Source organism: Chenopodium quinoa, unplaced genomic scaffold (genome assembly GCF_001683475.1).
Source record: "Chenopodium quinoa cultivar QQ74 unplaced genomic scaffold, ASM168347v1, whole genome shotgun sequence".
NCBI lineage: Eukaryota > Viridiplantae > Streptophyta > Magnoliopsida > Caryophyllales > Amaranthaceae > Chenopodium > Chenopodium quinoa.
The window spans coordinates 3,316,618-3,457,596 of NW_018743212.1; the positions used below are offsets into that span (position 1 = coordinate 3,316,618).

The 140,979-nt window shown below is 36.2% G+C and overlaps 15 protein-coding genes and 2 pseudogenes across 24 annotated transcripts; 8 read left to right on the plus strand and 9 right to left on the minus strand.

The window, feature by feature from the left end:
• Window positions 1-232: 232 nt before the first annotated feature.
• On the plus strand, window positions 233-11,444 carry LOC110734457 (sulfate transporter 3.1-like). 2 transcript variants are annotated; one of them, XM_021914614.1, is made up of 12 exons: window positions 233-740; window positions 1,211-1,418; window positions 2,266-2,437; window positions 2,741-2,806; window positions 8,616-8,729; window positions 9,170-9,286; window positions 9,372-9,498; window positions 9,707-9,993; window positions 10,383-10,573; window positions 10,663-10,748; window positions 10,914-10,990; window positions 11,093-11,444. In XM_021914614.1, the coding sequence occupies exons 1-12, from the start codon at window positions 392-394 to the stop codon at window positions 11,288-11,290; spliced, it is 1,992 nt and encodes a 663-aa protein (XP_021770306.1). In that variant the 5' UTR covers window positions 233-391; the 3' UTR covers window positions 11,291-11,444. The 2 variants fall into 2 exon arrangements, with proteins under 2 accessions (XP_021770306.1, XP_021770307.1); XM_021914615.1 differs by lacking the exon at window positions 8,616-8,729.
• A 990-nt stretch (window positions 11,445-12,434) lies between these two features.
• Window positions 12,435-14,879, plus strand: LOC110734460 (annotated as a pseudogene).
• A 2,271-nt stretch (window positions 14,880-17,150) lies between these two features.
• On the minus strand, window positions 17,151-20,336 carry LOC110734458 (putative receptor-like protein kinase At3g47110). Of its 2 annotated transcripts, none has more exons than XM_021914616.1 (2): window positions 18,311-20,336; window positions 17,151-18,088 (listed from the first exon to the last, which is right to left on the minus strand). In XM_021914616.1, exon 1 carries the CDS (start codon window positions 20,308-20,310, stop codon window positions 18,721-18,723), a length of 1,590 nt encoding a protein of 529 aa, XP_021770308.1. In that variant the 5' UTR covers window positions 20,311-20,336; the 3' UTR covers window positions 17,151-18,088; window positions 18,311-18,720. The 2 variants fall into 2 exon arrangements, with proteins under 2 accessions (XP_021770308.1, XP_021770309.1); XM_021914617.1 differs by having other exon boundaries at window positions 17,151-17,692; window positions 17,780-20,336.
• LOC110734630 (receptor like protein 30-like) lies at window positions 17,319-18,565 on the minus strand. The gene is made up of 2 exons (XM_021914788.1): window positions 18,397-18,565; window positions 17,319-18,088 (listed from the first exon to the last, which is right to left on the minus strand). The coding sequence occupies exons 1-2, from the start codon at window positions 18,563-18,565 to the stop codon at window positions 17,319-17,321; spliced, it is 939 nt and encodes a 312-aa protein (XP_021770480.1).
• A 2,302-nt stretch (window positions 20,337-22,638) lies between the features above and the next one.
• On the minus strand, window positions 22,639-24,882 carry LOC110734461. Its single transcript, XM_021914619.1, has 2 exons — window positions 24,480-24,882; window positions 22,639-23,845 (listed from the first exon to the last, which is right to left on the minus strand). Exons 1-2 carry the CDS (start codon window positions 24,708-24,710, stop codon window positions 23,588-23,590), a joined length of 489 nt encoding a protein of 162 aa, XP_021770311.1. The 5' UTR covers window positions 24,711-24,882; the 3' UTR covers window positions 22,639-23,587.
• A 59-nt stretch (window positions 24,883-24,941) lies between these two features.
• LOC110734459 (receptor-like protein 12) lies at window positions 24,942-26,961 on the minus strand. Its single transcript, XM_021914618.1, has one exon. The coding sequence runs from the start codon at window positions 26,938-26,940 to the stop codon at window positions 25,555-25,557; it is 1,386 nt and encodes a 461-aa protein (XP_021770310.1). The 5' UTR covers window positions 26,941-26,961; the 3' UTR covers window positions 24,942-25,554.
• Window positions 26,962-27,043: 82 nt separating this feature from the next.
• LOC110734631 (LRR receptor-like serine/threonine-protein kinase GSO2) lies at window positions 27,044-28,390 on the minus strand. Its single transcript, XM_021914789.1, has one exon. It carries the CDS (start codon window positions 28,388-28,390, stop codon window positions 27,044-27,046), a length of 1,347 nt encoding a protein of 448 aa, XP_021770481.1.
• Window positions 28,391-31,810: 3,420 nt separating this feature from the next.
• On the minus strand, window positions 31,811-39,486 carry LOC110734462 (protein NETWORKED 1D-like). The gene is made up of 4 exons (XM_021914620.1): window positions 39,266-39,486; window positions 38,530-38,732; window positions 33,984-38,059; window positions 31,811-33,367 (listed from the first exon to the last, which is right to left on the minus strand). Exons 2-4 carry the CDS (start codon window positions 38,615-38,617, stop codon window positions 32,213-32,215), a joined length of 5,319 nt encoding a protein of 1,772 aa, XP_021770312.1. The 5' UTR covers window positions 38,618-38,732; window positions 39,266-39,486; the 3' UTR covers window positions 31,811-32,212.
• Window positions 39,487-48,439: 8,953 nt separating this feature from the next.
• Window positions 48,440-56,553, plus strand: LOC110734463 (methylcrotonoyl-CoA carboxylase subunit alpha, mitochondrial-like). Of its 2 annotated transcripts, none has more exons than XM_021914622.1 (16): window positions 48,440-49,038; window positions 50,097-50,218; window positions 50,422-50,569; window positions 51,222-51,359; window positions 51,589-51,684; window positions 51,762-51,821; window positions 52,164-52,256; window positions 52,351-52,462; window positions 53,034-53,138; window positions 53,528-53,664; window positions 54,332-54,566; window positions 54,646-54,812; window positions 54,936-55,052; window positions 55,677-55,922; window positions 56,014-56,109; window positions 56,258-56,553. In XM_021914622.1, exons 1-16 carry the CDS (start codon window positions 48,730-48,732, stop codon window positions 56,264-56,266), a joined length of 2,190 nt encoding a protein of 729 aa, XP_021770314.1. In that variant the 5' UTR covers window positions 48,440-48,729; the 3' UTR covers window positions 56,267-56,553. The 2 variants fall into 2 exon arrangements, with proteins under 2 accessions (XP_021770314.1, XP_021770313.1); XM_021914621.1 differs by having other exon boundaries at window positions 48,441-49,080.
• A 668-nt stretch (window positions 56,554-57,221) lies between these two features.
• LOC110734464 (FACT complex subunit SSRP1-like) lies at window positions 57,222-65,661 on the plus strand. Its single transcript, XM_021914623.1, has 16 exons — window positions 57,222-57,366; window positions 58,524-58,709; window positions 60,892-60,997; window positions 62,353-62,489; window positions 62,611-62,694; window positions 62,786-62,874; window positions 63,000-63,108; window positions 63,220-63,306; window positions 63,387-63,479; window positions 63,600-63,797; window positions 63,897-64,042; window positions 64,133-64,268; window positions 64,445-64,543; window positions 64,639-64,818; window positions 64,915-64,993; window positions 65,084-65,661. The coding sequence occupies exons 1-16, from the start codon at window positions 57,313-57,315 to the stop codon at window positions 65,212-65,214; spliced, it is 1,914 nt and encodes a 637-aa protein (XP_021770315.1). The 5' UTR covers window positions 57,222-57,312; the 3' UTR covers window positions 65,215-65,661.
• Window positions 65,662-67,803: 2,142 nt separating this feature from the next.
• Window positions 67,804-72,455, plus strand: LOC110734466 (serine/threonine-protein kinase HT1-like). Its single transcript, XM_021914624.1, has 8 exons — window positions 67,804-68,152; window positions 68,598-68,879; window positions 69,008-69,139; window positions 70,765-70,886; window positions 71,095-71,297; window positions 71,382-71,556; window positions 71,659-71,793; window positions 71,889-72,455. The coding sequence occupies exons 2-8, from the start codon at window positions 68,618-68,620 to the stop codon at window positions 72,096-72,098; spliced, it is 1,239 nt and encodes a 412-aa protein (XP_021770316.1). The 5' UTR covers window positions 67,804-68,152; window positions 68,598-68,617; the 3' UTR covers window positions 72,099-72,455.
• Window positions 72,456-75,429: 2,974 nt separating this feature from the next.
• Window positions 75,430-76,917, minus strand: LOC110734632. Its single transcript, XM_021914790.1, has one exon. It carries the CDS (start codon window positions 76,915-76,917, stop codon window positions 75,430-75,432), a length of 1,488 nt encoding a protein of 495 aa, XP_021770482.1.
• A 1,847-nt stretch (window positions 76,918-78,764) lies between these two features.
• Window positions 78,765-88,625, plus strand: LOC110734467 (homocysteine S-methyltransferase 2-like). 2 transcript variants are annotated; one of them, XM_021914625.1, is made up of 7 exons: window positions 78,765-79,092; window positions 83,484-83,540; window positions 83,643-83,872; window positions 84,940-85,069; window positions 85,393-85,596; window positions 85,825-85,896; window positions 88,000-88,625. In XM_021914625.1, the coding sequence occupies exons 1-7, from the start codon at window positions 78,937-78,939 to the stop codon at window positions 88,165-88,167; spliced, it is 1,017 nt and encodes a 338-aa protein (XP_021770317.1). In that variant the 5' UTR covers window positions 78,765-78,936; the 3' UTR covers window positions 88,168-88,625. The 2 variants fall into 2 exon arrangements, with proteins under 2 accessions (XP_021770317.1, XP_021770318.1); XM_021914626.1 differs by having other exon boundaries at window positions 78,974-79,092; window positions 83,410-83,540.
• Window positions 88,626-90,276: 1,651 nt separating this feature from the next.
• On the minus strand, window positions 90,277-100,398 carry LOC110734468 (aldose 1-epimerase-like). Of its 4 annotated transcripts, XM_021914627.1 has the most exons (11): window positions 100,311-100,398; window positions 99,426-99,547; window positions 97,325-97,422; window positions 96,746-96,845; window positions 96,353-96,449; window positions 95,646-95,721; window positions 93,069-94,224; window positions 92,895-92,944; window positions 92,221-92,347; window positions 91,409-91,513; window positions 90,277-91,037 (listed from the first exon to the last, which is right to left on the minus strand). In XM_021914627.1, exons 7-11 carry the CDS (start codon window positions 93,181-93,183, stop codon window positions 90,415-90,417), a joined length of 1,020 nt encoding a protein of 339 aa, XP_021770319.1. In that variant the 5' UTR covers window positions 93,184-94,224; window positions 95,646-95,721; window positions 96,353-96,449; window positions 96,746-96,845; window positions 97,325-97,422; window positions 99,426-99,547; window positions 100,311-100,398; the 3' UTR covers window positions 90,277-90,414. The 4 variants fall into 4 exon arrangements, with proteins under 4 accessions (XP_021770319.1, XP_021770322.1, XP_021770320.1 ...); XM_021914630.1 differs by lacking the exon at window positions 96,353-96,449 and having other exon boundaries at window positions 93,069-93,176; XM_021914628.1 differs by lacking the exon at window positions 96,353-96,449.
• Window positions 100,399-100,786: 388 nt separating this feature from the next.
• On the plus strand, window positions 100,787-104,611 carry LOC110734469 (CST complex subunit STN1-like). The gene is made up of 2 exons (XM_021914631.1): window positions 100,787-101,365; window positions 104,268-104,611. The coding sequence occupies exon 1, from the start codon at window positions 100,809-100,811 to the stop codon at window positions 101,361-101,363; it is 555 nt and encodes a 184-aa protein (XP_021770323.1). The 5' UTR covers window positions 100,787-100,808; the 3' UTR covers window positions 101,364-101,365; window positions 104,268-104,611.
• A 13,099-nt stretch (window positions 104,612-117,710) lies between these two features.
• On the plus strand, window positions 117,711-122,897 carry LOC110734471 (type I inositol polyphosphate 5-phosphatase 4-like). 3 transcript variants are annotated; one of them, XM_021914633.1, is made up of 14 exons: window positions 117,711-118,474; window positions 118,595-118,682; window positions 119,059-119,127; window positions 119,292-119,379; window positions 119,473-119,577; window positions 119,673-120,291; window positions 120,396-120,589; window positions 120,706-120,814; window positions 120,918-121,066; window positions 121,260-121,505; window positions 121,575-121,644; window positions 121,983-122,059; window positions 122,148-122,295; window positions 122,396-122,897. In XM_021914633.1, the coding sequence occupies exons 1-10, from the start codon at window positions 118,445-118,447 to the stop codon at window positions 121,483-121,485; spliced, it is 1,677 nt and encodes a 558-aa protein (XP_021770325.1). In that variant the 5' UTR covers window positions 117,711-118,444; the 3' UTR covers window positions 121,486-121,505; window positions 121,575-121,644; window positions 121,983-122,059; window positions 122,148-122,295; window positions 122,396-122,897. The 3 variants fall into 3 exon arrangements, with proteins under 3 accessions (XP_021770325.1, XP_021770324.1, XP_021770326.1); XM_021914632.1 differs by lacking the exon at window positions 117,711-118,474 and having other exon boundaries at window positions 118,489-118,682; XM_021914634.1 differs by lacking the exons at window positions 117,711-118,474; window positions 121,575-121,644; window positions 121,983-122,059; window positions 122,148-122,295; window positions 122,396-122,897 and having other exon boundaries at window positions 118,489-118,682; window positions 121,240-121,483.
• Window positions 122,898-138,830: 15,933 nt separating this feature from the next.
• LOC110734633 overlaps window positions 138,831-140,979 on the minus strand; it is a 14,512-nt pseudogene continuing 12,363 nt past the window's right edge.

Sequence of the window (140,979 nt, forward strand, 5' to 3'; positions counted from 1 at the left end):
CACAATGCAATAATAGGCAAAGAGAGTTAGGCATTAATGCTTGACCCCTAATAAGTGATTATGACATTTAACGTCTCTCCAAGACCTAGCCACGTGTCCAAGTGACGTAATATCTTCAAGTGGCTTCCTCTAATTTGGACACTCTCCAAAGTCCATACACCAAATACTTGTATATATGTCTTCCTCTATATATATATCCTTCATTTCATTACCTTATGAATTCATCTCTCAATTCTATATATAAATGTTCCTCTCCCTCTTTTTCTTATATCAAATAAAAAATCATCATTCATAGACGTTTTATTGATGTTAAGATACATAAGTAAGTGATATCATACACTTGATATAAATAAAAAATAATCTAGTACAATAACGTTGTAACTTGTAACATATGGGGATGGTGGAGGATCAACAATATGTGTACCCTAGTGTGAATATGGAGCAATGTAAGAGCCGAGTGGCGGTGCCGCCACCTCAACCATTCTTAAAGTCTCTACAAGGCTCATTGAAAGAGACATTCTTCCCCGACGACCCATTGAGGCAGTTTAAGAACCAGCCGAGGTCTAGGAAGGTCATACTAGGGTTGCAATACTTCTTCCCCTTCCTCGAGTGGGCTCCCAAGTATAGTTTGGAGTTCTTGAAGTCGGATCTTATTGCTGGGGTCACCATTGCTAGCCTTGCTATCCCCCAAGGGATCAGCTATGCTAAACTTGCTAACTTGCCCCCAGTCCTTGGCCTATGTAAGTACAGTACTATACAATAATATACAAACTAATTAATATTGGAATATGCATATACATGTGAATTTATTATTTCAAATTATAGTTCATATATTGTATATGTTTATGGCTTTCTCCTTTAATTTCATGCCCTACATCATTATCCTATCATATATTATATTGCAAAGATCAGCTAACGAACTATGAATCTATGATCTAATTATAGGTACCATTTTGACTTTTATGGCTTTTAAAACAAAACATAAGTAAATAAATGTGATGCCTTAGCTTATATATTAACAATTAAACACAAAATGGGTACATATCTATGATTCACTCCCTATTTTTACTTATCAAGTGAGATTTTGATATATTCAAAGTTGTCTAAAAATGTGTTATCCCAACATTTACATATTTCATTGTCAATTATTAATACATTATTGTATTTGTTTAAATTTTATTTTTATTTTGGGTGTGTTTTACTTGCACAGATTCTAGTTTGGTTCCACCATTGGTGTACGCGATGATGGGGAGCTCTAGAGACTTGGCTGTGGGTACAGTCGCGGTGGCATCACTCTTGACAGGGTCTATGCTAAGCACCGTCGTGAATCCAACCAAGGATCCCAAACTATTCCTTCATCTTGCATTTACAGCCACCCTTGTTGCTGGAGTTTTCCAAACTTCTTTAGGCCTTTTGAGGTTGGTACTATTACTTTCAAATTTAAGACTACTTCTACATTACTAATGTATGTTTTATGGTGCAAACCTAATTTTCTCTTATATAAGCAACATATGTCATGTCAATCTATCTAGCTTATGTACTTGTATCCTTTATTCATTCGATATAATGTTACAAATTTTAAAATTAAAGTAGATTATAGTTCAATTTCAAAACATATACATAAATAATGAAGTACTCCATATAATAAACCGTAAAATGGTTAAAGTTATCAATAATATATGTACTACGTGTACTAGTTGTCACACTTCAAACTAAATATTTATTTTTCCACATGAAATCTTAATTATTGTAGAGGACAAAATAGAAATTGTTTATAATTGCTTCAAAATCTGTAAAGTGAAGAATAGATCTAACTTTAAGTAGCAAGTGACAATTATTAATTATTTCCTCAATTCCCACATTCTGAGTATGATTGGATAGAGTTTAGATGTATGGATAGATCCATGCAAATTAAAGTTGGCAAACTCAATTAATGACAAAATTAAACAAATTATTTTGGTAATATTTTGTAATTTTGCTTTTGGACCCTTCTTTCCCTTTTTTTTTGATATTTTATTTAGCCCTATATTTTAATTAATTTTTGTTTTGGGTGCATTCTATTCTATATTTAGACAATTAGACATGTCATATGGTGAACTTTTTAATAATTGCAACTTTTACGTAAAGCCAAAATTCTTAATTATTATGTTCAAGCAATCAACAAACAACCACTAGTTAATTCTGCTTATAATAATTATTGTTTCTTTAATGTAGTAAATTAGATTATTTATGTGATTAATGGGCTGATATTCGATAATAATGCAGGTTAGGGTTCATAGTAGATTTTCTATCACATGCAGCAATAGTGGGATTCATGGGAGGAGCAGCAACAGTGGTGTGCTTGCAACAGCTCAAAGGAATATTTGGACTTACTCATTTCACACAATCCACGGATCTCATCGATGTTATGCACTCTGTCTTTTCTCAAGAACACCAGGTTTATTTATCACTCTATAAATTTAACATTACCGAGTATATGCTAAAATAACTAAAATCGTACATTCAATGCATAATTAACAATTCGTCTTTTGGCATAACATGCCTTATTCTTTTGTACTTAAATTTCATCTAATTTCATTTCTAGTTTATTTAAGTTCAATTCGCCGGCCAGGCCAGACCGGTCCGTAGTCAATTTCCTCATATTCCAAAAAAATTATATAAGTAATTAAAATATATACTTAAGTACATATCACCACACACAAGAGCCATCTTTTTTGATCATGTTTTTGTTGTTTTGCAGTGGAGATGGGAAAGTGTGGTGTTGGGATGTTGTTTCCTCTTCTTCCTTCTTCTCACTAGACTCTTTGTAAGTGCACCGACGAATTGAAGATAATTTTTTTATTATTCAACTCTTTATTATTTTTTCTCTTATACAAAGGATAGGTATTTTCAATAACTAGCTACAAAGTACATGAAATTATTACATCTTGTATATTAATTGTTGTGCGACAGCGGAAGCAAAGGTCGAAAACAAACAAGAAAACAATAAAGAAATTCAATGCAAACAATAAGAACAACACCAAGAATTTACGTGGTTCACTATCGATGTGATAGCTACGTCCACGGGCACCGAGATCGAATGATTTCACTATAAACTGCAAAGATTACAAAGATGATTCTTGTATTTCTCAAGAACGGCTCTCACTCTGTCTCCCTTCACCCTAATACTGATATTAGGGAGGTTTTATATTAATCCCTAATTAAAAGATACTTGGGCAAAAAGATAATAAAATAAGATAACCTAAAACCGCAAAATCCGCGTTCCGTATTTTTCCTTCTCCGCCCGGTCAGACCGGGCAAGGTCTGCCCGATCGGGCGCGAGAAGAAAACTCCATACGAATGCTTCAACGTATCCAACCCCCACCGCCCGGTCAGACCGGGCAAGGTCTGCCCGATCGGGCGAAGGCTCGCCCGGTCGGGCGAAGGCTCGCCCGGTCGGGCGCGAGAGCAGCTTCTTCAACGAATTTGCCAGGCACCTCTTCTTCTTCCGCCCGGTCAGACCGGGCAATGTCCGCCCGATCGGGCGGACAAAGCTACGAAGTACGAGTCACCTAATATACTTATCAACAATCTCCACCTTGACGAGAACTCGTAGTCAGCAAACGACCCCATCAAGACATAGTGAAAAAACATCTCAAGCCAAACCCGATGCAGGACTCATGCATAAGCCATACATCCCGATAAGTCTTCAACCAAGACCCATCACATACTCGTCTCCAAGTATAACAACTCATAATGCTCCACCTGCATCACAAGCCCCGGGCAAGCTCCACCTTAATGCCAACACACCTACACCAGGAGCTCCCCAACTTCGCCCCTCAGGGCCTACTACATCACGTAGTAATCAATATTTAGCAAGTCTAAGCAATGTTTAAACTTGCTAAACGGAACAGGCTTAGTGAAGAAATCAGCCGGGTTGTCAGCAGTCCCAATCTTCTTCACCTTAATCCTCTTGTCAGTACGCAAGAAATGATACCTGACATCAATGTGCTTCGTCCGATCATGGTGTACTTGATCTTTAGCTAAGCAAATCGCACTTAGACTATCACAATACACTGTAGCAAAATCCTGTGCAATACCCAGTTCACCTACTAGGCCTTTGAGCCAAATAGACTCCTTAGCTGCAGAAGTTAAAGCCATATACTCAGCTTCAGTAGTTGACAACGTAACTGATGACTGCAATGTAGACTTCCAACTAACCACAGAACCACCCAAAGTGAACACATAACCAGTCACAGACCTCCTGGTATCCACATCAGCTGCATAATCAGAATCACTGTACCCAGTGACCAAGCATTCCTTACCATTCCCGTACACAAGACCAATATCAGCTGTCCCTCTCAGGTAGCGAAAAATCCTTTTCACCCCTTGCCAGTGTTCCCTCCCAGGTCGAGCCATAAACCTGCTTACAACACTAACAGCATGCGCAATATCCGGCCTAGTACAGACCATAGCATACATCAAACAACCAACCGCGTTTGCATATGGAACTCTAGACATATAAGACAACTCCTCCTCTGATTGAGGTGACATAGACAAAGACAACTTACAACTAACAGTAGTTGGCGTACTTATAGGCTTCGATTTTTCCATCCCAAAACGAGACAGAATCTTTTCAATGTAGCTTTTCTGAGTCAAGAAAAGCTTACCTCTAGCCCGATCCCTGTAGATCTCCATACCCAAAATCTTCCTAGCTGCACCCAAGTCTTTCATGTCAAACTCCGAGTTAAGCATCTCCTTTAATCTTTTGTACCACTGTCGGGGGGATTGCTTAAGTCCATACAATGACTTTAGCAATCTGCAGGCATAGTGTTCCTTTCCAGGAGCTTCGAATCCTTCGGGCTGCTTCATCAGAATCTCCTCCTCCAAATCGCCATGAAGGAAGGCCGTTTTAACATCCAACTGCTCCAGCTCAAGATCAAAATGTGCTACAATTGACAATAACACACGGATAGAAGTATGTCGAACCACAGGTGAGAATATCTCAACAAAGTCAACCCCTTCTACCTGACTGAACCCCTTAGCAACTAGCCTAGCCTTAAAACGTATTTGCTCAGTTTCCGACAACCCTTCTTTCTTCTTGTAAATCCATTTACAACCCACAAGCTTCCTCCCTTCCGGTACCTTTACCAGTTCCCACACTCTGTTCTTGTAAAGGGACTGCATCTCTTCACCCATTGCGGCAAGCCATTGCGCAGACTCACTACAACTAATTGCTTGTTTATATGTGGCAGGTTCAAATGACTCTACATCATCAGCTACACTCAATGCATAACCTGTCATCGCATCAACACAGCAATTTCTTCCCTCCATCTCTTCAATCAATCTAACAGGCTTCTTGATAACTCGTTTAGGCATCTCAAGAATGGTGTCAGGTTGACTAGATGACCCCTGATTAGATTGCTCCACCTCATCCCCAGAGTTAGAATGAGTAGGAGTAATCTCAGGTTCAGGAGTACCCGGCACTGGAACATCAGCATCATCATCAATATATTGTACCCGAGGTAAATCAGCAATGGTAGACTGATGTACCTCAAGTACCCCATCTGTCTGTAATAAATTGTCTCCTTCCCTTCTCAAATCTGAAATCTCTGCATTTTTAATTGAATACATGGTGTTTTCATCGAAAGTAACATCCCTACTAAGAATGACCCGACCCTCCGAAGGTGAAAAAATTCTAAACCCCTTCACACCATCCCCGTACCCAACAAAACACCCCTTCTTGGCTCGTGGATCCAGCTTACCCTCAATAACATGATAATAAGCAACACAACCAAAAATCTTCAAATTCGAAAAATTAGGCAACTTACCACTCCAGATCTCAAACGGAATTTTGGAATCAATTCCAGAATGAGGACCCCTATTAATGACATAACAAGCTGTTAACACAGCTTCACTCCAGTACCTCCTCCCAAGCCCTGCATTAGAGAGCATGCATCGAACTCTCTCTAGCAGTGTCTGATTAACCCGTTCTGCTACACCGTTCTGCTGTGGTGTCTTCCTGACAGTATGATGCCGACCTATACCCTCATCTGCACAGAACTGATTAAACTCGTCTTTGCAAAACTCTAGCCCATTGTCCGTTCGTAGCTTCTTGATCTTCCTTCCTTGTCGATTTTCCACCAAAGCTTTCCATTGCTTGAAAACTTTGAAGGCCTCATCCTTTGACTTAAGCAACCTAAGCCATGTGTATCGGGACTTGTCATCAACAAATGACACAAAATAGTGGTAACCTCCCATACCTTCAACTCTAGATGGACCCCAGCAATCTGAATGGATGTAATCGAGCACTGCATCAGTAATGTGAGCACCCTTGCTGAACTTTGACCTGTGTTTCTTACCAAACACACAATGCTCACAAAATTCAAGGTTGGCAACCTTGACCCCGGATAGAAGACCCCTCTTGGACAATAGCTGCATCCCCTTCTCCCCCATATGACCAAGCCTCATGTGCCAAATCTTAGTCATCTCCTGGTGAGATACAGATGCGCAAACCGCAGAACTAGGCAGTGTAACACCCTCAAAAACATAGAGGGTGTTCCTTTTGATACCCTTAAGTACCAACTCAGAACCTCTGAAAATACACAACTCCCCATCTGAAAACACACCATTGTACCCCAATTCATCCAGGGTACCCAATGAAATCAGATTCTTTCCTAAAGCAGGAACATGCCGTACATTAGTCAAAGTTAACCTCCGCCCATCAACAGTCCTCAACCTCATGGAACCAATACCTGTGACCTTACATGGAGCATTGTTACCGACTATAACCATACCCCCATTGCGAGGTTCATATGTATCAAACCAATCTCGACGTGGACACATATGGAACGAACACCCCGAATCTAGAACCCAGTTATCAGATAAATCATCAGACCTAGCAGAACTGACTAATGCTAAATCTTCCTCTGAATTATAGCTCTCATTCGGTTTCTCTTCAACTACAGCAGCCTGGGACTTGTTTTTCCTCACCGGACAATTATTCCTAAAGTGACCCGGTTCTTTACAGTAATAACATGTTTTAGTAGTAGTTTTACTAGATCCATCCTTGCCGTTTCCAGCACCCGACCCAGCATTGTTCCCCTTGTTAAACCCCTTATTCTTTTTAGACTTTCCGGACTTAACAAATAACCCACTACCATTATCCCCATTATCACTCGTAGCTTTCATTCTGAGTTCCCTAGTATGAAGTGCTGCCTTCACTTCTTCTAAGGTTATAGAATCCTTACCAACAACAAAAGACTCTACAAAATTCTCAAAGCTAGACGGTAGAGATACAAGTAAAATCAACGCAGCATCCTCATCATCAATTTTAACATCTAAATTACGTAAATCAAGCAAAATAGAGTTAAGTTTTTCTAGATGTTCCCGTAAGGAAGTACCTGACTGCATCCGGAGGCTAAACAACCGCTGTTTCAGTAATAATTTGTTGGTCAACGACTTAGTCATATACAATGACTCCAGCTTCAGCCACAATCCAGCCGCCGTTTCCTGATCAGCAACCTCCGTGATGATTTGATCATCAAGACTAAGTAATATGGTAGAGTGTGCCTTCTCTTCCATAACTTCTAACTGCGAGTCAGTCGGTCCGTCTCCTGACTCCGAAGTAGTACTCTTTGGAGCCAACGGACGCCATATCTGCTGTTGTTTTAACAGAGCCTTCATCTTAATTTGCCATAGCCCGAAACTATTTTTCCCGGTAAACTTCTCAATTCTTATTGTTGAATCTCCTGCCATTGTTATCTTCAAGAAACTCTCCAAGGATTGAACCTGAGCTCTTGATACCAATTGTTGTGCGACAGCGGAAGCAAAGGTCGAAAACAAACAAGAAAACAATAAAGAAATTCAATGCAAACAATAAGAACAACACCAAGAATTTACGTGGTTCACTATCGATGTGATAGCTACGTCCACGGGCACCGAGATCGAATGATTTCACTATAAACTGCAAAGATTACAAAGATGATTCTTGTATTTCTCAAGAACGGCTCTCACTCTGTCTCTCTTCACCCTAATACTGATATTAGGGAGGTTTTATATTAATCCCTAATTAAAAGATACTTGGGCAAAAAGATAATAAAATAAGATAACCTAAAACCGCAAAATCCGCGTTCCGTATTTTTCCTTCTCCGCCCGGTCAGACCGGGCAAGGTCTGCCCGATCGGGCGCGAGAAGAAAACTCCATACGAATGCTTCAACGTATCCAACCCCCACCGCCCGGTCAGACCGGGCAAGGTCTGCCCGATCGGGCGAAGGCTCGCCCGGTCGGGCGCGAGAGCAGCTTCTTCAACGAATTTGCCAGGCACCTCTTCTTCTTCCGCCCGGTCAGACCGGGCAATGTCCGCCCGATCGGGCGGACAAAGCTACGAAGTACGAGTCACCTAATATACTTATCAACATTAATATTATCGTACATGTATAGTTAGAGCACGATGATCATCATACACGTGTGCATGTGTAGGAAACATAAGGCCATAAGGGGTAGGGCTCCATATTCGACTATTTGGGTAGCTAATTAAATAAACTTTTGCGTTGAGATGATATGTGAATAATGTGATACATACAATAAACTTTACTCATGCATTGATTGGGACAAATTGTTAAATGGAATGCAGAGCAAAAGGAAACCAAAGTTGTTTTGGATATCAGCAATGGCTCCTTTGACTTCGGTTATATTGGGAAGCCTACTTGTTTATCTCACCCATGCTGAAAAACATGGTATCCAAGTGGTAAGCTTCCTCAAGTCAACCCCACTGCTCATAATTTGTCTCAACCCACTTCCAAATTTCTCTTTTTTTTTTTTTTTTTTTTTTTTTTTTACATATATATATATATATATAAGTTGTTTATGACACGTATCTCTTTTAGAATTATACATTATTCATATAATTTTTTTGAAACCTACGGCGTAGTAAAGAAGTATAGGCACGTGAGAATATTGGGTTGGATTGGAACAAGTGGGTCCAAACCGCTATGGGCTGTAATGTTAGAAATTTCGGCCCATTAGTCATTTGTTGTTATTTGTGTAAAAAAAAAATTGTTATTGTTTTCCTTTTGATGTTGTACTTCCTCCGTTTCTTTATAATTACAAAGTGTGTGTTGTAACTATAAAGAAACGGAAGAAGTATAGATTTAGTTGATGAATTTGTTCATCTTGTGACATTTGCAGATAGGTTACTTGAAGAAGGGTATAAATCCGCCATCCTTTGGGGACTTTGTATTCGTTTCTCCATACTTTCCGGTGGCTCTCAAAACCGGCATTATTACCGGTGTCATCGCTATGGCTGTGAGCTTCTATACCTTGACCATCAAGTTTCCTTTTAATTAGCATGAAGTTCAGTAAATTTAATTACATACTAATCAAAATGCAGGAAGGAATTGCCGTAGGAAGAAGCTTTGCTATGTTTAAGAATTACAATATTGATGGTAACAAAGAAATGATTGCCTTTGGCATGATGAACATTTTTGGGTCTTGCACCTCTTGCTACCTTACCACTGGTACGTAACCTTTAATTTAATTCCATATGATTTGTTACGATATTACTCCCTCCATTTCATTACACACGACATCCATATATGTTCTACTCCGTACAATTACTCTTATGTACGTCTTAATAGTTAATACGTACATACTCGTATTAGTATTTGTCAAACAACTTTGTGAATTGTGATTAACTAACCACGCACAATATTGAATAATGCCTAGGTCCATTTTCAAGATCAGCGGTGAACTACAATGCAGGGTGTAAAACAGCAGTTTCAAACATAGTCATGTCAGTGGCAGTGATGATCACATTATTGTTCTTAACACCATTGTTCTATTACACTCCTCTTGTAGTACTTTCATCCATCATCATCTCTGCCATGCTCGGACTTATAGATTATGAGGCAGCCATTCATTTATTGAAGATCGACAAATTCGATTTTATCGTTTGTATGAGTGCCTACATTGGTGTGGTCTTTGGTAGTGTTGAAACTGGCCTAGTGGTCGCGGTATGTTAATCTTTTACTCCATAGTTATTGATAGAGTATATAAACCGATCTTGGGCTTCAACCATCAATTTAAGCTTTTAGTTGAGTTGGTCCACTAGCATGGTATCCACATTTTAAGCCCAATGGGCCTCGTGTGAGGGGGCTGGTAGAGGATGATTGAGGCCCAACAATATGTTTTATACTCTATCAGTTCTTAACACCATTAAAGCTAACCACATAGTAAATCACTTAATAATGCATACTATATTGGTTATTGTTATTGTTATTGTTATTTTCAGTTGTGTATAGTCTAACTAGTCCTCAGAACTTGCACGGTCAAAACATTGCATAAAATTCTGTATTCTTTGGACTAAGGTAGTTGGTATTGTTTGATTATGAATAATTTGCAGGTTGCATTTTCTGTGCTAAGGTTGTTACTATTTGTAGCAAGACCAAGAACTTTTGTTATGGGCAATGTGCCAAATTCAATTAGTTATCGAAGCATTGACCAATACCCTGCGGCTCAAACTGTACCTGGGATACTCATACTTGAAATTGGTGCTCCAATATTCTTTGCCAATGCTACTTACTTAAGAGATAGGTAATCTCTAATTAGTAAGCTAAGCTAGATAGAGGAAAATTGACTAGGGAGTTTTTCTTATAAATAATATTTTTCGTATTTGTTAACAGGATCTTAAGGTGGATTGACGAAGAATATGATAGGTTAAAATCATCTGGAGAGACCAACTTATATTATGTGATTTTGGATATGAGTGGTAAGTTTAAATTCTACCTACACTTAGCATAACAAGACTCCAAATGAACTATAGTTTTAATTTGACACTAGATGTATGTTATTACCACATACTTATATTATTCTATGAATAGTTTAATTTGAGTAAACGTTGTGGAAATTGGACTAAATTTTGTGGCTATTGTAGCGGTTGGAAGCATCGATACAAGCGGAATCAACATGTTTGAAGAACTTAAGAAAATTATGGATAGAAGAGATCTCAAGGTATAATCATTACTTACTCAATCTACATCTATCGATCCTTAATTAGACACAGTTGAAAAGCAAGAATTAATTTTTTCATAATCTCCTCTTTTATTTCATTAGCTTGTATTGGCAAATCCGGGAGGAGAAGTAATGAAGAAATTACAAAGATCGAAAGTAGTAGAATTATTAGGAGAAGAATGGATACATTTGACTGTTGGAGAAGCAGTTGGAGCATGCAGATACATGTTACATACATTCAAGCCAAAGTCAACCCCTAAATCAATGGGTGATCAATTAGAGACATGCAACAATGTTTGAATTCAGCAATTGAAATTTGCAATTATTTGCTGTTATATTAATGTACAAGCAATTAGTTAATTACTAGTGCATCAAAATGATGCAATAGTATTGTTAATAAAAATGTTGGGTATAACTTTTGTGGCCCAAATCTTTGAAAGGCCCAACTAATTAACTCTCAAGATCTAGAAAAATCTACTAAATCAAGAAAAGGGTGGAGAATTGTGGAAGGCTCTAGAAATATTAAATGACCATGAAAAGTCTAGACTTCCACCAAAATTATCTACCTATGTGGAAGGTTCCACACAAATCTTCCACCTCCATATTCCATCTATAAATATAAGTGTTGTCATCCACTAGAAGCATGTAATCAAGAAAAAATCCACATACAAAAAGTCCCTAATCCTCCATCACACTAAAATTATTTCATCTCATAAGTTTACTTAAAACTTCCTCCTTGTACTTTTATCCACTATTCTTTTAATACTCTTTTGTGAGTACTTATTATTGTGAGAGTTATTTTGTAATCTTACACCATAACTTTTAGGGTCTTTTCTCTTTTGTACTCTCATATATTTTAATATAGTGGAATTATTTTAAAGTGCTCGTTGGGTGTTATTTTCTTGCTGTTTATACTTTATCAATTTCTCGATCAATCACGCTTTCACAAGCGTCCTTAACCTTACAAAAAATGATGTGATAGTTTGTAATATATTTTTTTTTTGACGGGGTAATAGTATAATTTATAAACCATGATAAGTTTCAAATTTATGTTTATTCCTAAATTGTAGCCATTATAAGTTATTTAGTTGTAATTGTCTTTGAATCATTTTGTGACAAATATTGTTTATGGACATATATAGAATTATTACGACAAATGTTGTAACTATTCAACGTTTACTTGACTTAAGTATATCAATATTTGCGATTTGAAGTACTTTTAGTGGCAGTACTCAAAATGTAGAATTATATTTCCTTCGTTTCAAATTAAATGACACGTTTTGACTTTTGACACTATTCACAAACTCTACTTTAACTAATTTTTGTGATTTATACGTTGATAAGAAAAAATATAGTCATATAAACTCTTGTTGAAATTCTCTTAATGTTTTTTTTTTTTGTTCAAAATATCAAATTTATATATTGACAATTAAGGATATTAACGGTAGAATTTGTGCGTCAGCACACATGGTAAGAAAACGTATGTCTAATTTAGAATAGAGGTATTATATAAAAAGCTAAAAAGTAAAATAATCTATGAAAATAATAATTAATTACACATTGTTATACTTCGTACAATCCTAAACTGAGTATTTTATGAGTAAATACTTATTTATAGCCTTAATAAATCATTATTTTATCTAATTATCAACCTTAAATAAAAACATCCAATTTTCTTTTGTATTATTATTGGTCTAAACCCTTCAGTCCTCCACACATTGTTCATACGACCCAATTCGCCCAAATTCAAAGTGGAGTTTCCAAAAAAAGAAAAAGAAAAAAAAAAAACAATTTCAAAGTGGCAGAGATTAAGCACTCCTAAAAAAAAGATTAAGCACTCCTCTTCTTCATACTTCAGAATTCAGTTACTAGGGTTCTTCCTAAATTCGTTTTATCTCCCATTAATTTTCCAAAATTACAGAAATTTCTGGGTGTCAATCGCAATTTCGTTGAATTAATCCCATCTGCAAGTGTTTGCCATTTCAAATTATGGCTCCTCTGAAGAAGAAATCAAAGAAGAAAGATTTGAAGAAGTTAAAGAAGAAAACAAAAACAGTGAATGTTGTTCCAATTGAACCCAGACCCATTGAGTCTGATTGGTGGGATAGTTTTCTCCACAAAGTCTCCTCCTCCCCAGGTAAACAATTTTCTTTTTTTATAGTTAATTTTTGCGATTTTTCTGTCATGAAATTGCAATTTGTTGATGTATATTTACCTGGGATTTTGTTAATTTTGGGAATTCCTTTGTTTGATTTCTGAATTGCTTTTAATTTTATTTTGTTAATGTTATTGGAGTTCTAGCTGAAAATGGGCATGTTTGTATTTTTGCTTTATTATTATTGTTGTTGTTGTTGTTGTTGTTGATTGTCTATGAAAAATTGAAAACTATTTAGCTATAATGAAGGGTAATAGGGTGTTAATTGTACACCCGGGGATTTGATATATAATTTACACCCACAAACGTTCTCCTCCCCGTGTGCTCGTGTTGGAGAATTTGAGAGGGTGTAGAATAGTAGATTTATTCAAGATGTAATATGGAAATGGCACTAGTTGATTGAATTACCAAAATGTTGGTAAAGTGACTAGAAAATTTGTTATTTGGGAATCTTTCAGGTTTTACCATACCTAGTGATGAAGAGGAGGCATTCAAGTTTTTCTTTAGGGTGTCAAAAAAGACTTTTGAGTATATATGTTCACTTGTTAGAGAGGACTTGATATCGAGACCACCCTCGGGGTTGATCAACATTGAGGGGAGGCTCTTAAGTGTTGAGAAACAGGTTGCAATTGCAATGAGGAGGTTGGCTTCTGGTGATTCACAGGTTTCCGTGGGTGCCTCATTTGGGGTTGGTCAGTCCACTGTTTCTCAGGTCACTTGGAGATTTATTGAGTCATTGGAGGTTCGTGCTAAGCACCATATTAAGTGACCTGATCAGGATCGGTTGGAGGAGATCAAATCAAAGTTTCAAAGTTTGTTTGGGTTGCCCAATTGTTGTGGTGCGGTAGATGCTACTCATGTTCTTATGACCCTACCGGCAGTTCAAACATCAGATGACTGGTGTGATGAAGCCAATAATTATAGCATGTTGCTTCAGGGAATTGTTGATGATGAAATACGGTTTCTTGATGTTGTTACTGGTTGGCCTGGGGCAATGACGGTGTCTAGATTTTTGAAGTGTTCTGGGTTTTATAAGTTGTGTGAAAATGGAGAGCGATTAAGTAAAAAATTGAGGTTAAATGATGTAGAGATCAGAGAGTACATTGTCGGTGGAGTTGACTACCCTCTTCATCCATGGCTCATGATCCCTTATGAAAATCAAGATTCTACCCCCGTTAACTCAAAATATAGGGAGGCACATGAGGCTGCAAGGTATTTGGCAGTGAGGGCATTATCATATTTGAAGGGAAGTTGGAGAATTCTTAGCAAGGTCATGTGGAGGCCCGATAAGAGTAAGCTACCCAGCATAATCTTAGCCTGTTGTTTACTCCACAACATTATGATTGATTGTGGTGATAAATTGCTCTCTGATATTGCTATTCCTGGTCACCATGACTTGGGTTATGAAGGGCAATCGTGCAAGCTTGTTGATACCTCAGGGGGTACCATGAGAGATAATTTAGCTACATATTTGCAGCCTAGATAAAGAAGGCACTGATTGATGATTTAAGCATGTCTCCATCTTTGGTTTCCGGCAGTCATTTTTTTTCCCCCTTGGGGTTGAGGGGTTAGGAAGCCTTCAATGGGGGGTTTTTGTAAATTTTGGGATAAGAGATAATTTAGATGAATGCGAGTTGAGTGTCTGCAGTATCTGAAATATTTAAAGCTGTTGTATAACATATGCTGTTTGATTACTTGCTTTTCAATGAGAAAGAACCCCGTTAAATTCTTCAATATTACAGTTCCATATTTTATTTCAAATTATATCTATATATACTGTAAGAACTAAGTGGAACTCACCTGGTAATTCTGCAAGAGCTTGAGTGTACGAGTCTAGAATAATGAGTTGCTTGTAGAAAAATCAGTCAGTACAAGAGCAGAGTATGCATAGAAAACATTTTTTTTTTTTTTTGGTTATAAATTAAATTTAGGCAGCCCCTATCAATTCTTGTAAAAACTTATCTGAAATGTATTTATTACCCTAATCTGAACTATCTTCCTAAACTAGGTGGACAGGTGAAAAGAACCAGAAGGTAAATCAAGTTCAGACAAGAGCTATCCAAATTCAACTTACAACTTACATAGTTTAAATTAAATAAAATTAATTAACAGAAAATTAGGTGAATATAAACGCAGCTTAACTAATAATTGTGGAATGGAAGTAATTATAACATCTACTATCAAGTACTATGGAGCAGTACATTCAACAAACTTCTTTATTGTTTGTTTTATTTATTGTCCAAAGCTTTTCTGTAGCATTGTTAATAGCATTTTACTCCTACTGTTTCAATCTAGTTTGCTCACTTTCCTTTTATGTCTATCCAATTTATTTTGTGCAATTCTTAAATTGCCAATGACACCAAATTTTTTTTTTTTTTTTTTTTTTTTTAAAATTACGTATTATTTCCAAGTTGGGCTACTACATTTTTTTTTCTTATTCAAAAAAGAAAAAAAATAAAATGCACACCAACTTTTTTTTTCTTTTTCTTTTTCACTAGGATAGATGGAACTATGGGCGTGACACAAATAATATAAAGTTTAAAAACCTTAAAGATTGCTGAATATAGCGAAAAATTGCTGCAGCCAGGATCTGAGCGACTGAGCATCAGTTGTATATATCTTGATTATTTCTGAGGTAATTTTCAATTTTATTGTTATCATAATCTTGCATATCCATAGAAGTTTTATGAATTTCAAGAATTCAATTTTTCTAGGGTTTTAGATTCATTGGAGGAAAGCCCAATAATTGGAGGAGAAGAAAAGGGATTTCAGAGCCATTAACTCAATTTTGATGGTTGGGGTTGTTAATCCCACATCCTGGTATATTCTCTTCCTATTTTCATTTTTGTTTTAATTTTTTTGGAATAATATTTGATTATCCTGCTTTGAATGAACTTTGTCAAAATTTGTGTTAGTGGCTTTTGATATAAATTGCTGACTATTCTAAACAATCTAAAGTATTTGTATTAGTTCGATTTAGTAATAGCTCATATTTCCCCCCTCCTCTACATTGCCTATTGAATTGAAGTGATTGTTCATTTGCTCTGTTCTCATGTGTAGCATGCTAAGATTGCTAACATACGGGTATTCTTTATTAGTGTGATACTCATATTATATAACACAAGGGAACATTTATTGGAAAGCACCTGATATGTATCATGTTTTGCCAGAAAGTACTTGTCATGGAGTGTGTATCATTTTGTACGAAAGCATCTAGTATGTATCACAATGCACATATTCTTTATATGAGTAATTGTCAACATTTTGTCAACCTATGGCAATATGATGATGATTACTATTGTCATTTGGCAATTTAGAGTCGTATGGTGATCAGTTATCAGTGCTAAGAAGTCATTGGTACCAACTAACACTTTTGATGGAATTATGAGGTTGCAAAGGTATGATTACATTACTAAACTTCCATTTTCATTGATTCCTTGACTCTGCATAAACCAAATTCTCTCCTTTACGTTGTGCTTTGATATTTTCTTATCATTCTTTTTTCGACCCACAATACTTACTCTTGGTTTTTCACTTGCGGTTCTGGATTTCACATAACGTTATCCAACAAGTATCACTTGCTTTTAAACTGCTTCAATCTTCCGAGTCAGGCCCAAATAGAGATTTAGCTGTGCAGGTTTGGCCTCTGGTTCAATCTGCTTCAGGATTCAGGAATGACATTTTTAGTAGAATATATCACCTTGCTGAGAGTAACTTGTTTTAAATGGAGGAATAACCTTGGATCCTCTACTATGCAAGGAAGATTGTAATCTTCTTGTGGTTATATTGCCCATATTACTCCTATTTTTCAGCTGTCAAAGGTTTTGGTTAGGATTTAGGATCACACATAAAATGGATGGTGGCATAAGTTCACTTTACCTCTCAAGGGAAAGGGTAATGCAGAGCAAGATAAATTCAGATAAAGTAGGCAAAGTGCTAATTCTGGCTAGGGTTTTTTTTTTCCCCCTATTAACTACAAAAAAGGAAAACCCTTGTGAGCAGCAATTTTCTCATGAAGTACCATATTATTATTGATGTAGCAAACTATGTACAAGCTAGTGATATTAAGACCATAGGAAGTAGATTTACATAAGAACTTCAATATTCCATCACAAACCATACCCTTTATTACTAGTATATAACATGTAGAGCTGAACTCTCTCGTCTATGTCTTTATGCTCTCCTAACTCTCCTAGTTGGCCTCCTCCTTCCGAAGGTGTCCATAAACCATTCATGGTACTTGTCAGTGATGTAGATTTTCCCAACTACAAAGCCAACTATGGTCCCACTGATACAACCCAGTGATCTGATGACCCAATCAATTAACTCAGAATCGTCATTGCTCTCTTCAATATTCACTGTTGGCGGTGGCAGTGGCACATCTTCATTTACACACTTCTTGGATAATAAATTTCCACACAACCCGGGGTTCCCTTGGAATGAGGTATCATCAAAGGTATTGAATTGGTTTCCTTGTGGTACTGGGCCCATGAGATGTTCATTATTGGAAATGTTGAACACCTCTAGTGATGTCAATTGTGATAGTGCTGGAGGAATTGCACCAGAGAGTTTGTTAAGAGAAAGATCTAGTGATTCAAGGTCTGTTATGTTGGCTAGAGAGGGTGGAATTCTACCTTCAAGATTATTGTTGGACAAGTTGAGTGCTTGAAGCCCCTTGAGATCCCCAACGACATCTGGTATCCTGCCCGTGAAGCTATTACTTGATAAATCAATGACCCTAAAGACTTTAAGAACCTTTGGGTAAAGAATTTCGTTGCCTTTGTTTGTTATGGTGATCGAGTACTCGAAATTCTGTTCAGAAATTACTAAATCTGTTCCCACCTTAAAGTAGAAAGTAATCAGAGTATTGTATGAACCTGATTGTTCTTCTTCTGAATCTCTCATTGCATGCCAATTTTGAAAGTACCTTGATGGTAAATGACCTGTATGAAGATTGTGGGATAGGTCAATAATGCGCAAGAAGCGGAAATCGAGGTAAGGTTTCGGATGCATTATGCCTCCAAAAAATTTATTATGGCTCAGGACAAGAACTTGCAACTTTGGGAGAATTCCTAACCATGATGGAAAAGAATCATTAATTTGATTTCTTCCAACATCAAGTACCTCAAGCATTTTACAGTTTGCAAGTGACCTTGGAAGCTCACCTCCCAATTGATTTGACTCAAGTTGATCATCTTCAGTTTGCAGTATCTTGAAAATTTTATGGAAATTGTGTCACGGAGATTGTTACCTCGCAGGTTCAGAAGCTGTAGAGATTCACCAAGCTGACCCACGCAATCTGGTATCTGTCCGGTCATGTTGTTGCCAGACAAATCAAGGGAAATTAGAGACTTTGCATTGCAAATTTGCCTGGGAATAACTCCAGTCAACAGATTATCTGAGATATCGTAAAACTTCATAGAACCTGGTGGAGAAGGAACTAGTCCTTGTAACTTATTACCCCTGAAGCAAAAGTCTTCCAAATGGGTCCATGGAAGTTCTGCTGCAGGCTTTTCAAAGCCTGTCAAATTATTCTGGGAAAGATCAATTTTAAGGAGATTCTCTTTAGTTGTATTCACCAACCATTGTGGTAATTACCCTTGATTTTGTTTCCTTTGAGTGATAGTGATTGCAGCTCATTTTGATACTGTAGGAATTGTGGAAAATCGGTCAAGTTGCAAAATTCAAGTTCTAAGAGCTTGAGCTTTGGAAGAGATGAATTGGTCGTAGAACTAGGAAATGTTAGGTTGAGTTGAGATAAAGCTAGATTACGAAGATTCTTTAGATGAAAAAAAATTTCGAATTTGCCAAACAAGTTGTTGTAAGACAAGTCTATAGATTGAAGGTTGGTAAACTGAGAAAACCATTGTGGTATTGGACCCTCTAATTGATTGTTCTCTAGATACAGTTGCCTTAGCTTGGTTAGGTTTGCAAACCATTGTTGAAATGGACCTATTATCTGAGATGATGCAAGATCTAGATAATTAAGTTTTGTAAAGTTTGCAATAAAAGGAGGTATCTCAGTAGCTAGTTTCATCTCAGCAAGGCGTAGGTAACTGAGATTGTGTAGCTTGGACAACTGCATAAACAAGTCTTGTGGCCTGAATTCGAGATTTGAGAAATCTAAAGCTTCGAGGTTGGTAAGATTTGTGATAGAGAAGGGGACTTCACCTAAGTTATTGCGACTTAAGAGTAAAACGGCAAGTTTTGTCATGTTAGCCAGAGAAGATGGAAGTGATCCTGAGAAATAACAACCACATAGGTCGAGTTGTTCCAAATGAGCAAGATTTCCAATTGAAGGTGGCACTTCTCCTGAAAAAGCTGTGCCAAATAGATACAGCTCTTTGAGAGGGTTAGTTGATTGAAACTGAGGCAAAAATCCTGCTAGATCTCTGTTGCCACTCAGGTAAAGGAATTCAAGTTTTGGCAATTTGAAAAGACTTGTTGGCAGTTCTCCATACAAGTTACAGTATTGGAGGGAAATAGCTTTTAGAGAGGTTAGATTTGTGAGGATGATTGGAACTTTAGTAGATAAGTCAACCATATCAAGATAGAGTTTCTGTATACGAGTTAGGTTTCTGAGTAACTTCTCAAGACCCCGACCTTGAAGTTTCAAATTAAGTTGGCTGTTAGCTAAAGAATCACCATTGTTGGAAAGATCAAGGGTATTAAGCTGTGATAATTTTGAGATTTCAGATGGGATTTGGCCGCTAAATGATGAATTGGAGAGATTAAGATTTTGTAGCTTGTTAATTTGGCCGATTTTAGAGGGAATGAGAGAGTAGTTAAAATCATTAAAGGCAAGATTAAGCTTCTTAAGATGAATGAGGCTGAAAAGGGTGCTGTTAGGAGGAAAATTTCCATAAAGACAGCTGCTACTGAGGTCGAGCCCTGTCACATGACCTGTCTCCTCCTCGCACTCAACACCATCCCACATACAACAATCCCTTGTTAGCTCACCTGACCATGATTTCACCTTTGGATATGCAGAATCAGAAACAGCGCAGTTTATCAGGAAACTCTGCCTGAACTGCTGCAATGCCAATCTTTCATGATCAGCACATGATGGCCGCGAAGAGGACACAAGATTGTTTAGTTTAATGGCATAGGAACATACTGGAACTAAGAAAAGAATGTAAATGCATGACAAATAACACATGAACATAGTGTTATTATGATGCAACTTTTACTTATAGGTTCTTGTTTGTTTAGAAAGAAGAAGTAAGCAAAAAGGTTTGTTTTATAGACAGGAGAAGGCATGGTTTTCTTTGCTGATCAAAGAAGTTATTGAATTTTTGGTATCTGCTTTGGAGATTGTGGGTACAAAAAATTTCTGACTGAATGTGAATTCATTCTATTTTTTAAGGATGTTCTTTGAATGTTCTAGGAAATTTGAAGGTATAACCTCAGATTTTTCACACTTGCCTAGTTTCTGAGGGGACATTTTGAAGTCAGCATTTTTAACAGATTGCTGAAGAATTTGTAAGCACTAGTGAACTGCCGACTTCTGGGAATATGAAAACAAGAAAAGCATACTTAAGAGAATAAAAAGTTACAGATTAGGGATGGAGAAAGATATATGATTGATGAGATGGTGAGAGAAAAGCATAAAAAGTCTTTGTAAAGACCTGGAAATTTATGGTGGATATAGTACCTGACCTAACTGTTGTCTTTATCAATTTGAATTTGAACTTTCTTTTTGTTTGACTTTTTTCTTTGGTGAAGCATATATGGAGTAGTTTAATTGGCTGTTTGATTTTTCTTGGTTATTGATTACAATAATTGTTGATAAAATTAAATTTGTTATGAAGTGTTTTTTTTTTTTTTTAGTATTTACGATAAAATTCGTTAATTTGTTTGTGATGAGCCTCTCTGGGAAGTGAGAACTAAATAAGTAACAACCATACATGGTTAAATTCCCTTTAATCTATGTTATTTTCATCTAAGACTAAGAGTATACAGAATATTTTAAGAGGTGTTACTGTGTTAGTGATTAAATTGGTATCTGAATTAACAATTTATAACACATTGATTATTTTATCGAACAACTTATGATGCACTGATACTTGAACTGACAAATATATGGAAAATCAAAATTTAGTTAAGTGTGTCGTAAAATAATGTGAAATGGAGGGAGTAACTAGTGAAATTGGTATAGGAGCTAGAGGGCCAACAATGGACAATTCTTAGTTTTCGTAATGAATATTGATAAAGGGTTAGACCGTTTGTTTTTAGCTAGGTTAGTCGGAGAAGTCCTCGAGAAAAGTGATAGAGATGGGAGTTGTTAATCATGTACTAAAAGTAAAAGGCACCAAAGAAAAAAGAATGTGCAAATTACTCTGCATTAGGATCAATAGTACTGACTTATATTTTTTTCAATGATATACTGTGGAACTTATTTTATGCTGCTACGACGTATAATCTACCAATGCAGGCTAGAATGATGCAGATGTCTGTGTAATAAATCTATTTGGTTTGCTTCAGGAATGATGGTAGCAGTAATGTTTGACATGGGAAGTTGTTGCTGTTAGAGGATCAAACTTGAACATCTAATACAGAGGTAAGAAATATCTTGTCTTAATTCTTATGTTTCATGGAGATGAAGATAAATTTGACAGCGGCAGGGCTGCATTCCTAAGATGTTTGAAGGGATACTTACATTTTTACATTTAGCTAATTAATTTTTGGTAGAAGTAGTTTAAGTAATGTTTCTGTCAAAAACCCTGGTTCTTGCGAAAATCACAAGTACGTTTTTCTCTAAAGTATTCTCTGAATTGATTTACATTATTGATTTTTTTTTTATTCATAAGGCTAAACGGCTAATCATGAGCTGTAAATATGTTTCCTTGAAGTGAATTAAGTTTGGAATTTATGAGAGAATTATGAACTTGTTTGGTATTATTAAAATTGTTGTGTTTCCAATGTTAAACAATTAACTTCTTGTTCATAGACTGTAGGGCTACATGTACAATTCTGAACTTTGTAACTATTACCTGGCTCGCGTTAGCCAAAACTTCAAAATTTCAAAATACTCAAGATTGTATAGAAGTAAATGGCGAGCGATTAAGTAAAAAAATTGAGGTTAGATGATGTAGAGATCAGAGTACATTGGTGATGTGGTTTAATACCCTCTTCTTCCATGGCTCAAGATTCCTTATGAAAATCAGGACTCTTTGTCCATTAACTCAAAATACAGGAAGGCACATGAGGCCGCGAAATACCTTGAGTGAGGGAATTATTTCTTTTAAAGGGATGTTGGAGAATTCTTAGTAAGGTCATGTGGAGGCATGACAAGAGTAAGCTGCTAGCATTGTCATAGCTTGTTTTTACACCACAATATTATGATTTATTGTGGTGATAAATTGCTCTCGGATATTGATATTCCTGGTCACCATGACTTGGGTTATGAAGAGGAATCTTGAGCCCCTTCGAAAGGGTATTCTGTATATTTTGAAATAGAGAAGAATGTAACTTGACTATCTGCGATTGCAGCATCTGATATGTTTTAAGCTGTTGTATTATGCATGTTGGTTTGATTTCTTGCTCAGTTGCTTATTGTTGAGTATTGCTTAGTTGCTTATTAGGACTTTGGAGTGATGACTTTTACTTTTACATCCTGAAAGAGTGTGCCAACACCATATTTCTTTGACTTCATTGTTCGTATTTAGAGCGTGCCAACATCATACAAGTACATTTGTTCATTCTCTTTTGATCCCGTTTGTCTTTTTTTCCTGTGCATGACCCATGACTTTTTCAACGTGTTTTTTATTCTTTTTATTTTTTGCTAGCTTTTTTTAGTTTTGATGTTTGTTGCCCTGTATGCTCATTTTTTCAAAATTTTACTTTTCAAAATTGTTTTGGGATATATTATTGACCCGCATTGACCCTATCTAATAATTATCTTGTCCATAAAATCCCCGTCATATGCACTATAAAGGTAAATGGTGTAATCTTTTTAATATGTTAAAATAATATAGGATATAATATGTATAAATATCAACTTCCAAATTCATGTCATCCTAGTTTCGTTCTTGATTATAACCTCGTACCACTATGAGGACCATAAGTACGTACCCTAATATATCAATTTGATGCAAACCAATTCTTTCCTCCAGAATTCATTATCAAGATCCAAGTATAATTTGATAGCTACATCTAGCTGAAGTAAGGGGTAAACATCAAATAATGAAATACCAAAATACTAACAATCAAAGCTTTAATCCCAAAAATGGGAAAAGAATTGAATACCAAAACAACTTAACTTGTTTTATAAACATCATGAAACCAACAAATGAGATACGATTAAGAAACACATATTCCTTTCCTTTGACAAAATTGAAAGGAAATGAAACAATGAACCTTGCTTCTTAATAAAAATAAAAAACAAGTTGCTCCAACTTCAAATCAACCCATTTTCTGCTAAAATAAAGTCAAAATCTCCTTTAATTTGTAGCATTATCATCTTTGCGAAGCTGAATAGGAGGATTATGACGATCACAAGGGAGCTTAATCTTACCCATTGACCCTGCTGGTACAAGCTTTAGATTCTCACAATTACACATCTCTATCATAAATCCGTCTGGATCATTGAAGAATAGCTGATCGATCGACGTCTTGTTCTCTTCGTCATCCACCGTTCTTTTCATGTACTTGACATTGTATTCCTTTAGTCTTTGCTCTATTGCCTCCATATCTTCACACTACATACTCCGCATTGGAAAATTAATTAGATGACTCATAATAATTAGATAAAAACACCGACATAAAATTGAATCGAATAACTCATCACTCAAAATAATCAGTGTCGGATCTTGGACCAAAAAGTACAGGAGGTCTAAAACTTGAAACTAGTTAAAAGTACAACTTATTAACTATTGTGAAATCAACATTTTATATTCATAATTATATTAAAACAATATACTACTCCCTCCGTTTTTAAATACTTATCCCACTTTTCATTTGCGGCCGTTTTTAAATACTTGCTCCATTTTCTTAATTTTTTTTACAATATTTAATAATACATTTCTCTCAACTAGTGGACCTAACATTAATTATATTTTATTAATTTTATATTATTTCTCCTCCATTTCTCTGAACTACTTTTACTTTTTATAAGTTTTTATTCTTCCATCTACCCCAGTACCTCTGTATTCTATTACTTTCTCCAATTTCTCTTAAAACTTCGCGCATGAAAAAATGGAGCAAGTATTTAAAAACAGAGAGAGTACGTATTATTATGTTTAATAGGTCTTAGGCCACTATGGCGCTATGAGTCTGAATAAAGATCCTCCCCCGACTAGAATAATTAAAGATGTCAAAAGGTACGTACGATACCTGAAAGGAGATGTGGTTGTCCATGGGGTCTAAGGCCGTCTTATCCGAAGGCAAACGATCTTCATCCTTAGACTGAACCAAATGAATACCAACACCATAATTAAAAAGCCAAGCCCCGTCGAAATTAAAAGCTTGAGGCCTCTCAATTTTTACAAACCCCAAAACTTTGGTGTAAAACTCTAATGAATCTTCCACTGATCTACATAGTCTTGACACATGGTTCAGTGCCATCGATGGAAGATCATGGTCATGGTCGTGGTCATTGTCGTGCTTCTTCTCATCTTCTTCTTGCTTCCTAACACTTTCATCATCTTGCTTTCTTCTTTGTTACTTGCTTCCCATGCTTTGCTTTCAATTTATTTTCTCAAAGTTTTTTGTAAGTAAGTTTTTTTCAAGTGGTTTAATTACTTATTGCTAGTATAGTAGTACATAGTAAAGTGGTTTTGAAGAAGGTGAGAAGTGTCACGTGGAGGTTGGAAATGCATTAAGGATGATGAGGTGGTGGATTTTCAGGATGACAGTTATAAGTTTGGCATGATGTGTCTTTAATGGCGGTGCATTTGCAATCGTGCTAAGGTCAGATTACTTCATGGTGAAGTAGCCCTACTCTTGTAACTTTGTAAGTGTTGGATATATAAATTGCTCGAGTAAGGGTTTTTTTTTTTTTTTTTTTTTTATCAGTCTGTATTTTCTCATATTGTTTTCTAGCATACTTCATTCTTTTAAAAAGCAATATTTTGATCCGCAAATAAGATATAAAGCTCACATCATGCAAAACACTAGGGAAACCTCTATGAGCAACTCTCGTCTCATAGGGTGTTATCTCATTCATATAGCTAGCAATATATTACATGAATAACATGATATAACACTGGATAATACATAAGATAGACATTAGCTAAAAATACAAGCTACTGGGAAACAAAACCATAAAAACAGAAATTATACAACAACAAATGAAAAAGCCTAGACATAAACTGAAGTAATTATACTTGGTTCTTAGAACAGGTATGAAAGCCTGCATGTATAGCGCAGCTTTTTCATCAATTTCTCCTGAATCTTTGTGTTGATCTCTTCACAATGCCAAGTTCCCAGCAAAAGAACTATTGTCAAAAGTATTGAACTGTTCTCCTTCAGGTATTGCTCTAACTAGACGATTATGTGAAACATTGAAGACCTCAAGAAAGTTTAGCACTGTCAACTCTCGAGGGATCAGTCCTGAAAGCATGTTTTCAGAAAGGTCTAAGGACTCGAGGTTTGTAATGTTGGCTAGAGAAGATGGGATACCGCCAACAAGATTGTTGTTGGACAGATTAAGTGCCTGAAGTCCCCTAAGGTTCCCAATATCCTTAGGGATTATACCCGTAAACTTGTTGCTTGACAAATCAAGGACTCGCAATATGGTTAATATCTTTGGGTAAACTGTTTCACTCCCCTTATTTGTTATGGTGACAACATAATTGTATTTCTCACCATAAGTCCAAAATTGACTACGACTAAAAAAATACATTAGAAAATAAGAACTAGATGAGTTTGAGGAGTTTTCAATTGAATCTGTCATTGCAACCCATTTTTGAAAATACCCAGATGGCAAGTTACCGATAAGATAATTATACGACAAATCAATTATACGCAGCCTATGAAAACCATTACCAACTGAACTAGGGAATGGGGTTGCTATCTTCCCGTAGATGTTGTTATGCCTCAAGATAAGAACTTGCAACATGGGCATACTTCCTAACCATGATGGAAAGGTGTCATTAATACGATTGCTTCCGACATCAAGTACCTCAAGCAAAGTACAATTGACTAATGACTTTGGGAGCTTGCCCTCTAATTGATTTTGGCTCAAATTAATCACTTTCAATTTACAGGATTTTGAGAATGTTTGGGGAATGACACCACCAAATTTATTGCCTCGTGCATTTAAAACTTGTAAGGAACCACTAAGTTGACGACCAATGCAGCTTGGAATCTCGCCCATAAGATTGTTTTCAGATAAGTCGAGGTAGACTAAAGAAGTTGCACGGCATATATGATGGGGAAGAACTCCATGGAAGTGATTATTTGAGACTTGATAAACAAGCATGGAACTTGGAGGAGTTGGAAGTGGCCCTCGCAACTTATTATCACTGAGATCTAGCACTTTCAAATTATTCCATGGGAGAAAATTCAAAGGTTGTTCGAAACTTGTTAAAATGTTATTCGACAAGTTTAAGAACAACAGATTTTCCCTAGTTGTGTTCACAAACCATTCTGGGATATTTCCCGTGATGTTGTTTCCCCAAAGAGACAGTTCGCTTAACTTGTCTTGATAACGTAAGAATTTTGGGAATTCAGTGAAGTTGCATGATTCTAGATGCAAACTCTGCAACTTAAAAAGAGATGAATTGATGCTTATATTTTGAGGAAATGTGAGGCCAACACCAGTCAATACTAATAATTGAAGATTTGGGAGCATGAAAAATGGATCAAACTTGTCAACTGTGCCCTTGAAAGACAAACACAATGAGTCAAGATTATTAAGGTTAGAAATCCAGGGTGGGATTGGACCTTGCAACTGATTACCATATATATAGGTCTAAGGATTCTAATTGGGTTAGATTCATGAGCCAACTTGGAAGTGGGCCTGTTAACAAGTTGTTGCTAAGCTCCAAATCATAGAGTCTGGTAAAGTTAGACAGAGTAGGAAAAAATTCATTTCCTAAATTCATATGGGGAAGGTATAGATGAGTGATAAAATTTAGCTTAAGCAACCAAGAATTCAATATTCCAGCAGTCTCAACATTCATCATGTTTGAAAGGGATAAAGAAGTAAGACGTGTTAGGTTCATGATAGAGTGAGGGAGCTCACTAAAATAATTGCCAGCAAGGCCGAGTATGGTAAGGTCTGTCAAATTACCTATTGAGGATGGAATTTTTCCAGAGAATTCACAATCTTCCAGAATCATAATATTCAAGAAAACCAGATTTCCAAGTGAATCTGGCAATTCCCCTGAAAATTTTGTTTCCCATAGACTTAAAGCACGAAGAGGACTATTAGAATGAAAATCAGGAAGATATCCTCCTAATTTAGAATTGAAACCCAACCAAATTTCTTCAAGTTTTGGTAGCCAGAAAATACTTTGTGGCAATTCACCCAATAGATTGCAGAAAGGGAGGGAGATAGCTTTTAGGGAAGTTCGGTTGCTTAAGCTAAGGGGTACCTCAGACGATACGTCAACTAAGTCTAGATGAAGATGAGTTAAACGACTTAAATTATAGACCAACTTCTCTAGACTCAAATCATTAAGTTTCAGATTTAACTTCTCATTAACACGTGTAGGCCGATCTCCATTAAAGGAAAGATCAAGAAGAGATAGGCTTGACAGTTTTGAAATTTCTGGTGGAATTTGACCACTTAAAACTGAATAGGAGAGGTTGAGGTGTGTGAGCTTGTATAGATGACCAATGTCAGAGGGGATTTGAGAATAATTGAAGTTATTAAAAGAAAGATCAAGCTCACGGAGATGATTAAGGCTGAAGAGTGTGCTGTTACGGGGGAAGGTGCCGTAAAGGCAACTGCTACTAAGGTTAAGGCTAATCACGTGACCCGTCTCCTCATTGCACTTGACACCATCCCACCTACAGCAATCACCACTTACAGTGGCATTTTCCGGATGATGAATATCTAATTCATCATGCCATGATTTCACCTTTGGATATGCGAAATCAGAAAATGATGACGTGGAGCAATCAAGAAGAAAGCTTTGCTTAAAATGAAGCAATGCAATCTTCTCTTGGTCATGGCACAATGGCTTCGATTGCTGCAAGGAAGGCTGGTTAGAATTAGCGACCACGAAAAAATCGAAAATTAGTATTGAAAAAGTAAAAACTAAAAGAAGTATGTATGTAAAGCGTCCCAAACCCATTGTGATTTAAATGTTTTTTTTTTTAATTAAGGAAAGTGTATATCTGTTTTTCTGATTTGTGAAAGAGGAATTTTTTTACTGGCACATAACAAAAGAAATGATGTGAGTGGCTTTTATAGCCATAGACTATCACTTGGTTGAAGCTAAGGATCACAATCGACAAGTCTACTAGCGAGGAAGACGGGACATTGCATTTGTCATAAAACTTTAAAAACGAAACCATCTAGAGAAGAAAAGGAAAGAACAAAATACAGACTTGACTTCATTCTCTTTGAAGATGACAATTGTACAAGTTGGAGTAACACAAACCAGACGTTTATTTACAAAGATTCTAGAAATGTTAATCCTCTAATTAATCTTACTTTAATTTCCACTAATATATGCAAAGAAAGTAAGAGTACTATCTAGGCTTCATCATTAGCTACTCATGTATGCTTGTACTTTTTGAGATAGTTTTTTCTATCCATATTTAAGGCAATATATTCCGGAAAAATTCAAGTTGATCTCTGAGATAAATTTGTAAATATATCTCCTCTCACAATATTCCTTCTATATATTCTAATCGCATAAAAAGTTACGGGGTCAAACAATGTAGATCATCCCCTGCTACTCTGCTAGCTAGAGAGCAAAGTTGATAGATACTGAAATTTTGGGCATCCTTTGCACTAAAGTCAATATTGTTTACCTTTGGGAACCAATGATGATAGTTTTCCAAATGCCAAAAAAATTCTGCAATCCAAATTAGCTAGTAATAACATAGTTTCTGATTCATCAAAAGAGACAAACCTGAAGAACAGGGCATCGAATTTTCTAACAATGTTCAATCCTTGTCAATGGGCAAATAGTGTTTGTTCAAATACGGAGTTGGCAAGCTTTATGACGCGTGTAGATTCATGTTTTTATTCATCGACGTACCAGTATTTCTTACACCGTAAGTTTAATCCTGCAAGCTGAATTTCAAGAATATCCAAACACATGAACTGAATGATATGCAAGAAATTCGTGAATTTTTTTTTTTATCAAGAAAGCTTTAGTAGTCATAACTCACTCAGTAGGGTGTAGTCAGCTACTCAGTTGGTTTAGCTTGAGCAACCAAGTGATCAAGTCTCCATTTTCCTAAATTAAACTTGAATTTTGAGCATTGTGACATAGCTAATAGTAAGAATTCCAAACCTAGCCTCTTTAATAGGGATGACAATCTAGTCCGGATCCGACCTTACTCTGCCCCGATTCGAGGAAAAAAATCCGCTCCGAGTCCAACTCCATTGTAATAATCTGACTCTGAGTTGGAGGGGGGTTGAAGTCAAGTCCTACAAAAAATCCGACTTTGACAAATATCCGACGCTGACGGATTATCCGACTTCGACTCTAATGGACTGTGGATTTGGGTGAGTCGTGGTGGCAGTGGGTGTGGGTGTGGGCTGCAAAGGCCCAAATAGCCCAATTCTCAAAATATTAAATAACCAAAAATAGCTCAGAGTCGGGTCGAATCGGAGTCGAAGTCGGAGGTAGAATATTGTAGTCGGATCGAATCGAAGTCTCGGAGGCGGATGTCGGAGTCGGAGTCGGAGTCAAATTTAGCCTCCGACTTCCTATAGGGTTGGAGTCGGATTTAGCATAATCCGCTCCGAATCCAACCCGTTGCCATCCCTACTCTCCAATAAATAGTAAGCGACCTTAGAAAACTACTTTGCAAAAATTGGGAATCAAATCTTAAAGAAATCTAGGCAATTTGTACCGAATTTGCGCTAATGGTACATATTGAAGACATATATAATTAATGATAGAAACAAAATAGATAACATAATTACCACTATAATGCTAGGAATAAGTTAAGATAAAATGTCATAGGAGTCCAGAACACAACAGGTATATATCTTGGAAAATGCACCAGTAATCTAGCTTAGTGCACGTATAAAACACAAGCCATATCTTTAGTTACGCCTTTACTTACTAGAGGAAAATAAAAAATAAAAAAGAGGAAAATGCTTTGATTAACTACTTAATGCACAATGCAAACTGATGAGGTACAGAGTTCGATTATTTAATCATGGGGAAAACTATAGCTTCCTAATTAACTGCAGTAACTTGTAGCGAGATTAAAGAATTATTTGTTATGAACTAGTCAACATTGCTTCATTTTGGGCCGCGGGAACCAGAAATAATTGCTTCCCAAAGATTTGTATGTTGTTATTCATTAACAACTTGTATTTCTACTTGCAAAACAAACTGATTAGTCGAAGATGATCAAGGCGAAAAAAGGAGCTGTTACGACTTATGAGTGAATTAACTGAAGGTGCCTAAAGTAAGTCAGACTGAGGCTAATGCAAACCCCCCAACACTAACACTTTCACCTTATTGCGCCTTTGGACCAGATAAGCAAAGGAGGCATAAGATTCTTCTGTGTGTGGTAAACTCGCTACAATGTCCTTAAAACAAGGACATCTTTAGTTTTTTTTTTTTTTCTTCCTTTTTCTCTAAACCAGTCAACATTATTGATTATTTCTTCCTATATATATAATTAGCCAAGGGAAGCAAGAAAGAATACATAATTAGAAGAAAAGATGAGCAAAGAAATATAAGGTGAATTCATTATCAATAGTAGTTATCTGAGTCATTATTAATTTATCTTCCAAACAATGATTAGCATATACGAGTAGCAAATTTTGAGCATTGCAACGTTACTAATTAATTGTATAGTAGTATGATGTCTATGCAAGACTTGTGTTTTTATTCGCTAACTTGACGTACTAACTTATTGATTCCATCGTGCATTTGAAGGTAGTACATGTCTACTTGCAAAACAAATTGATTGATAGTCCCCACCACTATATTTTTATAGCAAAGAGATGAGAGTGGCTTTTATAACAATAGACGGTCACTTGGTTGAACCTGAGGAAGACGGGGCGTAGCATTTGTCACAAAACATTCAAAACGAAACCATCTAAACAAGAAAAGAAAAGAACAAAACAGAGACTTGACTTCTCTTTGAAGATGGGTTAAACGACTTTATTTATTAATCAACATCTCTAGACTTTACTTCTCTTTAGAGATGACAATAATACAACTTGGAACTAAGCCAACTACACGTTTATTTACAAACAATCTAGAAATAATATTCCTCTAATCTATGTTTTTGTATTTTTGCTAGTAGTTAATAAAATAATAAAATTTTAATTATGCCGTAAAAATCAAAGTCACACTTTTTACTAGGGATGAGCGTAGCAGGGTACCCTGTAAAAACCTCAGGACCCACCGAAACCTATTCAGCAGGTTCCTAAAAAATGGGAACCGCTAGGTTCCAGTTTCGGAACATGATACCCTGTCTTTCAAAGTAAGCTTAATAGTTACCTCATAAATTGTTATTTTTAATCGATGTTCACAATAAAAGCTTACAACTTTAAAACAGTACTACAAATATAACAAACCAACACTGATTGTCTAGAATATTTAATGCAACCGGTTGCATCTACAAGTTCATCAATTTCTCCTGCATAGATGCGTAGTACAGCTCATGTTCTAAGTTATGAGAGGTCACATTTTAGAACGGAGGCAATAGTAATGTGAAGCAAAAAGAGACTTGAGAATTGCTCTGAGATGTAGAAATTGATTATTTAATCATGGGAAAAACTAACTTCCTAAATGCATTAACTTGTTGCAAGATTAAAGCCCTAAACAAAGCCTAGCATGTATATTGTACACCAGATTCTCTTTCCCATAAAAATAAAGAGAATATATGCAAGTCAACAGGTTCTAAAAGATTAGGCGAAAAAATTACAAGAAAAGCTAAAACTGATCGAATTTCTAAACACCTCACCAACCTCAGTCTCCTCTGGTGTGAGGCTGCACACATCCACAGAAATGAGTTCTCTTCCGCCTGCGCGGGGTCCGAGTTCCTCCATAGAGATAGTCTCGTAGGAGGACTCTCGTACTGCGTTCACTTACTCGGGTCCCACCTTTGCCTACTTTGTTATTGTCAAGTTTCATTAGAAGAAACTGTAACTTCTGCACTTCAAGCTGCAACCTACCAATCTTCTCTGATATCCTCCGTGCTTGCTCCAAGCATCTCCTTCTCTTACCACCCCCACCTTCTGATGAATCAGCCGTAACTGATCCATCAAAAGACGATGCTGTTGAGGAATTTTCAATGTTCTTCATTAGTTTTGCACTGTACTCGAACAACTTTAGGATTGTATTCTCACTTTCCAAGAGTTGATCCTTGACATTATCACATTCAATACCCTTTCCCTTGCTGGAGTTGTTTTCAGTCATTTCCAACTTCTCCTTCAGATCTTGCACTGTTATCTGAAGGTTGGTTAGCTTTTGAACATCAGAAGCAAGCCTCTCTAGGGTCTTCCTCTTGTTATCCTCCTGCTCGGGATTCATAAATCTCTTCGAAGTCAATTGCTGATCATCCACTCTTAACTCCTTCTCCACCATTGACTCTATTGAGGGACGACCACTCCTGCTCTCTTTTACAGAGTCGAGGTGAGAATACTTGTTGGAAACAGCAGGAGCTGCTCTGCTGTGCTTCCCCACTGTGAGATCAATGCTGCCTGCTTGGTCAATGGTTTCCCATAACTCGAGAATTTGATCATTGGACCCTGTCACTTTTCTGTTTTTCCCATAGGATGAACAATCCGATACCTGATCAAGCATAATGTCTTTCATCAGAAGCTCCTCCTCTGGAGGTGAGACATCAGGATTTGTTTTTCGGGACTTTGTTTCATCTGGATGTGATGCAACACGCCTACTTAATCTTCCACTCCCACGGCGTGAGCTGCTTTGAGATTTTAGTGCCTCGATTTGTCGCAGTGCTGAGTCAAGCTCAGAACGGACACCAGAGTTTTCCTCTTCTGCTTGCTGCTTCAGCTCTATAACTGCCTTTTCCACATCTTGGACCTTGGCCTGAATGTCATGCAAGTTCACAAACACAGCTGTCTGATCTTCATTCTGGTTTTCATTGTTTTCAACACCCTATAAACATGAACAATGTGAGCAACAATTCAATAGCTAAATAGTTTATGATAGTTCTCTTAGAGAAATCATAAATAAAAATAGCTAATCACTGTAAACAGTTAGATGAGTTCAAAGTTCAAACAACACAAAAGGCAGGCAAAAGAAAGAAATATAAAAAGATACAACCACGGCAACAGTACTAAACTAGGTTGGCAACAGAAAAGTCCACAAAAACATACCACCTCCTCAAATAAAAACAATGAATTTATCACTGAAATGAGATTTTCACTGGAAATATTGACATGTTATCATAGCTTAAATAATAATAATAATAATAATAATAATTAAAAAAAAAAAAACACACACACACACACACACAATGTTTGGTAGAAGTGACTTGCAATGGAGATCTGTACATATGTGGTGACAAATTTCCTCTCACAAATACTACCTTTATTATCAACACAGATATGCGAAATTGGATTCTGCAATGACACTATTCTCATAACAATCCACTCATTTTTCAAGTATGCAACTATTAACAATGCGTGCACCAAGGGAGGGGAAATTCTCAGCATAAACATTAATAACATTTAGATTAATAGGTGATTTTTTAATTAGACATAAAAAATACCTCTTTCTCCTCGTCGTCAGTTTTGTGAATCTTCTTGTGCCAATTAGCATGCTTCTCAAGAGACGCCAAGGAATCCTTCAGGGACATAATGGCCGAGAGATCAGCAGCCAATCGAGCCTTTATTTCAGAATTTTCACCTTCCAGGGTCCCAACTCTTTCTTTCAACTGAACAACATCTACACATTTGGAATAACTTTCTTCTTCAAGGATTTCATAAGCCTTCAGAAGCTCAGAGAACTTTTCTTTGATCAATGCTTCACGTACACTGGAGCTTTGTAGCTCAGTGAAAAAAGTGCCTGCGACAGTCTCCCATAGTTTGACTTCGTCTTTTCCCTTCTGTAATTCAGAGCTCAGAACTCGGATTCTTGCTTCACTATCTTCATGCTCCTTCTGCATTTTAGAAATCTGTGAATCCAGATATTCAATAAGTTCATGAAGGTCTTCACATTCTCTCAGTTGTTCAGCATAATTCTTGGACAATTCAAGTAATTGGATATCCCGATTCTCTTTCATTGACTCTGCTTCCAGAAGCTCCTTTTCTTTCAAGCAAAAAAGAATCTTTTCGTTAGATATTTCATCCTTCAACCTATCATTTGAAACTCTCACTTCTTTCAGTTCATTCTCTGACTTCTTCAATGAGAGCTCAAAATTGATATTTTTACTACGAGCATCCTCCAGTTTCCTCTCTACTATTTGCACTTTCTCCTCGAGAATACTATTGTCACTGCAAAGCTTTTCAATATGCCCAGTCAATTGTATGACTTTCTTTGATTTCTCAGAGATGACATTCTTGAAAATAAATGACAGGTTGTCCAGCGCAACTACCTCCCCAACCATACAAGAGCACTCATCCTGTAGGTTGTGCTTCTCCTCCTCCAAATCTTCAAATGCCTTCATCAAAAATCCCTTTTCCTCGATGACCTTGCAATTCTCTTTCTGTAGATCATCATAAGCCTCCTGGAGATTAAACAGCTTCTCCCGGAGATCTTCCATTTCAGTGAGAAGAACAACTTCTTTCTGACTTCCCTCCCTAACTTTGAGAATTAACTCTTCATTACTCTCCAAAAGCTTCTGTATCTCCTTCTGGAGTTGATTTACTTCCTGGTTCCTGCTTTCAACCTCCTGCCTGAGGGAGTGTGTAACAGCATTTAAATCTGCCATATCTTGTTTAAGATGCCAAATCATTGCAAGGAAAACAGACTTCTGTATTACATGTTCTTGATTTTCATCCCAGGCTTTATACAGAGATGCTTTTATATCATCTAGTTTTCCATGTATAAGGTTCACAACTCTTTCATCCTCATTGCCGCAGTCATCAAGTGTTGAACCTACATCAGATTCCAGTGCATCTAACAAATGAAAAATCCCCATTCTCAATCCTTTTACTTGACCAGACAACACACTAACTTCATCTTGCTTATCAAGACTCTCCTTCTCCAGTTCCGAAATGAGTTCCTCAGACAACCTGGATGCTTCCAGAAGTTTCTCAGAATACTTCTGCAACGAAGAATTATTGTCTTTCAGATCTTGTATACTCTTCCTCAAGATGAAGATCTCAAACTGAGCATTAACAGCTTTATCTAATTCTTCTTCAAACTCTTCTCTCATGTGATCACCCGCCTCTTCAAGAAGATGAATCCGCTTTTCCAAATCAGCAATCCGAGTCTGACTCAATTGGTTTGAGTTAGTGTGCTCTTGCTTTTCAGTATCTAAACATACCTGCAGTTCTTGTACCATCTGGGTTGTGGATTCTCTCTCTTCCTCCAAACCTGTGAATCTTTGCTCCAAGTCTGCATGTCTTTTACCGAGTTCTTCCAACTTACAGTGTGTTGTTTCCAGCTCAGATGTCAATGTTTGATTCTCCGCAATAAGGGCAGAATTCTGGTCATCAAGGATCTTGCATGAATTTTCTAAGTCTTTAGATTTTACCCTCAACATCTCAAGTTCAGCATTGGCATCGAAAAGAGAGTTCTCCAAGAAAGTGTTCTGTTCTGAGAGTTTCTCTAGATTCTCAGTTGTAATCTGTAACTGAGATATCAGAAAACCTTTCTCGGCAACAAGTGTAGACTTCTCACCAAGAAGCATCTGGAAGGACTGCTCCAACTCCTTCACTCTCTTTCTTGCAGCTTCTAGCTCAGCTTTCAAATTCGACATAGAATTCTCCAGAAGCTCATTCTTTAGAACAAGATTTTCCATTACCCTCAGCTTCTCCTTTACCGTAGCTACCTCGATCTCACTGCTCCGGAAGCTTTCTTTGAGTTTTGAGTTCTCATCCTGCATCTCTTTTACAGATGAACCAAAGGATTCTGAATCATAGCCCACCAACTCCACCTGCCTCAACATATTTTGGTGTCTCTGGCTCAGACTATTTAATTCCTCCTTCAGAGAGGAAATCTCCTGCTGAAGATTATTCCTCTGATCAAGCTGAAGCTCCAGTTCCTGTTCAAGCTTCCCTTTACCCTCCTTCAAATCAAAGATTTGTTCTTCCATGCTTCTTATTGAAGCAGCCGAGGAGAGGTTAAGGTTGTTGAGGCTCATGTTTTCATCCTTTACCTTCTGAACTTCATCTTCTAAATTCTGCTTCTGATTCTCGAGGTCCTTCAAAAGTTGAACATTCTTGTGAAGATCAGCAGCAACAGACCTGAGTTCCTCCTGGACTTTCGAGTGCAGATTCTGAAGTGACTGGAAAGCAGTTTCAGCCTCCATAAAACGCATGCGTTCTTCCTGCACACATGTCCAAAGTCTACCTAATTCCTTCTGCTTTTCAGAAAGCTCCTGGTCCTGAAAACCCACTTTCCGTTCCAACGATTCCACCTCAGACCGCAAAGAATTATTTGACCTATCCAACAGATAGCACTGTTCTTCACTTCCCTTTAACTTCGATACCCCGTCTTCAACCTTAGCTTTTAGCCTTTCAGCCTCTTCCTGCATGAGAACAATTTCACGTTCCAAGGTCACTATCTTGGCCAAACACTGCTCATGTTTAAGAACAGCAGCTTCCTTTTCCTCGGTTAATTTGGTTATAGTATTCCTCAAAGATTCAACTTCTTTTTCAGCTCTGTCAGCTCTCTCACTAGTCCTGCTGGCATAATCCTCAGCTAGCAACAATTTGTTCTCCAAGTTGGCTATCTTCTCCAAAGACTCCATATACTTGGCAAGAAGAGATTCTTTTTCAGCCTTCAATCGAGAAAGCTCTTCTTTCAACACTTCAGCTTCTGTTTCGGCTTTGCAGGCTCGTTCAGTAAGCTGTCCAGCATCCTCTTCCACACGAGATATATGGCTTTCCAAGCTGGATACCCTGTCCAGGCATTGCTGATACTGAAGCAGACTAGCTTCCCTTTCAGCTTCTACCTTTTCCAGGGCTTCCTTCAAGCTTTGCACTTGAGCTTCAGCCTTGCTTGCTCGTTCGTTGAATCCTTGAGAATCCTCCTTGGCTTGAGAGACTTCAGACTCTAGTTTAGACAATCGTTCTAAAGTCTGCTGATACTGATGTAAGCCAGCTTCCTTCTCATCTTCTAGTTTGGCAAGGGCTTCTTTTAGAGCTTGAATGTCAGTCTCAGATTTTCCTAATCTCTCAGATTCGGAAAAAGCTTTAGTCTCAGCAAGATGCTTCTCAATCTTTTCCACGATTTCCCTCTCCTCTGCCTCTTGAAATTTTAGACCTTTCCTTGCCTTCCCTAACCCATTCAGCTGCTTTGATCCCTTTCTACCAGCTACAGTATCAGACTCAGACGATAAACCCACTGCACCCTTCTGCAATTCATCAGGATCATATGAAGCTCGTGTAGGAGCCTGTATTTCAGGCGTGTGGGGACCGGAATCTTGAGTGCCATTCACAGGCCCATCATCATTCATAAGGAAAGGAACTTGGTGTTCTGCCATAGTTTTTTGAGCCTGGCGAATTACCCCTGTAGCATGATCATATCTTTCAGCCATAGCACGGTATGCACGATAGAATTCCTCAACTAATTTCATAAGCTCAGGCCTTTTCTTATAATACATTTCAGCTCTCCTTGCAAAAGAGTCCTCATCTACCTCAATGAGTTTAATCATTGTTTTCACTTTGCTATCCATATCTGCAAGAAAGAAATTGCAAGAGTTAATTACCATAGCTAGAAAGGGGAAATTCGAAACAATTTTTTGCACTTAAGACCGGCAGAATTTGTTACAGCATTGAGATGCCATGATTACACTCACAAATTCAGACTCAACATCAAATACAGATCAACACACAAACACCACAATAGTACTACATGTACATGAATCCGAGTAGATATTAAAATACTTTCAAGACTCAATCGCACACACACACACACACACACAAAAAAAAAAAAAAAACAACTTGACTTTTTCAGCTACCATCAAATAATGCCAACCATTCACTAGACATACAATTATACAAACATTTTGACATCACACGGCTACTCAATCAATCACTTAACAAATTATAATCTCAACTTCGTGCAAACCGATAATCTAACAAGCAGTTGCATAAATTGCCTTGAAAATTGCAACTAAACAAAGCCAGAGGAAAAGCACATTATACCTGTGAGATTTTCCTTGAGCCATTTCGAATTCTTCGGGCTAATATGGCTATCCCACCACCAAGAATACATGTCTTTACTTTTCGCCATAATTCAGTCCAAAACTAACTCAATTTCACAATGCCAGCCTGATCAAATTGCCTAAATTATTTAGCACAAAATGCTACACAAAAAACAAGGTTCTGTACCCTTCAACTACATGTACCTGCAAACCAAAATTAATGATCTCAGGTTAATAATAACCAAAATCATTTCTCAAAAAATGTTTTCCATCAAAACAAACGGAGCCAAAATATAATAATCTTATTATGTTAAAACACGCCAAAATTTCCCTTCCAAAGCACCTGAACATTCAACAAACAGTCCAAAACCCCAATTTTACAATAAGATCAAATTTCCAGAATTAATTACATAAAACAAAACTTATGAAATAAAAGGGACAAATTATACTCAGATGGTCAGACCCATGATTATTTCATTAAAAAGAAATCATCTTGAATACTTCAACTTTATTAAAGCTACTTATTCAACCAAAACCCACCAACCAACTGGGAAATCCCAACAACATAATTCCCAAATTAAATTATGAGTTTATGACAAGTATAAAAATCCTAAATTTATGAAATTCAATTACTTAATCCAAAAAAAAAGTTGGGATTTTTAGTTTCTCATTCAATAGTCAAAATGATCCAAGACAAAATATAAAAACTATATATCAAAAATTTACATAAAACTTACCAAAATAAAATTGAATAAAATGAAACCGAGTTGAATTCTTCAGTTTGATTCCATGTTTTTCACCCCATTACCGTTGGATCTCTCACTTTCTCTCTCTAGAACTACAGAACTGATCCTCTGTGTACCTTTATTTTCTCTCTCCTCTGTTTTTACTTTGCCTTTTATTCTCTGCTTTCTACTGTTTGGAGGGCTGTCACGCTGAAAAAGAAAACAATTATTGACAAAAATATTATTATTTTTTTGTATTTTTGGGGTTTCCAACTATACAATATATATGTATATTGTACTTGAATCGTATTTATACGTTATATTTTATTAAGGGGTCCTAAAGTTTAAGTATTTTATGTGAAAAATGAAAATAATTGGTTTTTGGGGTGATTTAATTTCTTAATTTAGTTGAGAGATTTGGGCCAAATCCTATGGGATTGTAATTATTTGAGAAGAACGTTGGTAATTAAGCTAATTTGATTTGATTTGATTTAGTTAGATTTATTTTTTTAATGGTAGCAAAAATATTGACTAGGTTAATGAGATTTGAAATGACAAAATTAGCCTTAAATGGGATTATTGAAAATGTTGGTTCTTCCTTGGGTCTCTAGAAGTTGATGGGAATCATTATTTTGCTAATCAAGCATATAATATTGAAAATTTGTGCATGGTTAATGAATTATTTGGGAATATTTTAGTCCTCTAAGCTTACGCAAAACCCAAGTTATTCTAATCTATGATCCCTCTTTCAATGCAATAAGATATTAAGATCCTTATTATGATCAATGAAGATTTTGGTCAATGGTATCATAAGATGCGTACATAAATGATACTGCCTAACATACGCTATGATAATCCCTCCTTTTTCTTTTTATGTTCTCGTTTTGGAATGTTTGGGTCATGGAGTCAATAACTTTGATTATGAAACAAACTACATCTAATTTTTGAATTTCCATTGACATATTATTTATATGGTCCAAAATAAAATAATTTGGATTATATCTTTTTTTTTTTTTTTGGTGCATACGAGGGGCAAAGCCCCGAGAAAGAAAAAACAAGCTAAAACAACTAAGGAGGTACACACCGTGGCAAAGCCACACCTATTATATCATTATGTAAAATACGCCCTAAAGCTAAGGGGGGGACTTGAATCAACTCAAATTTGTTGTTCTGGGAGACTCCTTGATTGGCTAACCAATCAGCCGCTTGGATTGATTCTCGATAGATGTGCTTCACTTCAACTTCCCAATCTTGCTTCTTGATTAGATTCTTGCAATGGATGATAATATTCATATACTAATATGTGATATATATTAAATTCATCTCGATGTAATTTTCAAATTGGAACTTTTTTTAGACAATTTTCACTTATACAGTTGAAAATATGTTGAGCTAAATGAGTTTAACTTTTAAAAATGGAATGAGTAATTTTTTTTTTTTTTTACGGAAAAATTTAATATTTGTATTAATTTGTTATGTACAAGTAGAAATTTGTTATAGTTGTTTTAAATTAATTTATAATTACAAAATATTAAGGCCGCACTTAAGCTATATATAATGCATCAAAAAAAATTAAAATATGGTATACAAAGTACAAGATTTGGTTTCAAATTTAGGATATTTGAAAATATAAAATTTGATATCCGTATTAGTATCTAATATTCGATCTATAAAATAGGATCGTACATACTAATTAAATTTATACGCATATATAATTTCATACGTACTCCATATAAAAATCGAACAGAGTTGGTCCACCCTCTTTATGAAGTACTGTATTTTATTTTATTTTATTTTTTTGACAGATGAAGTACTGTATTTTTGTTATGCAATAATTACCTTATGTACAAGAGTACAATGTACATTGCTTTTTCATCTTTTTTTTTTATTTGTAATTTTTATTTTTTACAGCAAGAGAGGCCGGATAAATGACCTAAAGAAGCAAGTCGTACAAAGAGTAGTGATTTAATTAAGGTATAAAATTAATTAGGACTAATTAAAAGCTGAGAAGATTTTTTATAAACTGCATAACTTTTGAGTTTTGATTGAAGGCGGACTCCGGGACGGTGGAGAAGGTTGCCCATTCCACACCAGGAAAGTGGAGCGCAGGCATTTCTCTCCTTTACATTTTTTTTAAGAAAAAATTATGACATTCTCTCTTTACAAATTGGACCACGTTTCTTTTGTATTTGCTCTAAACACATTTAAATAATGTAATTAGCAACTTAATCCAAAATGTTGACTACGTATCAACGTATGTGTATAGAATCACAAAATTTCAATCGCCAACCTTTTTTTTTATTTTTTTATTTAAACGGATTCAACAAATGAATTGTTTTTTCGAAGTTTTTATGGTGTTTAATGCGATTTACTTGGTCAATATTAACTTGATCAATAATAATTTACATCATTTTGAGAAGCATAATCTATTTTTGGTGTGTAGGATATTGAAATAATGCTTATTTCTTACATATTTTATTATCATCATATTTCTTTATTGGTATTAATGATATCCCATATTTCATATATGATAAATATATATATATAGGAGTCACTTGCATGCATAGGCAGGGTTTTCCATGATGTTGTACGGAGTAATGGAGTATTATATTTTTTTTATTTTTTTTCCAACTCATTGTTGTAAACACTTTCGACCCGCTTTCAATTGTATAGAATTTGAATATTAATCATTTTAATCAACTTAAGGAGATTAAAGTGGTGTACGTACATGCCAAATTTTGCAATATACTCATCGATCTAGCTATGCTCATGCCAATTTTTTTTTTTTTAATGATCTAGCTGTACATAATATAAAGTATGTAGTACACTGTAATTGATAAATACTACTTTGTATGTATAATTTATATATATACCAACATATGTTATGCATATAAATTACAAAGTATTCCGTAATGGGTAAATATCATGAAATTGGCGTTAGACGGTTAGGCTCTTGGCTAAACACGTACATAATTCAAAATAGAGCAATCATAATGATACCCATCACACATTCACACTATCAATATCAGCAGGTCAGTTTTAGCTTGTATTTTGTTAGGAAATAATAGCAATTTAATTAAAGAGGATAAAAATATAAAAGAATAATGGTGGATGAGAAAATACTACTCGTAGCAGAGAAGGTCGGCGCGCATCATGTTGTTTATTTATGCAGGCATATCATCAAATGGTAGCAACAGTTTACCAAAAGCCAAACTTGTGAGGTTGAGTGACTTCTACGATTGTTTATTTTGTAGGGTCATCACTTTAGTTAGGAAGTTGGGATTAAGTCTTGGGTGCATCTAATTAATGTTTTCATTTCTGATTGATTTTGTTGAAGCTAACATTTTGGACGTTTTTGTCTTAATATAAACTTTCCGAATTTAAATATACGCTGTACATTAAATTTATGTAGTAAACTTTATGTCAATTAGTTTAGTTTATAGAGTTTTAAGAGAACGTGTATGATAGATTTTGTATCATGATTACATTATTATACACATCGCTAATTCACTACCATCTTCTGGTGGTTTTCTGTAATTATTAATTTCAGAATTGTGTAATGGTTATTGAATTGTACTTAATTATGTAACACAATGAAGAAAATATTCCGAAAAATTAATTTGAATAATTATAAACATAGGATGGCAAATAAGATATAAGTTGGAAAATTGAAATGAAGTAAAGTATATACATAATATATACTCGATCTGTAATATAAATATCCATATCATCCCATCATCCAATATAAACAACAACCACTTTTACTCATTTTTTTTTTTAATGATAGGTGATGAGGAAGCATTGAATCAATCTAAAACTAATTGATATTTGGTAATTTAGAAATCCATATTTGGGTTTAGATTATATTCTAAGGTAAGTATATTTTGTGGCCCCGACTTAATTATTTTAAGGGAAATTCTCAACGGTGACCCCTAACTTCTGCTACGCACACATGGTGACCCTCATGAAAATCAATTATACAAAATGACCTAGTTAAGAATTTTTTTCCCACTTATAACTTTATTTCATTAAATTGTTAATTAAAATTAACTATGGTTAGATTTATTTTTTTTAATAAAAAAAAAACATTTTTAAAAAATTAACCACCACCAGCTAAAAATGGCACTGGGCCGGGCCGCCCCGAAGCTCAGCACGAAAAAAGCACGGCACGGCACGGTACTGTGCGTGTGGGCCGTGCGCCAGGCCTGGGCCGCCTTTATTTGGGAGAAGCATAATAAGGCACGGCACGACTGGGCCCGACACGAAAAAGCATGCTAAAATCAATGTAAGTTTGCTTAGGCACGCAAGCCCGGCACGTGGGCTTGGGTCGTGCACGGGCCAGCCTTTTGAAAACTTTGGCCCGGCACGACACGGAACGAAACTCGTGGGCGGAGCCATGGGTCGGGCCTAACTTGCTCCAAAGCACATGGGCCTGGCATGAGGCACAACCCGGCACGGCCCAGAGCCATATTTACCACCAGCCATATACCCACAACACCACCTCCAACTCCACCACCACCTTCATCAAAACCCTAACTCTACCACCTCACCTCAACCGAATCTCTTGCACCACGGCAAAGGGCTATGTTATCATAGGAGAGAGAAAGAGTGAGGTGTTTAGAGTTCGGGTTTGGGTCTGAGCGGAGGAGAGAGAAAGGGAGGGTCGTGGTTATGGTTGGAGGAGCGGTTGTTGGTCGGGTTTAGATCTGGGCGTAGGAGAGGTCAGAGGAGAAAGAAAAGGAGGTTCGTGGGTTGCGGTGGGAGGATGAGAAGTGGGTTTGGTTTGGTGGCGGTGCGGTTCTTGGTCTGGTGGGAAATGTCGGGTTGAGGTGAGGAAGAGGGTAGAGGTGGTGGCGGGGTGAGGAGGATAGAGAAGGAGGGTCTTTGGCATGTTGGGGATTCTGGCTAGGCGGTGGTCGAGGTTGAGCAACGTCGCCGGCGGGGGGAGCTTGGAGCAGTGTCGCCGGCGGGGGGAGCTTAGATGGGCAGGTGGGGCTGGCTGCATCTGGTGGGGATGAGGGTGAAGGTGGTGGCTGGGTTGGTGGTTTTTATTTTTAGTTTTTATTTATTTTATTTTTTTCAAAGTTAACCATAATTAGTTTTTTTTTTTAAATAAATAACACTCATTTATGTCATATGTGAGATAAATGTCTTAATTAGGGTTATTTTGTATAATAAAAAAAAGGGAGGTCACCGTTGAGAATTTCCCTTATTTTAATTATTTGGTTTTATTTTATCTGTTGATTATTATTATTTTTTATTAAGAATATTCTTGACTGTGATATGGTTTTGTTTTACTCCCTCCGTCCCCGAAACTTCGACCCTTATGGCCTAATTTTAGTCCCAAAATGTTCATCTCATTTGCATTTTAATACCCTTTAATTTGCAATAATATTTGTGCAAAATTAGCTTCCCCGTGCAAATTTTGCTTTTTCTATATACTTTTATTACTTTCTCTCTCTACTTTTTTGCAATTCCAATGTAAATTTCCCTTCTCAATGTACTTTTCTTAGTTTCCCCAACACTTCCAATTTAACTTCTTAATACCCGCGAAATCAACCCAAAAGGGTCGAAGTTTCGGAGACGGAGGGAGTAGACTATTTGGTGAAAACATTTGAAAAATTTGAGTTATGAAAATTGATAAGTGTATTGTTATATTGTACATGTTCATTCCTTATTTATTAAATTTTGTCTAAACCAAAAAGTAACATTTATTGCTACAATTAGCGTTCATCTTGTTGTCTATGATTGACAATATTTTCTTAAAGTCTTCGAAAATTGATACATGGAAAATTTAAATCAATTCTAAGAAATTTTTATTTGCAATTTTTTTTTATGAAATTACAAAAATCAATTCTAAACTTTCAATTTGAATTCTAAAATTGTATGGTGCATGAACTTTGAACAAGTTTTTGTGAAAATTGTGATGATAATAATAATAAAAAAAATATCCAAACTGATATTCATCATATTTTCACCCGTCATACCTTGCTAGATAAAAACCGATTGTCGTATTATAAGCATTTTTTTTTTTGAAGGAATCCTATTATAAGCATGAGCTATTAGGATTTTCTGTCACTTGTATCAATAATGCTCCAAAAATTTATACTATTAAATAAATAAAGAGTATGACTCAAACACTCAATACACGTGATCTACACTAGCAAATATAAAACGAATAATTTTTTTTTTTTAAGAAAAACGAAAAATCTAAATCGATAATATTGGAATGTATAGTCATTAATTAATGTATGGTTTGTTTGGAGCGCGCAAATTGGTTGACAATAATGGGTGTCACCACGTAGACTCATCACTCATGGAATTAATTTGTTTAGTAATTCATGCATAGTTATGACTTATGAGTCTTATGACCTCTACTTTAATTTAGACAACATTGTGTAACTAATTAACTACGGAAAGAAAAGTCTACGTACACCATGTCCCCGTGCCATTATGTTCCACTTCCATCAACTTCATTAAATTTGCAAACGGAAAAAAAAATTTGATCATGAAGTGTAGTTTTGTAAATAAATTGACAAAATTATACTCCCTGTTTTTTTTTTATTAGTAAAACGTGTTGATTTTTGCACAATTTACATAATTCAATTTGATTAATGGTGGATAGTTGTTGAAATCGTCTCAATGAATAGTTCATTAGTATTCATAACTATAAATTTTAACTTATAAATAATTAAATATATTATTAGTTGAAGTTTTGCATTAACATTTATGTCCACTTAAAACTTGAAGGAAGCGAGTGCTTAAAACTTATTAGAAGTAAAATTTGACAAAATTGGACAAGATATTTAAATAAAGTTAGAAAAAGAAAAACCTCAACTATAAATCAACTTCCTGTTTTTTAAAGCCACAAAACATAATCAATCATGTATACTATTAGGTTCTTTAAAGAAAATGTATATTATTAGGTGGTAGATAACAACCATAAATTGACTTCTTTATCACAATCTAGTTCGAACTTAGTCTAATGCTAAAATTATGATATCACATTTCATTGTATTCCTCACTCATTCCCTTTTTCTAAAGTGTTTGCTTACTAACTCGAATAAAATTAATTCAGGTAAAATTTTATATTAATAGGGTACTTCTCCTTCCTTATAAAAATTGTCTACTTTATAATGGATACGTATCGATTCATTATATCTATCTCACGTACCTTTCTTGCCTTTGGACTAAAGGACACAAGCTATCCTATTACAAGTAGAAGATTTTGCACCATACTTCAGTCGAGTTCCAGGAAATTTCACTCTCCATGACATTTTGGGAGTATACGATGATGCCATTTACGTAAACTTAAGACAAACTAAGCCATCTCTATAGTTCGACAAAAGAAAAACTCGTCGAAAATACGTAGGTGTATGAACATGGGCCCATTTTATGTCTTTTTTGTTGATGAAAATATACTGTAATGCAAAATTAATCTTTGGTTCAATTGTAGTAAAATAAAGTGGAGACCAAATAATAGAGATGAGAGTATACACAAAAAGCACACGTCCTGTAAATTTGACATTATGCTGCCTCTTTAAAGTCATAGCAACTAATTTAGGCCCACTTACAACAACTAATAAAAGAATTTTGGCCCATTTGCTCCCTTTTGAGCATGGTGAAAAATGTGGTTGTGGTTTAACCTAGTTATTACTATGTAAGAGGATGGGTTTCATTCAATCATTCTAGCAATTAATGCCAAAAAAAAATAGGAGAATTAAGGAGAAGCTAAGGATGAGCACATGAATTTATTATTAATTTATGTGGCGCCAAGTCATAATGAGGGAATGTGACACATGGCAATACCATGTTGTCCCATTGAGTTTTAATAATATTATAGATACTTTTGTTTTGGAGTCATGGAAGTAATGCTATCAAGGGAAGGTGGATAGGGACTTTCTCTAACAATGACCAAACTCATTTGGTCAAATATCTTTATCAAACATCTCTAAAGTATCTTAGCTCCTTAAGGATTTTCTTGTACAAGCGAAACTTGTGTAGCTCCAAATATGTCGAGAAGTAAATCAGGTTGCAAATTCATTTGTTAGCTAATGACTGTTATTCAGTTTTGATTATTACATATAATTTTGCATTATAACTAAAGCTTATTGTCATTACCAATCCATATGAATTATGTGTTTCTTTTGTGGGGAGGGTCTCAAGATAATCCAATTTTTGCTTACCTTGAAAAAGTATAACTCCTTATAAAAAATGATGTTTCACAATTATTAGAAGTTGGCATTACGTCTTCTACAAATTTACCTACAAACACTATAGTGAACTTATTTATTTTATCATAAAAAAAAAAAAAAAGGTGTGAATATATGACCTATAATAAATCACTTACTAAATGTGATTGATATTTAAAAGGCATATTTTTGTCTAAAGATGACACTAACACAAGTTTGCCCAAGGCACAACATAAACTAGCACAAAAATTGCCTTCAAAAAAAAAAAAAAAAAAAAAAAACTAGCACAAATGGAGCAAAAAAAAAAAATAATACAAGCACAAGATGGATGCTAAAACCTAAAATACTAAATTATACATCCTCCGTTTCTATTTAGTTGGCACGTTCAATTTAGGCATACATATTAAGGAGATGAGAGAGAGTGATAAAGCAAGTGGGGTACATTGGTAATTGCAAGGTATAAACTTACCAAAAAAGAAAACGTGTCAACTAAAAATAAACTTTCTAAAAAGGAATATGTGTCAACTAAAAAAAACGGAGTTAAGTATTTTTTTTTTGGTGCCAATGACAAAGAAAGAAACACAATACTATAAATGGGGTGAGAATTTGAACCTGCAACTTATCATACATAATTTTCATTCTTAATCAGTAGGCCAAGACTTTATCGATCAAAGTGCTAAGATTTTTTTTTTTTTACACAATAAGATACGAAAGGTGCCCCTCTTATCACAGGAGGTATGGGGTAAGGATCGAATCTAGGTCACTCTTGAGGGAGATGGAGGCGTCCCTCCACCCCATGATCCTCATCAAAGTGCTAAGTTATGCAACACAAGCTAACAACTTTTTCTATACAAATTAATGAATTATAGACAAACGCAATGGATTAAGAGAAATCCATTATTTCATTTTTACTTGGGCCAATCTAATGATCTAAACACTCTACATGTTGGGCCAAATCTAAACCCAAACTAAACCAACACCAAACACTTAAACACTACTCCGTAGAAGAAGACTAGAAGAGAGAGAATGGAAGAAACAAATAAAGAAAAAGATGAAGTTGATGAAACTTATCATTGATGACTCACTAACTAGTCAAAATTCAAAAATCTCAAAATGCCAACACTTCATCATCATCTAACTCTCAATCAAGCCCCAAAAAACAAAATTAGTAATTATCCACTTTAAATTCAAACTTATTTAATCCCTCTAAAAAAACAAATCAAATCAATTTCAAAACTCCATTACAATTCCAACATTTTTACGCAAGCTTAAACTCCAACAACAATGGCAGCTCTTACTTTCCTCCTCCGCCGTAAACTCCACCACCAAAACCGCCACATCTTCGCGCAATTCTCTCTCTCCCGGCAGTTTTCGTCGTCGGAAAACTCCGGCGCCGAGAAGAATCCGATGATCGAGAAGATTTTGGTGGCAAATAGGGGAGAAATTGCGTGTAGAATTATGCGAACTGCGAAGAAATTAGGGGTTCGGACAGTTGCAGTTTATAGTGATGCTGATCGAGATAGTCGGCATGTTAAATTTGCTGATGAAGCTGTTCGTATTGGTCCTCCGCCTGCCAAATTGAGTTATTTGCAGGTTAATTCGATTATTGATGCTGCTAGGTTGACTGGTGCTCAGGTTATTTTTTTTTTTTAATTTTGCTATTTTTTTTTGGAAGGATTTTGTGTGATTTTATTTATTTAATTGAATTTTTGGTTTATGGTTAGATGATGTGTGCCAATTGATTCACGAATTACTAGGCTTAGAATTGTTTTGTGATTAAACTACGTTAGTAACAACAATTGGCTCGTGATTTTGTCATGAATTCCGAAATTATATGGAAGCTAATTCTAGGTAGAGTATTAGCTTAGGAATTGTACTTCATGAGTTCATGCTTATGCTTAGCTCTTAGATTATTTTTGTGAGATTATATACTTGAACATGTGAGATTATCTTAGGATTTTTTCTGAACAGCATGGAGAAGTTCAAAGTTGAACATGGCCTTTTCTTTTTTGGGACGAAGGGAGACTGTTATGATCTTCTATGCTGTTTCTTTCTCCATCTCAAAGTATTTGTCATAGTCAAATTTTCGTAAAGAGTAAGAGAGAGCGAAAAAACTAGTAGTGTATAAGACTAGTTTAAGAGCTTGCATTTGATGCGCCAAGTGATGATGAAGAAAGTTGAAATATCATTAATAGGTGTTATGTACAATGACTCGAAAGTGTGCTAGCTCCTGGTGGTTATAATGTATAAATGTATAAGGTTATAATGTATAATTGTATAATACATAAGTGGCCATTATAAGAAATTTCATTGGGAATTTTATGCTTTTTAATAACATTCTTTGTAGATGTTTCACGTGGAGGCTATATGAGTTTAGCTCTAAGGGTGTTTGGCATTTGGAAATACCTGGAAAATTTTGAATAATTATGGTTGAAATTATATTCGATGAGCCTTTTGAAAAATAAAGAGGGTCCACCTTGCAGTGGTTTATATGAGTAATGTTTCTGATGCGACATGTACATTGTACAATAGTGGCATTAATGATGTAATGCTGAAGGCAGCTTACTTGTATAAGATCTAATTAGCAATTGCTGGTAGCACTTTCGTAAATATTACCTGATAATTGCCTATGTTTAACATGAGGCATGCAGGCGATCCACCCTGGTTATGGATTTTTGTCTGAAAATGCTGAGTTTGCTCAGAAGTGCGAAGACGAGGGCCTCTCATTTATAGGACCCCCTGCTTCTGCAATACGAGATATGGGCGACAAAAGGTGAAACAAGAATGCCTTATGGTCTTTTATTTCAACTTGACTTTATTTGTGGATTGGAAGTGATTCACATATCTTGTAATTGTTTGGCCCTAATGAGGTTCTCAAACTTCCCAATGTGTACTATTTTTCTGTGGCTTGCTCCACTTGTGTTAGTTGAAGAATGTAAGGGTATCTGATATATTAACCTTTTGTTTGGTTCATAGTGCATCAAAGAGGATAATGGGTGGAGCAGGTGTTCCTCTGGTGCCTGGATATCATGGTAATGATCAAGATATTGATCTAATGAAATCAGAAGCTGAAAAAATTGGTTATCCTATTCTAATAAAGCCAACACATGGAGGTGGAGGAAAGGTGTGCCATGCCTGCCATCTCTTTGTGTTTACTATTTTCTTAATCGAGTCATCATTTATTATGCCTGACTACTTTTGAAAGTGTTACAATGGTATTCTAATTTGGCTGACTCTGCAAATAAATATTAAATACCTTTATGAATTTGTATCTTAGATTTTCAAATTGGAACCACATTAGACTCAAACACATGTCTGGATAATTTCTGGGCTTGGGAAAGATTATCTGTACAAGTACATATTGATTAATGTACCGTTACCAATGGGGTTAGAGACAACATTTTAAACCAAAAAGATTTTGTACTATTTCTATAATATTGTTCATCTATGTTTACCTTATTGAACCAGCTATATAAACCAAGAAATTTTTATACCGACAATGATTTCCTTTTCTGTTGGTTCAGACCAATTTTTATTGGGCAAGGACAGTTTTTTAGTTTGATTTAGCACTTCTTGAGTTCTTGGTGATATACTGATTACACTTCGTCATCTTTCTGAAGAGAAAAGCAATATAGTGAAGTGATAACTTCAATGATGTTTCTGAAAATGAACCCACTCCAATATGTACTGTGAAAAAATCCTCTTTTAGTTTATTCTCTTGAATAAGGGTGCCTTACAAATTTCTTTATGCCTTTTCTGCTCTTTTCTCTCCCTAGGGCATGAGGATTGTGCAAAACCCAAATGAATTTGTTGAAGCATTCTTGGGTGCAAGAAGGGAGGCAGCTGCTTCTTTTGGAGTGGACACAATCTTGCTTGAGAAATACATCACCAGGCCTAGGCATATAGAAGTGCAGGTCTTCTTCTTCTCTAACTCTTGTGTATAACTGTGGCTTTCTATTGGAATTGAAAATATATATATATATTTTTTCTTATGCTGTGTTATTGTTATAGTTACATCAAACATAAAAATTGCATGCTTCAAACTCTGTGAAGCAAAAGATGGGCTTTAGTTTTTTCCTTTTTAGTTTGGCCAAACTTAATTAAGTAGTTTATCTTACTTTATTTCATCTATCTGCTTTGTAGATTTTTGGAGACAAACAAGGCAATGTTATATATCTATATGAGAGGGATTGTAGTGTACAGAGAAGACACCAGAAAATAATTGAAGAAGCCCCAGCTGTAATGCCTCTCTATATTTTGTTCAACTTTAAGATTGTAGATTGGAAGAGGTTTTAACTAAAGTTCCATCGATGCAGCCCAATGTTAGTAATGAATTTCGCTCTCAAGTGGGTCAAGCTGCTGTTTCTGCAGCCAAGGTATGCTGCAGGATTTACTTGAACACTGGCTTGATTGTATTGTTTGTATATATCTTGTGTTCGCTTCTCAATGCATCATTATCCACATCTCAAAATTGTTGCCATAAACCTTTTTTTTTCTCCTTTTGCTTGGAACTTAATCGTTTTGCACACGGCTGTTCTTTGGTTTTGATTAATTGGGACTGGACTGCTAGTTCTAGGTTTTAAGAAGCTTTCTGTTTACACTCAGCATACTGCTCTTAAGCCTGAAGCATATTTTCCATTAGGTTCTCTAATTCCTTCAGCTTTTGCTTAATTTTTCAACTTATTGGTCTGCTGAATTAGCATGTTTTGGGGTGAAAGGCAGTTGGCTATTACAATGCTGGAACTGTTGAATTCATTGTGGATACTGTCTCAGGTCAATTCTACTTTATGGAGATGAACACACGGTTGCAGGTGCTACTATTTCTTATATTTATTGGTGTATATCTACAGCTCTACATTCGTGTGAAGTGGACTTGTAACTGGTGTCATGCACATAATTTTGCAGGTCGAGCACCCTGTGACAGAGATGGTTGTTGGCCAAGATCTCGTAGAATGGCAGATTCGGGTTGCTAATGGCGAGTCTCTTCCTGTTACGCAGTCAGAGGTGCCATTATTAGGTGAAAATTTTCACTTTTAAACAAAACCCTTAATTAGAAGAATAAAAGTATCTTGCTGAATTTCTGAGCTAAATGTAGATGCATATATATATATATATATATATATATATATATATATATATATATATATATATATATATACAAGAATATCTGTTGACCAGTAGGATGCCTTATAGATTTTGTCATTGGTTGTGTTTGAGGCTTGAAAAATTGCTTGGTCTTGAATTTTTTTGCTTCAGTTTTTATTTTTGAATTTTATAAAATTATAAATTAATGGCGGTTGATAAGGTTGCTGCTTAAAAACAATGACTTGATATCCTTTTTAGTTACCACTATTGGTTTTGATTGATAACGGTAATAAACTTGAGTTTGACAATTGTAACTTCGAGGCATTGTCTATCAAATCCACAGCCAATCTTGTTGGGTTTGACAATGGTAATAAGCGTGGGTTATTACAATATTTTGTAATTTGTCAAGCATGGTCACATACCATATGTTTGCTCTGTAGATCTTTCTGCTTATTTGTAGTTTATGTAGTTTGTGAAGTTTAAATACTTCTATTTGGTGGCAGGTCATGCATTTGAAGCCCGTATATATGCCGAAAATGTTCCAAAAGGGTTTCTCCCTGCTACTGGGGTTCTTCATCACTATCGACCTGTTCCAGAATCAGATACAGGTTTTGGCACCTTTTGTCAGTTTTTATGTGTACAATTATAACAGTGCACTTTAAATAATCTTTACCCCCGCTATATAGGGGTTTACAGGTGGTTTTGTCAGATGTAGTAATTTGGTTGTATCCTCATCTTTTGTTAATTGTCGCACCAAGCTCGTTCAGTTTCCCCTTCTATTGGAATGACCAATTTCAATATTGGAGGAACGCTTTGATTTTTAAATTAATGGTGTAGATGTGATATGCCTAATTTTGCATGATGTTATGATTTGTTAGAGTGTTTCTCTTTCACAAATCACATTTGTTACTTGTTTAAGTCCACCTGTCATTTTTGCTGCTCTATAACATACTTCCTTGTCAAATACTCAAGTACTCAAGTTATCTTCTTTGAACAGTTCGTGTTGAGACAGGAGTTGAACAAGGAGACGCTGTTAGTATGCATTACGACCCCATGATTGCAAAGCTTGTTGTTTGGGGAGAAAACCGTGCTACAGCATTAGTTAAGCTGAAGGATTGCCTATCAAAATTTCAGGCATGGATCTAGAACTTTCTTTTTCACATGCTTTACATTGTATCTCCCTGGGAGGTAATTTCTTTTGAGGATGTCTGCAACAAATTAAAAATGTTTGTAGAATTAGCATTAATGGTGCACATATTGTTACTCCAACCTTTTACCTTCTTCATTTGAAAGCAAGGAAGGTGGGTTAGGGACCATAAGGGGGGCAGAGAGGGGGGGGGGTATTGACTTGCTGAATTTTCCATAAAGGTCTACCTGAATGATCAAAGTCACTTAGTCAGATGTCGTCTCTTTTTTTAAATAGGAGTGAGAGATCTCACTTTCCTATATTTTGCAACCTTGGGTGGCCTGTTAGGTTCTCGTACTTTTGGCTTTTTGCTGTGAAGTTCTCACTTTGGAGGTGTGCTTAACAAGTTAACAGTAAAGTTAGTATACTTTTTGCCTGAATTGACTGTCAATGTAAGTTGAAACTCATTTCGGTTCCTATCAAGCTTCAAATTAACATGCAGTCTTGTCTACTTACCTCTCTCAGTGAGGATCAATAATGCTGACCTCAGTTGTGTATCCTCTTAAGCTGTAAATAAATAAATATGAAGTTTTACTATTTAATGTTATCTTGTTGCATCTGTTTTTGCATTCTGTGCTTGGTTAACAACTTAACATCCAATTATTGTTGATACAGGTTGCTGGTTTGCCAACTAACATAAATTTTCTTCTTAAATTGGCCAACCACCGGGCTTTTGAGAATGGTCAAGTTGAAACTCATTTTATCGAGAACCACAGTGATGAACTATTTGCTGATTCAAGTAATATAAAGCTGGCAGAGGAAGCATGCAAATCTGCTACACATAGTGCAATGCTCGCTGCTGCATGTCTTTGTAAAACGGAAATTAACACGGCAAAGGGAAATTATCTGGGTAAACAAATAGCTGATCTATTTTATCATTATCCTAGCAAGGCCATTGAAGCACTGAATAAATACTGACAATTTTACAGGGGAAAGAAGCCCTCTTTCAATCTGGTATTCTGACCCTCCATTTAGGGTCAACTATTGTGCCAAGCGTGATATAGAATTTGAGTGGGAAAATGACTATGGTACTATTGGTTCAGTGCCCTTGAAATTGGCTCTTACATATCAGCAAGATGGGAGCTATCTTGTTGAGGTACCTATCCTTATAGCTAAGGCTCATCTTTTCAAGCATTCCATGCAATTTTCTCAGTTATTTGCCAAGCTTAGTCTAATATTCCTTTGATTGCCATAACTCAAAGTCAGTTTAATTTCACAGGCTGGAGATTGTGGTTCCCCTGGTATCGAAGTTAAGGTTGTGCAGCTAGGTGATCAAGATTTTAGGGTTGAAGCACAAGGATTAAGTGTGCTCATAACTTTAGCTGTCTATACAAAGGTGTGTATCTTTGCATAATGCGATGTACATCCTGAGATATACGTCACTAAAATAGGGAACAGAATTATCCGCTGCTGCATTCAAGTCTTTCTGAAAGCATCGATTTTCCCACTTGCTTACTCTTTACTGACATGTGATTTATGGAACCTGTGATACATGCTTGATTTACCATGAGATTGAGATGGTTGTCAAATAATTTGCTTACCAGTTATATGTCCGTTACCATCTTTGATGCTAACAAACTTTATGTTAGATATAAGGCATGCTATAATTCTGGGATTGTTTTAAAATGTTGTTCCTGCTCGGTCTGCTTGACTTGCAAGAACTGTCAATGATCCTTTGGACTTTTGGAGCATATATTATATATATATATATTTTTTTGGCTAAATTCCTATGTAATTAAGAGATACTGAATGTGAAAGTGGAACTGTATTGCTAACAGAAATTACCCCATGCAACCTAACACCCTTGGATAGTGATTTCCACTCCAAAATTTGTCATGATCACTATATAGCCTGTATATGTAATGCATGCACTTCATTTTTGTTGAGTCCTTGATTGTCCAAATCCTTGTTTTCAACTAGGCACTGTAGTCTTTACCAATATTTATGGTGTATTCGGCAGGATAATAGCAAGCACATATACATTTGGAATGGCCTACAATATCACCACTTTCGGCAAAAAATTGGGCTGGAATTGTCAGGAGAGGATGAAACTGAACAAAGGCCTGCAAGAGCTGAGATGGCATCTTATTCCCCAGGTTCTGTAACCGCGCCAATGGCTGGTTTGGTGGTCAAGGTTCTCATGAAGAATGAAGAGAAAGTAGAGGCAGGGCAACCAGTATTAGTAATGGAAGCTATGAAAATGGAGGTTTGTGCCGCATACATGTTTTTGTATAACTTTTTATCTGCTCCAAGTCTTAGATTCTAATGGTTTTAAAATGCTGTACTTCCTGATCCAGCATGTTGTAAAGGCTCCTTCCTCTGGTTTTATTCACGGGCTTCAAGTAGCTCCTGGGCAGCAAGTTTCAGATGGTAGCATTCTCTTCATTGTGAAGGTGTGTCATCTTCCTGCTGATCATGCTATTGCATTTAAAAATTTAACAATTTACAGATATGATTGCATAAAATAATTGTTATTACGTTGTTGAGACATGGATTTTGAATATGTATGGATTACTAATTAGAACTTTTTCACATGTACAGGAAAAATAAGAAGGTTTTGTGAGTAGTGCAATTCTTTCGCCAGGAAACAGTGTAGATCTAATATGTAAATAATCTCTTATTCATATGTAAGCTCTGTTGAATGAATATCAGAAACTTAGTCTTCTTCAGGATGTAACAAAATTAGGCTGCAATAAACCGGAAATTCCCACTTGTATATCACAGCTATTTTTATGACCTTGTACGCTCAGGCAGCAACTCCTTCTGAACTTTGCAATGAATTTCCATTTACTCAGTCTCATAGGTCTTCCAACGGTGGGGCCTATAGAGAAAACAAAGGAAGAGGATGTACTATACGGCTAACATCTTGCAAATCTTGAACACTAAAAGGATATATGATTTTTTTTTATTATTTTTTTTTCAAACTACAAATAACTCGTTTGAATTTTGCATGTAAGTAAATACAAGTAATAAAGGTCTAAATAGGCCAAAAGCTACTTATACAAGATAAGAAAACGAAATACAAAATTCCGTTGGCTGAAAGCTTTTAATACATAGGAGATATTTTCTTAGTATTCCAGTAAAACCAAAGTTAATTGATGATACAATGTATACAAAGCGTAATGAATGAATTCAAAATCACTAGACTACATAATATCTATCGAAAAGGTAAGTCATATATGGTCCAAGTGTACCAAGCAACATCTAACCAGGGTTTAACCGCCAGTAGTGACAATTTGGGGGATCGGAGTTTTTTACCTTTCCACCACTCTTCTAAAGTGTGAAGAGTTTCGCTCCGATAGACGATAGGGTCTTTCATCTTATTTACAAAAAAAAAAAAAAAAAAAAAAAAAAAAAAATATAAGGTCGAAGTGGTTGTTTTTTTTGGGTGGGTTGTATGTGGACTTTAGAACGCAGAATAGCCTAAAAAGAGCCCAAGCCCATCATACAACAGGCAAAGAAGACCAATAAATTCGCGCCATTCTTCTCCTCCTTCGACACTTATATAACCACTTTCCCTAACCCATTTTCTCACTCATAAACTCGAGTGTTTCGACACTCTCTCTTTCTCTCTGGTTCTTCGCAAAAGCGCAACAATGGCGGACGGCCATCTCTTCAACAACATCTCTCTCGGCGGTCGTGGCGGCACTGTTAGTCTTTTTCGCTCTTCATTTTCTGCTTCTTTTTCGCATTTTTCGTAGTTCATGTGTTTCTTTCATTTTCCGCCTAACCCTAATTTTTCATGCTTAACGCTCGATAGTTCTACGATATCTTTCCTAGGGTTTGGTTATACTGTGTATTCACCTTTGTTTATTTACATGAGATCAATTTTGAGTGCGCGGAAGAAATTTTTTATAGTTTATTGATTAATAATGTTTTTCTAGGTTTTAGAGGTTTGTTTGTATGAAATTATGGTTGATGATTGAAATTTAAAATATTGTGAATCTGTGATGAATTGTACGAATTTTGGCTTTGGATGTTTTGGTAGTTTTTTGCTTTTCAATTTTAAACCCTAGTTGTTGAACCCTAATTTCACGCTGCCTAGCTTGATTGAATTTTGATTTGTCGTTCGATTGAAAAATTTGATTTTCTTTGGTATTTCTAGTCTCATTCAGTAGAACTTGCTTGAATATTGAAGAAGGTTATGTCAAGGGGATTGGGAAGTTGGATAGGACCAGAATATGTTAATGCAGCGATTGAATGCTATAAAAGATATTGAATAGTAGAGGACTTGTTAGATAGAGAAGAAAAGGAGAACATGGGAATAAAAATTCTTTCTTCATTCCAAATCAACTGTGATCAAGCATTTATTTGTGCTATATTGTATGCTTTATTACTTAGATGAAGAAGCTGTTATTGTCATATTGGTATTCGGGATGGACAAGTAAATTTGTATTAGTTTTAAAATAAATTGATATTTTATGATGAATCATGAATAAGTAAATTTAGTTGAGTGAATTAATGATATGGAATGTGTATGTGTGTGCGCACGCACACACGTGTGTTGTTACAGTTTGTTGGAAAGCAAAACGGGATCAATGAAGATGATTTAGTATCATCTGCTATTTATTAATGTCTCCCATACTTTCCGGTTTAGATGTTTTTGTATTTATTTAGTCTAAATGTTTAACCCTAGTGGCTATTTCACCACCCCCGCTATTTCTCTCTCCTATTGCTCTGTTTGTGCTCACATCATGTAGGATATATTTAGTTAATTATTGATTTATGTCTGTATTTACTGTTTTTCATTTATTATCGTAATCAGTTGATGTTGGTCTTTTTTTCTGTCTCCTGTGTGGGCTTGCAGAAGCCAGGGCAGATAAGAGTTCATTCAGGTGGGATCCTGTGGAAAAAGCAGGGAGGTGGTAAAGCTGTAGAAGTTGATAAGAGTAATATCTCTGGGCTATTCTGGATGAAGGTGCCAAGGTCAAATCAACTTGGAGTTCGAAGCAAAGATGGGTTGTACTATAAGTTTATAGGTTTCCGGGATCAGGTATGTTATTTTTTTTCCAACGAACATTTTTATTTAATGTTTCAACTTCTGATAATATCACTTTGAGTTCTCTTAATACTGTCCCATTTTATTTGCTTACATAAGTCCTACCAAATATGGGGTTTCTGAGTTTTGACCTCCATTAAATATGTTAATATGAAATAGCTTGGAGAGTATGGAAATATCTATAAGAAATCAACTAATTGATAAATCTTATTGGATTTGAAGTCCCCCCCTCCCCCTCTCGCGATTTTGATTTAGATTCTTTGACTTCCCCTATATACAACCATTTACTGCAATTATTTGGGATGCCTTTATGTTATGTGCTATGTCATTTGTATTTTGTACTACCTACCATACTTCTTTGCACTTAAAACCAGTTTAGTGGGTTTGGGAAAGAGGTGAAATTTGACATTACTGTCTATGCGATTAGATAGGGGAGTGTCTTCAACAAATTTACTATAGTGGATTTGTCCCACTTTAATAGTGAATAACAAAGTCATTTCACCGGAGAAAAAAAAAAAAAAAAAAAACCTTCCCGTCGAGGGAAATTATGCATGTATAGATGTATATGAAACATCTCAGTATGGAATATGTCGCATGTAATTAAGAAACAAAGATAATATGTAGAACATACTTGTGCTTGTAATATCTATATGGGATGCCCTTTTGTGTTTTTATATGGAGTAGTATACAATGACAATCTTAGCATAAACTTCTGATGCCTCTGTTGAAGTTTTATCCATGGGCAGCATAGAAGGGTTAGAGGTGTTTAGCCATACCCTTAAATGAGGCTTTTGATTCATCCTCCATAATAGATACAACACAACTGCTTGCCAAATCATGTCAAAAAAGTAAGCAAACAGTTGGCTGATCCATTTTATTATTTTTAATATAGTGAATTTATTATATCATCTAAATTAGTATTTACAATTGATAAAATTATCCAAGATGAAATGCCAGTTGAAAGTTTGGGTTTATCTGCAACTATAGATTTTGTTAGTATATTGCTTTTTGTCATCGCCTCACATAGAAATGTCAGCTGAACATATTTGGATACATGGTCTAATGAGCCTGAGAATGCTGCTTGTGGTTGTTAGCCTACCATCCCTATGTAGATATCCATCAAACAACAAAAATTACATAATTAAGTTTGAGATAAACAAATTTATCAATGGTGACACAATCATGTCGAAGGACTCTTCCACCCAAACTTGTATCAATGTCAATTATATAAACTTCCACATATTTGCTTTCCTACCTTTGAGCTACCCAACTTTTGGTGTCTCACCCTTGAGCTTCCCCAAACTTCAGTGTCTTTCACTAGAGACACCCTCATGCACACCTGTGTTGTATCTTTAGATCTCACTCTCAATCTTACACATTCCCTAATCCATAACATATAATCCATATATATAGGCTAACAATCACTTAATTCAACTAGAACTATAATTTCCTTAATATTACCAGGCTCTTATTAATATCTTATGACAATGATAACATTACTAATTACTATCCTAAAAATATAAGAAACATAGCAAACTAACAAGATCCGAAGTGCAATGCTAATCCAACTTTATTTGTCCATCAAGATAGAAACACATCTAACAAAATTCATGATGTGTTGCTGCTAAAAACAATCCTATGTGACTTCAGCCCGCACATATGCTACTCTGTAGCAAAGCCTTCTCTACTTCGTAATCTTGACTCAATGATTGTGGTCCAATTACTACGTTAGGACTTGTTAAGCTTGCAATCCTAAAAATGGTATATCTGTCACTGTTTATTTTATTCTTGTACTTGGCAAACCTTGTGGATATAAGTATATAACAATGGTTAGACCTATTACTGATTTTTTTAACCCTAACATCAATTAAGTGCTGAGATTGATAGACCTTTAATCTCTTCCAGCAATCTTGTGGATATTATTTTTGGATTTGTTACGAGTGCGTCTACCTACATCTCCTGGCTGTAATTACTTTATGCTATGTTTTGCATTAGAATTTGCGTTGAGTTTAATACCTTTGCTATGGCTACTTTGTTGCACTCTGTAATATTGGCCTCATTTCTGGATGGTGCTACTGTTGATTGATGGCTTTTGAAAAAATTTAAAAGCCTGATGCATGTTTAATTTTTGAAGAGAACACTTCATGACAGCTGATGAATTCTTTTGTTTTTATAGGATGTTGCCACTCTGACTACTTTCTTCCGAAACAGCTATGGAATTACCCCTGAAGAGAAGCAAGTATCTGTCAGTGGGCATAACTGGGGAGAAGTTGACTTGAATGGTAACATGAATTTTCTTTTTCCTTTTTTTATTTTATTACCCCTTTCCTGGCTCTGTATTTATTATCTTAAGCCGTATAGCCTTTCAGTTGTCCTCAAAATTAGGTGAAATGCTATTAAGAGGTCTTAGCTTTGATTAGATCCAGATTAAAAATTACATTGTAGTTACTAAAATACCGAGTCCCAATTGTTTTGTACGTATTGTTTTTATGGTTTGGAATTTTTGATGAGAAATAGTGGATGAATGCATATATTGGTGAAATTGAGTATTATTAACTGCTGCATGACTTATGGCTGGTTATTTAAGGGTCTGGTTTGGGGTTGACTGGGTTAGAACCAAATGGAATCAAAGGGGACAAACAGAAAAAAAGTATGAGATTGAATATTTTGAGGTGACAAATTAGTGTTTAATTAGTTGACAAAATCTAGGGAGTTACATTCTCGGAATTACTCCCTTTAAAATAGAGGAAATCGCTTACCTTCAACAGATTTTACTTCATGAGAACTGCAATTACTGAAAAGATCACTTATCCTATAGAGATGGCCTATTAAAGTCATGTTTTATTTAATATGCTTTCCTCCCTATACTGTTTTTCCTATTTTGAGTTTTTCACAAGAATTAAGAAAATTTGGAACATTGCATTTGCAAATATTATTTTACAATTGTACTTGGTACTTTTATTGGAAAGTACACAATTCAATGTTGCGGCAAGATGATAGTAAAAATAATTTTGTTGTATTCACCTCATCCTTGAACTTATATATAAAAAGAACGAAAAAACTTCCTCATGCAAATTTTATTCAATGTGGGCACTACATTTTTTTCTTTTTTTTTTCTTTTTTTAATGTGGACAAATGTCTCAACAAATAAATTTGAGGGTATTTTAGGAAGAAATGATGCTTGTTTCAAAAATGAAGGAAGAAATGATGAGTTTGAAAAGGAAAGAATTGAAAACAAGAGTATCTTAGGACACCATATAAGGAAATAGGAAATCTAATATGGGGTGAAGGGAAGTAGCCATTTATAGGTAGCTTAATGGCTATAGCATTATCGCTCTATACTTAATTTTCCTAAATTAACATATGGGGATTTTTGGATGAAATTTTGCCTGCCTGCTTATTAGCTAAAGCTCATTTGAGGTACCCTAGTTTGGATGAATTGTTTAGGTATTAGTTTTTAGCCTATAGATGGTTGTCGTTAATTTTGATCAAATCTTGACCTTGCTGTTATTGGCGCTTTTTTACTTATCATATGTTTCTTGCCCCTTTATATACTCCTTGTCTCCTTGATCTGTCTGAAACTTTGAATTGAAATGTATCTGATGGTAAACTTATTAATTTCATATGCTCCTCTCAGGGAATATGCTGACTTTTCTCGATGGCTCAAAACAAGCCTTTGAGCTATCTTTAGCTGATATATCTCAAACTCAGATGCAAGGAAAAACTGATGTTCTATTGGAGTTCCATCTTGATGACACATCTGGTGCCAATGAGGTTGGTTCTTTTATCATGGCTTAGAATCTCCTCTATATTAATTTTTTGATCTGTGCATTTGGTAATGTTGGTGGCTTGGTTGAGGCAACATTATTTAGTTTACTTTTCCTGTATCTTGCAGAAAGATTCTCTGATGGAGATAAGTTTCCACATACCAAATTCGAACACCCAGTTTGTTGGTGATGAAAATCGTCCTTCAGCCCAAGTGAGCTTCTTTCTGACTCTCAGAATCTTGCTGACCAAAAATTTGTTATCTGAAGATTTGTATCTCATTGTTTGCCTGATTATCCCCTTAGGTGTTTCATGATAAGATCATGTCTATGGCTGATGTTGATGCAGAAGAGGCTGTTGTCACATTCGATGGTATTGCTATCCTTACTCCAAGGTTTGTGCAACCCAGTCTACTTTTTCTCTCTAGAGAATATGCCAATTGTTGGATTGTTTGTCTTTTTTCTATCCTTTAAGATGAACATGAATTCCTACTGACTGTTTGACTCTCCTTTATTCTAGGGGTCGGTATAGCGTTGAACTGCATCTTACATTTTTACGTCTTCAAGGACAAGCTAATGATTTTAAAATCCAGTATAGCAGTGTTGTTCGACTTTTCTGTCTTCCTAAGGTTCTTTACTTATAAAACTTTTGTTGTCTTTTTCTGATTGGTAATTATATACTTTTTTTGCAATTTTTTTTCTATTGCTATGCTCATTCATCTTCTGTTATGTTGTTGCAGTCAAACCAACCGCATACATTTGTAGTTATCACTCTTGATCCTCCAATTCGTAAAGGGCAAACGCTTTACCCTCATATTGTGATGCAGGTATTTGTGGTTCCATTTTCTGGACAATTTCAGGTCTTTCCTTAATTGATGTATGATCTATTTGCTTCTACCTTTTTCAGTTTGAAACTGACTATGTCGTTGAAAGTACTCTCTCCATAAATGAAGATCTCTTGAACACCAAATACAAGGATAAGTTGGAACCTTCATACAAGGTAATGCTTAGAGAATTTACGTAATGAAAATACTTTGAATTTTATTTGCCATTCTCATTTGCATTCCTTTTGGTTTTCATTCAGTGATATAGAATTTGTTGTTGGTTTCCCATAATTCAGGGTCTCATTCATGATGTGTTTACAAACATAATGCGTGCCTTATCTAGCGCCAAAGTCACTAGGCCTGGAAAATTCCGTAGCTGCCAAGATGGTTATGCTGTCAAGTCATCACTTAAAGCTGAAGACGGAATTCTGTACCCACTTGAAAAGAGCTTCTTCTTCTTACCCAAGCCTCCAACCCTTATTCTTCATGAGGAGGTGATATCTTTATATGTGTGCAACATTGTATTTAGCATCATGTGTGTTTAATTACTGGCTCTATAAACCTCTAACAAATATTGATTCCTTATATAACAGATCGATTATATGGAGTTCCAAAGGCACGTTGTTGCAGGATCCAACATGCATTATTTTGATCTCCTTGTAAAACTGAAGACAGATCAGGAGCATCTCTTTCGGAATATCCAGAGGAGTGAATACCAAAACTTGTTTGATTTCATCAGGTCTTAACAAGCTTCCAAGTTCCAGCATTTGATTTATAACTGATAGTAACACCTGATTTTAATTTGACACGCTTATATGGTTACTTGCAGCAACAAGGGCTTGAAAATCATGAACGTGGGAGATGGTGCTAATCAACCTTCACTCTCCATTGCACCTCTTAGCAGTGATGATGAAGATCCTCATATGAAGAGAATTAGGGATGCACAAGATGAGAGTGATGAAGAGGTATTAGACCATTCCTGTTTCCTTAAGCGTTATGAATTGGACCAGTTGATATCTTCTCTTGTTTCTTTTATTTCTTTCTTCCTGTGAGGAAGCAGCTATGGGGAATGTTTATAGCTTTCTGTTGTACCTATGTTTGCTGGGAAAGGTTTGAACATATAGTTGTGACCTCTTTACAGGATGAAGATTTTGTTTTAGACAAGGATGATGGAGGGTCTCCTACTGATGACTCTGGAGAAGATCAATCGGATGCTAGTGTTAGTGGTGATGAAAAAGAGGTAAGTAGCTGACCAAGACATTGTCTTTGCTAGATATATATCAACTTTATTTTTGCCAATTCAATTCTTTAAGTAATATGAATGATTTGATACAGAAACCTGCTAAGAAAGAAAAGAAAGACTTGGCATCAGTTAAAGCTTCTTTAAGCAAGAAGAAATCTAGAGATGGAGATGAAGACGGATCAAAGAAGAAGAAAACAAAAAGGAAAAAGGATCCAAATGCCCCCAAAAAGGCAAAAACTGGTTTCATCTTCTTCTCTCAAGCTGAGCGGGAGGTAAAGATGGCAGCAGATAGTCGTTTCGTATTTCTAATATCCATTGCAGTACCTGAGAAGTATCTTTTAATTTAATTTCGGGTGTATTTTATGCAGAATACAAAGAAAGAAAACCCAGGGATTGCATTCTTAGACATTGGGAAGGTTCTTGGGGAGAAATGGAGGAAGATGTCAGGTATGATGATATAAATAGAAACACATTACTATCTGTCTTGTAAAGTAGAGTATCTAAAACAACCCTAAATTGGTTTGTTTTGTGATGCAGCTGAGGAAAAAGAACCTTATGAAGCAAAAGCTCGTGCTGACAAGAAACGGTACAGTGATGAAATTGGTGACTATAAGAATCCACAACCTGCAAATGCAGACTCAGGGAATGAGTCTGACAGCGAGGAATAGTGTAATGCAAATCCTCCTTTGTAGCTATCTTGGATGAGGATCAATTATCATACTACCTTGCACTGTGAAGTGTTTGTATCAAGGGTAGTAAAGTAGTAAGTGGTCACGGAGTATTTATCATTATATCAGATGACCAAAACTCTGCCGGGATAAGGAGCTATCGGTGAGGAGGGCCTTGCACTGTGTTAATGTTGTATATCTTGCATGATTGTATGGTGATTTGTCATATCCATGGTACTAAACGACCAATCAACCAACTCTGTTAGGCTGCTAGCTCATCCATAGTTTTTTTTCACATAACTAAAACTAACGAGAAAAGGAGAAAGGGAACCGAAAAGTAATGTTGAAAGTTTTTTCTTATAGATTTCTCTTTTATTTTGGCGAAATACTGATAACTTTCTACATGCTCTTCGTAGAATCATATAAATTTATGATACTCGGTGAATATAATCAATCTTGTAGCTATTGTTCAAAGTGATGCTTGAAATTATTGTCAGTATTATTGACCCTCCGATTAAACATTTAGATGTCAAAGGAATAATGCTCTGAATGTGAGTATGTGACCTACGAAGTATATAAAAACTACGAGTACTAAAAACATGGCAGCAAATGAGATGGTGATATAGTAAAACAGTAATACATTTGAAAAGAAATTCCAACATTAATCCCAACTAAATTATACAGAGTAAATAAAAAAATAAAGTATTGAGTGAATTTGTTTCACTATGAGTTCACCTATTCAATATACTACGTACATAGCATATAATTTCAAAAACTGACTCACTACTAATACTCCAAATTTTCACGAAAAAAAAAAAAAAAGCTATTTGAAATGTTCGTTCAAAAAATAATTCATATACGAGTACACTTAGTGTCTCATCGTGAGTCTAATCACATAGGGTTTATTCCGATTTACAGAAAACAAATGAAATGAGCTGAACTGATTGGTTTTTAACTATTGATTAGTAATGATATTAATCCACTAATAATTATGAAAAATAAAATGAAGTTCAAAATTAATCCACTAATAGAGTTTTTTTTTTTTTTGTCTAAATTTTTTATTTTCATGTTAATTAATGCCTATGAAATTAATCTAGTGTAATAGTTTGGTTGTTAATGAAACAAAAACAAACCAAAAAAAATGTGTATCAAAAATTATAACCATTCGAACAATGAATATTATCATTGTCGTCGTTGTTGTAACATATACTAAAAAGTATGAAATTTGCCTTTAATTACCATTAGCAATATCATTAAACATAAAGATGAACTTAAAAAGATCGGCCCAAAGACATGGCTAAACTAAATTGTCATTAATAATATCATTAGCTAAATCATATAAAACAAATAAATTAGCAAAAGAACTGAATTGAACTGAACTGATTGAAGTTAAATTGAACTAATTGGAGCTGAATTAAATTGAACTGAACTGAAATTAAGCTGAAAAGAATAGGGCCATATACTCGTAGTACTTTAATAGACAAGCCTAAACTAATGACCATACAAAGATGACAACACATTAAGGCATTTACCGAGTTACTTTGACCAAATGTATTGGTACTTTATACTTCTACTCCGTATCTATTTCATAAATTTGAGTTGCAAAGGAATATAGTCCATTGCATAAGATAATTTTGCAAAGATAGATTATAAAAGTATTATCTGTCTACATTTAATTTTGTAGCTTACATCATCGTATGACAAACCAAAGAGCATGCATGAACAGCCACAAAACAAAACAAAACTAAACTAATTGAATATGGCAAACTTCTTTATCGACATCGTTTGCTGTTGGGAAATGTTGAGTGCTCCCTATCTATGTCCTTGTCCACCGGACCAACGAGTACCGCAGCGTTTCATAAAAAAATGCGGTTCATCTCTTGTTCTCATTGAATTTGTTGCTACTTGCTAATAGAAAATATATTTTAAATATTTCTTCATAATGTAAGATTTATTTTTAATTTTTTTTTATCTATGTTATTGGTAACAAAGGGTGTGTTTTATTCCTCTGATTTTTAGTTATGTAGTATATGAAATTATCTGAACTTATATGAAATTCTTAAAACTTATTTGGATAATCTTTATTAAAACTTATTTTTCCTAAACTTATTTTATCTGAATTAATTAGACCTGATATAAATGAAAACAAGATGAGCAAATTAAAGCCTGAATATGATTCTAACTGTTACATGAAAAACTGAGAATTGTGGATGTCAACTATTTTTTAATTTTTACACAATACAAACTTATTAGTGTAAGGTGTAACTCATTTACTCGTATTCATTGTGACACCCATTAAAAATATTATCATACTTGAATAACAGATAAATCAAAATTCCATATAATTCTCATATCAAAACAGATTAAGAATTATCTTAAACCTCTTCTTAATTTTATTTTTTTAATCATTATTTTACATGAACCTTTTTCTTAACTAAATAAAACATTAAAACTACAAGTACTTTAGTGTCCTCTAGTGGCATGATGGGTCACAAAATACTTTTTTTTTTCCCTCCCTTCAATATTGCTCATACTACTATTAAAAGGGGTTAAATTTATTTGTCACACTATAAAAAAGTTTAATCATCTCCGGCAAAGATTTGGATAAATTAATATCCTCATTGATTTGGTCTTCTGATAATAATCTTCCTATTATAATATTCTGCTCCGAATATCCTGATTGGTTTCAACTCCCTGTCACCCCTATAACTCTATAAGGCTATAATATACTCGTAATTATTTTATGTACAGTACATCTAATTTATCCATATAATTAGATATATACCCACCAAAAATTACACAATTTTCTCAAAATTCCTTGGTATTTATTAATTCTAGGGGAGGTTTATTGTCATCCACAAAGCCCTCGAGAATTACTCGTTCATCAGCTAATTTTCTGGCTTTTTGTCTCTGATTTATTCAGTTGTTTTGCTTTCAGGTATCTCTCCTTTTCCCTATTTTTTGATTAATTAGTTGGTGTTTTTTCTATTGGTTTTTTGTGATTTTTTTGTTTTGTTTGTTATCTGTTTTTATTTTTTGTGGGTTTTAAATTTTTTCTGGGATTTCGTTTTCCTCATGTTTATGGGTTGGAAAAAGGTCATTTTCTGATGATATGTTATTAGAAATTTAGCTTTAGTTATTAATTCTGAGTTTGATGTTTTGGTGTTTCAATTCTTTTTTAGGTGAAAATTTTGATTTTTGTTAATTTTAGTATAAAAAAGGTGGATTTTTAGTATTTAACCTTGTTTGGTGTTGTATTAAATCATCATAATTTTGATAAGTTTATACCTTTACAATGTTAATTTCTTAATTGCCGTCAAATTTTGTCAGGGTAGCTTATATTGTGTTTTTTCTGCGTCTGATTTTATTGCATTTGAAAAAAGTTTAATTTAGGGAGAATAAAATGGAATCAAAGAGCAATGAAGGGGATGAAAGTGTCATTCCAGTGGCAGAGAATTCTTCTGATAAGCCTGCTGAACAAGCAAAAGGCGATCAGAAGCGTTCTCTTTCGAATTTGACGGATTCGGGGAATTTGAGTACAAAAAACATGATGTTTAGGGCTGATATGATTGATTTCAAGAATTGGGATATTCATTTGGAGAAACGTTTGAGTCGGGTTTTTTCTGGAGATGGTGTTAAACTCACAAGAAATTTAGGAGAAAACGGTGAGCCTTTACCATTAAACTCATATATATAGGCTTACATCATTAACCTAAAATGCCAAAAACTTCTAACAAGATATACACAAATATATTCACAAATTATTTCTCACAACATAATTATATCCTAACAGATCGAGATCTTAATGCCACCAAGAAAGAAGATTGGGAAATTGACTTGGCAAAACTCGATTTGAAGCACAATATTGCCCATGGCACATATGGTTCTGTTTACAAGGCTGTTTATGATGGAAGGGATGTTGCAGGTAATGAAAACCCACTTTTATGTTCTGTTTATCACTTTATCTCATGATAAATTTACTATCTAATATTATTTTGTCAAATTTAGTTTTATATGATCATAAGTTTGTGTGTGAGTATTTGGAAATTGTACACCAGGCATGGCTTGATAGAATTCGATATCACAGGGAAAGGAAATAGGTGACATATGATGTATTTTGTACCCCTGTACCGGGGACTAATCTATATGTTGGACTATCGTAAAGTCTACATGGTTTCGATGAGCTCTTCATGTGTGTCTACGATTAATCTGATGACCTTGTTTGTTAACTATTAACTGTTAGTCTGTTACTACAGATTGATTAATTTTGAAATTGTTTCTTGACCTTATGATGTACTTAATCATTAAGCTTTGATCATTATTCAAAGAGGTATCATTGTTAGTTGAGGTATGCATGTAAGCACAAAGTGCCATGTGCTGGGCTTATAGTGTGCTCTGTCAATAGCTGAGGATCGCCATCCATATTTGTAAATGAAAATGTAAATGGACTATCTGTCATATTTATAGCATCATTAATTCGGTATATAGAACTCATGATCCCCCCAAAAAATTCTGTAGGTTGAAAAGTTTAAAGATTATGGTAATTTGTATAGTTCTTTGCTGATAGGGTTATGTGGTAATCGGGGTTGAGGTGGCAAAAGCTGGATTTGTGATTGTTCATTAATGTGATATGTATACTTACTTGCATATGACATAGTTTTGGTTGATAATGAAAGTACTAGATATCTCTTTAACTGATATAGTTTCAAGTTCTTATGTAGTGACATTTAATTTGTCGGGCATGGCATATTGGTATATAACTATATACAAGTAGTAATTTTGTCTTAATGCATCTTATTTTGCGCTCACCCGTTCCTTTTATGAACTTTGCTCATGTTTCTATCCTGACATTATATGCCAAATTCAATTATCTTATGTTTGGAGAAACACTGTTACGTTATAATTCTTGTCGAACTTCAAACTCTTGCTTCCTTACTTAAACGGTTAAACCTTTGAAGTGTTGGATGAAGCTTGATCCTAAAGCAACCATTTGATTATCAACATTGGTAAGAAACTTGACTTAAGGAAATTCATTGGTTAATCTGCCATCTTATGAAAGAATGAAACTACTTAAATTTTTATGCTATCCTGAAAGTTGGAAATACATTTCAGTAAGCATGTGAAACAAAACTAAAGAACAACTAAAACCAAACATTTGCTTAACAGCAATGAACTATTGACTGTATAAGAATTATATATATATATATATATATATATATATATATATATATATATATATATATACATATCTACATATACTTCTGCTATTCCATATTAAATTAGCTTGAATTCTTATTTAATATGCCTCCTTTCGTATTCTCTACATTCTTGTACACCTACTTTTTAATTAATACTATGTATAACAATACAAATACCACATAGCCACCATTAATTCTACTTCAAATAATTTTTTTTTTGGTGCTGCATGTATTAGTGGGCTACTAGCTTAATGTATTTTTATGGGAGTTAAGGAAATGAATTCTATATGTAGTATTATCTTTATTGGTATGTTTGATTGGTTCACTTATTTTTTTTGTGGGTATATTATAGTGAAAGTTTTGGATTGGGGGGAAGATGGTATGGCCACAGAGGCTGAAACTGCGGCTCTTCGGTCCTCATTTCGGCAAGAAGTTGCTGTTTGGCATAAACTTGACCATCCCAATGTTACAAAGGTTAAAGCTGTTAGAAACTTATGCTATGTCTTTTGATTTTTATGCTTTTGGTCTAATCACATATGACTCTGACTAATTTTATTTATTATTATTTTTTTTTTTGTCAAATGTAATGGCATACATTTTTTTTTTTTTTTTTTTTTGTTTCTTATCCATATTTTGTTAAATAAATTTGCTGAGGGTTTGAACCATCAAATATATGTTGTAGTTCATTGGAGCTTCAATGGGAACTTCAAATCTTTTAATTCCTACCAATAGTGGCAATTTGGGCAACTCTCTTCCTTCTAGGGCATGTTGTGTTATTGTTGAGTATCTTGCCGGAGGAACACTGAAGAACTATTTGATTAGAAATAGGAAGAGAAAACTTGCTATCAAAGTTGTAATTCGACTCGCTTTAGATCTTTCTAGAGGGTAAGTTTTGTATAACATGTACCTTTATTTGTTACTTTTTATTTTAAGAAAGTGATGAGATTGTGTACCTTCTTATATGTGCAGATTAAGTTACCTTCACTCTAGAAAGATTGTACATCGTGATGTTAAAACTGAAAATATGCTATTAGATACTAGTGGTACATTGAAAATCGCAGACTTTGGTGTTGCTCGAGTTGAGGCACAAAACCCACGTGACATGACTGGAGAAACTGGTACACTGGGATATATGGCACCAGAGGTAACAATCGTATTAAAATTTTGATGATGTTTTTATTAAAATTATTGATTTTGGTGAAAATAACCGAAAAAATTAATTTTAATTTTAATAACTTATTTGCAGGTTTTTGATGGTAAGCCTTACAACAGAAAGTGTGATGTATATAGTTTTGGAATATGCTTGTGGGAGATTTATTGTTGTGATATGCCTTATCATGATTTGAGTTTTGCGGATGTCTCTTCTGCGGTTGTTATAGAGGTTGGTGGTGTTCTTTCACGAGTTTTATGCGTAACAATTCAATTTCAATGTTAATCTGCTTATTAATTAAGTTGAGTTTCCTATCTATTTGGTAGGGTACGCGTCCTGATATACCAAGGTGTTGTCCACCTTCATTAGTGAGTATCATGCGCAAATGTTGGGATCGCGAACCAAACAAACGCCCTGACATGGATGAAGTAGTGAGGCTATTGGAAGCTTTTGATACAACCAAAGGCGGTGGGATGATACCTGACGATCAAGTTGTTCAAAGTTGCTTTTGTTTTGGCCCTAGTCGTGGCCCGTAGCTCTCATGTCTGATCAATCGGTTCTCGTGCCCATCCATTCTGTCTCGGGCTAAAATGTTTGTAGGTTGTGCAGATTTTGCAATGAGTCAAAACTTCGCCCAAAGTTTTTATTTCGACATATATAGGAGACAATTTTAGAATATGAAGGATTTTAACAAATTTTGTCCAATCTTTTATCAATGGAATGTGCTTAATTTTTTTATTGTAAAAGAGGTTTATGTATATAATTTATGATTTTTTATTTTATTTTATTTTATGGTTGCATGATATGTATGGAGATTTTCAAATGTAATTACATAGTGTGGATGATGTTTCACTAAAGAGACAAGAATAATATTTGTGGAATGCTTTTTTTTTTTTTTTTCATCTTAACATAAACTTTAAATATCATTAGAAAAGAGGCATAAACAATTTATGCATGTTGAGTGAACAAACTTCTAACCTGTAAAAAAATCTTGTGTGCATGTCTTGAATTGAATGTCCAACACCAATATTTATAGGCTTGTACGAGTAGCTAATGATGGAGGATGAAAGAAACGACTAGAATTACCTAAATTTTGAAGTACTTTAACATTGTAGAATTTTCATGAACCGTTATTTACATTTCCTCCAAATTTCAAGTGTTCTTTAGAAAGTTCGAATAACTTGCATAAAACAAGCTTGTAGATGTATCAAGAGAAATCACGAGCAAGATTGCAAAAACGTTGTTTAATTTATTCGGAAGCTTCTAGAACATGCATGCACATATTCTTCTACCAGAATATTAACTTGTTTATTAGCAACTTTTTTCCACAATAATGTGGTGATTCTACAAACCTCAATATTACATGATACATTTATTATTTATACTCCCTCCGTTAACGGTTAGTTGCAACAAATACTATAAATAGGTGCTACCTATTAGTTGCAACAAATTTTTTTTTCCTTTATAGGTAACTATTTTATTGGTAAAGTTACCATCATACCCTTATTAAAATCTGATTATACACTAACCTCATTTTTTATAAAATCAAAAAACCTTATTATCTAAAGATCTAAGCTAATGATTCCCACCCAAATCAACCCTCTTCTAGATCTTTCTTCCCAGTCATTCATCACACCCTCCTTTCATCTTCTCCTCACTGAGTTCGTCCTTTCACCTACCTCCATTAATAAGGCTCTTCAAACCCTCATCAATTACAGATTTCACGTCATTCAATTGTTTTCTTTGGTTCTTGTGCACCTCAGTCAATTGATCCCTCACCTACCTCCTACCTCCATTAATGAGGTTGTTCTTTGAATTAAATCTGGAAGTCATTCCAGATTGCAACACTGTCGCTCTTCTGTTGTTTATTTTACCACACAATCGCTATTTCCCTCTGACTGTCTAGTTCGCCTCACTCTCTCTCTCTTCGTTCAAACCCTAATTCCTCCAGATCTGGTTTACCCGGTATTTTCTCTGAAAAACCCAAAAAATGAGTTCCCCAAATGAGAAGAAGCCAGATGACGACGTTATTGCGACCTACAAATGCCAGCGTCGTACTGGGAAGATGAAGTTGATTGGAACTCGAAGGGTCACCTACCTGGATATGCGCCGTATGTACGGTGTGGGTGCCAAAATTAAGCCTTACTACTCTGATGAGGAAGGTGAGGGGTCTAAGGGTGCAGATCTGGCCAACAAAGATGAGGGTTCGAAGAATAAGCGTCCTGTTGATGTGGTTAGCACGGACATTGCTGAAAGTGTTTCGGTAGCCCTTATCCCGGAAAACAAAGAAGATCTTGGTAGATTTGGGCCTGCTGGAGTGGTCTCTGGCAAGAAGAGGGCTAGATCTGGGTCCCCTGTTGGCGATGGTGGTAATGGTGCTGTGAATGACGCTCCTTCTAATTAATCACGCAGCGTAACTCTTTTCTGACCCTTTACAGTTTATACTAGTATTTCGTTCAATGATGTTGATTCTGTGTATTGGTTGTTGGTTGTGAAAAAAAGCCCCTTGTTGTTATTTCGTGCTGATTGGAAGTAATTTGTGCATGATTTAGTTAATTTCTGGTTTATGAGTATAAAATTCTGGGGGGTTGTTAATTGTGGTCGTCGTTGTTAGTACTATGTGCATGATTATCCTAATTTGTGGCTTGTTACTACTAAATTGTGGCTTGATGTTGTTAATGATGGGCGTGGTTGTTCCTAATTTGTGGATGAGTATCCTATTTTCTAATTTGTTTTACTAAATTCTGGCGTGGTTGTTAATTGTTGGTGTTGTTGATAGTAATTTGTGGCTAATTACTACTAAATTGTGGCATGATGTTGTTAATGGTTGGCGTGGTTGTTAGTAATTTGTGCATGATTATCCTGTTTCTGGCTTGATGAACACTTAATTCTGGCTTGATGTTGTTAATTGTGGGTGTTGTTGTGAGTAATTTGTGGATGATGATCCTAATTTTGAGAGCTCATGATTACTAAATTCTGGCTTCAGTGTAATTGTGACATTTTTTTCACAATGTGATTAATTCTGAATGTTGGCAATCTGTTAGCTTGAGTTTGGGAATTATTCTATTGTATCAGCTTCTGTTGGGTCCTTCTTTTGGGTATGTTGTGTCTTGTTGTTGGTATTCTCTGCATGATGTTGTCAATATTAGTCCCTCTATTGTAGCCAGTTGCTTGTGTATGTGAGATAGGATCCTTCAGGTTGTTATCCTATTTGGCACTAATGGCTTTGGGGTTTGTGATCTGATGAATGATGATGACTATGTAACCTACTTTAAATGGTGATAAATGAGTCCTACTTGACAGACCATGTGTGCATGCATATAAGTTACCTGATGTTGAGTCCCTTCTGTTTTGTGCATTCAGAGAACAATGTAGCCTAAATGTGTGGTCCTACCTGATCTAGGAGTCCCTTGATAGTGTTATTAGGTAGGAAAAATCCAAGTGATGAAGGGACTCAGTTTGAAAAAAAAAAATTGCATCATTGGAATTGCTCCAACAACTTTAACTAGAAGTTGTTGTTGAGGTAACCAATTATGCACTTTATGTGAAAAACAACACCCATCTGATGGATTTAAAATACTGTTTCTGCCTATGTTTCACAGTTTAATACTACTGTCATTGCTTTTTGTACATAATACCATCACATTTCATATCATATGGTCTTTCAAAAGATTACACATGTTGAACAAAAGCTAGTCAAGACTGCCTTACCTAATTGACCTTCAATGTAAACAAAATACACATAACCAATAACACAAATAAAGTTAAAAAATAAAAACCAATAAACACTACCTAGTGGCTTCCTTGATCTTCATTGGTTATGTGTGGCAGTCTCACTGTTACCTTCCTCATTTGTCTTTGTTGTGGTCAGTCTGCATCAACTTCCATTCCTTCATCATTGTAATTGCCTTGACCTATTTCTATGAACATACTGTTGAGGTGATCAACAGCTTGATGAACCAAAGTCCTGTCCACATGTAGTATTTCTGGCAACATGCCTATTCTTTCCAGCCTTTTCTTGCCTTTGTGTGGAGGGGTAAAATGATTCCCCCCAAGATGTTTGAGTATTTCTTCCATGCAACATTGTAATGTTATCCAACAATGCTTGTTTGAAATAGGATTAAACAAGTCATAAGCCTCTTTCACTTTCTCAATGAGTTCCATTAAGTTCTTAGGAAATGATTGGTATTGTATGGATTGAATGACATTAAACAACCCCAAATCTAGCACATTAAGGTCAGGGGACTGAGCTGGCTGGTAAATGAATTGGATATTGAAACCATCTGACTGACAAGCTGCATTAAATTCCTCATCCCTGGGAATTTGATGGGGTCTTGCATTATCCCATTGAATCCATATGTCCTTGGACAGATGGGATGGCCATTTCTGTTTGATGCCAGGAATCACTTTTTCCAGCAACATTGCCCTGATTGCCTCTTTGTTGACATTTTGTATTGCCTTTGTTTCCACAACACCTGCCTCCCTGTTTTTGCTTTTTTTCTTTGCTGTGGTTTCATACACAAATGGAAAAATTCCATATTTTCCATCATGCAAGACATTTCCTTGGGGGTCAAAAATTGGCTTCCCAATGTCAGCCATAAACATTGCTTTTACCTTGAACCTTTTGGATTGTTGGCACATGTATGGGTTAGGCTCATTGGGCAGGAGGTAGAACCTCCTGGTGTCTGGGTTCAAGTAGAACCATTTTTCATCAATATGCACTACTTGCTGCATATCCAGAAACTGTGGGTCCCTATTATCTTCAGCTGGCAGTAGATGACTTAACACCCATTTCAGTCTTGTTATCTTGTGGTTGGATGTCAGTGCAGGGCGATTTGTGCTTGTATGTGTTCTGAGTCTTCCTTTTTTCTTTAACTTGTGGATGGTGACATGTGATATTTTGAGAGCTGCTCCATAGCTTCTCTCAGTCACCCTCTTGTACAATGGGGCTGATTGCAGGAACTCATCTGTGTATTCTGTTGGTTTGGGTCCAGTTTTGCCCAACTTCTTGCTTCTGACATCTATCACATTCCCCACTGCCATTTGTGTCTTAATGTCTTTGATTAGTCTGTGAATAGTTGACCTGTGTACCTGAAACTTGATTGCTCGCTTTGTTAAAAATCCTCTTGGTATTTCCCCACACTGATGTTGTAATAAAAAATCATCAACAATCTGTCTCTTCTGGGATACAGTCAGCTCTTTCTTGGCTCTGGGATTGCCATTTGTTTCTTGTTGTTGTTGACTGTGTTGATTGTTGTGAGTTCCTTCATTGCTTGCATATTGGTCTTCCATGTTGCCTTCATCGTTGAGTATTTGGTCAATGCTGAAATAAGCATCATTGAAATTGTCTGACATGCTTGATAAACTAATGACCCTGAGTTCCACAGATTTAGGAACTGGTAATGAAGTTGGTGGCTGTTTTTTTTTTGGGCTTTGCTGTGCTGAACCAGAACAATTCAAAGGAAGATGCTGCTTCTAACGTAGGATTAATTAGGCGTAGGATGGTAGCCTGATTTGCTAAACAATTGTTGTAATGAGGATTTCTGACTTTTGGATTGTAAATTTCTACTTGTACTGTGGATTTAAGGCAGGTTGTTTGTTAAATACCCTGACTTGATTGGAAAAGTCAAGTTGGGGGAAAAATTTGATGTTTCATAAGCTGTTATATTCTGGTGGCAGGGTCTTTAAGTACTCTTCCAAGAGTGCTGATTTGAAATGGAGGGAAAAAATTTGGGGAAAAAAAAAACAGACTGAAATGTTTGGAGGGAAAAATTTTGAGTTGAAAATAGAGTTAATTGTTTGGTGGGAAAAAAGGGAGGTAAAAATTTAGGGGCTGAAATTTTTACCCCTCTTATTTCACCCTCCCTATAAATTCAGATTCTCTCTCCTCCTTTTAAAAAAAAAAACCGGGTCCCCACTATAATTTTCAGATTCTCCCTCCTTTTTTATTCCCCTAATCACATGCCCCTCATTACACTTATAATATCCTAAACACTCTCTAAAAGTTTTGACTTGGTTTCCGCAACAAGTACACTTGTTGCAATTAATCATTAACGGAGGTAGTATAATAGTACAAAAATTCAAGTCAAAGTTATTTAACGAATAGTGCACCAAGTACAAATGTGGCACTTTAAACAAATGGATGGAGTATTACCCTAATTTATTTACGATTACATGTCCAAACCAATTATCAATGGTAACTATATTCTAATCAAATTATTCATCTCAATTCAATAATACTCCTTCGTCTATGAATATTTGTTAGGAAAAATTGATATTAATAATCTTTACTTTACTTCATTTTTTTTTCTAATAATCCCAACTTTCCCAACTTTGGGGACTATTTACTTTCATCAATCCTTATTACCGATTATCAGTTGAAAAGATTAATTTCTTTTTTATTTTTTTATTAAATGCCACGTATTAAAAGCTAATTAGCCAAAAAAATTTAAAAAAAAAATTATTTTAGAAAACCTAGCCCTACCCCTTCCCTGACCACCCTCAGCCCCATCTCCCACCGCCCATCGGAACCCCAGCCACCCCAATCCTCTCTTGGCCTCTTGCACTGGAAAACCCACTCCCTCCTCTCGTCGGCCAGCCGCCGCTCTTCTTGTCCCGTCGCCCCTCCCCCTTCCCCCTTGAACCACCACTCCCATCCCCGTAACCCCCCCTCTCCCCTCGAAACACCCACGAAATCCCTCCCCTACCCCTCCAAACACCCACGAAACTGCTCCCCTACCCTCGAAAATCCTAGGCTTCATAGTTGATGCTCGAATTGAATAAGATGCATGGACGGGAGGTAAGTGAGTAGGAAATTATGTCATATGTGGAGGAAGACTTACTATTTATCTTTTGAAAGTGTCACGTAAACCCATAACCTATTGTAGCAGGTCAATTTAGAAGAGGGTCCATTTTGAGAAGATTGAGTGAAAATGTAAGATTATATTAAGTTAATTAGAAGGTGAGACTAATTTGAGAAAGTCGCTAAAAGATGAGATTATTCCCGTTAATTTATCCAAAACGAAATGATTGAGCATTTGAATAAAATATGTTTGTGAAATCATACATGGCCAAACTAGTAGTACTCCTCCACGCACTAAATTGAGGAGATTATGGGCCCATGTGAATTTGCATAAAGCCATAATAAAGATTACATTCATAATCATAAACAAATTATCTGATGTACAAGATTACAAGAGTGGTCCCACCAAATTCACAGGTGTAAAATCTAAGCTGACGCTTCATACTTCCATTTCAAGAAGCTACGCAACTTAAAAACGCCGCTATTATATTCAACTCGTAGTAAAAAGTAGAAAGAATAAAGAAAGAAAGCGAGAAAAAAAAAAGTAAAGAGTAAGCTAGTTAGCTGCAACTATGTCATCAATCATGTCGAAGGTTCTGGAAAATTCCGGCGGTTTCGCAATCGTCGACGGCGGACTTGCGACGGAGTTAGAGCGTCACGGCGCCGATCTCAATGATCCTCTTTGGAGCGCTAAATGTCTCGTCACTTCTCCTCACCTCGTTCGTCAGGTTTCTCTCTTGCTTATTTTGTGATAAATTTGATTCTTAATTTGCAAAATATGTTCAAGATTTGTGTTAATTGTTTATAGTTCTTATTCCCTCCGTCCCCTATACAAAACCTCTTTTGATTTTTGGACGGGAATTAAGAAAGTTTAAATTTTTTAAAATTATAGAAAAAATATTGGAAATTGATATTAAAAGTAAAAAAAATGAGGTTTTGTATTAGAGCACAGAGGGAGTACTATTTTTAACATTATTCAAGATTTGTATTGATTGTTTTTAGTTCTTAGTAGTACTAGGTAAAGAAGCATCTAGTGATTTTGATTGAGTCATTTTCTTTTGGATTATTTGGGATTTATTAATCATGTTTATCCTCCACATATTCGCGCACTAAGTACGAAAAAGTTAGATGTTCTGAATAAAAGAGGATTTTAAAAGGAGATGTTACGGAGTATTTGTTTGTAACAATTGATTAGTCATTGTCTATCAATGTCAACCAATTAAGCGAACTAGTTTAGTTGGATTAAGTCTTGGTATAGTATCCAATGTTGATATTAATACAACTAGAATCGACAGAAAATATCAATACACGCACTTGACAAAACCCCCAAAACAACCAAATTCTAGCCCCGGGTTTTTCAATTGGTTATTTCATAAAATGCCACTGAGCAATTGCAAAATTTACCAAATACCATGAACCTTTTCAAAATTCACCAAATGCCACCGAGTTTTAAAAAAATTCACCGTGGCATTTGGTGAATTTTGAAAAGGTTCATGGCATTTGGTGAATTTTGCAATTGCTCAGTGGCATTTCATGAAATAACCGTTTTTCAATACCAGCCTCCTCAAGCAGCTGAACCCACTGGGCCGCCGGCAATTTGAGTGGGTTGTCTTGCTCCTCGATCGCCGGCAAACCACCCCAGGCCACCATGGTCCCAACGGCGACTTGCCAAGCGACCTATTCTCTCCCGCGCTTTTCTTCTCCCCTTGTAGCAGCGGTCTTTCGGGCTCGGGGTCTTGTTTCTTCATCTGATTTTGCGGACGAATTCGAAGGTGGAAGCTCTGTTCTTCGTTCTTTTGTTTTCCTCTTTTTACTTCTTAAGTATGTGGGTAGTGCTTCTTGCAATTCTGATTTTACTTCCTTAGCAAGGTTTAGTCCACCTTTTCCTCTGTTATGGTAATTAATAGATTGCCATAATCTACTTCCTCAATCTTTTTGATTGTCGGTTTGTGGGTACTCTTATTCTTCTACTGTTAGTAAGGGTTTTGTATTTTTTTTGTGTTATTCTTGCTCTATCTCCTTTGTGATCTAATGGATTGCCAAAAATTACTTAGTGCCCTTACGCACACACGATGACTCTGATGAAAGCATTGTGAACTTTCTACAAATAATTGCCCTCGGAACATCCTAAATCAAGCAAAGTTCTTGAAAGAGGAGGGCAATATTCACTTCAAAAAAGGTGAAGTCGTTCTTGTTGGGGCTAAGTATGACAAAGAGTTGAAATTTCTGTGTTTTGGTTTACTGAGAAATGAAGATAATTGTGTTTTTCTATGGAATCTCGCCATATCCCTTGAGTTAAAGCTTGCAGCTTGCGCCCTAAAGGTGTGTGATGATGAACAAACCAAGGAGCTCTGCTCTTTAGTCACTATGCTTGATGGTAACAATACTAGAGCCTTTTACAGAAGGGATGTAGCTGAAATCAAGCTCAATCAACTTGAAGAGGCCCATGAAGACCTTCATAAAGCAGCCAAGGCAGAGCCTAATGGATGCGGGAACAATAGTCCAATATATGTTTTCCTGAAAATTCATGGAGTTTTTAAAAAAGCCTACACTATCTTTTAGTTATTATTAATTATTAGGATTTTGCCTATGGGTTTTTAACTTTCACTTGAAAGGATTTTTCCTATTTTATGGCTTTAAGAGTTTTAGTCATCAGGATATTTATTTGTTTAATTTATTTATGTTAGGATAAATTTAGTAGTTGGTCACAAATATGATTAGGAGTTAGGATTAGGATTCTCAATATTATATCTTATTTTAGGATATGATTATTAGTTTCCTATCTTATGTTTGTACAATTTTTCACCCTATAAATATGGGTGCATATCAATAGTGATTTTTAATGAATAATGATGAGAGATTTGTTATGGGAATTAACCCTTTGAGCGCCATTTGATTGTTAATAAAAAAATCACTTGTTGCGACTCGTGATCATCTTCTAATTGCGACTAGGAAGAGACTCTCTATTCTTGCGAGAACTAGAGTATTATCCTTTTAATTTTCGTGTAATTTCTTTAGTTCTTGTTAAAATCCGAAGATCCAATGTTATTATAGTTTGTGAGCCTTGGGAGTAGCTTGAGAGATCCACATCACCACTAATAATGAGGACGTCCTTTGTGAGATGGAGAAGGTGGAGGGGCTAAGAAGCAAAGCTAGCAAGTTAAAGGGAAAGAGAGGTACCAAGGAGCCGACTTGTCCCATGCCAGCTTCAACGCAATGGGGAAGGTCAACAAGCCTTCAATCAGTCTAGAATTTTAACAGGTTGCCTAGTAGCGAAGCTCAGAGTGAGGTTATGGACTTACCCTCTGCTAGTGAGATGATAGTAGAGAGCCTTATCTCTACTATCAATGATTTTACCCCTTTGGGTAAAGGGGACAATGATGCTACCAGCTCCCCAACTAACCAAAACTCTAGACAAGCGAAGATCAAGGGATCGAGGAAAAACCATTTTTCCTCAACAGATTGAGAACTAATCAGTCCCTTAAGATGTCCGATTTGTCTTATTCGGATCTAAGCCATGGGAAAACCTTGAATTTCTTCAAACATTCTGTTGCTGTTTCATGGATGACTGTATGAGTGAAGGAAAAGACCACCCTCGATGGGCATCCTGTATCTCTGAAGACAAAGGACTCCAAAGTTCCTGAAACCTTGTGCATGCCACTCGAAAGGTAGATCCGGAGAAGAGGAGTCGTTCTAGAAAGAGCCAAAAGAAAAAGGCCAAGCAACCTCTTGACACCGTTGTGGTTATCATGTTGTTGGGTGCCCCAAACCCAATACCGTTGTCATTGAGAAGTTAGATGATCATATATCTACTAGCCTAACTTCTAGCATTAATGCGGGTTCAAGTATGGAGGAGGGGAACGCGATACTTACGAGAGCTTTAACTACCACTGATCTTGCTGATGTGGAATTCGTAGGTTCTGACGATGAAGACCCCATGAGCTTTGAACCCAGGTGCAGTTCTTTCCACCATCTTCTACCTTTACCTTCACGTTCTCTATCACGCTAAGGAAAAATGGAAGGCCATGGGTGAAGAACAAGAAAGATAACAAGTATTCTAGGTTGTGTTTTTGCAGGATCAAGAAACGCAAGAGAGGAACATCTTATGGCTAGTATCGGCGATGAATCTTCTCACCCACCGCATTTGTTTTGTCAAGCAATTCATTATGTTTGTACCCCCTATCCCCGTTTTAATTCTTGTATTAGTATGGTCAAGAGAGTTAAATACTCTCTTTGTAGTCTCAAGTTAGTTGGGAGCTAGCCTCCTTTTTGGACCGTTGTCAAAAAAAAATATTGATATTAAATCCCATCTACATCATTTGCTTCGAATTATGTAGTACTAGTTGTATGTGCAGTACTACTCCCTCCTTCCGAAAATGCCTATATTCTTTTTTCAGTCTTGAATGACAGTTAGAAAGCTCATTGTAGAGAGTAAATTTGGAGATTAATCCAATAATTATTATGTTTATACTGAGTAAATCATTATATTATATGTATAAATGTGTGACAAAGTAATGCTTCAAAATGCATACAACAAGATTATGTTGAGGAGGGAGAATCGGAGATTCGGAGTATTAACATTTTGCTAGAAATTGAAAATTTAACTTTAGGTCACTTGTTTAAATAGCTTGTCACATATCACCTTTTATTGCTACTTAGTAAAAGATGCTTTGGTGTAATTTACTAAGATATTAGAGTTAGTCATATATACTTTGTGTCGTATTGTCTTATAATTTATGGTGTCATGTATTAAGTTGTGCTATTTATTGAAATTTGACTTCATATATCAAAGAAAATAAGTCTTTGTATCCTTTATTAATTTCTTTGAAGATAAACAATCAGCGACACACTTGATTCTGCCCCACAATTGCCTTGATGTGGTGGATATCATGTTGGAATTCTTTCTATAGTACTACATATGCCTTTCTTTCAGTAGATGGGTTATGTTGTTCAAATTTTTTAGTATCAATTTGCTATTAATGATCCGGACTCTTGGTTTTGTGTGTTGGTATACCATTTCTGATGCATAATCATTTATGATGTAGGCTTGCCATTCCTTTATATATATTTGGCCACAATGCCGGTTTGATTGCTTAATACGACGTACATGATGCTGCAGGTTCACCTTGATTACCTTGAAGCTGGTGCTGATATCATAATATCTGCATCGTATCAGGTAGCCTTCCCTTAAATCTTGTATCACTGATTAGTTACTGTTTTATCCTATTAAACAGACATTTATAAATTTGTAAATTCACCTTTTGATGTACCTTGATAGGCGACCATCCAGGGTTTTCGCGCCAAAGGGTTATCACAAGAAGAAAGTGAAGCCTTGCTAAGGAAAAGTGTTGAAATTGCCTGTGAGGCACGTGAGTTATACTATGAAAACTGTGGTAAAGCTTCTGTGGAGGCTAGACATGATAGCAAGATCCTAAAAAGTAGGCCCATCTTGGTTGCAGCATCAGTGGGAAGCTATGGTGCTTATTTGGCTGATGGTTCTGAGTATAGGTAATACAAAGCCACCTCCCCTCCCCCACTCTTTTTTTTCATGTAGTAATACTATTGTATTCTTATCCTTTTTTGAACTTCTCGTCCCCGTGCATTCTACAAGTACTCTACTACTCGTAGATGTGAAATGTCATCACTTAACAGTCAAATATCTTACTCTTGGTCCCAAAGACGCTTGTTTACTATATTTTGACCATTGATCAGTCATATTATAGATAATATTTTTCCAATACTTCCTTCTTCTACTCGTTGTAAAGCTAACTTCTATTATCTAGAATGATTGATGTAATACTTGCTATCATCATTTTCCAATCCCCAACTATTACATACTACCAGTATTACCTTTCTTACTATGCTTGCATGGTAATTGGTCAATTAGGACTAAATTTGGGGGATGCATATAATACTACCTGTTCTCTAGCATGATTTGGTAATTCTGCTCTATGCATATTTGTGTTTCATTGGTGATAGAAATGGCTGAAATCATAACTTGCTTCCCACAAAATTATGAGCACTTGTACCTAATATTTATTTTTCATGTCATAAGCACTTGTAATATAAGGATACAAATAGTGGATGAAATTTGGTGGGAAAGTGATGAAGGAGTCTATCAATTTCTTATATGTCATGTTCTTGAATATTGTGTGGGGAAGCTAAAGCTACAGGTATAGTGGTCAGAGTGTCAAACAGATGCGTCTTTAGATCTATTTAGTTAGAGTCTTGTATGCTGTGGTAGTGGCATGAATGAATAAACTATTCTCTTTTTGCCTTTCTCCCCTGTTTATCTGTTCTGTTTCAGTGATTCAATGTTTTCTTTTACGCCTTCACTGATCCCTCGTTGTAGCAAGGGGTAAGCCTTTTTCTGTGTAGTCATGCTACTAATCACAATCTTGTGTGATGTCTGATATCTATGTGCATCTTCTCCAATGTGCTGACAATAACGACCTACTGGCTTATCTTTACAATTTCTTCGTTTTTATATTTTTGATATTTTTTATGGTCTTTTCCTTACATAAATCCTGATCATGTTAAGTAAATTTGCCTCTTCCTATGGATTCTTTTTACAGTGGGAACTATGGTAATACTGTGACTCTGGATTTCTTAAAAGATTTTCATCGGAGAAGAGTTCAGGTTTTAGCTGAATCAGGTGCCGACCTAATTGCATTTGAAACAATTCCAAATAAAGTAGAAGCACAGGTATGTTGGAGCTATGGAATATTATGTGCTAAAACTGTTAGGTTACAAATTTTGATCCTGAGGTTTCTGAATTAGATGTCTTACTGTGTCATCTTGATTTTTCTACTTTACATTCTGGGATAATTTATTAATTTTTGGATGCCAATTTATGCAAAATTTCATTAATCTATGCTACTATTGCAGCTTTAGGGATCCATAGGATGCATTATCTGTCTAGTTGGACTTAATGGAGGGGCAACAAATTTGGTTAATGACACTCACAAAAGTTGTGTATATTGGCACTCTAAAATGCCTTTACCTTGGCTGTTATGTCCTATGTCCAGGCTTATGCTGAACTACTTGAAGAGGAAAATATAAATATTCCAGCATGGTTTACCTTTAGCTCAAAGGATGGTGAAAATGTGGTCAGTGGCGATTCCTTCCCTGAGTGTGCATCAATTGCTGAGGCTAGCAAGAAGGTTGTTGCAGTTGGAATTAATTGTACTCCTCCCAGGTTTATTCAAGGACTGATTTTGTCAATTAAAAAGGTAAAATTAGAGTAGGTTTTCTTCTGCTTGTTCTTATATCTGGAGGAAATATAGGATTATTTCTTGTTTTTCAAACTCTACTGGCTCAAAAAGGGTACCATTGAAATTTCTCAATTGAAATAAAATGAAACCTGATATTGTCTCTGTTTCCTGCTATAGTGTTTTATATATACTCAAGCAGCAATCTGGCACTGAAATTCTAATAGCTTGTGTGGATAATTATTTCAGGTGGCAACAAAACCAATTATTATATATCCGAACAGTGGTGAAACCTATGATCCCATTATAAAGGAGTGGGTGGTGAGTTTTTTCTCTTCAGTTTTGTTAACTAAATGGTTATTATTATGAGTTTTTACTCTGCTTTTTTCAATTATGGGGATCTATTATTGGATATATATATGACACACAACATTAGTGAATAGGCCCTTTCATAGGCAATGAGTTATGGACTTATGACCTGAAGACTATTCCATGCAACACTGGATAGTCTCTACGGATATTAGTGTTAAGTTTCCCAAACTAATTTCTTCATGTGTGACATAGATTACCACACCCAAGTAAAGATCCACAACCAGAAGGATGTTATTTTTGCCACGTGTTTTCCTTTTAGGACACTAAGAAAATTATGAATTGTGGATGCTAACTAGTTTAGTTGGTGAAAGCCTTGGAGGGTGGTACCTAGGACCTTGGGATCAAATCCTGCTATATCATCTGCCCTTTGCAGGTCTCTCTACACCAAACACTTAAAAACTGAAAACTATATATTGGAATTAGAAGGGAAGTTCTAGGCTTCCTAGTGATCAGTTGTATCAGGAAAAGATTTTTCCCTTAAATAATTCATAGGTCATACCTATCTATTGCAAACACCACTTGTAAGACAAATCTCCTAAGCTCTCAAACAAACTCTTAAAATGCCCTACACATTGGCTATTTTGACTATAGTAAGCACTGCATCCACATGTCGTAGATCCCATTTAGAAGGTTGTGAGACTTTCCAGGGTTCTAACATCTGCACTGAGGCCTGAAAGTAGCGTTATGAGATTATTTGATGGTCCCTTCATTTTGGTTTACCATGAGATTTAAGCTTTGTTTGTCCTCCTTGACTCTTTATATGAGCATTAGAAAGTTTTAATAGGAATTGGAGAGAATTCTTCTGGGCTTTTAAGTCACACCATTGAGAATTTTCAGGGGTTGAATTGATGGGAGATCTTCTGGGATCATCCCGTGTTTGTTTGACACCATATCCGTACTTATTACCTCTAAATAGGAAAGGTCATTCTGTCTTTGGCAATATTTAATGGAAATATCAACTGAAAACAAGAGCTCATGCTGTTGTTTGAATGGCCACTTGATTGTATAGATACCAGATTGAAGATTTAAGTTTTGTTCTAAACACTCATTCTGGCTAAACATAATCAGAGTGAAATTTACCAGGTTTTTTATAAAAAAATAATTTTTATTTTATTTTATTTATTTATTAATAGTCTCCTAGGTTGCCAACTTGCCTTGTGTCAATCTATGAAATGGGACCTGAAAAAGATCCTCAGCATTCCTGTAATTTTAAAAAAATAATAAAAAAAAATTAGAAGTCATACTTGTTAGACCTTTCTATAACCTGGTAAAGATGATGCACTTAAGACTCGAACACCACTAATTGTTATCAGAAAAGCTGCATAAGAAATTCCTCTGGCTATGGAGCAGCCTTTGAGGGTCTCTTCAGGCCCTTATATAATCTGCTTCAGTGACTGCCAACTCTTTGGATTAAGTACTCTCAATTCTTACACTACTAGAAAGTAGGGAGTGATATAGGAGTGCAAAAGCTCAAATCTGGTTTACAATTATTAATCTCTGATTGGAACTTTGGGTCATCTATATTTGAGATGTTAGTTCTCTATTGTAGGGGTAAAAAGTAGAGACTTACTTTACCAAGCTTTTTAAAATGCACTGCAGAGTCTTTCTGTTGATGCAAATTCAAGAATAATTGAACTGACGGTCCGACTGGAGGAAAAATATAGTTGTTCTCAACTGATTTGTAAGCCTATGTTGAGCACAGTTATTATGCTGTGCTTGTTCAGAGAATTTGTTTCTTCTGTATGCAATATTTTTCTTTGTCTACTGCTATTAAGTACTGCCTAATTATCTTCTTTTTTCGGTAGTATTGGTGACGTCTGTCATAATGTCAAGACTTGAGAGTAGCACCACTAGACTAGCAGAACTTATGTTGCCAGAATGCCTGGTATACTTTTCAAAGTATTACTGTCTCATAATTTGTAGAAATGGTTGGGTTTTCTGTATTATGTCAAGGTATTCACCTAGCTCATTTCGCTGTCACTAATGGGTAGCTGCTTGACTGTTATCTGTTTGAATTGTAAATTCATGCCTGACTCAATGCATATCTTGCAGCAAAATACAGGGGTTCTAGATGAAGATTTTGTTTCTTATGTGAAACATTGGCAGAAGGCAGGGGCTTCTCTATTTGGTGGTTGCTGTAGAACTACTCCAAAGACAATAAGTGGCATTTACAGGACTCTTTCAGAGAAATCAGTGTCCTCCACCTTAACAAGTAACTGACGCCTTCGAGTAGTAAATGATTAGCCCGGAAATATGATCAATATGCCTGTGTACTATTGCCTTCAAAGTTATTTCCTTCTTGACTAAGCTTGTTAACTGAAGGCCCCCTCACATATTCTGTAATCTGTATATAAAGCACGGGGATTTTTGCACAAAGACAAGTTTTGCATACAAAAATTATGTACCGGAAATGTTTAATATAGGCTGCTTTTATCTCAAAGTTATGTACTGGATTTCCTGTTTCTTCTCTATCAAGTTACTCTCTTGATGGTAGATTCATATTTACAATGAATATGAAGACTCCACCTTGATGAATAGCCTTGTTACTTATTCTAACTTTATTATGATGGAAGTCAAACCCAACTAATGTACTAATATGGCTGTGCGTGGACTTTTGTAATATAGATACTTGTGTTGAAAGCCCAAAATGTATGATAAATTAATTTTGTTAACTTGAATTATTTTTGCATAAGTATTTTAAATGATAATGTTTCTGATTATTTTTTTGTTAATTATTTTATCAAGTTATTAATTATTTTATCAAGTTATTATTTTAGAATTTTTATCATGATTAATTTTCGGTTAAGATAAATAAATCATGTTTTGAATACTTTTATCTTATATTGCCTAACCTTGTTTCAAGGAATTTGTTAGCCTGTAATTGTAACAGATTACGGCTGGCTGATATCTTCAAAAAGATAATCGTTGAAAACAGAATGCAACAGCCCACAACGTTTGAATTTCAAAAGAATCGAAAATTCCGTTGAAGCAAGAATTAAGGAATTCTGTTAAAGACTTTCAAACCGTTTGAAGTCAGTTTTGCAACATTTGAAATCAGCCTAAAAGCCTTATAAATAGCGTGAAGACTTGCTGGATTTGATCATCGAAGTTTTTCAGAAGTTTTATGCCATTCTAGAGTTATACTTTCTCTCATTCAATCATAGTTTGTCTATTACTTAAAAAGTGAGGGAAAAAAATACGAGAGTGTACACTTGTGCTTAACATTGTAATACTTGAGTGATACACTTCGTAGTAAAATTATAATACTCGAAGTTGTTTGAGTGTGTTAGCTTTTATTTCTAGGAACTGAGTGTCTAAGGTGTAGCTGGGGTGCTACGGAGAGAAGATAGTGAGATCTTCTAGGTTGCTTTAGAACTCTAAGGAAAGAAATAAAAGTTGGTTAAAATCCTACGGGTTTAACAACCCTAAGCGGAGACGTAGGCCTTTGTGCTGAACTTCGTAACAATTACCTTGTGTTCTTTACTTTCTGTTCTTGCACTTAATTTTGTGTTGTTCAAACTGATCATTTGCTAAGTTCAAACAAACGCATCTAACTTTCTGATTAGCAATCAACTTTGCTGTATCAATTGTTTTCTAAGCCTTGACTTTAAGTCTGAAATTAGTTTATTCCGCCTAGAAATTAATTTCAAGACCTTGATATTTTGTGTTTTGCGAAAAACGCCCATACTCTATTCAACCCCCCCCCTCTAGAGTATTATTGTGTTCATTCCATTACTATTGTGATCCTTTCAGAATATATAACATGCAAATTCAAAATGATCCCTTTAACTCGTGATTGTTGATGAAAAGAGCTGGATTGAACAGCTCGGGCATGAATTATAAACCAGTTTGATTCTCTCCTGCTACTGATATAACACATTAAAAGAAATTAATTTTTACTCATCATTTATTTCCCAACAACTTGACTTGGACTATGTTAAACACATTTAAGGAGAAGAATGTAACTGCGGCTTATACACTTCGTACTTTCAGACCAAAATGAGAGATAAAAATACCACAAGGACAGAGTTTCTACCTAAGCTATACTTATCGTCTATTGTGAACTGGTCTAGGATCATTATGTTTTGTGGCAAGATTAACATACCCTAGCTGCTTGGGCAGGGTTCACAACCCTGGCTGCTTGGGGTGGAATTCCTTTTGGGCCTTTGGCTTACACGATGTCAACTTCTGACAAAAAGCTAATGAAAATTACTCGGTGGCTTCATGCCTTCATGCATGGTCATAACTCACAAGTTTCAAACTAAAGTAATTTTTTGCAGATTAATCTAATTAACCAACATCAGTACAATTTACAAACTACGAACTGTATAACACAAGGCAAATTTTGCATACGAAAGGATAATAAAATCACTCATTATTCATTTATTACGGAATCAGTCTGCAAGCCATTACACAGGTGGGACATATTATTTAGGAAATACTAAAACAGAACCTACAAAAGACACTCTATGCAATTGAGAACTCAAACAACATACTGTGCTGATATTTTTTACCAGGTTCAACAACAACAGAAGGGAAATTCGGTTGGTTAATAGCATTCGGGAATCCTTGCGTCTCGAGACAAAGTCCAGCATGTTTGTTGTAAACAGCCCCACCTTTCCCACTGACTCCATTCACATAGTTACCAGTGTAGAATTGCATGCCAGGGGAACTAGTCCAGAGGTCAAGGACCCTTTTGCTCAAAGGTTCCCTGACTTTAGCAGCATGTTTTAATCCTGTCTTTTCATCCCCACAGTCAAGCACATAATTGTGATCATATCCCATGCCAACTTTATCAATATCCTGACCGATCCTCTTCTCCGAAGTAAAATCGAATGGTGTGCCTTTAACTGAGACAATTTCTCCGGTTGGGACTGTGTTCTCGTCAACTGGAGTGTAGTGATTTGCCCGTATTTGAATATGATGGTCAAGCACAGGCCCTGAATTGTGCCCTGCTAGATTCCAATATGTATGTTGAGCAAGATTGACTGGAGTGGCCTTGTTCTCAGCCACAGCTTCCATGTCTAGCCTCATGGTTGTTTTGGAAGTAAGAGTATATGTTGCAGTCACAGAAAGATCACCAGGATAACCTGTTTCATGAAGAACATTTCTTAGGGCTTTGTTTGGAAAACGAATAGATTTAGCATCAGTTTATTTTACAAATAGGTGAATGTTAGAAAATTGTACTATGAAGTTTGACTCTATTGGAGTATAGCGTTAGCAGATTCTTTCAAAATGTTTTTGACATATTAATCAGGCCTACAGAAACACGGTAAGGAATTACAAATAGATTGAAAATTAAAAATATACCAAGTGATATTTTGTATTCTCTTCCAAAAACTTAATTTAGTGTATAAACAAGGTGTAAAATATGATAAATGTTCATTGATGTAAACTCTGAAACACACACTAAAAAAATTCAGTAGTCAGCAGAAGAGGGAAGTGACAATAGAGAGCATACCTTCCTCGCCATCATGACTGTGATACTTAAAAGTAATCGAGGGAGTGTCGTTTTTCTCATAGGCAACTACATCCCATATCTGCTTGTCAAATCCTTTATGGCCACCTAAATGAAAAGATCTAAAATTATAAGGAAACACGTAAGGGGAATGTACAGATAAAAGGAACATAATTCGATGTCCAACCTAATCCACATGGAACTAGAATCCAAGCGAAACAATGGCCCAATTTGGAACTAGTTCACATTGTAAAGATGTAAATAATGTCAATTGTAGTGCTTTGGCCACCAGGTCACTTTTTGGGCCAAGATTAATGTAGGCATAAATGCAATGTGGCACTTGATAATCATATAAAAAGAGAAAAAAAAAAACCTAGGCCTTCAGCGTTCTTGCTGTATTTTCACTTATTTCAAAAGCAATAGATTCAGGCGGAGTAAGTTAAATTCAATACCACATAGTTCAAGTTTAGGGTCAATAAGGGATACCTAAATTCAATTCACTACCACATTTAATTCTAACAGTTCAGAGAGTATATAAAGAACACAGTCACACCCTTTTGAAAGATAACAGGCATAAAGAAGACAGAGTGAAGGCTTGATCCAATAATATTTATCAGATTCTGTCTTCAACAACAAGAAGTCAATATTTACTATATCATAAAGAGGATTCAGAAATTAAATACCAAGACTAGGGAGTCTCACATGACAATTTATAAACAAAGGAAAGCAACAAATAATATCATCTCATATGTCAACAGTCGCAGAGATAAGAGATAACACAAGTTTAAGAATCTCAGAAGCTAAATTTATCTTACCATGGAGACTATTTGGGGGATTGTTCACAGGCAAAGAGTACTCAACTCCATTAAGTGTAAACTTCCCATTCTTAATTCGATTTGCAACACGACCAACAATGCAACCAAAATATGATCCAGCTCCTTGCTGGGTTAAAAATAATTAGACATTAATTAGCGACAGAAACATTGAAGATCATAGATCATTACTTGTTGCAAAGAAACCCGACAGCTCAAATGTAAGAAATTCAATAGGAAGAACAACTGATGTTGCATTCAGCCTCAAAGGCAAATACAAGCATGTTCGTTTCAGGATCCGAATTTGGGCTTGGATTTAAAATTGAGTTTGGTTGACTACAAGAAAAGTCTCACTTACTGACTTACCTAAGTGTATTATCATGACAACATTACAACCTTTAAGATTTTCCAAAATTGATCTACAATACAGTTCTAAAATTATTAAATTTCATACTCATATCTTATAATTATTGACCCCATTTATAAACCTATTAATCCCACAATGTTCATGAATTCAACCAACAAGCTCATGCCATCTAAAATAATTTTCATCAGAAATTCCAAAAAATCTAGATAATTTGCGAAATAAACAGACGTTTTTCATCAATAAAATACAAAAATTCAAACAAAAAATTATTAATACAATGCAAAATCCTGGAAAGAAAGAGATAAATTACCAGGTAAGGGTCGACAGAGTCAAATCCCAATACAACATCCGCAAGTTTACCTTCACGAAAATTAGACAAAACCCATCAATTATCATACATGCAATAATAAAACCCAGAAAAGAAATTAAGGAAAAAACTTAAATTAGATGAAAAGATCAAAAATTTTATTGAAAATAAATGTACCATCTTTGTCAGGGATTGATAAAGAAGTGATTGTGCAGCCATAGTTTGAGATTTTTACATGCATTGAACCATTGTCGAGCTCAAAGATCTCAGCCCGCTTTCCTTGATCTGCCATTAGAAAGAGAGAGGGGAATTTAACTGTAGATGTTTATCTTTTTCTTTGTGAGGATTACTAACTTAATCAATTTTATGAATTCAGCTTTTATATATGCTCCCAGATAAATGGATATGGATTAAAATTTTGATATGGATATAAATATAAATTGTGATGACTGATCTTTTGGAAAACTCTCGACTTTATCTCTATTAACGGTTTAAACTAGCTTGTTAGAGTTTAAAGGTTTAATGTTAGCGTGTTTGACAAATTGTTTTTATTAGCGTTTTGCGTAATAGTGTTTTATAACTAGGCAGTAGTTAATTTTTTTTTGAAAGAAGAAGTAGGCATAATATATTAAAGATCAAGTTTCGCCAAAGCAATTAAACTTTGGGGGCATAGGTGCATTTGGTTAGTTAGTTTATTGTGTAAAATGGCCAATAAGTCAATAAGAATATAATCTATATTATTACCTCCGTTAAATGTTATGTGCAATTTTGGAGGGGGTTGCGGTTACCAAGGCAAAACTTAAGGGGCAAAGATTAGGAAAATTTTTATAAAGTAATTAAAGGAAGAGGAGAGAGAAAGTAGGACCCACCCACTTGCAAATTGGTGGGAAAATATGCTAATTTTAGGAGGGATTTGTTTTACCTCCCAATTTTTCACAAAGAATTCGAATTGAGTGAAATTTTGGGAGGGTTTTTATTTCCCTTCTATTTTATTTTATTTTTTTTTTTAAAAAAAGAACAACATATTTAAACCAAGTATTCATTTTACTTGAAAAAAAAAAAAAAACCCAAGTATTCATCATTTATGAGGCTTATAAATATTAGCCCCCAAATCTGCCACAAGCATTCAATGATGCACACTTAATTACACACCAGAAATTTTTCAAAAGATCAAATGTTCACCCAAAAGTTAGCACTAACTACCCATGATTAGCCCATATTTACCCAAAAAATTCCCTAAACTAAAATTAGTGCTTCACATTTTCAATCTTCATCATCTTCATCACCTAGCAACCTTCATTATCTACATATTCACCTAGGGCAGCTTCATCTCCTAAAAATAAAAAAAATAAAAAAAAAACAGCAGCCAATCCTATATCATCAACCTCAATCTGAGGAAAAAAAAAAAATCAGACACAAGGCATGGCATAATTTATTGAAGCTTTGTTCTATGATGTGATCAAATACTAACAGAGGAAACAATGACAGAAATCTACTATGATCAACAAGAAGAAATGCAAGATGAAGACTTAGAGCAATATGAAACAGAAAATGAAAACATGCAAGAAGAAGAAGAAGAAGAAGAAGAAGAAGAAGAAGAAGAAGAAGAAGAAGAAGAAGAAGAAGAAGAAGAAGAAGAAGAAATGGGTAGCAAGGCACACAAGATGTTCACATTGCACATGAAGAGGATGAAGACAATGACATGCAAGTATTCAATGAAGTTGGGAATCAACAAACACAAAAGAAGTAGCTCACTTTGCAAAAGAAAAGGGAAATTGTTGATGCAATGTTGGTGAAAATGCAAGATTAGTTCAATTCAATATTCACAAATCAACAATCACTAGAATATTCATTGACATTAAAAAACAAATGGCACAGGGGAATTTGATTGATGTCAGGACTAAGAAGTACGGCCGAATAGGTCCAAAGCCAAGGGAATTTTCAGATGTATTCCTACAGTCAGTCCCTCTACATCTAAGGCAGACAGAAAGAAGTTATGCAGTTGCCTTGAAGATTTCTCATGTCACTCTTCATAATTTGAAGAAAAAGGGAAGGCTGAGAACACACACATCATACCACAAGGTAGCTAGAATGAAATGGGTTCTGTCACATATAAACCTACTCACAGCAAATGAGGACCCCACTTTTGTTGACATGAACCATGTCATACACATAGATGAGAAACGGTTCTATCTCAATCCTGATAAAAGGAGATTTTATCTCCTTCCTACAGAGGAAGATCCCTACAAGACACAACAGTTAAGAAGATTCAAGCTTAAGGCAATGTTCATGACAATCATTGGGAAGCCATTGTATGACATAAATGGGGAACTACTCTATGATGGGAAGTATGGCATATTCCCATTCACTGTCAAAGAAAGAGCTAAGAAGTCAAGAAAAAACAGAGCAGCAGGCACATAGGAAACAAAGGCACTCCAGAATGTCAACAAAGAGGTGATTAGGGAGGTGTTATTGACAAAGGTCATACCAACAATTGTGTCTAAAACTCTAAATGGCCTGAAAATTATAACTACTTGACAATAACAATAGATTAAGAAATCAAAACTATTTTTACTTTTTTACAGAGTTAGGAATTCCTAAATTAGAAGGCTTCTTAATTGGACAAAAGTACCTGTAAACATTGAATTGAAGAAGAAAAATATATCTAAACGGACACGAGGATAGTTGCTGTGTAGCTTATGAACAGTAACTGATTATAATCACATCATAAGCAGCAAGGTTTGTGATTCTTACCTGAAACGAGGAACCATACCACTTACTTTTCCAAATACATATCTATGCAATCTTCCAGGAATTCCATAGTTTCCACCTGCAATAGAAGTTGTGTGGCTGCATTACTACAGAGTTCGCAGAAGAAAAATATATCTATACTATTTTCCAAAACAAATTTAATGGATATGAGATGGACACTGGATTAAACAACACACATAATCTTGTTATTTCTTCCAAAGTAAAATGATTAAAAAAATGTTAGGAAATATAATATGAAGAAAATAATACAGAACTGTTACACAACAACTATGAAACAAATTAAGAGATGAATTATTCTGATAACTAACATCTTATTTGGTTTTTAAAGATGCTAAAAAATGGAAATTAAGGAAAGAGAGAGGTTATGGTTTATAGTTTGGTTTAATCGGTTAGACTGGAAATTGCTCCTTAGTTTGGTTAACTAATGATGAACTGCTATAGAAGGAGATTCACAATTTGTTTCACGTTTAAACCAATATTTGTTGTTTTGGAAGAAAAAGAAAAGTAAGAATTTTATATAGACAGATTTTTGTCATCACTTCTTTTCCTAATCTCCTCAACCATATTCCCAAGCTTTTGCTTAACACACGTGGCCTCTATGCCCATTGCTCAAATTTATAAGAACTGTGAGCTATTTTTCTATTTTGTAAATAAAACCAGACACACAGATAGTCAACCAAATAGATTACCACACAAGCAAAAACTTAATCTAGGACCAATAGTTACTGTTACTGCAGAAAGATCTTTAGCAGTTAAGTTTGCTTTATCAAGTGCAGATTGTGTTACCTGCAAATGGGGAAGAAAGAAAATAATAAGAACAAAAAGGTCATTCATACTTCGTATTGCTTGCTTCTAGCATTCTAGTTAAATCAATTACTCCGTAACACCAAGATTACCTAAGCTATCAAAAATAGCAGGACAAGTACTACTCAAATTAAAATTTTAATTATAGGGTAAAAACGATAAGAAAGGAAAAAAAAAAACCCAAATTCCAAAATTCAATTAACCAAAATAAATATGAGTGATGGATTACACATAGATAAACAAAGAACTAAAGGCCTCAGACAAGCATTAGAACTAACTTGATGTTGCTCTTTCACTCTTTCACTGATCGTTAAGAGAGGAAAATGTTGCTTATCACTTCAATCTTCATTCAAGCTTCCCATCTTTCCTTGTTGATCTCTACACATATAAAGCAAGAATAATCGGAAAAAACAGTCAATAAACAGCAAAAAGAACAAGTTAAAGAAAATAAGCAAAAACCCACATCATAAAATCTGGGAGAAAAACTCAAAAATAGGCACTAACGTTCGGACACGAATATATTACCAAAAATATGATAAAATTCACCTTTTCTCTCATTAAGCTGTTCTTCCCGAGAAAATAACTCTCATTACCTTCAATTCTCAATTTATAGCATTAATTTCCTACAAGCTAATAATTAGCAGCTTATGCATACCCCAGCTAAGAAAGCATTCATGAGTTGTCATTTGTAACAGATAAAAACAAAGAGAGCATACAAAGCATAGACTAAGCAATGAGATAAAAAGGATAGCCCAGAGTTACTTATTCAGCCCCTAAAAGTCGATCATATTATAAACATGCACCCACACAATTCAATCAAGATTTCAGTAGTAAATTGTAGAGTATAGTCTGTATACCTGAAGACGCTTGAACAAAATTCTCGCGCAACAACTCCAAGCTTTGCTTTAGTAATCCACACAGATTATTTTGATGGATCAAGCTCCAGGTGAGCGCACTAAAACCAAAGAAGAACAACAGAGAAAAACCAGAAAAAGTCAGTCATATGGAATCAACATTTGATAAGAAAGCTAAACAAAATTGAAAAGAATAAAGGACCTCAAGTTCAACTGATAACTATAGAAACAATGTACAATTATAAAGTATCAAAAGGATTAAATTCAAATTAAAATTTCCATCTAAAGCACAACCCTAAGCTAAAATGGCAAAGTCACATGATATTGTACTGCAAATAAATGAACAATCAAAGCAAATTGAAAAGTAACAAACAAAAAGTAATTCCACTCATCTAAAAATACACTTAAAGCAAATCATGACCTCAGGGATAATAAACAAAGCTGTAGACACAATTACAATAAACTCATTACTTAAAAAGAATAATGATAAACCATAAGTTCAAACCTCAAAATTAAGATTAAACAAAGCCTTAAATTGATTTGTTAAATTGGTCTTTGGAATATTACCGCAAACCTAAAACATTATAAGACTAACATTTGACAAATAGAAATCATAGCTCAGAGTGGTAAAATTAAGGGTTAGTTATCAATGAAAATCACCTTAATTGCAACCTGAAGTCAACAAACAACCTAAGCTAATTGCTCACTCAAGTTTAGCCATTATTAAAAGTTTCATATTGGAGACATAATCTGCAGCTATATTGTAACTCTTTGCTCTTCATGCCATCCAAAAATAAAAATTAAAGAAAACAACCAAACACTTCCACAATAAAGTAGCAGTCTTACTAATCCCAACCTCATAACTCTTCACAATAAATTTATCTAAATAAGACAACTAGCACTGTCAAAAACCGAACCGAACTGGTGAAACCGAACCGTTTCAACCGATCCAAATGAGAACTGAACCGATTAAAAACCGATTTTATGAAACCGAAAACCGACCCGAACCGTATGTTAGTAAAATCGAAACCGAACCGATCCGAGTAAACGTTAAACCGTTTAAGAACTGAATCAAATCTAAACCGAACCGTTTCTAACCCGAAACCGTTTAAACTGGCATAAAAAACCGTTTACACCGAACCGTTAACAAATTGCAACCCGTTTGCACCGAACCGTTTATAAACCGAACTGATTATAAACCAAATCGCTTATAAACCGAACCGTTTATGAACCGAATCGCTTATAATTCGAACCATTTTACAAACCACTTCCTACTAGGAGTATTTTGAACGACTCGATAAAAATCCGATTTTTTAAAATCAAAAACAGACCCGAACCGTAATTTAGTAAACCTAAAATAAAACTGATCCAAATAATGTTAAATCATAGAAGAACCGAACTCGCTAACAAACCGAACCAGTTATAAATCGAACTAAAATAAAACTGAACTAAAAAAGAACCGAACCGTTTCTAACCGGGATAAAAACCATTAACAAACCGCAACCCGTCTGCACCGAACCGTTTACTACCCGGACCATTTACAACCCGAACCGTTTACAACCCGAACCGAATTTAAAACGGGATAAAAACCGTTTACACCGAACCGTTAACAAACCGCAACCCGTTTGCACCGAATCGTTTACTACCCGAACCGAATTTAAACCGTTCAAGAATAAACCGAAACCGAATCGAACCGATAATTATTTAAACCGAACTAAAACCAACCCGTAAGACATTTAAACCGATTTCAAACCGACCCGATTTCAAACCAAACCGAAACCAAACTGTAAAACCGTTTTGACAGTACTAAAGACAACCCATCTTTAGTCAAGCTTCTCAGCTGCAGCCATTTAGCCAACCCAATCAAACATGACCTATTGTAGAAGTAATACTGTGACATCAAAATGGGGCATAAGCATCTCAAAAAAAAAAAAAAAAAAAAAAAATCATCAGAAACCATTGATCCTACTATACCCTAAACCCAAAATATCTAAATTCTCGTTTTAAAAAGAAAAAAAAAATCAGTAGGGAAGGATGGAAAAAGGGGAAGAAGGGAGATGAGAGAGATTGCAATGGGAAAGACAAGAGATGAGAGAGAACTTACAGAATCATGTAGAGAAGAATTTCAGCAACATAAAGCAGTTTGAATGTAAGAGCTACCTTTCTGCAAAGTTGCGAGCTCTTACTTTAGCAACCAACACTATGTTATCACTCTTTGCCTAGTGTCTGGAACAGAACAACTCAACCACAATTAATTCACTTTCAGATAATTAACTAAGATAACATCTACCTTTGCAAATGTAAACCTGAAATTCCATCAAATTCACTGTATGATAATTGACAGCAAAAACTCAATTTAATAGGAAGGTCTCTTTCAGAATAACATTCAAAAGAGTTATACAAATAGTGATACCGCCATAAGTATAAAATTATCATACATGGACAATATTTACAGTAATCAGCTTCTGCTTTAAGATGCATGTAATCATGTAAATTTCCAATTACGGATTCATTTTAAACTAATCTCACCCAAAACCCTCCATTGGCCCTCTCTTAAATGCACCATCTTACCAATTACACTTTTTAAAAGGTATCCGGAAACCCCATGATCACCTGAAGTACCCACATTGGATTCTCATCACTCAAGCATAGATACAACACTTATACACTTCATTCATTCCAGCAAACATCAGGCATAAAAGGGAACAAAAAAGGATTAAATCAGATCACCAATAACACCCAAAACTATAATATAAATAGCAGACACCCCGTGTTAGCATCAATAACAACATATATGCTACCCTGACTCTTTATTTTACTTCAAGTACTTGTAACAAATACTCAACACTCCAATACAAATACAGCACTTAGACACTCCATATTGGACCAAAATCATGCAAATAAGAATCGAAATCGACAAAAAACAACACACATGCAACATTAACTAAAAAATACCTAGTTCAACAAATCAAAAGAGGGAGATTTATACCAATCAAAAGAAAAGCGCTAGCTTCAGGAAGATAATAAAATTTACGGCGACGCAAAACATGACCAAGTACAAAAGCAAGAACCAACATCATAATTTGAAGCAGATTTCCAACTTCTGTTGCTTGCTGCTTTTTTGCCAGACTTCTAAGCGCATCTGCCGGAGATATCAGCTGATCTCCTTTTAGGTGATCAATTTTACACTAATTTTTGTAAAAACCCCCAATTAAACCCTAAAAATGATGATTTTGATCAAAGCTTGGAAAAAAGGGCAAAAAAGTCTTATTATCACTCTTCATTTTCAACAGTAACCGAAATACTGTTCTTAAGCTACAGTAGCCGAGTTCTCATAAAAAAATAAAAGGTTTTAGATTCCCAAACCCAAATCTAATTAGGTTTTTAATTGATCACATCCACCATAGCTTCCCCGCCAAAACCAATCTCTTCCTTGTAAAGTCATCAAAACCCAGAAAAACCTACAAACTTCATTCAAATTTCCAGAATGTCAAATCATTCAAACAAGAAACCAGCAAACTATGAACCCTCAATCAACCCAAATTCGCTAAACAACATCAATGTCAAACTCCTCGCCTTCGACCTCAACTCTTTAACCCAATCCCATTCTCTCTCCTCCTCTTCTTCCCGTGACTCGATTGTCTTCTACCGTAAGGGAATCCCCATTTCTCGGGTCGAAGTATTCGGAGTTGTCGTAACTCGGGACCTCAAGCCCGACAAATTCCTGAGGTTTTCCATTGATGATGGAACTGGGTGTGTCCAATGTATTCTTTGGTTGAATCAGATGACATCTTCTTACTTTTCTCGGCGATGCCCATCAGATGTTCACTCAATTGCCCAAATGGCAAACATTCATTCTAGCCGAGTTCAAATTGGTTTTGATGCCCGGGTTCGTGGCCGAGTTTCGGGTTTTCGGGGTTCGGTTCAGATTACGGTGGATGATGTGGTGGTGGAGAGAGATCCCAATTACCAGATTTTGCATTGGTTGGATTGTGTTAAGTTGGCTCGGAAGCGCTATGATGTTCTGTCTTACAAGAAATGAGGGTAATTGTCTTTTAAGCTAAATTCTACTGTTTTACTTGTTAAATTCTTTGTGTGATTGGTTGTTTATGAATGTAACATAGTGTTCAGAGCATATAGTAAATTGTTGAAATTGTGATGTAGCAATTATAATTAAGATCATTGTCTGTCAAGAGCTAGAATTGGTTGTAGTGTTTATGAAAAGTATTAGGAGCTAGAATTGGTTGATCAAAAGCATAGGCTATATAAGTTATACTATTTGAGTGATATAGCCATACATGGAAGCATTGGAATGTAAGGTTCTGAGTATGTATAGGACATATAAACTCAGTAAATCACTTGCCAAATCTGGTTTAGTCAGGACAGGTTTGATTTAGAAATTTGCTTCATAAATTTAGCATAGAGGTTCTATCACCTTTTCTTAATCGATTAAACCTAGTGAACTCTGAAGTCTGTTGACCTAAAGAGACTATTATTTATCCTTGGTGTAATTCAAGGAGATATCCTAGCAAGTATTTTCTTGAAAGCTTAATGAGAATAAAGGTGTGAACTTGAAGCATACTAGCCAATGCAATGAATATGCGTATGGATGATTTAATGAGACAACTTAAGAGTTAATTCTGTTTGATGCTTAGATGGGTCTTTTAATTGAGGACAACTTTACTTGTACCGTCAAAGATTTCCAAATCAAATACGTAAGTTGGATATCCTTGCTAAATTTTACAAGAATTATATGCACGACTGCATATTTTCCAGATAAAATGCTTGTACTTAGTTTATATTGGAGGACTAAAAGGACTATTACTGAGGAACACAAAACTGGAGGTACTGAAATTGAAGAGTCAAGGAACCTCAAGGCCCCACATAATGAGAGGTTGTAGATCTATATTTGTGGTTTAAGAGTTGATTGGAACATTAAGATCTAATGCTAAGGGCATCTTCATGCTCATGAGCAAAGTCTAAACAAGTTTATATGTAAGTGCAACTGGTAACATGTTTTGGTGGTTTTTATTTATTGCTCAAGGGTATTGTGTAGAGCCTTGAAGATCTTAGAATTTTTCTTATAGGGATTATGGAGACACTTGGAATGTATATGAGGTTTGAGGACATTATGAAAAGAAAAACAAAATGAAGTTTGATTGGAGGCAAAAAACACTTATACCTTAAAGAGGTTACAATTCTTGGTGTCTATGTGAAACGAGCCAATAGTATTAAATTTGATTTTATTTGATGGTGATATATAAGAATTTAAGATGTTGGTCGCTGGAGAGCCTCCTTAATAAGTTTGGGGAAAGACCATAGTTAGACAGTAGGAAAATTTGAGATAGACAGTAGGAAAATTTTGAGATAGACAGTAGGAAAATTTTCAATCTCTGGAGTTTGACGAGGGAATTAGATCTGAGCTCCTAAACCTCTTTAGAAGTTTTAGAAACCCAATCCTTTAAGTTCAAGTTTGTGCCTCAATACATGCTATTTAGGCACATAAAAGAACATTGTAAAAAAGCTTCTTTCTGAGAGCTTAAGAGTTTAAATTACTATCCAAAGGCCATGACCACTGGGGATTACCATCTAGAGGCTTAAGGAGGTGGTGGCATTCTCTTAAAATTGTAGGAGAATTAAAACACATATCCTATAGTCAATGTTATGATAAACTTGTGATAAAGGTGCTTAGGAGGAACTTAAAAAATGGCTTGTTTGAAAAAAGGCTCAGAGGCTGGACGGTGGTGATATGTTAATTCCTTGTTAATGACAATCTAACTGCAAATGGCTATTTCCTATAATATTTACCCACCTACATTGAAAATATAGGCTTCTCTTTTCCCTATGGTTGTCATAGGTTTTGTGATCATTGCCATGTATCCTGCAAGCTTCAACTCTCATGTCGAAAGCACCCTCAATATTAGGTTGAAAAAAATTTAATTACTACTCTTATCCCACATGATATATATCTATATATGCATTATTTTCTCTAGCAGACTAGAGACACTATTTAGTGTGGACTTCATTAAGGTAGGGGCTGGCTAGAATATCAAATCCCTGATGGGCTTGTGAAGTGCTGTGGCGTGTGGGGTCGTCCAGAGACATGTATCTTGTCATTAACCTGTGGGGTGCTTATGCCGAGGAATCAGCATTTTAAGCTGAACATGTAGCAGAATCTATTAAACCTATACAATTAAAATGGCAATAGTGGGCAGTCAAGACAATGTTTAACTCTTGGTATGAACTTGCTGTTGCTTGTGGTCTTGTTTATCAGCCCTACTAACAGTTCACCTGTCACATTTCTCCTTAATTGGAAATAAAATTCATGAGAGGAAGTTATTTATTTTTCCCCCTATAATAAAGTGGTAGGTCTTGAAAAATTTGTAATTGTCTGTTCCTCTGCAGCTTTTACTTAAAACATTACTCCGTATTTTTATGTAGACTTCTTTGTTAATTATTATGTGAAGAGATACGAGGAGAAAGTATGTGAACACTAAATCAGTATTAGCCTTTTAGGTAAAACGTTGATCTTTGAGGAATCTATCAATTCTGTAAAACAGGATTCTACGGCTTAATAAAACATGCACACTTATTTTCTGTAAAGTGGTAGAAAACTGTTGCTAGATCTAGGGTCAAGTGTAAACAGCCTCTATGTAAAGCTGCGATACATCCAAACACCTCACCTCACCCGAGATGGATACTCTTTAGGGGCATTGGATTATGTTGATATTAATATTGATTGTATTACTTTAGTGAGGATTTAAATTTGATCAAACGTTTCATTAAATTTTTTGTTGTTGACTAATTTGCCAGGGTTGTACAAACAACTTTATAAATTTTCACTTGATGCACACTATCCTTACAACTTCTTTAAAGTGCATGCATCTCTTTGTATTTCCAATGAACCTCCTTTCAAATCGTTTAGCATTTAATTTTTGATGAACAGGAAGAATTTTCTACCACATGCAACAGTTGCTGATCATGCTGTATATATAGGATTTTGAACGGAAAAAGAAGCTCTTGAGGGGACAGTTTAGCCCTTATCTTTGAATAGATTTTCCTAATGTCTATCTCAAACTTTCCCCTTGTAGCCTTACCTGTTAACTTTGAATGTAGTGCCACATTATCTTAACAAAGTAAGACTGGTTGTAAGCCATTCCACAAAATGTGGTGTGCCTTAATTTTCTCCTTCCCTTCCCCCTCGCATGACTACTGGCTTGAGCAAAATCACTGGTTACATTTTTAAGCCAATAAGTTGCCTTATATAATATCTGGGTTTGCCTCCTTTTCCATGGGTGCATTTTATTTATTATTCCTTGCTTTTTACACTGCAAAATCCACACTTGGGTGAATCTTGAGCTAGGTACACCCACAGTACTTTTTTGCTAATTTGGCAGCCATTTCTATCTTCAATTAGATTAGGGTGTAGTTTATGAATGTCATATAAATTATAGCTACTTTAGGTGATCTCATGCATGGATTTAAAGATGAAATTAAGTCTGAGTGTTTCGTATGGTAGGCCTTGCCTTACTGGGTAGATGTACTATTACTGCATATTGTACCCCTTGTTGAAGCACAGAGGACAATGTTTTAATTTGTTGGCAGAAAAATTATTTGAACTTGTCTCGTATATCGAATCTTTAATGTGTTCATTATTTCAAATTAAAGCTTGTTGTTATGTATATGTAATTTTATGTGAATGGCCCCTTTTTAGGTAGGGGATGGAGGAAGCCCTTCTTGTCAATGATTTTATGTACAGGCATTCCACATTTGTGTGGGTAGGCTAAACTAATTGAACTATAATGCAAGTTGTTAAATAAGTACCTTATTTTCTAGTTTTAGTCGACCTAATGTAGTCTTTTGCCATATTCCTTGACATGGCTATGATAGTTATAACTCACATCCTGCTACTATTTTTTTTTTTTTCTTTTTTTTATGTTTCTTTTGTTTTTTTTCTAAGCTTTAATGACCAATCAATTTCCCTCTTTCCTTTGTCAACATTTTATTATTCAATCTCTTTTACCCATTCTTTGTTGGAAATAGAGAAAGGTATTTCCGAGTATAGTTAACTCCTTGTAGTCCCCAAGTTTTATTTTTCCGAAGTTGATCCTATAGGAATGAGAGACCACGGTCCTTGAAATTTAATTAAGCATTAGAGTGCAAATAAGATTTAGGAAAGTTAAATTTCAGAGTTCACTCTTAGCTTTATTTTCTTCCTAATGCTACCCACTTTAATACAGGGAAAAAAATAAATCCAAAAAATACCAGAATTTACTTTAAAATGCCTTGGTGCACATGAATCCATTCTTAGAGATTTGTCAATCATTTGTCTAAAAGATAAGGGATGCACCTTGAACCTTGATGAGTGTATTGACTTTACAACTTAGCTGTATGAACTATAGGAACCTTTGATCCAGCAGGTGTAGAGGACCTACTGTTTTGGCTTATGGATCTGATGAGAACCCCACAGGGTCTACAATGTTAATTATGGTGGTTCCTTACGACATATTTGATCCAATTAGTGTCGTTGATTTAATAGTTTTTGGAGGGAAAGATGTCAATTGTCAATGGCAGTTAATTGCTAACCTTTCTTTCTTAGTAAAATTTGATGATTTTACCGGGGGAACATAATTTAAAAGAGCGACCTTTTAAAATGAGAACTTGTTTACGACTACTTTTAACTATTATACGAAGTATGAAATTATGAATTCTACGCTTACTCTTGATGTATAGCAGGTCACGTAAGGGGTATTAGAAGCTAGTTAAAGCATTGGTTTTTTTTTTTTTTTTTTCCCCACACCTCCCATATTCGAATCTTGTATCCCTTTTCCTCATCGTCACACATAGTTAGGCTTCTAACAATCTGGGTTTGTGGCTTAAGAGGGGCCGCCCAGATTGGGCCCATGTGTACCCATAGCATAATAAGTCCAAGAAACTTGATCAAATGATTATGCACTTGCAAAAGTAAGACCATATAAAAATTGTTGATGGACAAATTATGGGTGATAATGTAGTTTTAGGACTCTGGTTTACATGATTAGATGCGAGCAACGAGAGGGTAGTAAACTAGGAATTTTATATCAAAGTGCTCTCTTCCTAATCTAGGCACAAGAATAATGTGATTGGGCCAGTGAGCTAGACTTTAGTCCAATCCATTGGATTCGATGTGATTTAGAACTAGCTAAACATTCGAGTTTGTCGGCACTGATGTAAAATTCAATCTTAATGACGCGCTAAAAAATTTCATTATTTGACTTAATGCTAATCTTCTGCGTTGTGATCCTTTGTTTGGTCTTGTAAGATATCCACTATCTACACTATGGCCTGATATGATGTCATGAAATCTAAGGTCTTTGTTCGGTAATGGAATGTCCTAGGTTGAATATGGGAATTATGATGCAATGATATTGGAGAAAGATTGCGACATTTCATATTCTATTTCAATATGATAAAAGAGGATTTTAGACTTGGTACCTATGTGAAATAACATCATGACAAATTTCCTTGATGAAAAATAATTTTTGGGTCTGCTGATTTAGTACTTCTGACTGTTACATGGTTTAATACAGGTTTTAGAATACTTTAATCAAGGTTTTTTTTTTGTTTTCATTATCCTCTGCCTTGTCCTGCACTTTGCAGGTGTAATAACTAATAAGCATTAGTTTGGCAGGCCATTTTTGTTCCTTTCTGCTTGTTTTTGGTCATTATTATCTGAATTAGGATTTCCCGATTATTTTTTTTCTTCTTCTTTGTATGCGTCAGGTTAAGGCTCGGGTGTGGTCATCATCCTTGTTTATTTTGTCAAGCCATGGCTAAATTTTCAGAGGTAGTATGAAATGAGGAGTGATATGGCTTGCATTGTGCACGCACTCTCGGGTCCATATGACTCAACTTCTGTATTACTCATAAAGGTTATGAGTAACGGGTACGGGTACATAGCTAAGTTTTGCTACAGATTAAATACGAGAACCTATTATTGTTACTAAACACGGGTGAGGGGGCATCAATGAAACAATTTTTTTTTTTCTATTCTAAAAGACTCTTGCACATCTTTTAACATTTTCTCTTCAAATATACTCCGTATGTATTAAGATAATTGAGTTGTCGAAGAGAAAATCAAGGTATCGGATTAGGACTTCTTACTCTTGTTAGGGTATCGACTGTCTTAACATGACTACTCCAAGTATCGGAGTACTTAATGACCTTGTTTGGTAAATAGTTTTTGTTTGGCTTTTAGCTTTTGGCTTTTCATCTTGATCAAACAGCCAAAATAAGTGTTTGGTAAATGGCTTTTTTGTTGGCTAAAAAGCCGGCTTTTCCGCCAAAAATAAAAAGCTAGTCTTACTAGTTTTTGGTATTGGCTTTTGGCTTTTTACCATTCAAATAACTTTCCTATCCTTAATTAATAATTAATTATAAATTATTATAATTAATAATTAGTAATTAGTAATTTTTTTTTTTTGGAAAGAAGTCCTAAACGACACTAAATTTCATTAATTAAAGTCATACGATATCTACAGTTGACAATTAACGATAATGAAAACAAATTTAACAAAATCAAACAAGAATTGATCGGGGAAGGGCTAAGAATCCAAATACATAAATATAACAATTCGGTACATTCTCGATTCGTTGTCTCATACAACTTTTTGAGTGGATCCGTCATCGCTTCGCAATTTTGTGAGAAAGTAAATTCTTATGCTGATTACGTAACCCAAATCCGAGCCATAATTAATCGTAGCCCCACACAATCGGAGACCAAATTAAACACAAATAAAACCTTGTCTTTCGAAGGAGTCCGAAAAACCTTGTCTTTTGAAAGAGATCGAAAAAACCTTGTCTTTCGAAGGAGATAAACCCTTTCTTTCGAGGGAGATATTATTGTAACCTAAGAAACAAAAAGCTTAAAAGAAAATAAAGATTGGGACTTTTCACCGGTGAAATCTGATGGAAGCCCCTTCAATATTGACAATGGAGGCTAGAGTTTAAGAGAGAGGAGGCTAGGGGTTTTTTTAGTAATTAGTTATTAATAATTAATAATTAATAATTAATCATTAATCACTAATCATTAATCACTAATCATTAATAACTAATAACTAATAATTAATAATCAATAATTATAATATTTAATAATTAAGAATTAAGAATTAACATTAATAATTAATATTTAATAATTAACAATTATAATATTTAATAATTATAATTAATAATTAATAATTAATAATGATACTTAACTATTAATAACTAATGATAATTAATAATTAATTATTAATTAAAAATAGGTAATAATTAACAACTAATAATTATTAATTAGTGAAAAATAATATATTAATAATTATTATTTATTAATAATTAACATTGAAAAGTCATTTTTATATAAAACAGCCAACAGTCAAACAACCTACATAAAAAGTCAATACAAACAACTAGTCAGACCAGCCAAGAGAAACAGCCAGCAGCCAACAGTCAATTGTCAAACAAGGCCAATAATTTGTGATAAATAGAAGAACTGAAAGTAAAATTGCTTAATAATAATCAGGGCTTAACAACAATTGCCCTTAGTGAAAGGCATGCGTCATGTTCAATATATCCTTTCTGAATGCTTATGGAAGATTTGTCAATATCTGGAGAAAAGACCCCCCCCCCTAATTTTTTGATGCACCTCTTTGAGTCCTTTGAAGGTCCACTTGGGCACTAGGATTTTAGGACCATATATGAGAAATTGGATCACAGATTCACTGTAAAGTATACCTTTTAGAATTTGATTTATGAGCTTGTACAAAATTGTTGATGAAATTTTTGGTTTTAATTGTACTTCATATGAAATAAGCTAGACAATTTGGTTTATATTTTCAAAAAATTCAAACATCTATAAGGTCAGAAGGTGAATTTCACACGCACCATTTTTGAAACATACTGTAATTACCCTCACAAAAGGCTACGGTCCAAAATTTGTATTATGATATCAATCCCTAACATGATTTTCTTAATTAGGAGGACATAATCATGTGACGTCAGATATATGAAAATATGAAGGACATAGATTTGTTTGGATATTTTGTTCTCAATTATTAACGCGACAAATGATTTATTTATGATTATCTTTGATGTGAGTTTAGTTATACTCCCTCCATTTTTAAATACTTGATTCATTTCTCCACGCGCGGAGTTTTAGGAAAAAATTTAGAAAAAGTAATAAAGTATAGAGGTAGTGAGGCAGGTGGAAGAATAAAAAATTGTAGAAAGAAAAAGTAGTTGAGAGAATTAGAGGAGATAATATGAAATTAATAAAATATGATTTATGTTGGGTTCAGTAGTTGAGAGAAATGAATTAAATATTGTAAAATGTTTTCAAATAAGAAAATGGAGTAAATATTTAAAAACGATCGGAAATAAAAAGTAAAGCAAGTATTTAAAATCGGAAGGAGTACATGTTTTTAAGTTTTAGGGGGTCTAACTTGAGTATAGCACTGTCGTCCTATACTATGACAGCATTTGTTATACTCACATAAATTGTAAGTAGTTGTAATTGTAATACATACCGTATACGGTTCAAAGTTACATGTTGGAGAATAGTAGACATCATTGTCCCAATTCTGTCTTTTTTTGCAGCTGCAGATTTCTGCTTTGGAAAATGCTCTTTTTTTAAAAAAAAAAAAGCTAATTATTCAATAATATTACTATATTTATTTAATTTAATTACTTTTGAATTTATTATTTTTCTGTAATTAAAAATACTAAATGCCCCCACCAATCCATACTTAAGGTTGGAAGAAAATTCAGACGCACAATACAAATGTCAAGCAGCTTTAAATTTGATGTCTTTTTTGCCAAATTCGTGAAGAGTGAAATAGAGTTTAAGCTTAAAATTGGAAGGACGGTGTTATTTTAATAAAGCTGAAAAGTTAAAAGAAACAGTCAAGTGAAAAACAAAAATTCTACATACAACTTACATGAGGAGATGAGAGAAGAGATTCTTTGCTCAAAGTACAAATTCAAGGATCATCTCTTTGACTGCTTAGCTTAGCCCGGTGGTAATTGAATAATGATGTAATAAATTTTGTTCTTTTTAAGCGGATTGAGATTGGTATATAACTTTCAAACTTTATGTCGAAGCCAGTTAACTTTGATATGTACAACGAAGATAAATTATAGGCAACGATCCCATATCTTAATCAATATCAATATTACAAAAACGATTGGTGTTTCTTACATCATACCTTACCGAGTAAAGAAAAAATGGAAATAAAACAATAACTACTAGAATCCTTGCTAGTACATCTTTCCCCGTACACCCTTATTAAGATCAGCCACCTCCTCTTATATCATCATCAAGCTATAATTACTATCCATCTAAAATGCTTATGGTTGAACCTACATTAATGGCATTGGTTTTCATTGGCCAAATCACACTTATGTCACCATCTTCTATACCATTGGTCATCTTCTTCACTTGTAAAGCTCATGTTGCTAATACAACTCACAGCATGTGATATAGTTCAGAGTTTTAGACCAATAACTAGTTGATTCGTGAAATTTAAATATTATTGTACCACTTGGTATAACATACTTTATTAGGGCGTTTATAAGTTTTAATTTATAAACATCAATTGGTTTTTTTTAGAATGTGCGTACGTGTGCGTATATATAATTCACCATTAGCAATAACAATATTCGTATTCATTTTGAATTTTACAGATAGATTAAAAAGAAAGTAGATAATACCCTACAGTAAATTGCATTATAATGGTGTGATTCTTCAGTATGCCTTTTTAACTCTTTAGTACTAGAACTGTTTTTTAGGGTATGATTCTAGCAAATTTGCTTTCCTTAGTTTTATAATTGTCCATTTTGGGTAGAAATCTTGTGGTTGAAGAGATGAGTTCCATCACGTTGCCAAAAGAATACTCGACATGATGTGGTGGTTTGCGTGTCAATCAAAGACGTTAAGGATAACCCACAAGTCATGCAAAATTCAATATGGAATGCGAAATGATTAATTCATCATGGCTTTATTAAATTCAAGAATTACTGATAGGTTCATATTGGTTATAAATAAATTGGTTTACATCCTCTAATAAACTTTATCATTTTCATTTTACTCTCTTCTTTTCCAACTTCTTACGTTTAAAGAAAAAATGTCAAATAGAAATAAGAAAACAGGATGATTTACAAAAATATAGCTTTTAAAAAACTTATTTACAGTTTACATTGGAATGAAATTTATTTACGAAAATACAGTCACGTAGGCTCGGTAATACATTTGGTGTAATTTTTTCTTTAGAGACAAATCGCTACCTTAAGTAGCGTTTATAGTCTAAAACCGCTACCTAACGGTTTGTCTTTAGTACTTCAAGTAAAGATACGGAGTAGCAATTTATAAAGGGTATAGTACATAAACCGCTATTTGAGGTAGCGGTTTTACTTTAAAAAATAAAAAAATAAAAATAAACTTATCTGAGCCTACGTAGACAGTAGTTCCATAATTAAGTTTCACTCCAACGCAAAAGTGTAAATAAGTTTTAAAGTAATCATACTTTTGTAAATCATCCCAAGAAAACATTCCTAACGTGGAGAAATTAGGTAACCCTCAAGCTTATAACATTTTAAATCCATCTTTATTGTGAATATGAAAATATAGTACAGGATGGAGTACATTTTTTTTTAGGTTTGGTTAAAAACTGAAAAACATTGCATTTAGTTAAGGGGGGTCATATCCAACTTTTTACTCCTTTTACAGTTTCACCTCATCGTATGTATTAGCATGAATTTATTGTTTGGTTGTAAATTATTGGGGCTGAAGTCGCCATCATCCATCAGGTGAAATTATATACAATCCTATCAATAAAAATCAAATAATAAGGAGTATTTGTGATAGTTTAATAGAGTTTAAAATATTACTAAAACCGCATTAACTACTTTAATTAGTAAAGACCTTGATTAGGCAGTGGCATTCTAACTTGAAATCAAATTATTTTTTCCAGGATTAATTTCGGATTTGGATTTTTAGGTCCGAGGCTAATTTTATAGTTTTAAGAGTAATTTTCTATACGTTTGAGTTTAGAGTAATACTTAAAATTGCGATTTGGTATCCTACCAAAGTTCTATCTTTTCCTCATTCAAAGGATTAGCTAAGCAGCTTAATCTATTGTTGCATTATTATAGTCAAAAAGGCTAACCTTACTCGTTAATTAAGTTGTCCATTGAATCAATTTTTCTGTAATACGTAGTATTATTTATACATATAGAAATTATTATCCCTTTAGAAATAAACGCATAAGTACACTTGGAAGACTTATAAAAGTCAAAAGTCAACTGAAATTGATATGTAATGTCCTTTTTAATGATCTTGTTGCTATAATTTGTCATGATATTTCAGGTTATTTGCTTCTATTTTAAGAAACAACTACTGATTAGAACCACACAAAACATTATTTATTCTAAAATTGGAAGCAATTATCTCTTTTGGAAGATTATGGTCAAGTGTATGTTAGGTGTCCTTTATGAGGGAAGAGGTATTAAGGTAGGATGGCCGTATTTATTTAAGCTTATAAAGCTAGCTATAATAGGTCAATTTGGATGTGATATCCATCAAGGTTGTGATTGTTAATCATGAAAAAGAATATTCATCAAAGTTGATTTTTTATTTATTTATTTATTTATTATTTTTTTTAAAGCTAGGAGTCTAACAATCTAACATCTCATCTATAGACTATATACATGTTACTACCATGTGTTTTACTTTGTCATATATATTTTCAAACTTCTCCATAATATGTAGAGTACGTATCATAGTATCATGTTGATAAATACATACGAAGTATAATATAAAAGTATATTCACAAACCTTAGGCCATAATAGCAAACTTTAATGATCCTTAAAATATAATGATCCAAGTAGTTTTTAACCTAATTGATCAGATTGACAAGTTTAGTTTCAACACCTCTTCAACTTTTACCAAATTAATTAAAATGAACATCAAACTTTTGGTTGAATTATATACCAAATTTTGTTCCAATTTGATGATTTTGTGTCTTTTAGTGTCACTTAGCCACACTATATGTGTTTGTTTACACATGCTAAGTTCGTTGCTACTATTTCCCTCCACTTATAATTTACTAATTTTTTACTTATTTCATATTATTTCTTTAAAATATCGATGTATTGTTGATTGTTTGTTTGAAATATTTATGCACTATTACTAAGCCATACTCGTATACAAATACATCAAGTAGGATTATATACAAGCCTAAAACATGTAAATAATCTTTAAAATTATCTAATGTGAAATGAAGAGATGAGTATATTCTTTGTATTAATAACATGTCAGAAACGTAACCTATGATAAAAACACAAATTACGGACCCGATCCATAATAAAGAAAGAAGTACAACGTATGCCATTGGGTTTAGTTTATGATGCTAAATTGGGACTAATTAGCTCAATGTTAATTGGCTTAATTTGAACTTTACTAGTTAATTGTGCTTGAGAGAATTCACAAGCTGAGACAAATACTTGATTGCTACAAACCTGGCCTAGAACAATGAAAAATTAGAGACCAAGTTAGAGAATCAACACAGTCCCCCCACATGCAGCATGTGTTTTACAATTAGTCAAATTAATTAGTGAGCTTAATCCAAGAAATCACTTTGTTTTCCTTAATTATATAATTAATCTCACCTTAATCAATAAATTACTAATAACATCAACGTACATTAGACTACATAACCATATGTTCATTTGCTGGGCCCACATGGGATTAGTACTTTCAAAGGTTATTTGTTTAACTATTGCTTAATCCAAGATCTAAACTTGCTTTAGTATGATAATTAAAGTGCAAAAGAATACTTTATTTATAATTGCACGAAATTCTATGAGATCGTGTTATATAGGGTTGATCTGTATAGGGGAGTCTAGCTAGGTATAAGTAAAAATGCTTTTATGGGCTAATAAGATCCTACATAGATGTAATTAAATTAATACTTTGCATGTTCATATGAATGTACTTTATACTAATCCATGCATAATTACTTTATTTAGTCTATAAGATTAGACGTGAGTTAGCTAAATCTCTTTCAAAGAAAGCCAAAATCTTGAGATGGGGAGATCTGCCTATAGTATACTAGACACTAGTCTAAATTTGAGTCAAAAAGTGGTTCAAAAATGTGCTAAACATTCTAATTACTAGAGCATATTTTGTTCTTGTGTAAAGTAACAATTGAGAGGTTTTAGGGTAGGCATGACTACTAAAGTTGGAACCCATAAAAATTCTATGAATCTACTTCATCCCATACAAAAGTATGGGTTTGGATAGGTTCAAGACGGGACGGTTATTATAATTTCGAATGAGGTATAATTAAGGCAAAGTTTTAGATGTTTTATGTACCTTATAGATTATAAAGTCATATATTGATCCAGTCTCCTCAAATATACATTATATTACTGCGTATGCTATAAGCATATGCCTATTTCTACGAATTCTCGGGTGTACGTAACATTTTTGCATATGAGGTTTAGGTTCGGGTTTAAAACATTCTCAAAGTCCAACCCCCACCCAAATATGAGTTGATGAAGAGAAGAGTGTTTATTGCTCTAGAAATAAGGCAAAGTACAAAAAGTAGATGTGGCTGTTAGCACTTCCAAAAGGCAAACATTCAATTCTATTGGAGTTTGACATTAATTTCAAGGGGAAATTGGAAATGGGTACTGTTTTTATCTTGATTACTGAACTGATAAAACGCAGAACCAGAAGAATTGCATTTACAATGAGTTAAAGCTTCCTGGTTCAAGATCTTAGGAAATAGTGAACTAGATGAACAATGGTCATGATTTCCTATGATGTGGGTGCATGGTTCATCTTGAAAAAGTAGCAAGATAAAAAAAAAATCATTTGGAAGGATTGATCATGCTTTTATCTAAGGATGATAATCTATATATAATTACGGCAAATTTACGACTTAGATACATCATCAAATAAAGTTCCTATAATTCAAATTCAGTTGAATAGAACGCAACCTTAACTGATCAGAGTGAAGTTTATGAACTTTGCCTTATGATTGAAAAATGTAATTTGAATTTGGTGTCTGAATTTCTTTTCATATAATTACTCGATGAGCAAGTAAATTAGAGTCTTGATTTTCAGCAGAGAAGTCTGAAACAAAAGTTCACTGGTGGTAAACTCAACCTGCTGTAAGGTTTTATTAAAGTAGTATTAAATTGATAAATTTGAAGCTATTTGTCTTAACTAAACTTGGCATGTTTCAAGAATTGGGTAACAAACAATTAATTACGACAACAGCTGCTTCATAAAATCTTGGCTGAAATTGTCAAAAGCTGTACTTCTACTAGCAGTTAATAATATCATTTACTGTCTCATCAAAATTTAAAAGGGTTTTCTGAACTTCAATTAATTCCACCCAAAATTAATACTCCGTAGTTATACCATCATTATTTTTCTTATAATAAAACTCGTGAAAATGTAATGCTTTATGATTGAATTTTTTATCGTCACTTGAATAAAACAATGTGATGACGTTCTTAGTTATTAGAGGTTGAGATAATACGAATAAAGTAAGGAAGAAACCAATGGGGGGACAATATTATCCAAACTCTGGTCAATAATTTATAACTGTTGTTCTTATCATTAGGAGGACCCTATGAAGAAGAAGACAATGCCAGGGTGTTTGATCTAACCTGGAGTAGGAGTAGGAGTACCCTGTACCCAGCTGCCCAAGGTGAGTACTATTATGGGAATGGGATAGGTTGCAAAGGTTGGGCAGGTCAAATTTTGGTAGATAGATTACCAGTATACTTATCCTAATCTGTGATTATTAAACTATCATTAATTTTGTCTAAAGCAATTGTTAGTAGTTGATTACTCAAATTGATTGTTAATTAATTTGATTGGTAGGTTTTTATTTGCGAACGTGTACATTTGCAGTGTTGGACCTTTGTGTTCTTCTTAGGTATAAATAGTTCGATGGACACAAGTTTATTAAATGATTTGAGCATGTTTGAGATTTAAACTTTTCACATGGACATAAAATTATACTGTACATGTACATTTTGTGGGAGATTTTATACTATGAGTTTCATCTCGACTGTTTTGAATTAAAAAATTACAATTGTGAATCATCTTAGTCACCACTATGGAGTGTTATTTTGATTTGTAAAGCATTTTTAGACCTAATCATACAAATCCAAAACTTTTGCTTACCACATTATATTTTAGATATATCTCAAAGCTAACTGCCGTCGTGCCATTTATATCGTCGTACTTCATAGTAAATATATGTATACCTTTTTCAAGTATAAAATATAACATTTCGCTATGACATAGACAATTGAACATGATGATCAACAAGTCATGGATTATAATTCATTCTATTCATTATATTTTTATCATATTTATTACAAATGTAGTTTTTACTTAGTTCTTCGTATTAACTTTAATGAGTAATACAAAATCTTTGATCAAAATCACGATACATAACAATTAAAGTATTTATGTTGAATGATATTCCGTACTCCATATGATGCAACACAATAAATTATTATTCCTTAATTTGAATGGAAGTATGTGCAACCATGCAAGTATATGATATGTTACTATAAATATCACTCCAATACCGGAAATAATCATAATTGTTTACATATTCTTTGTACGTACGTAATCACGATGATAACGTACAATTATAAGGTACAAATACAATATATATACTCTACATATACAATTGCACTACATTCTAGAAGGCATGAAATAAAACCCGAGTGTATGTTGGACACTTTATGTCGGGGTGAGTAAACGGGGTATCCGGTAAAAATTTATAGGAATCAGACTCGAAATTGGTTGGGACCGGGTCCTAAATTCCGGAACCGGCATTGAAATTGGTTTAACCGGGTCCTAAAATTTAGGAATTAGAATTGGAACCACCAGGTACCGGTTCCAGTTCCGAGTACCCACTTATATATGTAATTGTTAAAATATAATACAAATTATAATAATTATTCTGGTTAATTTCATTTTTAGCGTTTAATACTTATATTTATATATAGATTAAGCTATTTGTATTTATGTTAGGTAGTAATAATACTTTTTTATTATACTAACTGTATACATTCAACATATTTTTATTATTTAAAATTTATTTAGTTTAACATATATTGGCTAATTGGGTATTCAAATGGTTCCGGTTCCAAAAAGTTAAAAATTGGAATTGGAACTAATTTTAACCGGATCCTTAATTCATTAGCCAGAATTGAAACTACCGGGTTCAATTTTAATTTCGGACCCACTAATTCTTAACCGATTCTAATTCCAATTCCGAGTATTCGAAATTTTTGCTCACTCCTACTCGTCGGGGCCTGAGATCAGAGTAAAAATGCCTAGAGTGGAAACGAGCCCTCTCTTCTTCAACTGCAGCACTTTATTCTCTCTCCAAAAATTCGATACTTTGCCTAGCTCATAACCAGCATAAGAAGAGGAGATATTACACCCTGCCCTTCTCTTTCTTTATGTTCCCCACATTGTCTTGTTCTTCTTCTCTCAGAATCTCATTGTCATAAATCATAATAATACTATATACTCACTTCGTACTTCATTATTTACTGTCTCAATCCCTCTCTTTCCTCTCTTCATTTGTCTCTTGCTATGTTTCTTCTTCTTCTGTTTTTTCCCCTGTTTTTCCCCCCTTTTTTCTCTTCACTTCAAATTAGATTCAATGACTTCTGTTTTAACCAAATTCCTAACTGGGTTTTCTTTCTTTGACTTCCTTGTTTGAAACCCAGAAACCAATTTGATTTAAAACCTTTATTTTCTTTGTTAGCCTTGATTCCTTTCTCCTCATCATTTTAAGGGAAAAAAATATATACAAGGAAAAGATTGATTTTTTTTTTTTCTCCTTTTTCTTTGTCACATTTCTTGTAAAGATCTTTCAATCATTGGTTTAAGAGTGTAATCTTGATTCTTTTCATCAATCTATTATTGGGAATATTGCACATTTTTCTAATTTCTTCTCATTTTCTAACAAATTTGTTGCATAATAATTTCGAATTTAAGTACCCTAGAAAAAAAAAAATTAAGGGTGTGGGAAGTGTTCTTCCTATATGAGGTACTGAAAACAATGACAGATGGAAGCTCCAAAAAAACCAAGGTTTGTGTGTGTGTTTGTATAAGAAATGTTCATAAATTTTCCCTCTTTCATTATGTGAAAATAGATTTATGAATTTTATTAATGAAGATGTTTTTTTTTTTTATTTCTGCAAAAATACAGCTTTCATGGCCCAAGACATTGGTAAAGAAATGGTTGAATATCAAGAGTAAAGCTGAAGAATTTCATGCGGATGATGTCTTCAATGAAGGTAAATTTTTACCCCATTTCTTTTCAATTAAACCCCCAAGGACCATTATTTGTGCTGAACCACCCTTTTTACCAGGGTAAATTTCTGTATAATTTGATGTTTTTCACATTCTTGTAGACTGCAATTTCATCCTTATGCAGTAATTTCTGAATCAAAAACTGTTTTATTCAATTATTTTTCTTGTTTTATTGTGTCATGTATGAGCTCATATTTGACAGTTAAAGATCCCTAGTTAAGTCCCACCATTTTCCCTTTACAAATGCTCTTTTTCCCTCTCTTTGGGGCTAAGAAATGGGGTTGTTTGATTTCAGAAGTTGAGTGCAAGAATACTATTGCTTTTTAGTCCCTTTTTTATGGGTTATGGTTCTTTTTTCAGGTTGTGATGAAGATTGGAGAAGCAATTACAGGGAGAGAGAGGCATGCACTCTAAAGAAAAGCAAAACAGGTTCAGTATCAATGACATTATATTGCTTTTTGGACCACCCTACTCTTTGAATTTCCAAATATATTCCTATTTTCCAAGAATTACTTTTTCTATTCAAACTTGTGCTTTAATCTCATGATAATTGATCTTGTTCTTATGCTTTTTGTAAATCCTTTTTTTATCAGAAAGATCATATAGGAGGAGTTCTGACCGTGCTCGCCGAATTAAGGTTGATTTAGATAAATCTCAAGTTACTGATGTAGAAAATTATAGGTTAGACTTTAATTTTCCACCAATATGATGTTGTAAATTGTTTGCTTTTTGAGAATTCGTGTTCATTTTTTTTTAATTTTGGTATGGGTGTAGGATATTTGTAGCTACATGGAATGTGGCAGGAAAATCTCCACCTAACCATTTGAATCTTGAAGATTGGCTTCACACATCACCTCCTGCTGACATTTATGTTCTTGGGTGTGTTTTCATCTTCAAACTTCATATTGAGTTCCTAAAATATTTGCATTTTCTTGTAATGTATAAGCCCTTATTGCTGTTTATTTGGATTTTAGCTTTCAGGAAATTGTTCCTCTGAATGCTGGTAATGTTTTGGGTACAGAAGATAATGGTCCTGCTAAAAAGTGGCTATCATTAATTAGGACAACTTTAAACAGTCTTCCTGGTTCAAGTGGTTTCTATCAAACACCTTCTCCAATCCCTGATCCTATTGTAGAGTTAGAAGCCGATTTTGAGGGATCAACAAGGCAAAAGGCCTCCTCATTTTTCCATCGGAGATCATTTCAGTCGCTGAGCCGGAGCATGAGGGTGGACAATGACATGTTGGAGCCCCAACCGCGGCTTGATAGAAGATTCAGCGTTTGTGACCGGGTTATGTCAGGACACAGGGCTAGTGATTATGATCCTAATTACAGATATTGCTCCTCAGATGAAGAAAACAACAATGAATCACCTGTTGTTCCACATTGCTCACCTATGTCCTATTACAATGGATCTAACCCTGGGGAGGACACTGAAAGACAAAGAGGTCAGTCTAGATACTGTTTGGTTGCAAGCAAGCAAATGGTGGGAGTATTTCTCACTGTTTGGGTTAGGAGTGATCTAAGAGATGATGTTCGGAATATGAAAGTATCCTGTGTAGGAAGAGGATTAATGGGATATCTTGGAAACAAGGTACTTGAATGTTTTTGTGAAAAGCGTGCCTTTTATGCTTGAAAGGGTGGTATGATGAAGCAAGAACTCTACTGATGCTGGAACTTGGTTTATAACTTTTGCAGGGTTCGATTTCTATTAGCATGTGTTTGCACCAAACGAGCTTTTGCTTCGTCTGTACTCATCTAACTTCCGGACAAAAGGAGGGCGATGAGCTAAGAAGAAACTCTGATGTCATGGAGATACTTAGGAAGACTAGATTTCCGAGAGTTCCTGGCATGGGAGATGAGCATTCCCCTCAGCACATTATGGACCATGAGTGAGACTTCTTCTCAAGTCTATTACTTATGTATTACTTCTTATTTAGTAGCTTTGGCAAATGGCAGCTCATTGAGTCATTGGCCAACTTGTGATGTGTGTTAAATTTCATTGCAGTCGAGTCATTTGGCTTGGGGATTTAAATTACCGAATTGCACTATCCTACCGAACTGCCAAGGCTCTTGTTGAGATGAGAAACTGGAAAGCCCTGCTACAGAAGGATCAGGTATGTTTCTGAATTACAAAGCATCTGGTTTTGTCAGAGATTATTTTCTGCATATGCAGAATAATACTTGGTCTGAATACTGAAGCGTTTGTGTTATATGCAGTTGCGCATTGAACAGAGACAGGGTCGTGTTTTTGAGGGATGGAATGAAGGAAAGATATACTTCCCTCCTACATACAAGTATTCCCATAACTCGGATAGATATGCAGGTGCTGATACTCATCAAAAAGAGAAACGAAGAACTCCTGCATGGTAAATCTTATGTATATTTTCATATTGTATACTTTTGCCTAATGACACTGATATGTTTTGTACAAACCCAAAGAACATTAAAGAGGAATTATATTATAGAAGTCTTGTTAATTAATATTATGTCCAATATACATTTGTTGAGTAGACATGTGAGGATTATAACATCTGATTAGGCTGTTGATTGCCTGTGAAGGTGTGATCGTATCTTATGGTATGGGAAGGGCCTCCGTCAACTATCCTATGTGCGCGGTGAATCAAGGTTCTCGGATCATAGGCCAGTTTACAGCGTTTTTTTGGCTGAGGTAGAGTCTCTCAGTCGAGGCAGAATCAGGAAAAGTATGAGCTGCTCCAGTGCTCGTATAGAAGTGGAAGAGCTATTGCCACAAACACCTGGATACACAGGATTCAATTTCTACTAAAGGGATTGATTTTCAATCAGGTAATCTCTTTTCTTTGAGGCATCTTAATATCACTTTCAAATCCTGAAAGTACCTGAACTTCTGTGCAGAAATACGTGTCGCAAACAATGATAAGGTTGTTCCATGAATAGGTGGACATTACAAAAGAACCTTTGAAAGGTAGGTTACCAAAATAACAAAAGCAATACAATCACTTTGCAACAATCTTATCTTTGATTTTCCTGCTATGCATCTGTTTCATCCTTCTGATGTTGTCAATCGCTTTATACTCCGTATCACATTTTCAACTTAGCATTTTTAGCATGACCCCGTCGTCGTACGCACCCTTAGGAGGATACAAGCAAATTATAGTACTCATGTCTTTGAATTTAGTTGATCTTTTCCTCATTAATAGCATATTTGCACAATTTCCTTTTTTCCTCATATTTCACCCATAAGTCAAATTTGTGTCCAAATTTCTAAAGTAACATCTTGGTTTTGGTCCCCCTAATATGTAGGTAGTGGAACTGTTGCAATGGGTAATAAGTATAATGGTTGATAGTGACATGTTACCATCTTCCTTCCCCCAAAAAAGGTTAGTTCTTTTATTGCTGTTATTCTTCTTCACTTGTGTATTTTTTTCCTTTGTCTAATTCTCTTTGTTCTCCCATAATTTTCTTCAGAAAACACAGGTACTCTTAACCTGTAATACTTTGGTGATTCCTTGTTACTAACCCCACAAGTCTGCAACTTACCATTCTTTTCCACTGCCATTCAACCCTTGGCATATGCAGTTATGCACATAGTTTGAATCAAACAATAGCTGTAACGGTGAGTTAAACGACGCATTGGACTAATCTCTGCCAAATTTCACCCTTTTGTGTATTAGTAAAATTTAAGCTAACTTGTGAATCTACTTGATTTTATGCAGGGTAATGTTGGCTCTATTCAAACTTGCCTATGAGCCACTGTCGTTTTGACACGGAATTACTATTCATTCTTGTAAAACAAGTATAGGAGAAGTGGATATGAGATGACAATAACTAATTAGACTCGAGAAATTGCCCTATAGAGTATTGACATTTTACACTTGTTAGTTTCCTAACTGCTAGGCAATTAGCCAGACTTTTACGATTTTAAGTGTAGAGTAGATTGAAGGCGAACATAATCATTGTAGAGATTGTTCAATTATATCATTTAAGTACTGTATAAAACTATAGATCAGATTTAAGGAGATGGGGATGTGGGGTGACAATCATTTATTGGACAGAAATACAAAGTAAAAGAGCAAAGAAAAATAATTGGAAAATTTGATTGATCTATAAGCTACTTTTTACCCCCCTCATCCTTTTTCTTTTTTCAGTAGTTGTTCTGATCCTTCTTTTATCTACTACTGTTGATGATTTTACTGGCTAAGAGAAAAATACAAAAAAGAAGTGATTTTTAATTATTTGTCTTCATATGCAGAGCTTTGCTCCAATTTTCATGCTTTCTTTTGTGATTTCTTTTTGTAATGTAAGTTAAAATTGATGAAGGTTAAAAAGAATCTACTTATTAAACACACATCATACTTCATGGCTATTGTCAGCTTCTTACAGAGATGTCATTATATGGAGCTATAATAAGGAACATGAAAAGAACACAAAAAAAAAGGGTTTTATCTTCATATTTAGGCAATTATGTGATGATTTTATCTTATTTTATTTTGTTATGTTCCATTTTTGAGAATTGACTTTCTAATCCAAAACTTAAGTTGGGACAATTTGAAAGCTAGTTTTATACATGTACTTATGGTACAAATGTGGATTTTAGACATGTTGAAATAATTTCCTTAATTCTAATCACGTCAATCCAATTGTTTCTAGATTTTAACGAAGACATTAAGTTTAAGGTTTCTGATTATACCCTTTTGAGTGGTTTGTTTTTAATTTCATTGTTATAAAATTGAAACCGCCCAGCTATACTATCATGTACTCATGTGGGATAAAATACAATTACAATAAAGTAACAGATGTAACTATTTATTCTGTTGTACTCGCGTTTATAATTTTATAAAGATTGAGTGTTACACAATATTTACAGTCGAATACGAGCAATAGTTATTATATCGTGTTCGATCAGCCTATTTTTCTTTGTTTTAAATATAATAATTTCAGTTCACCAAAAAAAAAAAAAAATATATATATATATATATATATATATATATATAATATAGTAATTTCAAATTAGCTCAACTTGCTATATCCAAATTATACCGATAATTATTTTTTTTTCAAAAGTGAAACTTTTAGCATTTGAGGTGAAAGATGAAAATACCTAAACAAACTTTCATCAATTCATCAATAAAAGTATGGATACACAAGTACTACTTCTAATTTTTGTAGGTTAAAATTCGTAGTAGGAAAATAGGAATGGTAAAATGAAGACAAAAAGAAGAAAAACACCCTTAAAGAATGGGGTTTTGTTTCGAAGGACATGTCGCAGTCTCACTTGCTAATAGAATTCTGTGCACACTTTATCATTAGACCATGTTGATTTGTATACGTGGCATTTGACAAGATATTTTTGTGGGTCCAAAGATTCTTATTGGTCATTAGTTTGGCCAATTCTCCAGCTGGCACCTGTGCCCCCCTCAGAGATTGTCTACTTTTACTCCGTACATGTAGTAGACTTATACGGTACGAGTACTGTATTTGTATTTGATTTTGGTTTTATGGATTTCCTACTTAGATTTTGTTTATACAAATATATAAATCAAAAAAATTATTTCATACTCCATATAAGGATTTTTTACTCACATCATATTCTCTTCATCTCTTGGAAGAATATTGAGAAAAATAATTATCTCAAATTAGTCAAATAAACATTTAATTATTACTGTATAATTATTTACAATCTTAATTAACTATTTACCCATGTTATTATTTTAGTTAAACATTGTCTCTGTCCTTTAATGCTCTCTTGATATACTACAATATTGTCAATATTTTATGGCACAGTGTAATAGTGATTGATTATTAACAACAAAGGAGCTAGTGGACTAATAGGTATAAATACATTGAATGTTCAATTTAGATATAAAGCGCTACATATAAGAATTTATGTATTCTAATAATAATACAGAATAGTATATATATTATTCCGTACATTTCACCCTATGTAGAGCTAGTTTTATGGAGTATAGAGTAGCTAGTAATTGAGCTTATTGTTTAAACATATAGGTTAAACATATAGGTTAAAAGAGACAACGCAAGACAAATGAAGAATATAGAGTAAAGTAGGATAAGTGCAAATTCCAAAGCTAACCTAAATTTTGGTTAAGCCGACATAAAATGGACGTTGTTGAATGTTAATAGTAAAGGAGAATCTAGCAAAACCTGGTTTTGTTAGACCATATGTGACTTGGATTCATACTTGTCTACCCCCCCCCCCCCCCCCACCCCCCCAATTTTATCAAAATTTTTCTTTTTAAGAAATCCAGAATTTCTTTAGAATTTTCAGTGGCAGCCTCGATTTTGTTTAGTAATAGGATTATCCTTTTGCTTTCTAGTAATAATTCATTATGTGTCAAACTTACCCTTGTTAAAAAGGTGCAATTTTACTAATTCACCTTTTTATTGCTTTAAAGTTTAAACGTTCAAATTGAAACGTTGTATAGTATGGAGTATATTACTACGGAGTAGTATTTATTGGAGTATGCTACATTATATTACTCGTACGTATTAAGTATTTTAGCTTGTCGCTTGAGCACATAATTACTATCCTAGGCCTCTTAAAGATTGTTAGGCTTAACTTTAAATTCATGGTCTCCAAAATACTACTTAAATTATTCATACAAGTATATCATACCTTGGGCCTGTATGAATAAAAGATTATACATAGTATAAAAGTTATAGCTTATATCTTTATGTGTACTATTAGAAAATGAATCATTAGATTCGTTTTGCTGCATTTGATTGAAATGAGCAATGAAAATTCATACAAAATGGTAAGAATGAATTGCAATTTCTGTATGTTAACCAAACAAATCAAAGCAATTTTATAATGATACAAGTGTAGTAATTTCCTTTCGGACCAATGCAACCAACCAACGTACATACTAATCTATGTTGACTACTCATATAGTCGTAATTTTATACGAAATCTTTAAAGGGCCCCCTAAAAATGTTAATAAATTTTAGATCAAAGTATTATTTAGCCATTATTGAAACCATAAATTAATAAAGAACCGTAGAGGGCCTAGTATAGGCTCAAGTCACTCAGTGTTATTATTGATTGTCCATTATTTGCCTCAACTAAAATATGCTTGCTCATGATATAGGGTAGAGTACTTGAATAAAATAATAACTTCATAGAATCACAAGGTATAGTTGCCCCACTATGAAGTATGAACCTATTAATCATTGAGTGGTTCCTAAACCCTTCATTTGGTTTAATGATATAATTAAAGATATGACTTGATCATCATAATTAGCTTAATCATCCATTATTGCTGAATGGTGCTGCTTGAGAACAATACAACACACTACCTATCATACATGGAAAATACTACATACTCTCGATCTTTGTATTCAAGCCCTGTATTCATTTTTACTTCCGCGAAATGTTATGAAAAGAGAAATGTATATAATATACGAATGCTTAATGTTTAAGTGAAGTTGTAATCTTCATGAATACAAATAGAAACGAGACAATGTTTATCAGCAACCTTAAAAGTAATTTGGACAAATAATAATAAGTGTAATAAAAATGTGTGATTTTAATTGCGTTGCAGAGCCAGCAGAGGTCATAGTCTATGTCACCTACTCACAATCAATCAAAATATAAATATGTGAATGCTATTTAATTTTTGGATCGTGTTGATGTTATGCAACATACATGTATAGTAGGAGTCATCTAATTAGTTAGTACGAGGGCTAATTAGCGCTTACGCATACATAATTGCATATATGTGACCATTCACGTGGTAGGATCATTCACATCTCCAATTTTTATGCATTTATTTATATGCACGTGATGATCACGTGAATCATGGACCAGAAGGGGACTATTCTATTGCTATACCAGTTTATGAGATTTTGTAAAATGAATGATGCGCCTATTTTTTTTTAGAAAAATTAATTAAGCAAAAGTTTGTTTACTTCAAAAATTATTTTAATTATCTTCCTCGTAGGGAAAGTAGTAGTCTAGTACAGTGAGGACCAAGCAATGAAGTAATGTTGAGTGAAACTCAGACTATGTGATTATTAATCTTTTGTTCACCTTATTTTTATATCTAAATCTAATATCTATATTAAATTATTAATTTATATGATAATTATATACTGGTCATAATGGCTCTTTGTGATTGGCTCTATCTATTCACGTACTTTTTTTTTTTTTTTTTTTTTTTTTTTTTTTAATGTGAAAAATAATTTTCTTATTTTTTAAATTCATTTATAATTTGAAAATCATTTATTGTTGTTTGGGTCCAATTTAGTCCAATTGGGCCTGGTCACTGAATGATCCAATTAAAAGCCCAAGGCAAAGGTTCAACTCTCCAAATATGCTAAAGTCAAAAATCAACATCCTCAAAGCCATGTCAAGGTCAGTCAACGGCCCAATCAGCTTGGCCCAGCCCAACTGATTTCCGGGCCCAATCCGCCTCCTTCATTAGCCAAGGTATAAAAGCCAACAATTTGGTCAACTCTTGGTAAGACGAAGACAAAGACAATAAAGCCTCAAGCAACTAAACTCTTGCACAGCTTTCTCTCTCTAATATACTGACTTAAGCATCGGAGGGGCCTTCCTCGGCGTCCCCCCGAGGCTAGTTTACGTGTATTTGTTGTGCAGGAAACCCTCGGCTCCTGCGTCGTTCGGACCGAGACCAAGTTCCCTCAAGATAAAAGGATCTTCCGAGATTCGATTGTTTTCATCCGAAACAATTTGGCGCCGTCTGTGGGGAACGCTACTAAATTTCGCGTCAGTCATCAAACACTCCGGCAGTCGCCATGACTAAGAGTGGAAAGAGTTCCAAGAAGGCTAAGAAGGGAGGAGGCCGGATTACGGTGAGGGAACGCCAGCCGGTTTATCCCTCCCCGGAGCAAGCTTCTTCCGAATCGGAGGCCCCCATTTCTCCGGAAAGGGGAGCCTCAAGAGGTCCTAGCCTCCAGGAGGAGAACACCTCGCACCACACTCGGCAGCCGGGGCCATCCCCGAGACCGAGTGGCTCAGGTGCGAGGAACTCCCCGCCGCGCCATAGCGTGCAATCCAGGTCACATCCGCAGGAGACTCCTCCCTCCGGACCCTCCACCGAGGAAGTGGCCAGAGCAGTGGCCATCTGCATGGAGTTCCTTAAAGCTCAAGGGGCTCCAATCCAGATGCCTGATGATCACCAGCCGAGAAACCTGAAAAGGAGGATCGGTCAGGATGATGGTGGACAAGTTCCACCACATAGACAGCTCGGCCAGAGGTGGCGAGGGGACACCCGAAACTCCAGTAAGGAGAGGAGGAGGAACCCTCAACCCTCTGACCACTCTGAAGCTCAGAATTCTATGGGGCCCTCCAAGGACCCGGAATTCGCCCGCCGAAGCATTCACGAACGCTTGGGTTCGAGGGAGGTGAGTGTGCATAGCCGCCTCACCTTCCCAGAGGATACCGGACCCCACCCAACCTTGTCTCAGCCGGGGACGAAAACCACTTCCACCTCTGAGAGAGGAGGGAGCGAGGTCCCTGAGGCTGGGTACAAGGGGAAGGCGGTCATGGTTCCATCGAACTCGCCCTTCCAGAAGTGGATTCTGGAAGAGCATGTGCCAACGGTCAAAATCCCGGCACATATTACTTACGATGGTACCTCAGATCCTAAGGATCACATTGCCTCTTACGAGGGGCACATGTATCTGAACCCGAGGTCTGAGGCTACCTGGTGTAAATACTTTCCTACGACCCTCAAAGGTGTTGCCCAATCCTGGATCACCAAAGGGCTCAAGGAAGGCTCCATAACCGGTTGGAACGACCTCTCCAACAAGTTCAAGAGCAAATTCTCTACGGCCAACCGCCGAGAGAAGACCACTGCAGAGCTAATGAGTCTGCAGCAGGCGGAGGACGAGAGCCTCCGCGACTATCTGACTCGCTTCAGCAACGAGTCATCCGGAATCACAAGCCTGGATCAAGGCCTGGCCGTGTTCGCGCTACGGAACGGCCTCCAAGCTGGAAAGTTCCTGGACTTCATGGTCATGCATCCCCCGCAGACCCTGGAGGAAGCCTTGGAAGCATCGGATAGGTTCATCCGAGCCGAGGAGTGGAACAGATCCAGGTCTCAGTCTCGTCCGAGAATTGAGAAGCCGAAAGGGCAGCAGCCCGAAGTCTCGGCGCAGAGGAAAGGGAAGGCTAAGGCCTCAGAACCGTCCTCTGCTGCCGAGCCGAAGAAGGAAAGACACTTTCCCTACACGGGAAGGTACGATTCATACACTCCACTCTCCCTTCCCCGTGCTAAGATTTTCAGCACGACGAAGGACGAGGGGAGATTCAAAAAACCTCGTCCATTGCCTCCCTGGCATCAGACGAGGGGAAAGGACCAGTGGTGCGAGTTCCATGACTCATCAGGACATCGCACCGAGGACTGCGTCCAGCTGAAGGACCAGATTGAGGATCTGGTCCGCAAGGGGTACCTGAGCCAATACCTCGCGGACAGGCGCGAGGAGAAAAAAGCTGAAAAAGATTCTCGGCAGGACCTCAACTTCGCTCGGAAGAAGGATAAGGGACCTCAGGGCAAGGAGTCCCTCGACATCCTGGTTATTTCCGGGGGAATCTCGCAAGGCACAGCCAAACGCCAACTGAGGGGTCTAACCCATCAGATTCATCAGGCTGAGCTTCGGCAGTCCCAATCACCGGCGCCGAACATCCTGTTCACAGCCGAAGACTGTGAGGGGGTGGTATACCCCCACGATGACCCCCTAGTAATCATTCTGGGCATCGCCAACCGCAACGTCTGGCGGACCCTCGTCGACGGCGGTAGCGGGGCGAACATCCTCTTCCGAGGAGCGTTCGACCAGCTGAGGATGGGAGCCGAGCACCTGGCCCCCGCACCCTACCCGGTGTCTGGATTCAACGGCTCTTCCTCGTATCCTGACGGGAAGATTACACTTCCTGTCACCATCGGCGAAGGCCGAGCAGCTAGGAATATCATGGCCGAATTTTTGGTCGTAGATGCTCCATCTGCATACAACGTGATCATGGGGAGACCCCTCATTCACGGCATTCAAGGAGTCGTCTCCACGTATCATCAAATCATGATATACGTTTCAGACGAGGGACGCTCCGAGAAAATAAAGGGCAGTCAAAAAGAAGCCCGCCGATGCAATCACCTCAAGCCATCCACGTCTCGCCGAGGCGACCGTGGCGATGGGGAGGAAAAGCACCGGGACCGAAACGCCAAAAAGCCGAGAGGCTCAGACGTTTCGGCTAATGAAGCCCCAGACAACGAGAAATCTGATGGGGGCCAAAAGGCTGACTCCGCCTCAGAGCCGAACGACTCTGATGGCCAGCCGCGGTCAGGAAAGTCTGCTAATATTGATAGCAGGCCGGAATTCGAGGAATCCAACTCTAAGAGCATGGAGACGGATGACCTGACCGAGTCAATAGAACTGACCGTAGGAGATCCGAACAGATGTGTTAGCATCGGGTCGTCACTGGAGCCAGACACCCGTGCGGCACTCGTCCAACTCCTACGGGCCAGTGGAGACGTGTTCGCCTTCTCAGCCGCAGAAATGCCCGGGATTGATCCGGACTTCGTCTCCCATAGGCTTAATGTCGACCCCTCCAGTCGACCCATTAAGCAGAAAAAGCGGAACTACTCCGCCGAAAAGAACCAGAACATCGCAGCTGAGGTCGATAAGCTCCTAGATGCTGGGTTCATTGAACCCTGTCAGTATCCGGAGTGGCTGGCCAATGTTGTAATGGTTCAGAAGGCAAATGGTAACTGGAGGATGTGCGTTGACTTCACGGACCTGAATAGGGCATGTCCCAAGGACTCCTATCCGCTGCCGAGGATCGACCAACTGGTCGACTCGACAAGCGGGCATGCTCTGCTCAGTTTCATGGACGCATTCTCGGGATACCATCAGATCTTCATGCACCCCGAGGACCGAGCTAAAACAGCGTTCATAACAAGTTCCGGGTTGTACAATTACAGAATGATGCCCTTCGGATTGAAAAATGCGGGGGCAACATATCAGAGGTTGGTTGATCAGGTTTTCGCCGAGCAAAAAGGCCGAAACATGGAGGTTTATGTTGACGACTCAATCGTCAAAAGCATAAAAGAAAAAGATCATGTCACGGACCTAGCCGAAACCTTCGCCACCCTCAGAAAATACAAAATGAAGCTGAATCCGAAGAAATGTGTCTTCGGCGTGAAGTCAGGCAAGTTCCTCGGCTTCATGGTCAGCAAGAGGGGGATTGATGCAAACCCCGCCAAAGTACAAGCTGCTTTAGACCTCCCCGAGCCGAAGACAAAAAGGGATATTCAGCGTCTAGCCGGGAGAATGGCTGCCTTGTCCAGGTTCATCTCACGAGCCTCAGACAAAGGGCTCCCTTTCTTCAAGGCGCTGAAGCTCCAAAATTCAAAAGGCATTGAATGGGGAGACGAACAAAAGTCAGCCTTTCAGCAGCTCCGTGAACACCTGGCTCAACTCCCAACACTGGCAAGGCCAGTCGTAGGAGACATCCTATACTTATACGTGGCGGTCAGTCCAGCCACGGTAAGCGCGGTGCTGCTAAGGGAAGAAGAAAAAGTTCAACAGCCGATCTATTTCGTCAGCCACACCCTGACGGATGCCGAGACGCGCTACCCATTGTTAGAAAAAGTGGCTTATGCAGTGGTGGTGGCTGCTCGGAAGTTGCGACCCTATTTTGATTCTCATCAAATAGCGGTTCTAACTGATCAGCCGTTAGAGAAAGTCCTCGGCAAGGTTGAAAAATCCGGTAGACTAGCAAAGTGGGCTTTCGAGCTCACCGAGTTCAGTATCGGTTATCAGCCGAGAACAGCCATCAAGGCGCAAGCCTTGGCAGACTTCTTGGCCGAGTGCTCCTATCAGGAGACTCTGGATGCAAGGAGGAAAATCTGGACCGTCTTCACGGATGGGTCCTCCACCGTGAACGGTTCGGGGGCAGGGGTCGTCATTACCTCTCCCGAAGGCAAAACCTTCGAGTATGCACTAAAATTTTCATTCAAAGCCTCTAACAACGAGGCCGAATATGAAGCAGCCATTGCTGGCTTAGACCTGTGCATATCGTTGGAAGCCGAGCATGTCTACCTCAAGACAGATTCTCAGCTGGTCGCCAATCAGATCCGGGGGGAGTATGAGGCTAAAGAGCCTTCAATGGCAGCTTACCTCACAAGGATCAAATCGACAATTGCGAAGCTGAGATCTTTCGAAGTAGAGCTGATCCCAAGGGGTCAAAATGCTCAAGCGGACGCACTCTCCAAACTTGCAAGCTCAACTCTGACTGAGTTAAGCCGTTCTGTCTATGTGGAGGTGCGCCGAGAAAAGAGTGTAGCCGAAGCAATATCAATCTACTGCGCTGCACTCGAGCCGAGCTGGATGGATGACATCCTGGCTTATAAACTCAGGGACGAGCTCCCCGAGGATAGGAATTCGGCCTCCAAGATAAAGCGGATCAGTTCACGATTCCTCGTCTTCGGCGGCCAACTCCTCAGAAAATCCTTCTCCGCTCCATTGTTGAAATGCGTGGGTCCAACGGATGCCGACTATATTCTCCGAGAGATTCACCTCGGCATCTGCGGAAACCACATAGGAGGGAGAACCTTAGCCCACAAAGCTCTCAGGGCAGGGTATTTTTGGCCTACAATGATCTCGGATGCAAAGAACATGGTCAGAAAATGCGAGAAATGCCAAAAATTTGCACCGGTAATCCATCGGCCATGCCTAGATCTCCAGCCAATTCTTAATCCTCTTCCATTTGCGCAATGGGGGTTGGATATTCTGGGACCCTTTCCCGAGGCCCCATACAAAAGAAAGTGGCTGATAGTCGGAATCGACTATTTCAGCAAATGGATTGAAGCGGAAGCTGCTTCAAGCATATCTGAGCAAACTGTCAGACAGTTCATCTGGCAGAACATCAATAACTCGGTTCGGCATCCCAAAAGTTTTTGTGTTCGACCACGGCAGACAGTTTGACAACCTGCCCTTGCGCCGATACACTGATCAATTCGGGATAAAATTGGCTTACTCCGCGGTTTGCCACCCTCAGAGTAATGGCCAAGCCGAAGCCGCAAATAAACAGATCCTTAACGCTCTCAGAAAAAGAGTAGAGGATCAAAAGTCCAAGTGGGTAGAGGAACTTCCGGGAACCCTCTGGTCACTCCGGACAACCGAGAAGGAGGCAACGGGGCATTCACCTTTTCAGCTGGTGTATGGATCCGAAGCAGTGCTTCCAGTGGAAGTGGGCTCAGAAAGCCTACGAGTGAATCTCTTCTCAGCCGAGGAAAATGAGCAGCTCATGAAAGAGTCCCTCGACTTCCTTGACGAGATTAGAGATCTAGCCCGAGAAAGGATGGCTGCACACAAGCTCAGAATGAGCAAGTCCTACAACCGAAGAGTCTATCAACGACCTCTCAGAGTTGGGGATTTAGTTCTGAGGAATGCTGCAGCTGTTCAAAAAAAGTCGCATTCATGGCAAACTCTCAGCATCTTGGGAGGGACCTTATGAAATTTATCAAGAGCTTCAGCCCGGTACCTTCAGACTCAAACAAATGGATGGCACCGAGCTGAAAAACCATTGGAATGCCGATGTGCTCAAAAAATACTATGTGTAAATCCTTCGGATAGTACAATCCATGTAAGTACACTGATTTTGTTTGTAAAAAGGCCATCGAGCCAGTATTCATTCAGATTGCGTGTATTCTTTAAGTCTTTATGCTTTCTACGGTTTTTCAAAAATTCAAGGTTTCATTCGGCGCTGTCCGGGGTATTGCATAATGATGCCTTGTACCTCGGCAAGCCGTAAAACCTGCCAAAAAAGGATACAAGCCCGAAGTATTGCATAGTGATGCCTTGTACTTCGGAGAATCTGTTCCTTTGGGCAAAAAGGCCATAGACTTATCCGAAACATAGCCTAAAAAAATAGGAACTGATAAAGCCCCGAAGTATTGCATAGTGATGCCTTGTACTTCGGATGAATCAGTTCCGGGTGGTAGTTGCAACTCTGAAGTATTGCATGATGATGCCTCGTACTTCAGATAAACTGCTGCCCCGGCATGGTGTTTCGGATAGTTGTTCCCTTGGATGAATTGAAGAAAGTGTCACAAGAGTACCATCTCTAGAGTGAAAACTCTCAGGTGGGAAATCAGTACTTTAAAAACAGATGTAGAAAATAAAGCAAAGTGTTCAAAGATCCTCGGCTTAGCCGAGAAAAATTATCAGCCATTCCAGAATTCAAAAGACCTCATCTTCAGATTTCTGGGGGGGCAGAGGGAAATAGAGAAATGGCACAACTGATCTAATGCCCTTCAGCTCAGCCGAAGTTTGATACTTATGTCAGTTTTTTTCACAAGTTGAAAACATCCGAGTACAAACGGCAAAAAGAAGTCTCAGCAGAAATGATTCTCGCTAGCCGAAGTTCTGCACTTAGCAAATATTTGAAAGATCATTCAAAGAAAGCAGTAAAGTGCGAAGACTGGTAAAGCGAAGGAAAAAAATACACAAGAAAGCTGAGAAAGTGAACTTCTTTGAAATAAAAATGTTGAATTACAAAAATAGTCGGCAGCCGCCCACAAGCGGAAAATAACAGCTGCCGAAATACGTACAGGCAAAATAAAAATATAATAAGCTGTTGTACGATAAGGCAAGCTGAAGCAAAAAAAAACAAAAGGCAAAAATTCAGAAAGCGGCAAGTCTAAAGTTGAGCGCATGATGAACCGCAAGATTCTGAAGACGACTGCCCGAGTTCCTATGCTTCAGCCTGAGGATCAGACTGATCAGCTTCATTGGGCCCAATGGTGGTCTCAGCTCCAGCAGCAGAAGAAGCAGGCTTTGCACTCTGCCGAGCCTCCCTTTCCCTCTGCTCAGCCTCCAACTCCATCCTCTCAGCTTCTTCCTCGGCTTCCTCAGCCTTAAGGATTTCAGCTTCGATTGGAGTGGCATACTTCATGTGAGGGTCTTCGGGATCTTGGACCCATTCAGCACATTTGGACCAGTCCAGCTTCGGCTCAGCATGAAGGCAGACCCTTCGGCACACTCTGAACCCGTTTCTAAAACCCATTTCATACTCTTCTTGGGTATAGATACGGACTTTGAGTAGAGCCTCAGCATCGGCCAACTTCTTCTTCGTCTCCTCCAAGTCTTCCTCGGATCTCTTCAGCTCATCGACGAGCTTGGAGGAGGAGCCTTTCAGCTCGGTAAACTCTTGCTGAACCTGGGAAGCCTCGGCCTGAACTTGGACCATTTCTTCCTTCTTGGCAGTGAGCTGATCCTCAGCCTCTTGTAGCTTAGCTCTTTGAGCTTCAGCAGCAGCAGCAGCCCTTGAGAGTTGGACATCCCTAGCTTGGAGCATCTCTTCAGCAGCCATTCTGCTGGCTTCAAGAGATTCTAGCTGATGCTGCACCTCAGCCTGTGCAGCAGCTCCTTGGATTCGGCTCTCGATAGCAGCCTTGAACTTGGAGATGTCCACCCCCAGGTGCTCTTGGAGGAATTTTTCCCCTTCCATCAGTGGGGGAAAAACCTCCATCTCCATAGCATCACAGAAGGTTTTCAGAGCTTCGGCAGCTTTTTTACCGTACTCCTCAACCTCCTGCTGCTTCTCTTCAGCTGCTGCCTGCTTCAGCTTAGCAAGCTTTAGCTCTTCCTCGGCTACCCTTTGATCGTGCTCGGCAGCGTCCACCCTATCTTGTAGGGAATCTATCAGCTCTACAGTGAGAGTCTGATTGTGCACGAACTGAAAACAGGGGCACAAGTTAAAAAAGTAAAAAATAATAGCTGAAAGGTTGAGTTCAGAAAGAAATCAAGGCAAGGAAAATTACCTGCATCATCAGCAGTTGGTTAGACCTGGCTGGGTCAGGAACTGATCTACTGGATTCGCCCATCCCAGCAGTGGCCTTCAGCGACCAGATCCTTGCCCTGTCTACTTCGGACATGCCAGCAAAATTGCCGAAGTAGGCTGCAGCTCCTTCTCGGTTTTGACCCCATATGAGGTCCCAGATGTGATCTGGGATTGGAATTCGGGGGGCCGAGAAAACCCATTTCTCCAGAATGCAGAGTCTGGAAAGAAGGGAAGGACGACGATGGAGCTTGATTAGCTTTGGTTGTCTCAGCATCGTCCTTCTCAGAGGAGTCAAGTACTATGACCTCCTCTTCTTCAGGGGTGAGGACGAAAGCCTCAACCTCTCTTGCGATATCTGCCGTGAAGCCTTCAGCACTTGACATCACGGCATCTTTATTTCCGTGCTCAGCAGCACTCTCCTTGATTTCTTCTTGGACCCCTCCCTTAGGTCCGGGAGTTCTCTGATCCACCTCCATCTCAGGAGGTGGTGGAGGGGTCTTTTGAGGAGATTGGGGTGTTGGCTGGGGAACCCTCGGCGATCCATTGCCTTCCTCAGGTTCCCTTATTGCGACGCCGATGGTCATCGGCCTCTGCTGAAAATCATGAGGGCCGATGATGGCCATCCTTCGGCGCCTTTTCAGAAGGGGCTGCTCGTCCATATCTGAATCTGAAGACTCTTGTATTTGATCTTCGGGACGAACAGGAGCTTTGCCTTCTCTGTGTCTGTTACTCTCTTCAGACTGTAACAGACAGGGGGGAAGAAGAGTGTGAGTAAAAAAAAAAAAAAAAGAAGAAAGACAAAGTTAAGTCTAAAGGCTCACCGAGGTCTTCAGCAAAGCCTCGTCTTCTTCAGCTGCTCTAGCTGCAGCTTCGGCTTCAGCAGCTCTGGAGGACCCTTCTCCTCCTTCACAAGCCTCAAGTACCCGTGCAACCTCTTCGGCTGTGCGGGCAGCTTCAGCTTCTTCTTCCAGCAGCTGAAACAAGGGATCCCTCTTCTTCCACCAAGGCTTCTGCCTCTGATACAGAGCAACAGCCTCAATTTGGAAGTGGGAAGAGTCTAGGTGAACCTCTCGGCGCCTTGGTTCAGTGATAGGGGGAGCCCGATCAGTTACGACTCGTTCTCGGCTGACGCCAAGGCGAGCGTAATCAATGCCGACGTTGGTCTCGTCCCGTTCTGAAAAAGAAAAGGGGAGAAGTCAATTCAGTTAGTTCGGCACATCACAAGAAAGCAAAATGAAAGAAGAAAAGAGATAATTAAAAGGCCTCGGCCCCAGCCGAAGAAGATTACCATCCCTAAACTTTCGGCTGAGGCCGACAGCTGCCAGCATATTCTCTTGGAAAACATAGTGCGTATCGGGGAGCCAAGTCTCCGGGATATGCTGCATTCGGCCGCTGCCTCCCCGGTTCGGCAGCTTGCCGAAGATGTTCTGCTGATTAAGGTTCGGGTCTGGCCCGCTATCTTCGGGAGGACCTAAACTTCCCATATCAGGATCCGGCTCGGCAAGATACCGGGGAGCGCTGAAAACATAAGGATGGCTCGGCTCCGTGGGCGCCCTAACCCAAATCCATTGACCTCTCCAGTCCTTGTCTGAAGAGTCGTTCGGCCACATGGTTAGGAACGGGGGCCGAGACTCAATCCGATACCACCCAGAACCATGGCTTCCGTGCCCACTCTGAATATTTGGCACTAGCCGATGGAGCTTTCTGAAGCAGTGCAGGTTCGGCACGTATCTGAAGAATTTGCAGACCCATAAGTACGTCATTACCCTTCGGATGCTGGTGGGGGTCAGCTGGCACAGGGAAATGTTGTAATGGATCAGCAAGTCTCGGACGAATACGTCCAAAGGGAACCTCAGCCCATACTGAAGCTGTCTCGTGTACACCCCCACATACCCCGGGGGTGGACGATGGATTCTATCGGATGCTGAGGGCATTCGGCACCAATATCCATCAGCTTCAAAAATGCCGTAGTGCAACTCAATTTGCTCAGCAAATCGATATTGATCGGCGTTCTCTACCCACCATGAGTAGGGACGGTTCTTTATCATGGCCGAAGCTACTTCGGCATCCTCCCACTCTGAAAACCCTGGGAGGATATCCCAAAGGACAGCGGGAACTTCATCATCCCGTCCTGAAGCTCTCACCCCCTCAGCCCTCTGAGGAGGAGCCGAAGAAATGGGAGTCGCCCTAACCCCTTCAGCAGGGTCAGACTCTGTCCTTCGTCCATTCCAGGTCCCAATCCTGTCCCTGGGATCGGGGATTAGCCTTGCTCTTCTTGGAGCACGGGCTCCACCTCTAACTCCCCTCACCATTGACGAATTTCGAAGGAAAAAGTCGAAAAAAGGGGAAAGAGTGCAAAGTCGAGGAAAAATGAAATAAAATCAAAGGAATTTACCTTGATCTGAAGCAAAAGCCGCCGATTTACGAATTGGTAGTGACAGGTCTCAGCTTCTAAGCTTAATGCTCGGGGAATTTGCGAAGTTTTGATGCGGGCTCTTGAGCGTTCTTGAGAATTCTGGGTTTGTGTTGATGAGTGAGTGGGGAGAGAAGACGCGCCTCTATTTATATCTCCAGAAATGGGAATTCAAGGAGTCTGCGTTTCAATTTCTCTCAAGCACCCCACTAAGTAACCGTTAAACACACGACCTTGCAGTTAAATCGCCCACTACCCGTCCAACTTCCGCAATTATCCACATTAACTGTTGTTATCTCATTAATCATGGGTTAATTACGGTTCAAATTCACATTTTTGGATCAACAAATCATTCACTTCCCTCCTTTTCTGATTAAATCAAACCCGACCCGTCATCCTTCCAAATCGGGTCTGGGGGGCAAGTTGTTTGGGTCCAATTTAGTCTAATTGGGCCTGGTCACTGAATGATCCAATTAAAAGCCCAAGGCTAAGGTTCAACTCTCCAAATATGCTAAAGTCAAAAATCAAACATCCTCAAAGCCATGTCAAGGTCAGTCAACGGCCCAATCAGCTTGGCCCAGCCCAACTGACTTCCGGGCCCAATCCGCCTCCTTCATTAGCCAAGGTATAAAAGCCAACAATTTGGTCAATTCTTGGTAAGACAATAAAGCCTCAAGCAACTAAACTCTTGCACAGCTTTCTCTCTCTAATATACTGACTTAAGCATCGGAGGGGCCTTCCTCGGCGTCCCCCCCCGAGGCTAGTTTACGTGTATTTGTTGTGCAGGAAACCCTCGGCTCCTGCGTCGTTCGGACCGAGACCAAGTTCCCTCAAGATAAAAGGATCTTCCGAGATTCGATTGTTTTCATCCGAAACACAAGTGAAAGATAACATGACGTATGTATCAACAACATAATTATATATAAAAAAAATTATTTGAATTAGGAAAAGCCTCAATAATTGAAACAAAGGCAGGGACTGTGATGGTGTTGTGACGAGCAAAGACAGCATCTTCTAATAGTTTGTTCCATTCATGTTGGGTCCTCTCTTTGCTACCACAATATGCCATCATCAATAAATCGCACCCTAACTATGTTTCCTCATAAAGCCCTTTGCTCTCTTGATTTAGAACTATGTCTACTATAATCACCTTCCCTTTGGTTTTTGATACTGCCTTTTGACAATTCTTCAAAATCTTAAGGCAATCTTCGTCTCCCCAATTATGCAAAACTAACTACATATTCAGAATATAAAGGACAAAATAATTATTATGCATGATAAAGCTGAAAGGGGGCAACAATTTCAAACTAAATTAATTATTGTCACCTGAAATACAATATATATATATATATATATATATATATATATATATATATATATATATATATATATATATATATATATATATATAGATATATATATATATATATATAGATAGAGTGTGGATCATGTAAAAACAAGCCTATAGCTAAAAACATGAAAACGGATAATCAAGACCGTAGATTATGACCTATCAAATCTCACGGCTGAGATTAAACACATATCCTCCCTCAAACCACCGTCCAAAATTTTCTCTCTCCTCAAACTTGCAAACCTCTTGTCTTTCTCTCTCCTCAAATCCCAAAATTAAACACAAATTGCTGGAAATTGAAGAATTTTTGTTCAAATTTCGCATAAACAACCTAAATTGCTCAAATCAGGTACGTTTTTTTTTTTCCGATTTTAATTTTTGCGATTTTTGTGATTTGATTTATGCGATTTTCAGATTTTTAATTTTCGATTTTATTTGGCAATTTTATCAAAAAAAATTTCCTGCGATTTTGTTCGATTTCTTGTGCGATTTGCGTGTTTTGTTCATCAATTTTGTTTGATTTCTAGTGCGATTTTTCGACTTTTTCTCATCAAATTTGTATATTATTTTTTCATAATTTGATTAGATTTCAGATTTTTAATTTTCGATATCATTTGGTAATTTTATCAAATTTTTTTCTGCGATTTTGTTCGATTTCTATGCTATTTTGTGTGTTTTGTTCATCAATTTTGTTCGATTTGCACTGCGAGTTTGCGACTTTGGTCATCAATTTTTTTGACTTTTTTTTATCAATTTTGTTCGATTTTGTTTGATTTTGCGATTTCCTGTTCGATTTTGTTCAATTTTGTTCGATTTCCTGTTTGATTTTGCTTGGTTTTTGTTCGTTTTCATTTGTGATTTTTGTTCGATTTCCTGTTTGATTATGCTTGAAATATAATCTGAGAAGCCTTTCGAGACTGCCCATTTCTGTTCGTCATGCCATACAATAAATACAAAATGTATAGATCAACTCGAGTGAAGAACAAAATCTACCCTAAGTAACTGGTGGGTTGATACTGGTAGCTCAGATATAGATACTTCCACTCTCTAATTGTCATTTGTCTTAAGTTTTTGTATGCATCACATCTGCTAGCTTGTGTGCCAGTCTGCCATAGATTGAAATCGACAGCTCATTAACATATCCAACAAGAAGAATGATGTCTTACATTGTCATCTAGTCGTCTTCAGTCCTTGAGTAATCTGAAATAAAACCATGCTGGTGATCTGGGAGTAATTATTTCTGAAACTGATCGTTTGGTTGTCCTTTTAGTCATACTTTTCGTTCAATGTGATTTCGAGCTGTGTAAGGGGAACCATGATATTCTGGCTCTTGTGTAATGGGGACATCATGATTTTCTCAGACGAATAATACAAGTATTGTCTTTTTTACACAGGTTGACATAAAAGTATCCCCTGGCTCTCATGCAGATGAAAGATCAGGTGAAGCTTGCAGATTTCTGAAATTCCTCTGTTTAATTGAGCTTAAGACTAAATTTTTAGCAAAACTCATCCATCCTGATTACTGATCTAGGAGTAATGATTTGATTACTGATCTGATTTGTTTTATTTGTCCTTTGGGAGATTGTATGTATGTATTCCTTTTGCTCCTTTTTGGTCTGGCATGTAGTAGTATCTATAGGTTATTGAGTAGGCCTCTGTGGGGTTTTAATATACTAGAGCTGTTGAGATTGTACAATGCTTTCAAGACCATTTA

Bases quoted from the DNA above. Each gene is read 5' to 3' on its own strand.
- LOC110734457 (XM_021914614.1), top strand. From the start codon at position 392: ATGGGGATGGTGGAGGATCAACAATATGTGTACCCTAGTGTGAATATG. The intron at 2,807-8,615 runs GTAAGTGCACCG...AATGGAATGCAG, and splicing joins TTCTTCTCACTAGACTCTTT to AGCAAAAGGAAACCAAAGTT. The intron at 10,574-10,662 runs GTAATCTCTAAT...ATTTGTTAACAG, and splicing joins GCTACTTACTTAAGAGATAG to GATCTTAAGGTGGATTGACG.
- LOC110734630 (XM_021914788.1), bottom strand. From the start codon at position 18,565: ATGAAGTTTTACGATATCTCAGATAATCTGTTGACTGGAGTTATTCCC. The intron at 18,089-18,396 runs GTAACAATCTCC...ATCTTCATACAG, and splicing joins ACAGCTTCTGAACCTGCGAG to GTCATTTACCATCAAGGTAC.
- LOC110734458 (XM_021914616.1), bottom strand. From the start codon at position 20,310: ATGTTCATGTGTTATTTGTCATGCATTTACATTCTTTTCTTAGTTCCA.
- LOC110734461 (XM_021914619.1), bottom strand. From the start codon at position 24,710: ATGGCACTGAACCATGTGTCAAGACTATGTAGATCAGTGGAAGATTCA. The intron at 23,846-24,479 runs GTATCGTACGTA...CGGAGTATGTAG, and splicing joins ACAACCACATCTCCTTTCAG to TGTGAAGATATGGAGGCAAT.
- LOC110734459 (XM_021914618.1), bottom strand. From the start codon at position 26,940: ATGCTCCCAAATCTTCAATTATTAGTATTGACTGGTGTTGGCCTCACA.
- LOC110734631 (XM_021914789.1), bottom strand. From the start codon at position 28,390: ATGGGTTTGGGACGCTTTACATACATACTTCTTTTAGTTTTTACTTTT.
- LOC110734462 (XM_021914620.1), bottom strand. From the start codon at position 38,617: ATGGCGAAAAGTAAAGACATGTATTCTTGGTGGTGGGATAGCCATATT. The intron at 38,060-38,529 runs GTATAATGTGCT...TCTTTCTTGCAG, and splicing joins GCTCAAGGAAAATCTCACAG to ATATGGATAGCAAAGTGAAA. The intron at 33,368-33,983 runs GTATTTTTTATG...TCATGTTTATAG, and splicing joins CTGACGACGAGGAGAAAGAG to GGTGTTGAAAACAATGAAAA.
- LOC110734463 (XM_021914621.1), top strand. From the start codon at position 48,730: ATGGCAGCTCTTACTTTCCTCCTCCGCCGTAAACTCCACCACCAAAAC. The intron at 50,570-51,221 runs GTGTGCCATGCC...TTCTCTCCCTAG, and splicing joins CACATGGAGGTGGAGGAAAG to GGCATGAGGATTGTGCAAAA. The intron at 55,053-55,676 runs GTGTGTATCTTT...TGTATTCGGCAG, and splicing joins CTTTAGCTGTCTATACAAAG to GATAATAGCAAGCACATATA.
- LOC110734464 (XM_021914623.1), top strand. From the start codon at position 57,313: ATGGCGGACGGCCATCTCTTCAACAACATCTCTCTCGGCGGTCGTGGC. The intron at 62,695-62,785 runs GTGAGCTTCTTT...TTATCCCCTTAG, and splicing joins AAAATCGTCCTTCAGCCCAA to GTGTTTCATGATAAGATCAT. The intron at 63,307-63,386 runs GTATTTGTGGTT...TACCTTTTTCAG, and splicing joins ACCCTCATATTGTGATGCAG to TTTGAAACTGACTATGTCGT.
- LOC110734466 (XM_021914624.1), top strand. From the start codon at position 68,618: ATGGAATCAAAGAGCAATGAAGGGGATGAAAGTGTCATTCCAGTGGCA. The intron at 69,140-70,764 runs GTAATGAAAACC...GGTATATTATAG, and splicing joins TGATGGAAGGGATGTTGCAG to TGAAAGTTTTGGATTGGGGG. The intron at 71,298-71,381 runs GTAAGTTTTGTA...TTATATGTGCAG, and splicing joins GCTTTAGATCTTTCTAGAGG to ATTAAGTTACCTTCACTCTA.
- LOC110734632 (XM_021914790.1), bottom strand. From the start codon at position 76,917: ATGTCAGACAATTTCAATGATGCTTATTTCAGCATTGACCAAATACTC.
- LOC110734467 (XM_021914625.1), top strand. From the start codon at position 78,937: ATGTCATCAATCATGTCGAAGGTTCTGGAAAATTCCGGCGGTTTCGCA. The intron at 79,093-83,483 runs GTTTCTCTCTTG...ATGATGCTGCAG, and splicing joins CTCCTCACCTCGTTCGTCAG to GTTCACCTTGATTACCTTGA. The intron at 83,541-83,642 runs GTAGCCTTCCCT...GTACCTTGATAG, and splicing joins TAATATCTGCATCGTATCAG to GCGACCATCCAGGGTTTTCG.
- LOC110734468 (XM_021914628.1), bottom strand. From the start codon at position 93,183: ATGGCAGATCAAGGAAAGCGGGCTGAGATCTTTGAGCTCGACAATGGT. The intron at 92,945-93,068 runs GTACATTTATTT...ATTTTCGTGAAG, and splicing joins ATCAATCCCTGACAAAGATG to GTAAACTTGCGGATGTTGTA. The intron at 92,348-92,894 runs GTAATTTATCTC...TTTTTAACCCAG, and splicing joins ACTCTGTCGACCCTTACCTG to CAAGGAGCTGGATCATATTT.
- LOC110734469 (XM_021914631.1), top strand. From the start codon at position 100,809: ATGTCAAATCATTCAAACAAGAAACCAGCAAACTATGAACCCTCAATC.
- LOC110734471 (XM_021914632.1), top strand. From the start codon at position 118,556: ATGAAGATGTTTTTTTTTTTTATTTCTGCAAAAATACAGCTTTCATGG. The intron at 120,815-120,917 runs GTATGTTTCTGA...TGTTATATGCAG, and splicing joins CCCTGCTACAGAAGGATCAG to TTGCGCATTGAACAGAGACA. The intron at 121,067-121,259 runs GTAAATCTTATG...TTGCCTGTGAAG, and splicing joins AAACGAAGAACTCCTGCATG to GTGTGATCGTATCTTATGGT.